Source organism: Bombina bombina, chromosome 1, assembly GCF_027579735.1.
Source record: "Bombina bombina isolate aBomBom1 chromosome 1, aBomBom1.pri, whole genome shotgun sequence".
NCBI classification, from domain to species: Eukaryota; Metazoa; Chordata; class Amphibia; order Anura; family Bombinatoridae; genus Bombina; species Bombina bombina.
Genome location: NC_069499.1, coordinates 87,738,930 through 87,883,108, shown reverse-complemented (window position 1 = coordinate 87,883,108; position 144,179 = coordinate 87,738,930).

The following is a 144,179-nucleotide window of genomic DNA, read 5'->3' as shown; positions in this document are numbered from 1 at the left end:
CAAATTGCAAAAAACAGTCACTTTCCAAAAATTTCACTTAGGAATAAAAAAGAAATCTCCCATTGTTCCACTAAAATTTCATCACAGCTAGCTCACACAATGACCCCTCTACAGTATCACTAAGTTTGGACCATTTTTACTGTGGAATTTTAAAAATATTGGGCCCCAAATGTCCCTTGAATTTCATAAATCGGCCCTTTTCAGCAAATTCACTTAGGAATAAAAAAGAAATCTCCCATTGTTCCACTAAAATTTCACCACAGCTAGCTCAAACAATGACCCCTCTAAGGTATCACTAAGTTTGGACCATTTTTACTGTGGAATTTTAAAAATATTGGGCCCCAAATGTCCCTTGAATTTCATAAATCGGCCCTTTTCAGCAAATTCACTTAGGAATAAAAATGAAATCTCCCATTGTTCCACTAAAATTTCACCACAGCTAGCTCACACAATGACCCCTCTATGATATCACAAAGTTTGGAGACTTTTTACTGTGGAATTTTAAAAATATTGGGACCCATATGTCCCTCGAATTGCATAAATAGGCCCTTTTCAGCAAATTAATTTAGGAATAAAAAAGAAATCTCCCATTGTTCCACTAAAATTTCACCACAGCTAGCTCACACAATGACCCCTCTATGGTATCACTAAGTTTGGACCATTTTTACTGTGGAATTTTAAAAATATTGGGCCCCAAATGTCCCTTGAATTTCATAAATCGGCCCTTTTCAGCAAATTCACTTAGGAATAAAAAAGAAATCTCTCATTGTTCCACTAAAATTTCACCACAGCTAGCTCACACAATGACCCCTCTACGATATCACACATTTTGGAGAGTTTTTACTTTGGAATTTAAAAAATATAGGGCCCCAAATGTGCATTGAATTTTTTAAATCGGCCCTTTTCAGCAAATTCACTTAGGAATAAAAAAGAAATCTCCCATTGTTCCACTAAAATTTCACCACAGCTAGCTCACACAATGACCCCTCTACGTTATCACTAAGTTTGCGGTATTTTTACTGTGGAATTTTAAAAATATTGGGCCCCAAATGTCCCTCAAATTGCAAAAATAGTCACTTTCCAAAAATTTCACTTTGGGATAAAAAAGAAATCTCCCATTGTTCCATTAAAATTTCACCACAGCTAGCTCACACAATGACCCCTCTAAGGTATCACTAAGTTTGGACCATTTTTACTGTGGAATTTTAAAAATATTGGGCCCCAAATGTCCCTTGAATTTCATAAATCGGCCCTTTTCAGCAAATTCACTTAGGAATAAAAATGAAATCTCCCATTGTTCCACTAAAATTTCACCACAACTAGCTCACACAATGACCCCTCTACGGTATCACTAAGTTTGGACCATTTTTACTGTGGAATTTTAAAAATATTGGGCCCAAATGTCCCTTGAATTTCATAAATCGGCCCTTTTCAGCAAATTCACTTAGGAATAAAAAAGAAATCTCCCATTGTTCCACTAAAATTTCACCACAGCTAGCTCACACAATGACCCCTCTATGATATCACAAAGTTTGGAGACTTTTTACTGTGGAATTTTAAAAATATTGGGCTCCAAATGTCCGTCAAATTTCAAAAATAGTCACTTTCCAAAAATTTCACTTTGGGATAAATAAGAAATCTCCCATTGTTCCACTAAAATTTCACCACAGCTAGCTCACGTAATGACCCCTCTAAGGTATCACTAAGTTTGGCCATTTTTACTGTGGAATTTTAAAAATATTGGGCCCCAAATGTCCCTTGAATTTCATAAATCGGCCCTTTTCAGCAAATTCACTTAGGAATAAAAATGAAATCTCCCATTGTTCCACTAAAATTTTACCACAACTAGCTCACACAATGACCCCTCTACGGTATCACTAAGTTTGGACCATTTTTACTGTGGAATTTTAAAAATATTGGGCCCAAATGTCCCTTGAATTTCATAAATCGGCCCTTTCAGCAAATTTACTTAGGAATAAAAAAGAAATCTCCCATTGTTCCACAAAAAATTCACCACAGCTAGCTCACACAATGACCCCTCTACGATATCACACATTTTAGAGAGTTTTTACTGTGGAATTTTAAAAATATAGGGCCCCAAATGTGCCTTGAATTTCATAAATCGGCCCTTTTCAGCAAATTCACTTAGGAATAAAAAAGAAATCTCCCATTGTTCCACTAAAATTTCACCACAGCTAGCTCACACAATGACCCCTCTACGGTATCACTAAGTTTGGACTATTTTTACTGTGGAATTTTAAAAATATTGGGCCCTAAATGTCCCTCAAATTGCAAAAATATTCACTTTCCCAAAATTTCACTTTGGGATAAAAAAGAAATCTCCCATTGTTCCACTAAAATTTCACCACAGCTAGCTCACACAATGACCCCTCTATGGTATCACTAAGTTTGGACCATTTTTACTGTGGAATTTTAAAAATATTGGGCCCCAAATGTCCCTTGAATTTCATAAATCGGCCCTTTTCAGCAAATTCACTTAGGAATAAAAAAGAAATCTCTCATTGTTCCACTAAAATTTCACCACAGCTAGCTCACACAATGACCCCTCTACGATATCACACATTTTGGAGAGTTTTTACTTTGGAATTTAAAAAATATTGGGCCCCAAATGTGCATTGAATTTTTTAAATCGGCCCTTTTCAGCAAATTCACTTAGGAATAAAAAAGAAATCTCCCATTGTTCCACTAAAATTTCACCACAGCTAGCTCACACAATGACCCCTCTACGTTATCACTAAGTTTGCGGTATTTTTACTGTGGAATTTTAAAAATATTGGGCCCCAAATGTCCCTCAAATTGCAAAAATAGTCACTTTCCAAAAATTTCACTTTGGGATAAAAAAGAAATCTCCCATTGTTCCATTAAAATTTCACCACAGCTAGCTCACACAATGACCCCTCTAAGGTATCACTAAGTTTGGACCATTTTTACTGTGGAATTTTAAAAATATTGGGCCCCAAATGTCCCTTGAATTTCATAAATCGGCCCTTTTCAGCAAATTCACTTAGGAATAAAAATGAAATCTCCCATTGTTCCACTAAAATTTCACCACAACTAGCTCACACAATGACCCCTCTACGGTATCACTAAGTTTGGACCATTTTTACTGTGGAATTTTAAAAATATTGGGCCCAAATGTCCCTTGAATTTCATAAATCGGCCCTTTTCAGCAAATTCACTTAGGAATAAAAAAGAAATCTCCCATTGTTCCACTAAAATTTCACCACAGCTAGCTCACACAATGACCCCTCTATGATATCACAAAGTTTGGAGACTTTTTACTGTGGAATTTTAAAAATATTGGGCTCCAAATGTCCGTCAAATTTCAAAAATAGTCACTTTCCAAAAATTTCACTTTGGGATAAATAAGAAATCTCCCATTGTTCCACTAAAATTTCACCACAGCTAGCTCACGTAATGACCCCTCTAAGGTATCACTAAGTTTGGCCATTTTTACTGTGGAATTTTAAAAATATTGGGCCCCAAATGTCCCTTGAATTTCATAAATCGGCCCTTTTCAGCAAATTCACTTAGGAATAAAAATGAAATCTCCCATTGTTCCACTAAAATTTTACCACAACTAGCTCACACAATGACCCCTCTACGGTATCACTAAGTTTGGACCATTTTTACTGTGGAATTTTAAAAATATTGGGCCCAAATGTCCCTTGAATTTCATAAATCGGCCCTTTCAGCAAATTTACTTAGGAATAAAAAAGAAATCTCCCATTGTTCCACAAAAAATTCACCACAGCTAGCTCACACAATGACCCCTCTACGATATCACACATTTTAGAGAGTTTTTACTGTGGAATTTTAAAAATATAGTGCCCCATATGTGCCTTGAATTTCATAAATCGGCCCTTTTCAGCAAATTCACTTAGGAATAAAAAAGAAATCTCCCATTGTTCCACTAAAATTTCACCACAGCTAGCTCACACAATGACCCCTCTACGGTATCACTAAGTTTGGACTATTTTTACTGTGGAATTTTAAAAATATTGGGCCCTAAATGTCCCTCAAATTGCAAAAATATTCACTTTCCCAAAATTTCACTTTGGGATAAAAAAGAAATCTCCCATTGTTCCACTAAAATTTCATCACAGCTAGCTCACACAATGACCCCTCTACAGTATCACTAAGTTTGGACCATTTTTACTGTGGAATTTTAAAAATATTGGGCCCCAAATGTCCCTTGAATTTCATAAATCGGCCCTTTTCAGCAAATTCACTTAGGAATAAAAAAGAAATCTCCCATTGTTCCACTAAAATTTCACCACAGCTAGCTCACACAATGATCCCTCTACAGTATCACTAAGTTTGGACTATTTTTACTGTGGAATTTTAAAAATATTGGGCCCCAAATGTCCCTCAAATTGCAAAAATAGTCACTTTCCAAAAATTTCACTTTGGGATAAAAAAGAAATCTCCCATTGTTCCACTAAAATTTCACCACAGCTAGCTCACACAATCACCCCTCTAAGGTATCACTAAGTTTGGAGACTTTTTACTGTGGAATTTTAAAAATATAGGGCCACAAATGTGCCTTGAATTTCATAAATCGGCCCTTTTCAGCAAATTCACTTAGGAGCTAGCAGCTAGCTCACACTTAGGAGCAGCTAGCTCACAAATTTTAGTGGAACAATGGGAGATTTATTTTTTATTCCTAAGTGAATTTGCTGAAAAGGGCCGATTTATGAAATTCAAGGGACGTTTGGGGCCCAATATTTTTAAAATTCCACAGTAAAAATGGTCCAAACTTACGCCTAGATTTAGAGTTTTGTCGGTAACGACCCGCGTAGCTAACGCATGCTTTTTTTTCCCCGCACCTTTTAAATACCGCTGGTATTTAGAGTTCACATAATGGCAGGGTTTTCAGTGCGTTAGGCTCCAAAAAGGGAGCATAGAGCATAATTTAACGCCACTGCAACTCTAGATACCAGCGGTGCTTACGGACGCGGCCAGCTTCAAAAACGTGCTCGTGCACGATTCCCCCATAGGAAACAATGGGGCTGTTTGAGCTGAAAAAAAACCTAACACCTGCAAAAAAGCAGCGTTCAGCTCTTAACGCAGCCCCATTATTTCCTATGGGGAAACACTTCCTACGTCTGCACCTAACACTCTAACATGTACCCCGAGTCTAAACATCCCTAATCTTACACTTATTAACCCCTAATCTGCCGCCCCCGCTATCGCTGACACCTGACCGGAACAGCCAATAGAATGCGAGCTCAATCTGATTGGCTGATCGGATCAGCCAATCGGATTGACCTTGATTCTGATTGGATGATTCCATCAGCCAATCAGAATATTCCTACCTTAATTCCGATTGGCTGATAGAATCCTATCAGCCAATCGGAATTCGAGGGATGCCATCTTGGATGATGTCATTTAAAGGAACCGTCATTCGGCTAGTAGGCGTCAGTTGAAGAAGATGTTCCGCGTTGGCTTGGAATAAGATGGCTTGCTCCGCTCCGGAAGAAAGAAGATTGAAGATGCGGCTTAATAGAAGACTTCATCCCGATGATGGACTTCCGACTTCAGCCCGATGATGGAGTTCTTCAGCCGCCGCTTGGGTCCAGACTTCAGCCCGAGGATGGACATCACTCTTCAGCCCCCCGCTTGGGCTTGGATCAAGACATCGGAGGCTCTTCTGGACAGATCGGGACCCGGTGAGGTGAAGACAAGGTAGGGAGATCTTCAGGGGCTTAGTGTTAGGTTTATTTAAGGGGGGTTTGGGTTAGATTAGGGGTATGTGGGTGGTGGGTTGTAATGTTGGGGGGGGGGTATTGTATGTTTTTTTTACAGGCAAAAGAGCTGAATTTTCGGGGCATGCCCCGCAAAGGGCCCTTTTCAGGGCTGGTAAGGTAAAAGAGCTTTGAACTTATTTAATTTAGAATAGGGTAGGGCATTTTTTTATTTTGGGGGTCTTTGATATTTTATTAGGGGGCTTAGAGTAGGTGTAATTAGTTTAAAATTGTTGTAATATTTTTCTAATGTTTGTAAATATTTTTTTATTTTTTGTAACTTAGTTCTTTTTTATTTTTTGTACTTTAGTTAGTTTATTTCATTGTATTTATTTGTAGATATTGCATTTAATTAATTTATTGATAGTGTAGTGTTAGGTTTAATTGTAGATAATTGTAGGTATTTTATTTAATTAATTTATTGATAGTGTAGAGTTAGGTTTAATTGTAACTTAGGTTAGGATTTATTTTACAGGTAATTTTGTAAATATTTTAACTATTTTAGCTATTAAATAGTTCTTAACTATGTAATAGCTATTGTACCTGGTTAAAATAAATACAAAGTTACCTGTAAAATAAATATAAATCCTAAAATAGCTATAATATAATTATAATTTATATTGTAGCTATATTAGGGTTTATTTTACAGGTAAGTATTTAGCTTTAAATAGGAATAATTTATTTAATAAGAGTTAATTTATTTTGTTAGATTTAAATTATATTTAACTTAGGGGGGTGTTAGTGTTAGGGTTAGACTTAGCTTTAGGGGTTAATCCATTTATTACAGTAGCGGCGAGATTCGGTCGGCAGATTAGGGGTTAATACTTAAAGTTAGGTGTCGGCATTGTTAGGGAGGGCAGATTAGGAGTTAATACTATTTATTATAGGGTTATTGAGGAGGGAGTAAGGCGGATTAGGGGTTAATAAGTGTAGGCAGGTGGAGGCGACGTTGAGGGGGGCAGATTAGGGGTTAATAAATATTATATAGGGGTCGGCGGTGTTAGGGGCAGCAGATTAGGGGTACATAAGGATAACATAGTTGGCGGCGCTTTGCGGTCGGCAAATTAGGGGTTAATTATTGTAGGTAGCTGGCGGCGACGTTGTGGGGGGCAGGTTAGGGGTTAATAAATATAATATAGGGGTCGGCGGTGTTAGGGGCAGCAGATTAGGGGTACATAAGTATAACGTAGGTGGCGGTCGGCAGATTAGGGGTTAAAAAAATTTAATCGAGTGGCGGCGATGTGGGGGGACCTCGGTTTAGGGGTACATAGGTAGTTTATGGGTGTTAGTGTACTTTAGAGCACAGTAGTTAAGAGCTTTATAAACCGGCGTTAGCCCAGAAAGCTCTTAACTACTGACTTTTTTCTGCGGCAGGAGTTTTGTCATCAGATTTCTAACGCTCACTTCAGCCACAACTCTAAATACCGGCGTTAGAAAGATCCCATTGAAAAGATAGGATACACAAATGACGTAAGGGGATCTGTGGTATGGAAAAGTCGCGGCTGGAAAGTGATCGTTAGACCCTTTAATGACTGACTCTAAATACCGGCGGTAGCCCAAAACCAGCATTAGGAGCCTCTAACGCTGGTTTTCACGGCTACCGCCCAACTCTAAATCTAGGCCTTAGTGATTCCGTAGAGGGGTCATTGTGTGAGCTAGCTGTGGTGAAATTTTAGTGGCACAATGGGAGATTTCTTTTTTATTCTAAGTGAATTTGCTGAAAAGGGACAATTTATGCAATTCGAGGGACATTTGGGGCCCAATATTTTTTAAATTCCACAGTAAAAAGTCTCCAAACTTTGTGTTATCGTAGAGGGGTCATTGTGTGAGCTAGCTGTGGTGAAATTTTAGTGGAAGAATGGGAGATTTCTTTTTTATTCCTAAGTGAATTTGCTAAAAAGGGCCGATTTATGAAATTCAAGGAACATTTGGGGCCCAATATTTTTAAAATTCCACAGTTAAAATGGTCCAAACTTAGTGATACCGTAGAGGGGTCATTGTGTGAGCTAGCTGTGGTGAAATTTTAGTGGCACAATGGGAGATTTCTTTTTTATTCTAAGTGAATTTGCTGAAAAGGGCCGATTTATGAAATTCAAGGCACATTTGGGGCCCTATATTTTTAAAATTCCACAGTAAAAACTCTCCAAAATGTGTGATATCGTAGAGGGGTCATTATGTCAGCTAGCTGTGGTGAAATTTTAGTGGAACAATGGGAGATTTCTTTTTTATTCCTAAGTGATTTTGCTGAAAAGGGCCGATTTATGAAATTCAAGGGACATTTGGGCCCAATATTTTTAAAATTCCACAGTAAAAATGGTCCAAACTTAGTGATACCATAGAGGGGTCATTGTGTGAGCAAGTTGTGGTGAAATTTTAGTGGAACAATGGGAGATTTCTTTTTTATTCCTAAGTTAATTTGCTGAAAAGGGCCTATTTATGCAATTTGAGGGTCATATGGGTCCCAATATTTTTAAAATTCCACAGTAAAAAGTCTCCAAACTTTGTAATATCATAGAGGGGTCATTGTGTGAGCTAGCTGTGGTGAAATTTTAGTGGAACAATGGGAGATTTCATTTTTATTCCTAAGTGAATTTGCTGAAAAGGGCCGATTTATGAAATTCAAGGGACATTTGGGGCCCAATATTTTTAAAATTCCACAGTAAAAATGGTCCAAACTTAATGATACCATAGAGTGGTCATTGTGTGAGCTAGCTGTGGTGAAATTTTAGAGGAACAATGGGAGATTTCTTTTTTATTCCTAAGTGAATTTGCTGAAAAGGTCCGATTTATGAAATTCAAAGGACATTTGGGGCCCAATATTTTTAAAATTCCACAGTAAAAGTGGTCCAAACTTAGTGATACCATAGAGGGGTCATGGTGTGAGCTAGCTGTGGTGAAATTTTAGTGGAACAATGGGAGATTTCTTTTTTATTCCTAAATTAATTTGCTGAAAAGGGCCTATTTATGCAATTCGAGGGACATATGGGTCCCAATATTTTAAAAATTCCACAGTAAAAAGTCTCCAAACTTTGTAATATCGTAGAGGGGTCATTGTATGAGCTAGCTGTGTTGAAATTTTAGTGGAACAATGGGAGATTTCTTTTTTATTCCTAAGTGAATTTGCTGAAAAGGGCCAATTTATGAAATTCAAGGGACATTTGGGGCCCAATATTTTTAAAATTCCACAGTAAAAATGGTCCAAACTTAGTGATACCGTAGAGGGGTCATTGTGTGAGCTAGCTGTGGGGAAATTTTAGTGGAACAATGGGAGATTTATTTTTTATCCCAAAGTGACATTTTTGGAAAGTGACTATTTTTGCAATTTGAGGGACATTTGGGGCAAAATATTTTTAAAATTCCACAGTAAAAATAGTCCAAACTTAGTGATACCATAGAGGGGTCATTGTGTGAGCTAGCTGTGGGGAAATTTTAGTGGAACAATGGGAGATTTCTTTTTTATCCCAAAGTGAAATTTATTGGAAAGTGACTATTTTTGCAATTTGAGGGACATTTGGGGCCCAATATTTTTAAAATTCCCCAGTAAAAATGGTCCAAACTTAATGATACCGTAGAGTGGTCATTGTGTGAGCTAGCTGTGGTTAAATTTTAGTGGAACAATGGGAGATTTCTTTTTTATTCCTAAGTGAATTTGCTGAAAAGGGCCAATTTATGCAATTTGAGGGACATTTGGGGCCCAACATTTTTAAAATTCCACAGTAAAAAGTCTCCAAACTTTGTGATATCGTAGAGGGGTCATTGTGTGAGCTAGCTGTGGTGAAATTTTAGTGGAACAATGGGAGATTTCTTTTTTATTCCTAAGTGAATTTGCTGAAAAGGGCCGATTTATGAAATTCAAGGGACATTTGGGGCCCAATATTTTTAAAATTCCACATTTAAAATGGTCCAAACTTAGTGATACCGTAGAGGGGTCATTGTGTGAGCTAGCTGTAGTGAAATTTTAGTGGAACAATGGGAGATTTCTTTTTTATCCCAAAGTGAATTTGCTGAAAAGGGCCGATTTATGAAATTCAAGGCACATTTGGGGCCCTATATTTTTAAAATTCCACAGTAAAAACTCTCCAAAATGTGTGATATCGTAGAGGGGTCATTATGTGAGCTAGCTGTGGTGAAATTTTAGTGGAACAATGGGAGATTTCTTTTTTATTCCTAAGTGAATTTGCTGAAAAGGGCCGATTTATGAAATTCAAGGGACATTTGGGCCCAATATTTTTAAAATTCCACAGTAAAAAGTCTCCAAACTTTGTGATATCATAGAGGGGACATTGTGTGAGCTAGCTGTGGTGAAATTTTAGTGGAACAATGGGAGATTTCTTTTTTATTCCTAAGTGAATTTGCTGAAAAGGGCCGATTTATGAAATTCAAGGGACATTTGGGGCCCTATATTTTTAAAATTCCACAGTAAAAATGGTCCAAACTTAGTGATACCATAGAGGTGTCATTGTGTGAGCTAGCTGTGGTGAAATTTTAGTGGAACAATGGGAGATTTCTTTTTTATTCCTAAGTTAATTTGCTGAAAAGGGCCTATTTATGCAATTCGAGGGACATATGGGGCCCAATATTTTTAAAATTCCACAGTAAAAAGTCTCCAAACTTTGTGATATCATAGAGGGTCATTGTCTGAGCTAGCTGTGGTGAAATTTTAGTGGAACAATGGGAGATTTCTTTTTTATTCCTAAGTGAATTTGCTGAAAAGGGCCGATTTATGAAATTCAAGGGACATTTGGGGCCCAATATTTTTAAAATTCCACAGTAAAAAGTCTCCAAACTTTGTGATATCGTAGAGGGGTCATAGTGTGAGCTAGCTGTGGTGAAATTTTAGTGGAACAATGGGAGATTTCTTTTTTATTCCTAAGTGAATTTGCTGAAAAGGTCCGATTTATGAAATTCAAGGGACATTTGGGGCCCAATATTTTTAAAATTCCACAGTAAAAATGGTCCAAATTTAGTGATACCGTAGAGGAGTCATTGTGTGAGCTAGCTGTGGTGAAATTTTAGTGGAACAATGGGAGATTTCTTTTTTATTCCTAAGTGAATTTGCTGAAAAGGGCCAATTTATGCAATTTGAGGGACATTTGGGGCCCAATATTTTTAAAATTCCACAGTAAAAAGTCTCCAATCTTTGTGATATCGTAGAGGGGTCATAGTGTGAGCTAGCTGTGGTGAAATTTTAGTGGAACAATGGGAGATTTCTTTTTTATTCCTAAGTGAATTTGCTGAAAAGGTCCGATTTATGAAATTCAAGGGACATTTGGGGCCCAATATTTTTAAAATTCCACAGTAAAAATGGTCCAAATTTAGTGATACCGTAGAGGGGTCATTGTGTGAGCTAGCTGTGGTGAAATTTTAGTGGAACAATGGGAGATATCTTTTTTATTCCTAAGTGAATTTGCTGAAAAGGGCCTATTTATGCAATTCGAGGGACATATAGGTCACAATATTTTTAAAATTCCATAGTAAAAAGTCTCCAAACTTTGTGATATCATAGAGGGGTCATTGTGTGAGCTAGCTGTGGTGAAATTTTAGTGGAACAATGGGAGATTTCTTTTTTACTCCTAAGTGAGTTTGCTGAAAAGGGCCGATTTATGAAATTCAACGCACATTTGGGGCCCTATATTTTTAAAATTCCACAGTAAAAACTCTCCAAAATGTGTGATATCGTAGAGGGGTCATTGTGTGAGCTAGCTGTTGTGAAACTTTAGTGGAACAATGGGAGATTTCTTTTTTATTCCTAAGTGAATTTGCTGAAAAGGGCCAATTTATGAAATTCAAGGGACATTTGGGGCCCAATATTTTTAAAATTCCACAGTAAAAATGGTCCAAACTTAGTGATACCGTAGAGGGGTGATTGTGTGAGCTAGCTGTGGTGAAATTTTAGTGGAACAATGGGAGATTTATTTTTTATCCCAAAGTGAAATTTTTGGAAAGTGACTATTTTTGCAATTTGAGGGACATTTGGGGCCCAATATTTTTAAAATTCCACAGTAAAAATAGTCCAAACTTAGTGATACCGTAGAGGGGTCATTGTGTGAGCTAGCTGTGGTGAAATTTTAGTGGAACAATGGGAGATTTCTTTTTTATCCCAAAGTGAAATTTATTGGAAAGTGACTATTTTTGCAATTTGAGGGACATTTGGGGCCCAATATTTTTAAAATTCCACAGTAAAAATAGTCCAAACTTAGTGATACCGTAGAGGGGTCATTGTGTGAGCTAGCTGTGGTGAAATTTTAGTGGAACAATGGGAGATTTCTTTTTTATTCCTAAGTGAATTTGCTGAAAAGGGCCGATTTATGAAATTTAAGGGACATTTGGGGCCCTATATTTTTAAAATTCCACAGTAAAAATGGTCCAAACTTAGTGATACCATAGAGGGGTCATTGTGTGAGCTAGCTGTGGTGAAATTTTAGTGGAACAATGGGAGATTTCTTTTTTATTCCTAAGTTAATTTGCTGAAAAGGGCCTATTTATGCAATTCGAGGGACAAATGGGGCCCAATATTTTTAAAATTCCACAGTAAAAAGTCTCCAAACTTTGTGATATCGTAGAGGGTTATTGTGTGAGCTAGCTGTGGTGAAATTTTAATGGAACAATGGGAGATTTCTTTTTTATTCCTAAGTGAATTTGCTTAAAAGGGCCGATTTATGAAATTCAAGGGACATTTGGGGCCCAATATTTTTAAAATTCCACATTAAAAATGGTCCAAACTTAATGATACCGTAGAGTGGTCATTGTGTGAGCTAGCTGTGGTGAAATTTTAGTGGAACAATGGGAGATTTCTTTTTTATTCCTAAGTGAATTTGCTGAAAAGGGCCGATTTATGAAATTCAAGGGACATTTGGGGCCCAATATTTTTAAAATTCCACATTTAAAATGGTCCAAACTTAGTGATACCGTAGAGGGGTCATTGTGTGAGCTAGCTGTAGTGAAATTTTAGTGGAACAATGGGAGATTTCTTTTTTATCCCAAAGTGAATTTGCTGAAAAGGGCCGATTTATGAAATTCAAGGCACATTTGGGGCCCTATATTTTTAAAATTCCACAGTAAAAACTCTCCAAAATGTGTGATATCGTAGAGGGGTCATTATGTGAGCTAGCTGTGGTGAAATTTTAGTGGAACAATGGGAGATTTCTTTTTTATTCCTAAGTGAATTTGCTGAAAAGGGCCGATTTATGAAATTCAAGGGACATTTGGGCCCAATATTTTTAAAATTCCACAGTAAAAATGGTCCAAACTTAGTGATACCATAGAGGGGTCATTGTGTGAGCAAGTTGTGGTGAAATTTTAGTGGAACAATGGGAGATTTCTTTTTTATTCCTAAGTTAATTTGCTGAAAAGGGCCTATTTATGCAATTCGAGGGACATATGGGTCCCAATATTTTTAAAATTCCACAGTAAAAAGTCTCCAAACTTTGTGATATCATAGAGGGGACATTGTGTGAGCTAGCTGTGGTGAAATTTTAGTGGAACAATGGGAGATTTCTTTTTTATTCCTAAGTGAATTTGCTGAAAAGGGCCGATTTATGAAATTCAAGGGACATTTGGGGCCCTATATTTTTAAAATTCCACAGTAAAAATGGTCCAAACTTAGTGATACCATAGAGGTGTCATTGTGTGAGCTAGCTGTGGTGAAATTTTAGTGGAACAATGGGAGATTTCTTTTTTATTCCTAAATTAATTTGCTGAAAAGGGCCTATTTATGCAATTCGAGGGACATATGGGGCCCAATATTTTTAAAATTCCACAGTAAAAAGTCTCCAAACTTTGTGATATCATAGAGGGTCATTGTCTGAGCTAGCTGTGGTGAAATTTTAGTGGAACAATGGGAGATTTCTTTTTTATTCCTAAGTGAATTTGCTGAAAAGGGCCGATTTATGAAATTCAAGGGACATTTGGGGCCCAATATTTTTAAAATTCCACAGTAAAAAGTCTCCAAACTTTGTGATATCGTAGAGGGGTCATAGTGTGAGCTAGCTGTGGTGAAATTTTAGTGGAACAATGGGAGATTTCTTTTTTATTCCTAAGTGAATTTGCTGAAAAGGGCCAATTTATGCAATTTGAGGGACATTTGGGGCCCAATATTTTTAAAATTCCACAGTAAAAAGTCTCCAATCTTTGTGATATCGTAGAGGGGTCATAGTGTGAGCTAGCTGTGGTGAAATTTTAGTGGAACAATGGGAGATTTCTTTTTTATTCCTAAGTGAATTTGCTGAAAAGGTCCGATTTATGAAATTCAAGGGACATTTGGGGCCCAATATTTTTAAAATTCCACAGTAAAAATGGTCCAAATTTAGTGATACCGTAGAGGGGTCATTGTGTGAGCTAGCTGTGGTGAAATTTTAGTGGAACAATGGGAGATATCTTTTTTATTCCTAAGTGAATTTGCTGAAAAGGGCCTATTTATGCAATTCGAGGGACATATAGGTCACAATATTTTTAAAATTCCATAGTAAAAAGTCTCCAAACTTTGTGATATCATAGAGGGGTCATTGTGTGAGCTAGCTGTGGTGAAATTTTAGTGGAACAATGGGAGATTTCTTTTTTACTCCTAAGTGAGTTTGCTGAAAAGGGCCGATTTATGAAATTCAACGCACATTTGGGGCCCTATATTTTTAAAATTCCACAGTAAAAACTCTCCAAAATGTGTGATATCGTAGAGGGGTCATTGTGTGAGCTAGCTGTTGTGAAACTTTAGTGGAACAATGGGAGATTTCTTTTTTATTCCTAAGTGAATTTGCTGAAAAGGGCCAATTTATGAAATTCAAGGGACATTTGGGGCCCAATATTTTTAAAATTCCACAGTAAAAATGGTCCAAACTTAGTGATACCGTAGAGGGGTGATTGTGTGAGCTAGCTGTGGTGAAATTTTAGTGGAACAATGGGAGATTTATTTTTTATCCCAAAGTGAAATTTTTGGAAAGTGACTATTTTTGCAATTTGAGGGACATTTGGGGCCCAATATTTTTAAAATTCCACAGTAAAAATAGTCCAAACTTAGTGATACCGTAGAGGGGTCATTGTGTGAGCTAGCTGTGGTGAAATTTTAGTGGAACAATGGGAGATTTCTTTTTTATCCCAAAGTGAAATTTATTGGAAAGTGACTATTTTTGCAATTTGAGGGACATTTGGGGCCCAATATTTTTAAAATTCCACAGTAAAAATAGTCCAAACTTAGTGATACCGTAGAGGGGTCATTGTGTGAGCTAGCTGTGGTGAAATTTTAGTGGAACAATGGGAGATTTCTTTTTTATTCCTAAGTGAATTTGCTGAAAAGGGCCGATTTATGAAATTTAAGGGACATTTGGGGCCCTATATTTTTAAAATTCCACAGTAAAAATGGTCCAAACTTAGTGATACCATAGAGGGGTCATTGTGTGAGCTAGCTGTGGTGAAATTTTAGTGGAACAATGGGAGATTTCTTTTTTATTCCTAAGTTAATTTGCTGAAAAGGGCCTATTTATGCAATTCGAGGGACAAATGGGGCCCAATATTTTTAAAATTCCACAGTAAAAAGTCTCCAAACTTTGTGATATCGTAGAGGGTCATTGTGTGAGCTAGCTGTGGTGAAATTTTAATGGAACAATGGGAGATTTCTTTTTTATTCCTAAGTGAATTTGCTTAAAAGGGCCGATTTATGAAATTCAAGGAACATTTGGGGCCCAATATTTTTAAAATTCCACAGTAAAAATGGTCCAAACTTAATGATACCGTAGAGTGGTCATTGTGTGAGCTAGCTGTGGTTAAATTTTAGTGGAACAATGGGAGATTTCTTTTTTATTTCTAAGTGAATTTGCTGAAAAGGGCCAATTTATGCAATTTGAGGGACATTTGGGGCCCAATATTTTTAAAATTCCACAGTAAAAAGTCTCCAAACTTTGTGATATCGTATAGGGGTCATTGTGTGAGCTAGCTGTGGTGAAATTTTAGTGGAACAATGGGAGATTTCTTTTTTATTCCTAAGTGAATTTGCTGAAAAGGGCCGATTTATGAAATTCAAGGGACATTTGGGGCCCAATATTTTTAAAATTCCACAGTAAAAATAGTCCAAACTTAGTGATACCGTAGAGGGGTCATTGTGTGAGCTAGCTGTGGTGAAATTTTAGTGGAACAATGGGAGATTTCTTTTTTATTCCTAAGTGAATTTGCTGAAAAGGGCCAATTTATGCAATTCGAGGGACATTTGGGGCCCAATATTTTTAAAATTCCACAGTAAAAACTCTCAAAAATGTATGATATCGTAGAGGGGTCATTGTGTGAGCTAGCTGTGGTGAAAATGTAGTGGCACAATGGGAGATTTTGCTTTTATCCTTAAGTGAAATTGCTTGAAAGTGATTATTTTTGCAATTTTAGGGAAGTTTGGGGCCCTATATTTTTAAAATTCCACACTAAAAAGTTTCCATACTTTGTGATATCTTAGTGGGGTCATTGTTTGAACTAGCTGTGGTGAAAATGTAGTGGCACAGTGGGGAATTTTGTTTTTAACGCCTAGAGAAATGCTGGAATATGACTTTTTTTTTACATTTGAGTGACATTTACAACAAAAATGCTTGTGGTATTCATTAAAACATTTCTTATTAGCATATATGTATGGTACAGCCTTTAATAGTCTTAAGAAAGTACTAACAAATAAGTGTCTGATAGCTTGACTACTGTTTTAAACCTGTCTGATAGCTCCAAAACAGTGTCTGATAGCTTGACTTGGATTTTTAAACTGTCTGATAGCTTGACTCCAGTTCCTGTCAGGTGGTGAGCCACTCTTACATCCAGACCGCGATTTTCAAACAGCCTGCCCTAAGTAAGTAGCACACATTAGGAAGTGCTACTCTTTTGCTGGACCCTCAAAAAAAATAATTATAGAGATGCTAATACTCTCAGCAGTTTAAATACACCTACAGAGGTATCACTTTTGTCCATACCTTTCAATTTAGAACACATTTCTCCCTACTTTTGCAGTGCCTGTTTTTCAAACGGTATAAATGCTATTCCTCTCAGTATTTGTCTGCATCATATACACTGCCCTTATTGCTTATATATACAGTACTAAGTTACCGAGCTCAGAGCTTAACCAGTTTTCTGTTGGATCCCAATAAAGCCAGAGGCAGATCTATAGTAGTGGGCACCATCCAGTTCCTGTGCAGCTGTGCTCTCTTTAAAAAATGTATCCGTGGGTCTCGCAATGACTGAGTAGAATTAGATAGCTAGGTAACGGTTCCAGCAATGCACTGACTTACCTCTGGCTCTTCCTACTTCCTTCCACTTCACAGTCTAGGCAGGGACTTTCAACTGCGTTACTGGCTGGTAGCTGCATTGATTCACAGCAGAGACCGCTCTGCTCCAGGCTTCTTTTTTCCCGCACTCAGCAGCAAATGTTTCAGAGCGTTGCCATGGTAACCCGCGGCAACGCTCTGATTTAAAACTGTTAGGGTGCAGCAACGCAGCCACTGAAAAAAAATATGGAACAAAAAAAGTTTGTTTTAAAGAAAAGTATTGAGAAAAAAAAAATAGGTGGAAAAATAAAAAAGTTTGTTCTGCTGAAGCTGGGCCCCCCTAAGGGTTGGACCTGCTGGGCCCGGTCGCAAGTGCGACCTCTGCACCACTGTTAGTTACGCCCCTGACTAACACCTAACATTACACTAAAATTAAATACATTACATTAATTAAATACAATTTAATTGATGAGGATGGATGTCCGGTCTTCAAAAACTGTAAGTGGATCTTCCGGGGTTACTGTTAGGTTTTTTTAAGGCTTTATTGGGTGGGTTTTATTTTTAGCTTAGGGTTTTGGGCAAAGAAAAAGAGCTAAATGCTGTTTTAAGGGCAATGTCCATCCAAATTCAGGGCAATGGGGAGCTTAGGTTTTTTTAGCTAGTATTTTATTTGGGGGGTTGGTTGTGTGGGTGGTGGGTTTTACTGTTGGGGGGTTGTTTGTATTTTTTTTACAGGTAAAAGAGCTGATTTCTTTGGGGCAATGCCCCACAAAAGGCCCTTTTAAGGGCTATTGGCAGTTTAGTTTAGGCTAGGGTTTTTTTTTATTTTGGGGGGGCTTTTTATTTTGATAGGGCTATTAGATTAGGTGTAGTTAGTTTAAATATTTGATAATTTCTTTTTTATTTTGTGTAATTTAGTGGGGTTTTTGGTTGTAATTTAGTTAATTGTAGTTAATTAATGAAATTGATTTAATTGTAGTGTAATGTTAGGTGTTAGTGTAAGACAGGTTAGGTTTTATTTTACAGGTAAATTTGTATTTATTTTTACTAGGTAGCTAGTAAATAGTTAATAACTATTTACTAACTAATCTACCTAGTTGAAATAAATACAAACTTAGCTGGGAAATAAAAATAAATCCTAAGCTAGCTACAATGTAACTATTAGTTATATTGTAGCTAGCTTAGGGTTTATTTTACAGGTAAGTATTTAGTTTTAAATAGGAATAATTTAGTTAATGATAGTAATTTTTATTTAGATTTATTTAAATTATATTAAAGTTAAGGGTGTTAGGGTTAGACTTAGGGTTAGGTTTAGTGGTTAATAACTTTAGTATAGTGGCGGCGGTGACATTGGGGGCGGCAGATTCGGGGTTAATATGTTTATTATAGTGGCGGTGTCAGGTTAAACTGTGAACGAATCAAATGTGCAGAACTTAAAAAACAGGTTCCTTGTAAAAGAAAGAATATTCGAATGATACATTTATATAATTTGTAGTTAGCAGCGTGATATACTGTTTGTTATGTTTAGAAAGAAACAGTAACACATGCAGCAGTTTTGTTATTACAAACCCAGAAGTGAACAGGTCGATTAATGATTTTGGGGAGACACTTCTGAGTTTGTTTGAAGTAAAAGATAAACGGATATGAACGTTTGGAAAAAAAAATGAACAACAATATAATGTAGGAGAACGGGGGAGACTGAAAGGAAAAAATAAGTTACATGCACAGAGCGGATCTTAGATAAACAAAAATAGTCACAATAATAGTAGATAGCAGCTGAAATGTATACATTTTGTTGGAGGCATAATAAGGGTAAGTACCTGGTAAGTAAGTTAGTGAAGTTACTGCCGTATCAGAAGAACAGCGGGCAGTAGAGACTTGTGAAGGCCGTGTGAGATGCGTTCATGTTCGTTGTTTTGATCGCTAAGCTTAGGCGGAGCGGTAATTGGCGAGAACAGCTGAGCTGGATGACGTGCTGTAGGAAGGAGAGCTAGACGGTGTCTGCAGCTGAAGCAGTGAACCGTAATGACGGTTTAGATGGAACTCTGGTAATCCTGGACATAGGATGGAAGAACTGAAGAGAGCTTGTCAGGATACGTCCTAACATAGAAAGACTTGCATACAAAATAACAAGCAACTAGGACAGGAGGAAAAGGCCTTATAAAGGAAATAACCCTTCCCCTAATTAAAGGAACAGGCATGATAGAAATATATAACAGGCGGGGATGTCCGGAGCGGCAGATTAGGGGTTAATAATTTTATTTTAGTGTTTGCGATGCGGGAGAGCCTCGGTTTAGGGGTTAACAGGTAGTTTATGGGTGTTAGTGTACTTTGTAACACTTTAGTTATGAGTTTTATGCTACAGATTTGTAACGTAAAACTCATAACTACTGACTTTCAGTTTACGGTACGGATCTTGACGGTATAGGCTGTACCGCTCACTTTTTGGCCGGACAGGCAAACTCATAATACTGGCGCTATGGAAGTCCCATTGAAAAAGGACTTTTTGAAAGGTGCGGTAATTACGTTGCGTTATGGCCAAAAAAGTTTGCGGTACAGTTATACCTGCAAGACTCATAATAACAGCGGTAGTGAAAAAGCAGCGTTATGAGGCTTTTTCACTCATAACGCAAAACTCCTAATCTAGCCGTATCCCCTTAACTGCTGGGTATAATACAAGTGTGGTGCGCAGCAACATTTAGCTGCCTTCTAATTATCAAAAAGCAACGCCAAAGCCATATACTGTATATCTGCTATTTCTAAACAAAAAGGGATCCCAGAGAAGTATTTACAACCATTTGTGCCATAATTGCACAAGTTAATTGTAAATAATTTCAGTGAGAAACCGAAAGTTAGTGAAAATGTTAACAATGTTTTTTATTTGATCGCATTTGGCGGTGAAATGGTGGCATGAAATATACCAAAATGGGCCTAGATCAATACCTTGGGTTGTCTACTACACTAAAGTTAAAATGAACCCTACAAGCTACCTAATTAACTCCTTCACTGCTGGGCATAATACAAGTGTGGTGCGCAGCAGAATTTAGCGGCCTTCTAATTACCAAAAAGCAACGCCAAAGCCATATATGTCTGCTATTTCTGAAGAAAGGGGACCCCAGAGAAGCATTTACAACCATTTGTGCCATAATTGCACAAGCGGTTTGTAAATAATTTTAGTGAGAACGTTTGTGAAAAAGTTAGCGATTTTTTTAATTTGATCGCATTTGACAGTGAAATTGTGTCATGAAATATACCAAAATGGGCCTAGAGCAGTACTTTGGGTTGTCTACTAAAAAAAAATATATATTTATACATGTCAAGGGATATTCCGGGATTCCTGACAAATATCAGTGTTACAATGTAACTATCGCTAATTTTGAAAAAAAAAATGGTTTGGAAATAGCAAAGTGCTACTTGTATCTATTGCCCTATAACTTGCAAAAAAAACAAAGAACATGTCAACATTGGGTATTTCTCAACTCAGGATAAAATTTAGAAACTATTTAGCATGGTTGTTTTTTGGTGGTTGTAGATGAGTAACAGATTTTGGGGGTCAAAGTTAGAAAAAGTGGGGCTTTTTCAATTTTTTCATCATATGTTATAAAAAATATTTATAAATTATATGATAGGATGAAAATAATGGTATCTGTAGAAAGTCCATTTAATGTTGAGAAAAACGATATGTAATATGTGTGGGTACAGTAAATGAGTAAGAGGAAAATTACAGCTAAACACAAATACCGCAGAAATGTAAAAATAGCCCTGGTCCTTAAGGGTAAGAGATTGAAAAATGGCCTTGTCCTTAAGGTGTTAAACTCTCTCTCCCCTGTGAGATTCAGTACCCCAGAGAGCTTCATTGTTTTCTATAGTAGGCAGCTGTCATCTATCTGGAACTTCCAGGGTTTGTCATTTATTTAGAGAGTTATAGGGACATTGTTTAAAAGTGATGAAGCATAAATGTAAAAAGCTGACTAGAAAATATTACCTGGTACTTTAAGAATCTGATCAGGATGCATGCCCCAGGACTTGCAAGGGAGCGTGCATCTGGCATATGCAGTACAGTCATTTTATTCCCCTCCTCAATTTAAAGGGACAGTCAAGTATAAATTAAACTTTCATTATTCAGATAGGACTTTTAATTTTAATTGACTTTCCAATTTACTTTTATCATCAAATTTGCTTTTTTCTCTTGGTATTCTTAGTTTAAACTAAACATAGGTAGGCTCATATGCTAATTTCTAAGCCTTTGAGGGCTGCCTCTTATCACATGCTTTTTAAATCTCTTTTCAACACAAAGAGACAGAAAGTACACGTGGGCCATATAGATAACACAGTGTTCAGGCACAGAAAGTTATTTAAGATCTAGCACAATACAATGCTAAATTTAAGACAATAGATAATAAACAGTCACAGTCATGTGATCAGGGGGCTGGAAGAAGGTACCTAGATACAAGGTAATCACAGAGGTAAAAAGTATATTAATATAACTGTGTTGGTTATGCTAAACTGGGGAATGAGTAATAAAGGGATTATCTATCTTTTAAAACAATAACAATTCTATGGTTGACTGTCCCTTTAAGGAAGTTTACTATGAAATCTTGTGAAATTATATGAGATCACAGTAAATCACTGACAATGCTGATTGCAGGCTCCCCCTGCTGACAATCTCCTACACTGCAGCTACATAGATAATAAGCTGAAGAACTCTTTTGAGCAGGTCAGATGGTGGCATAACTGACTAACATTACTGTACTGTGGACTGCTACAAAACAAAAGCTAATTTGTAGGCAATAACTTAAGTCTACCAAAGGGCATTAGATCAAGTCAAAAGTTATTAGCCTGCTAAGTTTCATATAAATACATTCAGCCATGTTAGTTGTAGAACTGGCCACAAATCCCATTTTTATGTCAACTGAATTTTCTAAAAACAGCACTTTTATTCTACATTAAAGGGATAGTCTAGTCAAAATTAAACTTTCATGATTCAGATAGAACATGCAATTTTAATCAACTTTCAAATTTACTCCTATTATCATTTTGTCTTTGTTCTCTTGGTATCTTTATTTGAATGTAAGCTTAGGAGCCGACCCATTTTCGGTTCAGCACCTGGGTAGTGCTTGCTGATTGGTGGCTACATGTAGACACCAATCAGAAAGTGCTACCCAGGTGCTGAAGCAAAAATGGGATGGTTCTTATGCTTACATGCTTGCTTTTTCAAATAAAGATACCAAGAGAACAAAGAAAAATTGATAATAGGAGTAAATTAGAAAGTTGCTTAAAATTGCAAGCTCTATCTAAATCATGAAAGTTTAATTTTGACTTGACTATTTCTTTAATTTAAATAACTTTAACATGGGTTGACCAATTTAATTGAAATTTGTCAGTTTTGTAATCACTACTAATAGCTACAAAACTATCATATTTCAGCAGCTTGTAATAAAAAATATTTTTGTTAAAAGCTTACGAAACTAGAAATATTGTAATTATATTAATTTGTGACAGAAAAAAACATAATAAAGGAATCCCTCACATGACATTATATCATATTTGCTTTAAATGTATTGTACAATACCAGGAAATTGAGCAGTTACAATTGCGCACACATGATTTCCCTACGGTGCCATATAAAATTTATGAACACCTCAACAAGCATCTGGAACAATGCCTTCTTAGCAGTAGTGAAATATCAAAACACTGAAAATCATGATGGTTAGTTGAAACCTCTAATTTTGTGGTTGTCATAAAATGCTGTAGTCTTCCAAAGGCAATTAAAGCAAGTTTCCAATCAGTTACAAGAAACAAACAAACAAAAGCTCTAGTGATAAATTCATAAAAATAAAAACTTCTTCTTTTTCTTTCTTTTTTTAACAAATGGTCTGATAATAATGTATCTGTTGTGTGGGCAAAAGGAAGGGTTATGAGAGGGTCATGTGTTTGAGGAAGGAACAAGTGAAGGTAATGTGAAGTGAGGGACAAGATGGTGTGGAAAGAAGGGGGGGGGTCAGTTAAAGGGGTTTGAGGATGTGTAAGGAAAAGGGGAGTGAGGTTGCGTGAGGAAATGGGGAGTAAATATGTTTGAGGAAATAGGGAGTGAGGAGGTGTGAGAAAAAGGGAAGTGAGGATGTGTGTGGGAAAGGAGAGTGAGGTTGCTTGAGGAAAAGGGGAGTAAATATGTGTGATTAAATAAGGAGTAAGGAGGTGTGAGAAAAAGGGAAGTGAGGATGTGTGAGAAAAAGGGAAGTGAGTATGTGTGAGAAAAAGGGAGTGAGGTTAATTTGAGGAAGGGGGAGTGAGGTTGATTTGAGGAAGGGGGAGTGGGGATGTGTGAGGAGGGGCTTTGAGGATGTGTGAGGAGGAGAGAATAAGTATATCTGATTGGAATTACTGAGGATGTCTGAGGAGTAGTGGTGTGAGAATGTGTGAGGGGAGTGAACATTTGTGGAAATTAGGATGTATGAGTGAGATTAGTTAAAAAGGGGCAAGGAGGTGTGGGTGAAGTTAGGATTTGTGATAAGGGGGAGTAAGGAGAGGGAGAACTGTGGATGTGTGAGGAAGAGGGAACTGATAAGAGGGAGTATGAATGTGTAAGGAAGGGAAGGAGTAAGGATGTGTTTGGAAGCAGTCTGGATGTGTCATGATGGGGGAGTGAGGATATGTAAGGAGGAAGAGTGAGAATGTGTGATGATAGGGAGAGGGAGAATGGGTAAGGAGGAGAAGAATGAGGTATGTGTGAAGAAGAGGAGTGAGGATATGTGATGTTTGGTGGAGTGGGAATATGTGATCTTGGGAGGAGTGAGACTGTATACAGAAGTGAGACAGTGCTAATAAGAGATAAATATTAACGGGTCTAGAGGACAAACTTTGGCAAAAATTTAAAATAATTTATTTAAAACAGCAAATACAAGATAAAAAATAATCCTAGCGGATATGCAACAAATAAAGAATGTCTCCCGATTTAAGAATCCTAAGCAAGTGTTACAAACACAGCTGTGATATATTGCAACATAAGACACAATGAGTAGCTAATGCTAGAAAATGTAACAACATATGTATAACATTAATTCAATATATGATATGAGTACAAATACGTGATTTTTTTTTAAAAAAAAGCTTTAGTCCATATGCTGGAATTAGGCCTCAAAAGCCCTATAGAGCAGAGTTACCCAAAACACACTATGGATACTGTGTGTACCTTTTTGGGGCTGGTGCATGTACCTTGTTAAGGCTGAATGCCTGTGATTGAGTGGTTGATCCTTATTACATTTGGCGGTACCTACCGCTTGCGGAGAGAACTTAGTGCCTGAAAAAGAAAAAGAGGATTTACCTCTGTTACCAGTCCTCTCTCCTATCCAAAATTGGACAACACGTGCGGCGTCTCCTGTCTTGCAGGCGTGTCTAATCCTTGTGTTCTCATGTCTCGACAGGGCGGGGACTCACCCTCCGCAATTGTAACATCCATTGTCAATCATCAAAGGTGATCGCTAGTAGCAATATTTCCCAGTGGGGATTGGTGCTTGTACCTCCGTTGTGAATCTAATAGTATTCCCTTTGGTCGGTCAGTGCACTAAACCCGACAGGGCAGCTGGTAGATGTAGTTGTCAAAATATGGTGTATTTACACCGGATCTCTTCAGCCTGCTCAAATGGCCGGTTATCTGGAAGTGAATACAGTCCTGGTCAACGTGTTTCACCTATGTAAGGCTTTATCAAGACATGTATGGTGTAATCACTCCAGAGTTTAAAAATGCCTCTCTTTGTTCCAATTGGTTGGCCTATTAAGGATTATTTGTATAAAGGTGGAATTCAATATTCTTATTTAAGGTGGAATCTGTTGTTTTTCCTTTTCTATATTATTCCAAAAACGTATTGGTCTCTCATCTTTTATACATGATATAGAAATTACTTGGTCTCATATCTCTTTCACAACATATTAAAAAGGATTTCTTTAGCTAAAATACATGTTTTAGTATTTATTGGTCTCATAACTCTTTTTACAACATATTAAAGGATTTCTTTAACTTAAAGTGCACATTCTAATATTACTATTTACAACAGATGTGAATGTAATAAAATTAGTTGTTCATTAGCTCTCCCCAACAAAACAATATATATTTACAACAGATGTAAGTTTCATAAAGTTAGTCGCTCATTTAGCTGTCCCCAACAGAGCAATATATGTATATTTTCTTCTATTTACATTGCAGTAATCTAGAACCTGTGACATCATTTATTCCCATTCTATATATTGCTTCCTTATGTCAAACAAAAGGTGATCTGACTTTTCCTTTTTACGTTAATGTACTCATTCCTAATGGGACCATAGTGTATATAGGTAGATATCTACATAAAGGGGGATATATCAATTTCTGAATTGAGTCCTTTGGGGTGTAGTGTGTTTAATTTATAGATTAATTCTGCTTCAGATCTTAGTAGTTTTGTTTCCCAATTCCCTCCTCTCCAGTCGGGTTTGACTTTCATGATACCCCAATATTTAAAGTCCTTTAGGTTATTTTTATGTACCTCCCTAAAGTGGTTGTAGAGACATTTGTCTAAATTACCCGTCAATACAGGACAAATGTTCCCTTATCCTTTCTCTTATAGACCTTGTAGTTTCTCCTATATATAATTTTTTACATTTGCACTCAAAAGCATATATAATGCCCTTATCTTGGCATCTGATTAGGTCTTTAATAGTATATTCAAAGTTATTGGAGGGGGAAATGAGGGTTTTGAGTTTGTTACAGTATTTACAAGCTCTGCACCCAAAACAGGGGAAAAAAACTTTTAATTTCTGACCTTCCATCCCTACTTCTTAATCATTTTTTTCTGGTTTGTTTTAAATTACTTAGGCCAAAAGATTTTTTAGATTCGTGGCTTTCCTATATATTATTTTTGGTGCATACACCACTTTTTCTCCTATGATCGGATCTGTTTGTATTAGAAGCCAATGTTTTTTTAGAATTTTGGTTATTAGCTGATTGTCTTGGTCTAAATCTGTAATAAATGGGACATTAATTCTGTCATCTGTATGTTCTATTTCGTTCCTCTTACATTTATACGTGAGAAGACTATTTATGTCCCTTTTATTGATATCTAATTTAGCTTGGTTCAGTATATCTGGGTCCTAGTCCCTGTCCACAAATTTCTGGTCCAGAATTTTAATTTGTGTTTCAAAATCTACGGTTCTGGTGCAATTTCTTTTTATTCTTAAATACTGTCCCTTTGGGGATATTATTTTTCCAGCTTCTCAGATGGCAACTATTATAGTGAATAAGGGTTGTTAGCATCCACCTCTTTGAAATGTGTCTTGGTCATTATTTCATTATCAACAATCTCTATATCTAGATCTAAGAATGTAATGCATTCTTTACTATATGCATGGGGGAATTTTAAACCTACATTGTTCCGATTCATGTCCCCCAATACATTTTCTAAAGCTTCTTGGTCACCCTTCCATATGAAGAATAGGTCATCAATATATCTTTTATAGAGCACAAGATTTGCACCCAGACTATGCTGTGGGAAAAATACTTTCCTCCCATAGTCCCATAAATAGGTTTGCAAAGCTGGGTGCGAATCTTGTGCCCGTCGCTGTACCTTTCGTCTGTATATAAAAAATTTCTTCAAAAGAGAAATAATTTTGATTCAAAATAAATTCAATACTCTCTATAATGAATTCTCAAGAAATTACTTGGTCTATTGAATTCCACCTTTATACAAAGAATCCTTAATAGGCCAACCAATTGGAACAAAGAGAGGCCTTTTTAAACACTGGAGTTATTACACCATACATGTCTTGATAAAGCCTTACATAGGTGAAACGCGTTGACCAGGACTGTATTCACTTCCAGATAACCGGCCATTTGAGCAGGCTGAAGGGATCCGGTGTAAATACACGATATTTTGATTGACCAAAGGGAATACTATTGGATTTACAACAGAGGTACAACCACCAATCCCCACTGGGAAATATCGCTACTAGTTATCACCTTTGACGATTGACAACGGCTGTCACAATTGCCAAGGATGAGTCCCCGTCCTGTTGAGACAGAGGGCAGTCACGAGAACACGAGTATTAGACACGCCCGCAAGACAGCAGACACCGCACGTGTTGTCCAATTTCAGATAGAAGAAAGGATTGAGCTAATTACCACGTTTGGTAACAGAGGTAAATCCTCTTTTTCTTTTCCAGGCACCATTTTCTCTCGGCAAGCAGTAGGTACCACCAAATGTAATAAGGATCAACCAATCACAGGCATTCAGTCTCAACAAGGTATATGCACCAGCCCCAAAAAGGTAAACACAGTATCCATAGTGTGTTTTGGGTAACTCTGCTCTATAGTGTTTTTGAGGCCTAATTCTAGCATATGGACTAAAGCTTTTAAATCTTTTTTCACGTATTGGTACTCATATCATATATTGAATTAATGCCAGCAGCACCCAACAATTCGCAAACAGCACCTTTTTCAAATTGAAATGCACCTGTGCACATTTCAACTTTGACCTTTCTATCCCTTTTAAAAACAAAAAAGCACAGTATTTTGTTTGTGAATATGGATCTATAGGAAGTTTTAATAATGTCAAAATCAATTTTTACACAGGTCAAAATTTTGGCTCCCGCTGTTTAAAAAAATCAGAAGCAACATTGGTGAGGAGGTGGAATGAAAAGGATCAAGAATATGTGAGAAAGTAGAATGGTGATGTGTGATGATGGGGGGAGAATATGAGAGGAGGGGCAATGAGGATGTATGAGGAATGATAGTGATGATGTATGAAGAGGGTTAGTGAGAACCTGTAAGGACTGGGTGACAATGTGTAATTAAAGGGATACTAAACCCACATTTTGTAATTTCATGATTCAGATAAAGCATGCATTTTAAATCAACTTTCTATTTTACTCCTATTATATTTTTTCTTTGTTTTCTTTCTAGCTTTGTTTGAAAAAGCAGGAATGTAAGTTTAAGAGCCGGCCCATTCTTGGTTCAGCGCTTGTTTATTGGTGGCTAAATGTAGAAAAATTGATAATAGGAGTAAATTAGAAAGTTGCTTAAAATTGCATGCTCTATCTGAATCATAAAAGAAAAAAAATTGGGTTTAGTATCCCTTTAAGGGGAGAGTGAGTGAATATGTGATAGGAGGGGGGAGGCCTAGATCACAAGACATGTGTGGTGGGATGGTGTCAAAGTACCATAAGTATAGCTGACTTTAATATTACAAATCTGTTGTTAAACCCAAAGATGTTTACCCAACATAAAATATGGCTGAATAAAATCCTCTAGGAGGCGCTCAATGACATACAATATGAAATGTTACAGTGATATATAACAATTGGAAATCAGATAGTATCTGTAACAATGAAAAATACAATGTATATATATCTAAAAGTGAACACTATTGTGGGGGTCCAAATATTAATGTCCCATCATCCCACAAATATCTCAAAGTAGAAATGTAGCAACGAAAGATGTCACTTAAAAATATACTTAATGTTCCAATTTCCAGTGATAGCAATGTCCCACAGTTGCAGGTATAATATGTAGGTTGTTGTAGGCCGCTCTCTTACTTCATTCAGAGGAAGAAATCTATTATAAGAAACACATAGAAAGAGGCGCCAATGGTGCAGATCAATGATGCATCTTAGGAGATCAAAACAGGAGACGTGCACAGGGTACTCACTTGTAAGGAAGGCATTCAATCATGCCCATAGAAGCAGGCTGGATTTCTGCAGCAGTCCAGCTAGCTGATCACTTCCCGAAAAAAGCTCCAAGGTGCAGGATACCAGCAGACCGGGAGTACACACAGAAGACCAGGAGTACACACAGAAGACCAGGAATAGGGATTAGTCGCCCTATAGGTAGCGTAGCTCAAAGAGATACTAAACACTGAGAGATTAAAAAGGAAGTTTTATTTTAAAACCTGTTTAAAAACAACTCATATTTGTGCCAGTCAAATCTTGAGCAAGTGTGGAGAAACAATGCAACGCGTTTCTCAGTAAAAACTGTTTCATCAGTTGCATTGAAACGCGTTGCATTGTTTCTCCACACTTGCTAAAGACTTGGTTTGTGTGCGCAGTAAAATTACCACACATACTTATAATCACCTAGATTACGAGTTTTGCACTAAACTAACGCCAAAAATGTTGCGTTATTTCACTCTCTACAGCACTGCCATTACGAGTTACTGAAAAGCCTTCTTGTAAGGTGTTAAGCTAAGGGCTGCTTTGACGTGCTTGTGCATGCTTTCCGACATAGACATCAATGGAGAGAGAGTGTTATAAAAAATCCTAATACCTAAAGTGCAGAATGAAAAGCTCCGTAAGGCAACCCCATTGATGTCTATGGGGAAATTATTTTTAGTTTAAACACCCTAACATAGACCCCAAGTCTAAACACCCCAAATTGCCGTCCCCAACATTGTCGACACCAAAATAAAGTTATTAACCCCTAATCTGCTACTCCCGACATCGCCAACACTAATAAAAGTTATTAACCCCTATTCCACCATTCCTCAACATCGCTAACACTATAATAAAGTTAATAACCCCTAATTTGCCACTCCCGGATATCGACGCAAATATAATAAAGTTATTAACCCCTAAACCTCCGGCCTCCCACATCGTTGCCACTATAATAAAGTTATTAACCCCTAAACCTCCGGCCTCCCACATTGCCGCCACTAAATAAACCTACTAACCCCTAAACAGCTGGCCCCTCACATTGCAAAACACTAAATTAAACTATTAACCCCTATAAAGCTAAATTATATATTATGTCCTTATATATGAAAATATAGGGATTTCAGCACCCTAAAAAAACCAGAATAATATCCAAATGGAAAAATCTATTTATATTGTTGCACGTGTAAAACTCATATAATCCATGAATGACACTTCTAGACCAACCATGTGATTTTGTGATTTAATCCAACATTTATTTATGTATTTATTCTCTTTTTTGGCTTGCTTTGGTCATTATAACAAATAGAACAAAGTCTTTTTGTTTAGAAGTTTGCATTTAGATTGATTTCCCCTTTTCAAATTCAGGGAAATATCTTTGGTGAAATATTCACCATATGTGGTGTTTCCGGAGTGGCGTAGGGACTTATCTATATAAAATATTTTTAGCAAGGTTTAATCATAGAATCCCTGGTTCAAAACTGTATTTAGCTTCATGTGATATTTGAATATGTGAAGACTAATACTGCCAACTAATTGTTTAGAAATTCTATACATATCTATATAGACTAAGGGGGGTAGTTATCAAGCCGTCTACTTTACCTGCCTTCGCCGGTTCAATACGCCCGCCTAAGCTCGCCTACCATCGCCGCCGCGGACCTGAATACGTTCGCCTAAGTTATCAATAAAGCTGTCAAAAAGCCGCGCACCAAGTACGGGGTGATGAGCAGCGGATTGTGATAGTTATCACTCATCCGATCTCGCTGCTCTTCGGCTTTTTTACAGCTTTATTGACAAGCTGTCACTAAACACCCACACTAACTACACTGTTCTACCCCCTATACCGGTGCCCCCGGAGCCCCCCGCAACTAAATAAAGCTATTAACCCCTAAACCGCCACTCCTAGACCCCGCCGCAACTCTTATAAATGTATTAACCCCTAAACCGACGCTCCCGGACACCGCTGCCACCTACATTATACCTAGTAACCCCTATCCTGCCCCCCTATACCGCCGCCATCTAAAATAAAGTTATTAACCCCTATCCTGCTGATCCCGGACCTCGCCGCAACTAAATAAATAGTTTAACCCCTAAAACGCCGCTCCCGGACACCTCCGCAACCTATATTAAACTTATTAACCCCTATCCTGCCCCCCCTACACCGCCGCCACTGTAATAAAATTATTAACCCCTAAACCTAAGTCTAACCCTAACCCTAACACCCCCCTAACTTAAATATTAATTAAATAAATCTAAATAATATTTCAATTATTAAATAAATTAATCCTATTTAAAACTAAATACTTACCTTTAAAATAAACCCTAATATAGCTACAATATAAATAATAATTATATTGTAGCTATCTTAGGATTTATTTTTATTTTACAGGCATCTTTCAATTTATTTTAACTAGGTACAATAGCTATTAAATAGTTATTAACTATTTAATAGCTACCTATTAAAATAAAGAGACATTAACCTGTAAATTAAAAACTAACCTAATATACAATTACACCTAACACTACACTATCATTTAATAAATTATTCCTATTTAAAACTAAATACTTACCTGTAAAATAAACCCTAAGATAGCTACAATATAATTAATAATTACATTGTAGCTATTGTAGGATTTATATTTATTTTACAGGTAACTTGGTATTTATTTTAGCTAGTTAGAATAGTTATTAAATAGTTATTAACTATTTAATAACTACCTAGCTAAAAGAAATACCAAATTACCTGTAAAATAAATCCTAACCTAAGTTACAATTAAACCTAACACTACACTATCATTAAATTAATTAAATAAATTACCTACAAATAACTACAATTAAATACAATTAAATAAACTAACTAAATTACAAAAAATAAAAAAAGCTAAGTTACAAAAAATAAAAAAATAAGTCATGAACATTTAAAAAATATTACAACAATTTTAAGCTACTTACACCTAATCTAAGACCCGTAATAAAATAACAAACCCCCCCAAAATAAAAAAATTCCCTACCCTATTCTAAATTAAAAAGTTCAAAGCTCTTTCACCTTACCAGCCCTTAAAAGGGCCCTTTGCAGGGCATGCCCCAAAGAATTCAGCTCTTTTGCCTGTTAAAGAAAAATACAACCCCCCCCAACATTAAAACCCACCACCCACATACCCCTAATCTAACCCAAACCCCCCTTAAAAAAAACTAACACTACCCCCCTGAAGATCATCCTACCTTGAGTCGTCTTCACTCAGCCGAGCCACCGATGGAACTGAAGAGTAGATCCGGAGTGGAAGAAGTCATCATCCAAGGGGCGCTGAAGAAATCTTCCATCCAATGAAGTCATCATCCAAGCGGCGCTGAAGAAATCTTCCATCCGATGAAGTCGTCTTCCAAGCGTCGTCTTCAATCTTCATCCATCCGGAGTGGAGCGGAGCCATCTTCAGACGAGCCGACACGGAGCCATCCTCTTCTTCCCGACGACTACCGACGATTGGATATTCCTTTAACCCCTTAATGACCACAGCACTTTTCCATTTTCTGTCCGTTTGGGACCAAGGCTATTTTTACATTTTTGCGGTGTTTGTGTTTAGCTGTAATTTCCCTCTTACTCATTTACTGTACCCACACATATTATATACCGTTTTTCTCGCCATTAAATTAACTTTCTAAAAATACCATTATTTTCATCATATCTTATAATTTACTATAAAAAAATTTATAAAATATGAGGAAAAAATGGAAAAAAACACACTTTTTTTAACTTTGACCCCCAAAATCTGTTACACATCTACAACCACCAAAAAAAAAACATGCTAAATAGTTTCTAAATTTTGTCCTGAGTTTAGAAATACCTAATATTTACATGTTCTTTGCTTTTTTTGAAAGCTATAGGGCCATAAATACAAGTAGCATTTTGCTATTTCCAAACTACTTTTTTTCAAAATTAGCGCTAGTTACATTGGAACACTAATATCTTTCAGGAATCCCTGAATATCTATTGACATGTATATATTTTTTTTTAGAAGACATCCCAAAGTATTAATCTAGGCCAATTTTGGTATATTTCATGCCACCATTTCACCGCCAAATGCGATCAAATACAAAATATCGTTCACTTTTTCACAAATTTTTTCACAAACTTTCGGTTTCTCACTGAAATTATTTACAAACAGATTGTGCAATTATGGCACAAATGGTTGTAAATGCTTCTCTGGGATCCCCTTTGTTCAGAAATAGCAGACATATATGGCTTTGGCATTGCTTTTTGGTAATTAGAAGGCCGCTAAATGCCGCTGCGCACCACACGTGTATTATGCCCAGCAGTGCAGGGGTTAATTAGGGAGCTTGTAGGGAGCTTGTATGGTTAATTTTAGCTTTAGTGTAGTGTAGTAGACAACCCAAAGTAATGATCTAGGCCCATTTTGGTATATTTCATGCCACCATTTCACCGCCAAATGCGATCAAATAAAAAAAAAAACGTTAAATTTTTCACAATTTTAGGATTCTCACTGAAATCATTTACAAACAGCTTGTGCAATTATGGCACAAATGGTTGTAAATGCTTCTCTGGGATCCCCTTTGTTCAGAAATAGCAGATATATATGACTTTGGTGTTGCTTTCTGGTAATTAGAAGGCCGCAAAATGCTGCTGCGCATCACACGTGTATTATGGCTAGCAGTGAAGGGGTTAATTAGGAAGTTTGTAGGGAGCTTGCAGGGTTAATTTTAGCTTTAGTGTAGAGATCAGCCTCCCACCTGACACATCAGACCCCCTGATCCCTCCCAAACAGCTCCCTTCCCTCCCCCACCCCACAATTGTCCCCGCCATCTTAAGTACTGGCAGAAAGTCTGCCAGTACTAAAATAAAAGCTTTTTGGGGGGTATAGGTTTTTTTTTTTTTTTAAAATAATAATTATTCTGCTGTATAGGACCCCCCTTAGCCTCCAACCTCCCTGATCCCCCCCAAAACAGCTTTGTAACCTTCCCTATCTGCCTTATTGGGGCCATCTTGGGTACTGGCAGCTGTCTGCCAGTACCCAGCTTATACAAAAAAGTGCTTTTTTTTCTTAAGTTTTTTTTTTTCTGTAGTGTAGCTTCCCCAAACCCCCCCCCACCACCACCACAAACCCCAACCACCTCATTGATTGTTTTTTTTCTACAGTTTTTTTAAACTGATTGCACCTTTTTCTGTAGTGTAGCGGTTCCCACCCGCTCCCTCCCCGTGCACGCGCCCGCCCCCCGCCCTCCCGTGCACGCGCGCGCGTCCGTGCGCGCCCCCGGGCATCCCCGCCCACGATCCCGCCCCCCTCCACATGTCCAGGGCCATCGATGGCCGCCACCCGCCTCCCGGTAATGCTCCCACCCACCAACGAAGGAAGCCACCGATCTCCGGTGCAGAGAGGGCCACAGAGTGGCTCTCTCTGCACCGGATGGCTTCAAAAGGTTATTGCAGGATGCCTCCATATCGAGGCATCACTGCAATAACCGGAAAGCAGCTGGAAGCAAACAGGATCGCTTCCAGCTGCTTTCCACACCGAGGACGTGCAGGGTACGTCCTCAGGCATTAACTGCCTTTTTTTTGAGGACGTACCCTGCACGTCCTCGGTCGTTAAGGGGTTAAGGGACGTCATCCAAGATGGCGTCCCTTCAATTCCGATTGGCTGATAGGATTCTATCAGCCAATCGGAATTAAGGTAGGAAAAATCTGATTGGCTGATTGAATCAGCCAATCAGATTGAAGTTCAATCCGATTTGCTGATCCAATCAGCCAATCATATTGAGCTCGCATTCTATTGGCTGATCGGAACAGCCAGAATAGGGTAGGGAATTTTTTTATTTTGGGGGGTTTGTTATTTTATTAGGGGGCTTAGATTAGGTGTAAGTAGCTTAAAATTGTTGTAATATTTTTTAAATGTTTGTAACTTATTTTTTTTTATTTTTTGTAACTTAGCTTTTTTTATTTTTTGTAATTTAGTTAGTTTATTTAATTGTATTTAATTGTAGTTATTTGTAGGTAATTTATTTAATTAATTTAATGATAGTGTAGTGTTAGGTTTAATTGTAACTTAGGTTAGGATTTATTTTACAGGTAATTTGGTATTTCTTTTAGCTAGGTAGTTATTAAATAGTTAATAACTATTTAATAACTATTCTAACTAGCTAAAATAAATTCCAAGTTACCTGTAAAATAAATATAAATCCTAAAATAGCTACAATGTAATTATTAATTATATTGTAGCTATCTTAGGGTTTATTTTACAGGTAAGTATTTAGTTTTAAATAGAAATAATTTATTAAAGTATAGTGTAGTGTTATTGTAACTTAGGTTAGTTTTTATTTTACAGGTTAATTTTAATAATCTTTATTTTAGCTAGGTAGCTATTAAATAGTTAATAACTATTTAATAGCTATTGTACCTAGTTAAAATAAATACAATATGCCTGTAAAATAAAAATAAATCCTAAGATAGCTACAATATAATTATTATTTATATTGTAGCTATATTAGGGTTTATTTTAAAGGTACGTATTTAGTTTTAAATAGGATTAATGTATATAATAAGATAAATATTATTTAGATTTATTTAATTAATATTTAAGTTAGGGGGTGTTAGGTTTAGGGTTAGACTTAGGTTTAGGGGTTAATAATTTTATTACAGTGGTGACGGTGTAGTGGGGGGCAGGATAGGGGTTAATAAATTTATTATAGGTGGCGACGGTATAGGGGGGGCAGGATAGGGGTTAATATGTACCATGTAGGTGGCGGCGGGGTCTGGGAGCGGCGGTTTAGGGGTTAAACTATTTATTTAGTTGCGGCGAGGTCCGGGATCGGCAGGATAGGGGTTAATAACTTTATTATAGAGGGCGACAGTATAGGGGGGCAGAATAGGGGTTAATAGGTATAATGTAGGTGACGGCGGGGTCTGGGAGCAGCGGTTTAGAGGTTAATACATATATTATAGTTGCGACGTGGACCGGGAGCGGCGGTTAGGGGCTAACATATTTATTATAGCTTGCGGTGGGCTCCGGGAGCGGCAGTTTAGGGGTTAATCAGTTTATTATAGTGGCGGTGGGCTCTGGAGCGGCGGTTTAGGGAGTAATAAATTTATTTAGTTGCGGCGGTGTAGGGGGGGCAGATTAGGGGTGTTTAGACTCGGGGTACATGTTAGGGTGTTAGGTGTAGACATCTCCCATAGGAATCAATGGAATGTCTGGCAGCAGCGAACATGAACTTTCGCTATGGTCAGACTCCTATTGATTCCTATGGGATCCGCAGCCTCCTTTTTTTTTTGATAACTAGCAAAAGTAGTCAGATTGTTGTGTGCGGAACATCTGGAGTGACGTAAGAATCGATCTGTGTCGGACTGAGTCCGGCGGATTGAAGCTTACGTCACTAAATTCTACTTTTGCCGGTATCTAGGGCTTGATAACTAAGGCGAATCAGCCTCGCCACAAATACGCTGTGGAATTCCAGCGTATTTGAGGTTGACGGCTTGATAACTACCCCCCTTAGTATACAATATTGTTCATTAATTGTAGTATTTGTCTGCAAGCCTAAATTTTCGATGTGAGACTCTTGCTCAGCCGGGCTACCCTTACAATTTGATAATACTTATTCATGTGGTTTAGAGTTAACTATTTTATTATAAAACATATTCTTTTCATTCATTATTAGATAGTACTTCTGGTAATAAATATTTTGTTATATTTGTATTATTTTTTAAATACTATGGCGAATATGTTCATAATTTTTTCTTGAAGGAGGGTGTTTGTTCAGCCTATAAAAGGCTGGAGATTTACCTATGACGTCAGGCCTGAGGAAGTCCCTGTCAGTCAAGGGAATGAAACGCGCGTAGGCGGCAGGTGGTTTCATTGATGAGACGCCGACTTTGGGGATTTTCTACTGACTCTACAGAGTTCTTTCTTTTTTGGAGCTTTCGCTTGGCCTGATGGCATCTTGACGTGCCGCTAAGCTTTGGGATTCACGGACTAGACCGCAATTGAAAGAGACTGTGAGTGATTGGCGCAATTACTTTTTGAAGTCAAATCCAACGAATCATAAGGGGTTTTGAATAAGCTCTTCAAGGCCGGATTACTGTGGGCCTATTATGCTATACCAAGCACCAAAAGAACTTCAATTTGGGCGTTCGCAACAAGTGATTTAACACAGTGTTTCACATTTTGTTTCATTGTATCTGCAAAATTGTTTTGTTGCCCTTATATTCCTACTACAGCTCTTGTCTCTTTCTGCATTGTTATATTTAAAACTACCACATAGATCCTCACAAATTTATATCTTGACAACAATACCCTTCATGATGGGGTTGTCCGCTGATTAAGGTGTTGTGGATATTATAACCTAATCAATTAATGTATTTTGCATTTTCACATGTGCTTTGGATAGGCTATATGAACTAAATTTACATGCTGTTTAGTTTCTGAGATAATTACATAGATCCTTACTTGGATTTCATGGCAACATATCCCTTATAAAAGTTTGTGATGTTGCCCTCTGATGGAGGTGTTGTAAGTTTCCTCTTTTGAAACTAATATATTTGCTAGCACTTTTGTTTGTTAACCCCTTAAAGAGACGTCTCTCATAGTGTTTGATTATTTAATTATTTTCTTTTTCCTTTTTTTGACTAAATATTTTTGTATTTTATAAATTTATTTTGGTTTAAATAACATGGTGGGTCTGGAAGTGTCATTCATGGCCTCTATAAGTCTTACACGTGCAACAACATAAATAGATTTTTCCATTTGGATATTATTCTGTTTTTTGAGTGTGCTGAAATCCCTATCTTTTCATATATAAGGAGTACTGATCCTTGTATTTTCTTTCTCTACTTTATAAAATAATTAAACTATAAATTAACCTGACATAACTATTCTAATAAAATAAAAAAATACTACCAATTAAAAAAATCTAAATGACAAATTAAAAAAAAACTTACACTACGAAAAATTACAAAAAAAATAAATACTAAAGTACGAAAAATAAAAAACACTAAGCTTACAAAAATAATAAATGAAATTATCAAAAATAAAAACAATTACACCTAATCTAATAGCCCTATAAAATAGCCCCCCCCAAAATAAAAACACTCCCTAGCCTACAATAAACTACCTTAAAAGGACCTTTTGTAGGACATTGCCCTAAAGAAATCAGCTCTTTTACCTGTAAAAAAATACAGTCACCCCAACAGTAAAACCCACCACCCAACCAACCCCCCAAAATAAAAAACCTAACTAAAAAAAACCTAAGCTACCCATTGCCCCTAAAGGGGCATTTGTATTGGTACTGCTCTTAAAAGGGAATTTAGCTCTTTTGCATTGCCCTTAAAAGGGCATTTAGCTCTTTTTCAAAGCTCTTATCTAAAAAAAAACACACAAAACTAACACTAACCCCAGAAGATCTACTCACGGTTTCTGAAGTTCGGACATCCATCTCAATCCAGGCGATCTCCATCCAGGTGGCGAGAAGTCTTCATCCAGCCCACGACACCTTCATCCATCACTGGGGCATCTTCTATCTTCATCCCGGCGGCGCGGCGCGGAGCCGAACTATCCTGGAAGTGGATCTGATCCTGCATGGAGTGTCATTTTCATAAGGTCACCGCCGTACACTGAAGTTGAATGCAAGGTAGCTGTTTCAAAATGGTGTACCTTGCATTCCTATGCACTAATTTGACTCTTCAAATTCAAATCAGCCAATAGGAGGAGAGCTTCTGAAATCCTTTTAGAGTATGTGCAATAGTTAGAGCAGTCCCTCCGAACCCACCAGTCGGCACATGATACAGGACTCAGACTGATGACATCAGTCGCCACCACGAACACCAAGCAGCAACTACAATGTTGTACACAGAGGCAGGGTGCAATGCCTTGAATGCAGCGAACCAACTACACAAAAGTATCAAAAGGTTAAAAAATTCCAGCAGCACAGCAGTGAAATTAAAAGAAGAGATGTTTATTCAATAAATAGGTGACAGTACAAACATGGTAATCGACCAATGTGTTTCGCGCCCCCTAGTGGCGCTTCCTTATAGACTGAGGATAGTATACCTATGACCATATTTTAAGCTGTCCATATGTGATCCCATATTAACTCTTTAATGCCTCAATCAAATACAACATTAGACATTAAAAGAATATATATATTAGAATATGCCAAGGTTAACATCCAATTCACAATATGCAGAAAGAAGAAATCAGCAGAAGAAATTTTGTACATACATATGTACTTTGCTTGCAATGTAAAAAACCCACACAAAACCTATAAGAAAGAAAGTATATCATTTGTGTAGTAAAGATTATATAACACAGTATTTCCACTTTAGCCATAAACAACTAGATAGCCATATTTTCTCATGTATTGCTAACCTATAGCTCACAATATACATGAAATGCTAGACCACATCTACATATTTCTTACACAGTATTAAAAAAAAAGCTAGTGTACCTAGTAGATTTATGTCATGAGTTTGTTAATAACTCTGGAAAATTATAATAGATTTACAAAAAATGAAATTAATGCTTACCTGGTAAATGTCTTTCTTTCTTGACATGGATCATTATCAATTACAGTTGGGAATATCACTCCTTTCCAGCAGGAGGAGGCAAAGAGTACCACAGCAAAGCTGTTAAATATCACTCCCCTACCCACAATTCCCCAGTCATTCGACCAAAGGGAAAGGAGAGAAAGGAAGCAACACAAGGTGCAGAGGGGCCTGAGGTTTATATAAAAAGAGAGGTAAGCATAAATTTTGTTTTCTTTCTAATGACATGGTGAGTCCACGGATCATCATCAGTTACTGTTGGGAACCAATACCCAAGCCAGAGGACACAGATGATAAGGGAGGGGCAAGACAGTAAACTAAACAGAATGCACCACTGCTTGAAGAAACTTTTTCCCAAATGAAGCCTCAGCCGAGGTAAAAGTATTGAATTTATAGAATTTGGAAAAAGTGTGCAAAGATGACCAAGTTGCAGCCTTGCAAATCTGTTCCACAGAAGCTTCATTTTTGAAGGCCCAGGAAGAAGAAACAGTCCTTGTGGAATGAGCTGTGATTTTCTCAGGAGGTTGCTGTCCTGCAGTCTCATATGCCAAGTGAATAAAGCTCTTCAGCCAAAGGGAAAAGGAAGAAGCCGTAGCTTTCTGACCCTTGCGTTTCCCAGAAAAGCAAACAAACAATGCAGAAGACTTACGAAATTCCTTAGTTGCCTGCAAATAAAGTGTTAGCGCTCGCACAACATCCAGATTATGCAACAAGCGTTCTTTGTGAGAAGAAGGATTAGGACACAAAGAAGGTACAGCGATTTCCTGATTAATATTGTTTAGGCAGGAAACCAAACTTAGTACGCAGAACCTCCTTATCAGAGTGAAATATAAGATAAGTGGAATCACAGTGTAAAGCAGAGAGGTCAGAAACTCTCCGAGCAGAGGAAATAGCAACAAGAAAAAAAAAACTTTCCAAGATAACATCTTAATATCTATAGAATGCATAGGCTCAAACGAAGCCTGTTGTAAAACTTTAAGAACAAGGTTAAGACTCCATGGAGGAGTAACAGGTTTAAACACAGGCAGAATTCTAACCAAGGCCTGACAAAATGATTGCACGTCTGGCACATCCATCAAGTGCTTATGCAACAAAATAGACAATGCCAAAATCTGACCCTTTAGAGTACTTGCCGACAAACCCTTCTCCAGACCATCCTAGAGAAAGGACAAAATCCAAGGAATCCTTACTCTACTCCAAGAGTATCCTTTGGATTCACACCAATACAATTATTTATGCCAGATCTTATGGTAATTCCTGCGAGTCACAGGCTTACAAGCCTGAATCAAGGTAAAATTAAGCGTTCAATCTCTAAACAGTCTGTTTCAGAGAAACAAGATTTGGATGAAGGAAGTGACCCTGAAGTAGAAGGTCCCTTCTCAGAGGCAGTCTCCAAGGTGGAAAGGATGACATTTCCACTAGGTCTGCATACCAAATCCTGCGAGGCCACGACGGGGCTATGAGAATTACAGATGCCCTCTCCTGCTTGATTCAAGCAATGACTATTGGAAGGAGAGCGAACGGAGGAAACAGGTATGCTAGACTGAAGTTCCAAGGAACTGCCAGAGCATCAATCAGAAATGCCTGCGGATCTCTTGACCTCGAGCCGAAGTTTGTCATTCTGACGAGAAGTCATGAGATCCAACTCCGGCTGCCCCCACTTGAGGGTCAAGTTTAGAAAATCCACTTCCCATTTGTACACTCCTGGGATGTGGATCGCAGAAAGACATCAGTTGTGGGTCTCCGACCACTGAATATTTCGGGCCACCTCTGTCATGGCAGAGGAACTGCGAGTTCTCCCTGGTGGTTGATGTAGGCCACCGAGGTTATGTTGTCTGACTGGAATCTGATAAACCAGGCTAAGGCTATCTGAGGCCAGGCCAGAAGTGCATTGAAGATTACTCTCAGCTCCAAGATGTTTATGGGCAGGACTGACTCCTCTTGGGTCCATAAGCCCTGAGCCTTCAACAAGACCCATATTGCTCCCCAACCTAGAAGGCTGGCATCCGTGGTCACAATCATCCAGGAGGGTCTGCGAAAGCAAGTACCCTGGGAGAGATGATCCTGAGAAAGCCACCAAGGAAGAGAGTCTTTTGACGCCTGATCTAGATCTACACATGGACACAGATCTGTATAGTCACTGTTCCATTGTCTGAGCATGAATAAATGCAGAGGTCTGAGATGGAACTGAGCAAACTGAATGATGTCCATGGAAGCCACCATCAGACTGATTACCTCCATACATTGAGCCACTGACAGAGTTGAAAATCTTTCTTTTTCTGACCTCCGTCAGAAAAATCTTCATTAACAGGGAGTCTATTATGGTCCCCAAAAATATGACCCTTGTAGCTGGAACCAGAGAACTTTTTTCCTGATTGACCTTCCATCTGTGGGATCGAAGAAAAGACAACCAGATCTCTGTATGAGAATCTGCTTGTTGAAAAGATGGCACCTGAACCAGAATGTCATCCAGATAAGGTGCCACTGCAATGCCCCAAGATCGAAGCACAGCTAAAAGAGCCCCCAGAACCTTTGAAAAAATTCTGGGAGCTGTGGCAAGGCCGAATGGAAGGGCCACGAACTGGAGATGATTGCCCAAAAAGGCGAATCTCAGAAAATTGTGATGGTCCCTGTGAATGGGAACATGAAGGAATGCATCCTTTAGGTCTATGGTTGTCATGAACTGACCCTCTTGTACCAAGGGAAGAATGGAGCGTATAGTCTCCATCTTGAAGGATGGCACTCTGAGAAAATTGTTTAAACATTTTAGATCTAGGATTGGTCAAAAAGTTCTCTCCTTTTTGGGAACAACTAACAGATTTGAGCAAAATCCCAGACCCCTCTACTGAAAGGGAACTGGAACTATTACCCTCAGGGCGGCAAGGTCCTTGACACAATGTAAGAATGCCTCTCTTTTTATCTGGTCTACAGATAATCTTTAGAGGAGAAACCTGCCTCTGGGAGGAAATGATTTGAAGTCTATTTTGTATCCCTGGGAGACAATGTCCACCGCCCAGGGATCTGGTACATCTCTTAGCCAAGCCTGGGAAAAAAGAGAAATTCTGCCCACTACATGATCGGGGGCTAATCCTGCATGCTGACTTGGAATCAACTGAAGGCTTTTTAGATTGTTTTCCCTTATTCCAAAACTGGTTGGGATTCAAGGAAGGCTTGGCTTGATCTTGCTTTGAAGGAAGGGGAGGAAGACTTGCCTTTAAAGTTACGAAAGGAATTAAAATTACTCTGATGTCCCTTCTGCTTATTCTTTTTATCTTGAGGAAGAAAAGAACCCTTCCCTCCAGTAATATCTGAGATAATTTCCACCAAACCAGGTTTAAACATGCCTTTATCCTTGTAAGGAATAGCCATAAGCTTAGATTTAGATGAAACATCTACAGACAAGGACTTCAACCACAAGGCCCTGCAGGCTAGGACCGCAAAACCAGAAATTTTGACTCCCAGTTTAATAATCTGTAAGGAAGCATCTGTAATGAAGGAATTGGCTAACTTGAGAGCCTTAATCCTGTCCTGGATCTCATCAAGAGGGGTATCCATCTGAAGAGATTTTGACAACACATTAATCCAGTAAGCTGCAGCACTGGTGACAGTGGCGATACACATCGCAGGTTGCCATTGTAGACCCTGGTGGACATAGATATTTTTGAGTTAAGCCTCCAATTTTTTATCCATTGGATCTTTAAAAGAACAACTATCCTCTATGAGAATAGTAGTCCTCTTGGCTAAAGTGGAGATCGCTCCTTCTACCTTAGGAACTGCCTGCCACAACTCCTTAATAGAATCCGCTATAGGAAACATCTTCTTAAAAATAGGAGATGGAGAAAAGGGAATACCAGGTCTTTCCCATTCTCGAGCAATAATCTTTGCAGCACGGTCAGGAACCAGAAAAACCTCCACCGCGGAGGGAACATCAAAGTATTTGTTTAATTTACTAGACTTTTTAAGATTGACTATGATAGTTGTGTCGGAGTCGTCCAAAGTAGCCAAACCTCCTTAAGTAATAAGCAAAGGTGTTCTAGCTTAAATCTGAAGGTCTGAGTCTGAGATTTCCCCCTCAGATGCTACCGACATGTCTTCTTCCTCAGGCTTATGGGAAGGGACACTCTGGATAGCCAGAACTTAATCAGAAACCTTACTAACTGTTTCCTTAACTATAATAAAGTTATTAACCCCTAAACCTCCGGCCTCCCACATTGTTGCCACTATAATAATGTAATAAACCGCCGGCCCCCCACCTCGCAAAACACTATTAACCCCTAAACCTAACACACTTTAAATTAAAATTACTATTTAACTATTTTTAAATAAATAAAAACTTACCTGTGAAATAAAAATAAACCTAACATTAAACTATAAATTCACAAACCAGTAGATTGAAGGGAGCTTTATATTAAAAAACAGTAATAATGTTAGTTAACTTATTCAGAGGTACAGACCCTATAAAGTTAAATTATTTTATAAAGTAGATAATGAAAATGCAAGGATCAGTTGTCCTTATATATGAAAAGATAGGGATTTCAGCACCCTAATAAAACAGAATAATATCCAAATGGAAAAATCTATTTATATTGTTGCACGTGTAAGACTCATATAGGCCATGAATGACCCTTCTAGACCAACCATGTGATTTAAACCATCATTTATTTATGTATTTATTCTCTTTTTGGCTTGCTTTGGTCATTATAACAAATAGAACAAAGTCTTATTTTTGGATTTTGTTTAGATGTTTGCATTTACTGTAGATTGATTTCCCCTTTTCAAATTAAGGGAAATATCTTTGGTGAAACATTCACCATATGTGGATTAGGACTTAGCTATATAAAATATTTTTAGCAAGGTTTAATCATAAAATCCCCTGGTTCAAATCTGTATTTAGCTTCATGTGATATTTGAATATGTGAAGACTAATACTGCCAACTAATTGTTTAGAAATTCTATACATATTTATCTAGACTTAGTATACAATGTTGTTCATTAATTGTAATATTCGTCTGAAAGCCTAAGTTTTCTATGTGAGACTCTTGCTTCGCCGGGTTGTCCTTACAATTTGATAATACTTATTCATGTGGTTTAGAGTTAACTATTTTATTATAAAACTTATTCTTTTAATTCATTATTAGATATTACTTCTTGAAATAAATATTTTGTTATATTTGCATTATTTTTTTAAATACTGTGGTGAATATGTTCATAATTTTTTCTTGAGGGGGGGGGTTTGTTCAGTCTATAAGAGGCTGGAGAATTCCCTATGATGTCAGGCCTGAGGAAGTCCCTGTCAGTAGGGATGGGCGAATTTGAAAAACGGCACAAATTTTAACACATTCGTTCGTTTGAAACGAATTTCGAATGTTTACATAACATTCTAACATTCGATTTTAAAATGTTCGGTTTCAAATTTTACGATTACATTCGAAATTATTATTTTCGAAAAATTTGAATTTAGATTGTAATAGTATTTCTAATGCTTTTTCTTTAAATGTAATATTCGAATTATGCAATATTCAAATTCGAAAAATTTGAATTTAGATTGTAATAGTATTTCTAATGCTTTTTCTTTAAATGTAATATTTGAATTATGCAATATTCGAATTTGAAAAATTCGAATATTAGATTGTAGATTGTAATAGTATTTCTAATGCTTTTTCTTTAAATGTAATATTCGAATTATGCAATATTCGAATTCGAAAAATTCGAATTTAGATTGTAATAGTATTTCTAATGCTTTTTCTTTACATGTAATATTCGAATTATGCAATATTCGAAGTCGAAAAATTCGAATTTAGATTGTAGATTGTAATAGTATTTCTAATGCTTTTTCTTTAAATGTAATATTCGAATTATGCAATACGTGTATTCGAATTCGAAAAATTTGAATTTAGATTGTAATAGTATTTCTAATGCTTTTTCTTTAAATGTAATATTCTAATTATGCAATATTCGAATTCGAAAAATTCTAATTTATATGTTTGTAATAGTATTTCTAATGCTTTCTTTAAATGTAATATTCGAATTATGCAATATTCTATATGGAAACATTCAAAATGATATATTTGTATCTATTATGTATCAATTTACTAGATTCCCGCCCTACCACATGAACTATTGAACTTCTGAATAGTATTTGTTAAATAGAATGTTAAATTCGAAATTTCGAATGTGGACATTTGATAAAATTATAAACATTCGAATTCGAAAGTGACATTCAAAAACTGTAAATAACATTCGATTTTCGAATTTTTAAGAATATTCGTTCTTATCGACATTCGGATTTAGAATTCGAATTTCAGTAATAACATTCGTTCTACATTCGAAAATTTACACATTCGCCCATCCCTACCTGTCAGTTAAAAGGATGAAACGTGTGTAGGCGGCAGCTGGATTCATTGATGAGACGCCTACTTTGGGGATTTTCTACTGATGAAGTTCTTTCTTTTTTGGAGCTTTCGCTTGGCCTGATGGCATCTTGACGTGCTGCTAAGCTTTGGGATTCACGGACTAGACCGCAATTGATAGAGACTATGGCCCCTATTTATCAAGGTCTGTCAGATCTGATCCGACAGTGCGGATCAGGTCCGACAGACCTCGCTGAATACGGTGAGCAATACGCTCGCCGTATTCAGCATTGCACCAGCAGCTCACAAGAGCTGCTGGTGCAACGCCGCCCCCTGCAGACTCGCGGCCAATGGGCCGCCAGCAGGGGGGTGTCAATCCACCCAATTGTACTCAATCAGGTTGATTTCCGGCGATGTCTGTCCGCCTGCTCAGAGCAGGCAGACAGGTTATGGAGCAGCGGTCTTTTTGACCGCTGCTTCATAACTGCTGTTTCTGGTGAGCCTGAAGGCTCGCCAGAAACACGGGGCATCAAGCTCCATTCGGAGCTTGATAAATATGCCCCTGTGAGTGATTGGCGCAATTACTTTTTGAAGTCAAATCCAACGAATCATAAGGGGTTTTGAATAAGCTCTTCAAGGCCGGATTACTGTGGGCCTATTATGCTATACCAAGCACCATAAGGACTTCAATTTGGGCGTTCGCAACAAGGGATTTAACACAGTGTTTCACATTTTGTTTCATTGTATCTGCAAAATTGTTTTGTTGCCCTTACATTCCTACTACAGCTCTTGTCTCTTTCTGCATTGTTATATTTATAACTACCACATAGATCCTCACAAATTTATATCATGACAACAATACCCTTCATGATGGGGTTGTCCGCTGATTAAAGTGGTGTGGATAGTTATTTTATAACCTAATCAATTAATGTATTTTGCATTTTTACATGTGCTTTGGACCTATATGAACTAAATTTACATGTTGTTTAGTTTCTGAGGTTATTACATAGATCCTTACTTGGATTTCATGGCAACATATCTCTTATAAAAGTTTGTGATATTGCCCTCTGATGGAGGTGTTGTAAGTTTCCTCTTTTAAAACTAATATATTTGTTAGCACTTTTGTTTGTTAACCCCTTAAAGAGACGTCTCTCATAGTATTTGATTATTTAATTATTTTCTTTTTCTTTTTTTGACTATATATTTTTGCATTTAATACATTTATTTTGGTTTAAATAACATGGTTGGTCTGGAAGTGTCATTCATGGCCTCTATGAGTCTTACACGTGCAACAACATAAATAGATTTTTCCATTTGGATATTATTCTGTTTTTTGAGTGTGCTGAAATCCCTATCTTTTCATGTATAAGGAGTACTGATCCTTGTATTTTCTTTCTCTACTTTATAAAATAATTAAACTATAAATTAACCTAACATAAATATTCTAATAAAATAAAAAAAATACTACCAATTAAAAATAATCTAAATTACAAGTTTAAAAAAACCTTACACTACGAAAAAAATAAAAAAATCTAAAATTACAAAAAATACTTTTTTAGATGGCGCGACACTCCTCACAAATACCACACACTGCTGACATTGACGACGCTGCTTGCCAGACACTGCATACTATGCTTGTGGACAGTTAGAAAACCACCAACTATGGGACAATTTAATCGCAAACTATTTAAACATCTATTCATAGAGCAGTTTGACGTCAGATTGGACACGGACCATAGACTAAGACCCTTTCTAACAAAGTGGGGACCTTTTTTGAAAAAACAGACTCCCACAATACAAAGACAGATACTCGGCCCATTTTCCCAAACGGAAACTCTTTTAGAGACATCCCTAAGAGGAGAATGGACAGCACTATATGATAAAGACGCGTCAGTAGTGGATGACAGACAGGGTGAGATCCTAATTTCACAAGTACTATAGACCGGAAAATTAAAACCCAAACTAGAGGACGGGTAGGGAGCGGGGGAGGTGTAGGGAGAGGGAGACCCCTTAGAAATAATTTCCTTTTTTTTTTTTTTTCTCGCCCAATTTAGGGGAGCCCCGCCAGACCCCAAGGTATATTTGGAACCACCCACGGGTGAGGTTACATGTTTATGTAATGTGTTAAGTTATAATAGGGGGGGAAGGGAACGACAGAACTCTCGATCTCTAAACTCTAAGCAGATGTAAGATGTAAGAGACTCAAAACAACACTGTCAAGCTAGATTTTTGTTGAGGATGTCAACATCTGTGGGATGCATTTGATATGTTATTTGTATATCTATAGACAAGTTGTAACTGTTTCTGATCTCCTCTTCTCTTCAATAAAAAGAATTAAAAAAAAAATTACTAAAAATAATAAACACTAACGTATGAAAAATAAAAAACACTAAGCTTACAAAAAAGAATAAATGAAATTATCAAAAATAAAAACAATTACACCTAATCTAATAGCCCTATAAAATAAAATAGCCCCCAAAATAAAAAAAAACCCTAGCCTACAATAAACTACCAATAGCCCTTAAAAGGACCTTTTGTAGGACATTGCCCTGAATAAATCAGCTCTTTTACCTGTAAAAAAATACAAAGTCACCCAACAGTAAAACCCACCACCCAATCAACCTTCCAAAATAAAAAAACCTAACTCTAAAAAACCCTAAGCTACCCATTGCCCCTAAATGGGCATTTGTATGGGTACTGCCCTTAAAAGGGCATTTAGCTCTTTTGCATTGCCCTTAAAAGGGCATTTAGCTCTTTTCAAAGCCCTTATCTAAAAAAAACACCCAAACCCCCCCAAAAAACTAAAACTAACCCCAAAAGATCTACTCATGGTTTCTGAAGTCAGGACATCCATCTCCATCCAGGCGATCTCCATCCAGGTGGCGAGAAGTCTTCATCCAGCCCGCGACACCTCCATCCATCGCTGGGGCATCTTCTATCTTCATCCTGGCGATGCAGAGCCGAGCTATCCTGGAAGTGGACCCCATCCTGCATGGAGCGTCATCTTCATACTGTCACCTCCGTACACTTAAGTCGAATGCAAGGTAGCCATTTCAAAATGGTGTACCTTGCATTCCTATGCACTAATTTAATTCTTCAAATTCAAATCAACCAATAGGAGGAGAGCTTCTGAAATCCTATTATAGTAAGTGCAATAGTTAGAGCAGCCACTCCGATCCCACCAGTCGGCAAATGATACAGGACTCAGACTGATGACATCAGTCGCCACCATGAACACCAAGCAGCAACTACGATGTTGTACACAGAGGCAGAGTGCAATGCCTTGAATGCAGCGAACCAACTACACAAAAGTATCAAAAGGTTGAAAAATTTCAGCAGCACAGCAGTGAGATTAAAAGAAAAGACGTTTATTCAACAAATAGGTAACAGTACAAACATGGTCAAATCGAGTGACGTGTTTCGCGCCCCCTAGTAGCGCTTCCTTATAGACTGATGATAGTACACCTATGACCATATTTTAAGCTGGCCATATGTGATCCCATATTAACTCGTTAATGCCTCAATCAAATACAACATAAGACATTAAAAGAATATATATATTAGAATATGCCACGGTTAACATCCAGTTCACAATATGCAGAATAACAAATCAACAGAAGAAATTTTGTACATACATATGTACTTTGCTTGCATTGTAAAAAACACACACAAAACCTATAAGAAAGAAAATATATCATTTGTGTAGTAAAGATTATATAACAGTCATCTGTATTTTGCATTGCAACACAGTATTTCCACTTTAGCCATAATAAACTAGATAGCCATATTTTCTCATGTATTGCTAACCTATAGCTCACAATATACATGAAATGCTAGACCACATCTACATATTTCTTGCACAGTATTAAATTGATATAAAAAGCTAGTGTACCTAGTAGATTTATATCATTAAAAAAAACGAAATTTATGCTTACCTGATAAATTTATTTATTTCTTGACACAGTGAGTCCACGGATCATCATCAATTACAGTTGGGAATATCACTCCTTGCCAGCAGGAGGAGGCAAAGAGTACCAAAGCAAAACTGTTAAATATCACTCCCCTAACCACAATCCCCCAGTCATTCGACCAAAGGGAAATGAGAGAAAGGAAGTAACACAAAGTGCAGAGGTGCCTGAGGTTTATATAAAAAGAAACTGTCTGAATACAGGATGGGCCGTTGACTCACAGTGCCAAGAAATAAATACATTTATCAGGTAAGCATAAATTTTGTTTTCTTTCTAATGACACAGTGAGTCCACGGATCATCATCAGTTACTGTTGGGAACCAATACCCAAGCCAGAGGACACAGATGATAAGGGAGGGACAAGACAGAAAACTAAACAGAAGGAACCACTGCTTGAAGAACCTTTCTCCCAAATGAATCCTCAGCCAAGGCAAAAGTATTGAATTTATAGAATTTGGAAAAGTGTGCAAAGATGACCAAGTTGCAGCCTTGAAAATCTGTTCCACAGAAGCTTCATTTTTTAAGGCCCCAGAAGAAGAAACAGCCCTTGTGGAATGATCTGTGATTTTCTCAGGAGGTTACTGTCCAGCAGTCTCATATGCCAAGCGAATAACGCTCTTCAGCCAAAGGGAAAGTGAAGTAGCCATAGCTTTCTGACCCTTGCCTTTCCCAGAAAAGCAAACAAACAATGCAGACTGACGAAAGTCCTTAGTTGCCTGCAAATAAAATTTTAGCGCTCACACAACATCCAGATTATGCAACAAGCGTTCTTTGTGAGAAGAAGGATTAGGACACAAAGAAGGTACAACGATTTCCTGATTAATATTCTTTGGGCAGGAAACCAAACTTAGTACGCAGAACCACCTTATCAGAGTGAAATATAAGATAAGGGGAATCACACTGTAAAGCAAAGAGGTCAGAAACTCTCCGAGCAGAGGAAATAGCAACAAGGAAAAAAAAACTTTCCAAGATAACATCTTAATATCTAAAGAATGCATAGGCTCAAACGGAGCCTGTTGTAAAACTTTAAGAACAAGGTTAAGACTCCATGGAGGAGTAACAGGTTTAAACACAGGCAGAATTCTAACCAAGGCCTGACAAAATGATTGCACATCTTGCACATCCATCAAGTGATTATGCAACAAAATAGACAATGCAAAAATCTGACCCTTTAGAGTTCTTTAGAGAATCCAACAAACCCTTCTCCAGACCATCCTGGAGAAAGAACAAAATCCTTTGGATTCACACCAATACAGTTATTTATGCTAGATCTTATGGTAAATCCTGCGAGTCACAGGAATACAAGCCTGAATCAAGGTCTCAATGACCGACTCTGAAAATCCACGCTTAGATAAAACTAAGCATTCAATCTCCAAGCAGTCTGCTTCAGAGAAACGAGATTTGGATGAAGGAAGGGACCCTGAAGTAGAAGGTCCCTCCTCAGAGGCAGTCTCCAAGGTGGAAAGGATGACATTTCCACTAGGTCTGCATACCAAATCCTGCAAAGCCACGCTGGGGCTATGAGAATTACAGATGCCCTCTCTTGCTTGATTCAAGCAATGACTCTTGGAAGGAGAGCGAACGGAGGAAATCGGTATGCTAGACTGAAGTTCCAATGAACTGCCAGAGCATCAATCAGAAATGCCTGCGGATCTCTTGACCGCAGGCCGTATCTCGGAAGTTTGTCATTCTGATGAGGGTCAAGCTGGAAATCACATCCGAATGAAGATCCCACTACCCGGGATGAAAAGTCTGTCTGCTCAGAAAATCTGCTTCCGATTTGTCCACTCCTGGGATGTGGATTGCAGAAAGACAGCAGTTGTGGGTCTGAATAATTCGGGCCACCTCTGTCATGGCCAAGGAACTCTGAGTTCCCCCCTGGTGGTTGATGTAGGCCACCGAGGTTATGTTGTCCAACTGGAATCTGATAAACCGGGCGAAGGCTAACTGAGGTCAGGCCAGAAGTGCATTGAATATTGCTCTCAACTCCAAGATGTTTATGGGCAGGACTGACTCCTCTTGGGTCCATAAGCTCTGAGCCTTCAACCAGCCCCATACTGCTCCCCAACCTAAAAAGCTGGCATCCGTGGTCACAATCACCCAGGAGGGTCTGCGAAAGCAAGTACCCTGGGAGAGATGATCCTAAGAAAGCCACCAAGGAAGAGAGACGCCTGATCTAGATCTACACGCGGACACAGGTCCATATAGTCACTGTTCCATTGTCTGATATGGAACCAAGCAAACGGAATGATGTCCATGGAAGCCACCATCAGACCGATGGCTGTGGAGAGGACTGAAGGGCAAGACAAGAGTCAAAAATCTTTCTTTTTCTGACCTCCGTCAGAAAAATCTTTATTAACAGGGAGTCTATTATGGTCCCCAAAAATACCACCCTTGTAGCTGGAACCAGAGAACTTTTTTTCCTGATTCACCTTTCATCTGTGGAATCAAAGAAAACACAAGATTTCTGTATGAGATTCTGATTGTTGAAAAGATGGCACCTGAACCAGAATGTCGTCCAGATAAGGTGACACTGCAATGTCCCGAGATTGAAGCACAGCTAAAAGAGCCCCCAGAACCTTTGAAAAAATTCTGGGAGCTGTGGCAAGGCCGAATGGAAGGGCCACAAACTAGAAATGATTGTCCATAAAGGCGAATCTTAGAAAATTGTGATGGTCCCTGTGAATGGGAACATGAAGGTATGCATCCTTTAGGTCTATGGCTGTCATGAACTGACCCTCTTGTACCAAGGGAAGAATGGAGTGTATAAAATCCCAGATCCCTCTTCTGAAAGGGAACTGGAACTATTACCCCCAGGGTGGCAAGGTCCAAGAACGCCTCTCTTTTTATCTGGTCTATAGATAATCTGGAGAGGAGAAACCTGCCTCAGGGAGGAAAAGATTTGAAGTCTATTTTGTATCCCTGGAAGACAATGTCCACCACCCAGGGATCCGGTACATCTCTTATCCAAGCCTGTGAAAAAAGAGAGAGTCTGCCGGGGGCTAACCCTGCATGCTGACTAAGAATCAACTGAAGGCTTTTTAGATTTTTTTCCCTTATGCCAGGACTGGTTGGGATTCCAGGAAGGCTTGGCTTGATCTTGCTTGGAGGAAGGGGAGGAAGACTTGCCTTTAAAGTTATGAAAGGAATGAAAATTACTCTGACGTCCCTTCTGCTTATTCTTTTTATCTTGAGTAAGAAAAGAACGCTTCCCTCCAGTAATATCTGAGATAATTTCCGCCAAACCAGGTCCAAACAAGCCCTTGTAAGGAATAACCATGAGCTTAGATTTAGATGAAACATCCACAGACAAGGACTTCAACCACAAGGCCCCGCAGGCTAGGACCGCAAAACCAGAAATTTTGACTCCCAGTTTAATAACCTGTAAGGAAGCATCTGTAATGAAGGAATTGGCTAACTTGAGAGCCTTAATCCTGTCCTGGATCTCATCAAGAGGGGTATCCATCTGAAGAGATTCAGGCAACGCATAAACCAGTAAGCTGCAGCACTGGTAACAGTGGTGATACACATCGCAGGTTGCCATTGTAGACCCTGGTGGACATACATCTTTTTTAGTAAAGCCTCCAATTTTTTTATCCATTGGATCTTTAAAAGAACAACTATCCTCTATGGGAATTGTAGTCCTCTTGGCTAAAGTGGAGATCACTCCTTCTACCTTAGGAACCGTCTGCCACGACTCCTTAATAGAATCTGCTATAGGAAACATCTTCTTAAAAATAGGAGATGGAGAAAAGGGAATACCAGGTCTTTCCCATTTTCGAGCAATAATCTCTGCAGCATGGTCAGAAACCAGAAAAACCTCCACCGCGGAGGGAACATCAAAGTATTTGTTAAATTTTCTAGACTTTTTAGGATTGACTACGATAGTTGTGTCGGAGTCGTCCAAAGTATCCAAAACCTCCTTAATTATTAAGCGAAGGTGTTCTAGCTTAAGTCGGAAGGACACCACTTCAGCATCAGAAGAAGGAATTACACTGTCTGAGTCTGAGATTTCCCCCTCAGATGCTACCGACATGTCTTCTTCCTCAGGCTTATGGAAAGGGACACTCTGGATAGCCAGAACTTGATCAGAAACCTTACTAACTGTTTCCTTAAATTTCCTTTTATGCCTTCCCTGCAACATGGAGAAAGCTGACAAGGCCTCAGATACCGCAAGGGATATCTGGGAAGCAATGTCTTGTAGAGAAAATCCTACCGGATTGTAAGAGGAAACACAGGGCACTGTATGTGGAGACTGAAAAAATTGGGACACTTGAGGAGAAAGCTGTGGCATATCTGCAACAGGAGACACCTGAACAGCATCTGCCTGGGATAATGGTGGCTCATGGTCAAATATTTTATCTCTATAACTTAAAGCTCTCTCAATGCATGAGGAAAATAAAGGAACTGGGGGTTCCACCTGAGCATCAAAACATAACTGTCAAGCAGCAACTTTGCCTGGGATAATGGTTTGAAAAGCCTCTTGATCCATCTTATGTAATAAATAAGAATAAAGTGTAAACATTCTTTATTTGAAAATAAAAAATAAATGTGTACTGTGTCTTTAAATAGAAATGTGTCTTAGCACAACAAACCAAATAGACCTCAGGCTACCTATACACCTCAGTAGCTTTACTGAGGTGCCTACCGGTCCTGCAGCTCATTTTCAAATACAGACAGAGCAGTTACAGAGCCCTAACTGCCAAAAAAATGGCTTACAACAGTAATCTCCATGACCAAAAGTATAAAACTACTATAACACATTGAGCCACCATAAATCACTTCACAATCTCAATGCCCAAACTGCCTAAAAGAAACCCCAAACATGAAGGTTTAATAAAGTCCCCTATTAAATAAGACAGCTTTTAGCTGTAACAAGTGCCAGCATTCTCCTTGCAAAAGAAAATAAAAATGGCAGCAGGACAGCTCACCTGGTTTGAGAGGGTGCAGCACCTCACATGAACCTGTGAAGAGAGAAAAACTGAGTAAACCTACTCAGGTTTTCTAGTTAGGGCAGCAGATTCTTGAGAAAATGCAGTGAGGATTGTACCTCACAAGTTCTAAAGTTCTCAAAAGCCACCACTGTACTACTGAAGAGACTGATGCAGACTAGGCTAGCCCCTGAAAAGAACAGAGTAAGCTTACTCTGCTAAAAACATAATAAAATCTTGATTGACACCTAAACTTCACCTCCTCCTTGCGCTACAGGCAAAGAGAATGACTGGGGGATTGTGGGTAGGGGAGTGATATTTAACAGCTTTGCTGTGGTGCTCTTTGCCTCCTCCTGCTGGCCAGGAGTGATATTCCCAACAGTAAATCTGTGGACTCACTGTGTCATTAGAAAGAAAAAGGATTTAGTCCTCTACACATACACTCCATATATCATCCCATAAGGAATTCATTAAATAGGTATCTAGGTACACTCACCTCCAACCAAAATTATGGATGTGTTCTAATTAGATAAATACTTCATGGAGAAATTACATATGATATTGGATTTTATGCTAACTGTAAAACCACATTTGTGGTCTACTTATTAGAGTGCAAAATTTGTTATATTCAAGAGGTTGGTAAGATGACAAGAAAAGTCAATGTGAGGATAAGAGAACATGTCAATGATGTCAAGAACTATTGTAAAGATTCAACAGTGGCGAGACATTTTAACCTCATTCATTTTACGAGTATTGGTGATTTCTCTATAAAAATTATTGATGTGGCTAAAAACCCCCCCTAGGGGTGGAAATAAATACAAGATACTTGACAAAAAGGAATTGTATGGGATTTATCGATTTAAGACTAGGGTTCCAACTGGTTTAAACCTTGAGTGGGATATCAGCTATTTTGTTTAAGTATTCTCCTTGAAGCATTTAGCTAATTAGAACACATCCATAATTTTGGTTGGAGGTGAGTGTACCTAGATACCTATTTAATGAATTCCTTGTGGGATGATTTTTTTAGATTAGGGCTTTGGACTTTGAAAAAGAGCTAGATGCCTTTTTTAAGGGCAATGCAAAAGAGCTAAAGGCCCATACAAATGCCCCTTTAGGAGCAATGTGTAGCTTTTTTTTTTTAGAGTTAGGTTTTTTAATTTTGGGGGGTTGGTTGGGTGGTGAGTTTAACTGTTGGGGTGACTTTGTATTTTTTTACAGGTAAAAGAGCTGATTTATTTAGGGCAATGCCCTACAAAAGGCCCTTTTAAGGGCTATTGGTAGTTTATTGTAGGCTAGGGGGTGTTTTTATTTTGGGGGGCTTTTTAATTTTATAGGGCTATTATATTAGGTGTAATTGTTTTTATTTTTGATAATTTCATTTATTTTTTGTAATCTTAGTGTTATTTATTTTTCGTGATTTAAGTGTTAATTATTTTTGATAAACATACACCGAGATTAAGAGTTTGGCGTTAGCCTTAAAAAGCAGCGTTAAGAGGTCCCGACGCTACTTTTTACCTAATGCTGGTATTACGAATCTGACAGGTACAGGCTCACCACTCACTTTTCTTCCATGACTCGAGGCTACCGCAAATCCCCTTACGTAAATTGCGTATCCTATCTTTTTAATGGGATTTGCCTAATGCTGGTATTGCGAGTCTTGGAGGAAGTGAGCGGTAGACTCTTAACTAAAGTGCTACAATGTACACTAACACCCATAAACTACCTATTAACCCCTAAACCGAGGCCCCTCCACATCGCAAACACTAAAATAAAAATTTTTAACCCCTAATCTGCTGACCGGACATCGCCGCCACCTACATTATACCTATGAACCCCTAATCTGCTGCCCCTAACATCGCCGGCACCTGCATTATATTTATTAACCCCTAATCTGCCGCCCCCAACATCGCCGCCACCTACCTACAATTATTAACCCCTAATCTGCCGACCGGACATCGCCGCCACTTATATAATAAATGTATTAACCCCTAAACCGCCGCACTCCCGCCTCGCAAACACTAGTTAAATTTTATTAACCCCTAATCTGCCATCCCTAACATCGCCGACACCTACTTACATTTATTAACCCTAATCTGCCACCCCCAACGTCGCCACTAGGTAGGAAAAATCCTATTGGTTGATGCAATCAGCCAATAGGATTGAGCTTGCATTCTATTCGCTGATTGGAACAGCCAATAGAATGCCAGTTCAATCCTATTGGCTGATTGCATCAGCCAATAGGATTTTTCCTACCTTAATTCCGATTGGCTGATAGAATCCTATCAGCCAATCGGAATTCAAGGTATGCCATCTTGGATGACGTCATTTAAAGGAACCTTCATTCTTCGTTAGGACGTTGTTTGAAGAGGATGGCTCAGCGTCGGCTGGATTGAAGATGGCTCCACTCCGGAAGGATGAAGATAGAAGATGCCGCTTGGATGAAGCCTTCTGCCATCTGGAGGACCTCTTCTGCCCCGATCGGATGAAGACTTCTGCCGTATGGAGGAACACTTGTGCCCAGCTGGGTGAAGACGGCTCAAGGTAGGGTGATCTTCAGGGGGTTAGTGTTAGGTTTTTTTAAGGGGGGATTGAGTGGATTTTAGAGTAGGGGTGAGTGGGTGGTGGGTTTTAATGTTGGGGGTATTGTATTTTTCTTTTACAGGTAAAAGAGCTGATTACTTTGGGGCAATGCCCCGCAAAAGGCCCTTTTAAGGGCTATTTGTAATTTAGTATAGGGTAGGTAAATTTTATTATTTTGGGGGGCTTTTTTATTTTATTAGGGGAATTAGATTAGGTGTAATTAGTTTAAAATTCTTGTAATTCTTTTTATATTTTCTGTAATTTAGTGGGGTTTTTTTTCGTAATTTAGTTTATTGAATTTAATTGTAATTAATTGTAGGTAGTTTAGGTAATTTATTTAATGATAGTGTAGTGTTAGGTGTAATTGTAACTTAGGTTAGGATTTATTTTACAGGTAATTTTGTATTTATTTTAGCTAGGTAGTTATTAAATAGTTAATAACTGTTTAATAACTATTCTACCTAGTTAAAATAAAAACAAAGTTGCCTGTAAAATAAATATAAATCCTAAGCTAGCTACACTGTAACTATTAGTTATATTGTAGCTACCTTAGGGTTTATTTTATAGGTAAGTATTTAGTTTTAAATAGGATTAATTTATTTATTTATGTTAAATGTATTTTGTTTAATTTAAATTATATTTAAGTTAGGGGGGTTAGATTTAGGGTTAGACTTAGGGGTTAATAAATTTATTATAGTAGCGGCGACGTTGGGGTCGGAAGATTAGGGGTTAATAAATGTAGGTAGGTTTTGGCGACGTTGGGGGTGGCAGATTAGGTGTTAATAAAATGTAACTAGTGTTTGCAAGGCGGGAGTGCGGTGGTTTAGGGGTTAATACATTTATTAAAGTGGCGGCGATGTCCGGTCCGAAGATTAGGGGTTAATAATTGTAGGTAGGTGGCGGCGACATTGGGGGCGGCAGATTAGGGGTTTATAAGTATAATGTAGGTGGCGGCGATGTTGGGGGCAGTAGATTAGGGGTTCATAGGGATAATGTAGGTGGCGGCGGTGTCCGGAGCGGCAGATTAGGGGTTAATAATATAATGTAGGTGTCAGCAATAGCGGGGGCGGCAGATTAAGGGTTAATAAGTGTAAAATTAGGGGTGTTTAGACTCAGGGTTCATGTTAGGGTGTTAGGTGTAGACATATTTGTTATTTTCCCATAGGAAACAATGGGGCTGCGTTAGAAGCTGGACGTTGCTTTTTTGCAGGTGTTAGGTTTTTTTCCAGCCAGCTCAGCCCCATTGTTTCCTATGGGGAAATCCTGCACGAGCACGTTTAGCCAGCTTACCGCTACCATAAGCAACGCTGGTATTGAGGTGAGATGTGGAGCTAAATTCTGCTCTACGCTCACCTTTTTGTGGCTAACGCCAGGTTTAAAAAAATCTGTAATACCAGCGTTGGCTTAAGGTAGCGTTAGAAAAAAAAGCCTCTTTAGCAACTCACCCCTGTTAACGCCAAACCCGTAATCTAGGCGTTAGATTTTTTAATTTCTCTGAGTTTTTGTTTTTTTTAGTTGTAATTTAGATTTTAAATTTTTTTTCTAAGTGTTAGGTTTTTTTAAATTTGCAATTTAGGTATTTTAATTGGTAGTATTTTTTATATTACTACATTAGTTATGTTAGGTTAATTTATAGTTTAATGTTAATTTCTATTTCACAGGTAAGTTTTTATTTATTTATTTAAATAGAGTTATAGTGTAATTTTAATATATAGTTAGGGGGGTGTTAGGTTTAGGAGTTAATAGTTTAATTTAGTGTTTTGCTATGTTGGGGGCTGGTGGTTTCGGGGTTAATAGGTTTATTTTGTGGCGGAAATGTGGGAGGCCGGAGGTTTAGGGGTTAATAACTTTATTTAGTGGCTGCGATGTCGGGGATCGGCGGAATAGGGGTTAATAACTTTATTATAGTGGGGGCGATGTCGGGGTGTGGGAGAATAGGAATTAATATATTTAAATAGTGTTGGGTGGCAGATTAGGGGTTAATAGGTTTAATATAGTGTTTACAATGCAGGAGGGTGGCAGTTTAGGGGTTAATAGGTAGTTTATGGGTGTTAGTGTACCACTTTAGTCATGAGTTTTGTGAAACATTTTTGTGGTGCAAAACTCTTAACTACTGCCTTTAGATGACAGAATGGCAGAATGGATCGTGTCAGTACAGGCTGTAACACAAGCATTTTAGCCTCACCGCACAACCTGAAATACCGGCGTTATGGAAATCCCACGCAAAAACATAATTTTTTTGAGTGCGGGATTGACGTTGCGTTACAGGCTAAAATGCTTGAGGTATATCTGTACCGACACGACTCCCAATAGCGGCGTTACTGCTTTTACATTGAAATTGCCATTTTTTTTAGCGTCAAAAGCCGCAACTCAAAACTTGTAATCTAGGTGTAAATGCCTTATATCTCAGAATTTAGCCCAATAAAAAACAAAATTTATGCTTACCTGATAAATTCCTTTCTCCTGTAGTGTGGTCAGTCCACGGGTCATCATTACTTCTGGGATATTATCTCCTCCCCTACAGGAAGTGCAAGAGGATTCACCCAGCAGAGCTGCTATATAGCTCCTCCCCTCTACGTCACCTCCAGTCATTCGACCAAAGGACCAACGAGAAAGGAGAAGCCCAAGGGTGTAGTGGTGACTGGAGTATAATACAAAAAAAAAAATCTTTAGCCTGCCATAAAAAACAGGGCGGGCCGTGGACTTACCACACTACAGGAGAAAGGAATTTATCAGGTAAGCATACATTTTGTTTTCTCCTGTTAAGTGTGGTCAGTCCATGGGTCATCATTACTTCTGGGATACCAATACCAAAGCAAAAGTACACGGATGACGGGAGGGACAGGCAGGCTCTTTATACGGAGGGAACCACTGCCTGAAGAACCTTTCTCCCAAAAACAGCCTCCGAAGAAGCAAAAGTGTCAAATTTGTAAAATTTGGAAAAAGTATGAAGAGAAAACCAAGTTGCAGCCTTGCAAATCTGTTCAACAGAAGCCTCATTCTTAAAGGCCCAAGTGGAAGCCACAGCTCTAGTAGAATGAGCTGTAATTCTTTCAGGAGGCTGCTGTCCAGCAGTCTCATAGGCTAATCGTATTATGCTACGAAGCCAAAACGAGAGAGAGGTAGCCGAAGCTTTTTGACCTCTCCTCTGGCCAGAATAAACGACAAACAGGGAAGACGTTTGCCGAAACTCCTTAGTTGCCTGTAGATAAAATTTCAGGGCACGGACTACATCTAGATTGTGTAGCAGACGTTCCTTCTTCGAGGAAGGATTAGGACACAAGGATGGAACAACAATCTCTTGATTGATATTCCTGTTAGTGACCACCTTAAGTAGGAACCCAGGTTTAGTACGCAGAACTACCTTGTCTGAATGAAAAATCAGATAAGGAGAATCACAATGTAAGGCAGATAACTCAGAGACTCTTTGAGCTGAGGAAATAGCCATTAAAAACAGAACTTTCCAAGATAACAACTTGATATCAATGGAATGAAGGGGTTCAAACGGAACACCCTGTAAAACATTAAGAACTAAGTTCAAACTCCATGGTGGAGCAACAGTTTTAAACACAAGCTAAAGCCTGACAAAAAGCTTGAACGTCCGGAACTTCTGACAGACGTTTGTGCAAAAGAATAGACAGAGCTGAAATCTGTCCCTTTAAAGAACTAGCGGATAACCCCTTTTCTAAACCTTCTTGTAGAAAAGACAATATCCTTGGAATCCTAACCTTACTCCATGAGTAACTCTTGGATTCGCACCAATATAAGTATTTACGCCATATTTTATGGTAAATCCTTCTGGTAACAGGCTTCCTAGCCTGTATTAAGGTATCAATAACTGGCTCAGAAAACCCACGTTTTGATAAAAACAAGCGTTCAATTTCCAAGCAGTCAGCTTCAGAGAAGTTAGATTTTGATGTCTGAATGGACCCTGAATCAGAAGGTCCTGTTTCAGAGGTAGAGACCAAGGCGGACAGGATGACATGTCCACTAGATCTGCATACCAAGTCCTGCGTGGCCATGCAGGTGCTATTAGAATCACTGATGCTCTCTCCTGCTTGATTCTGGCAATCAATCGAGGAAGCATCGGGAAGGGTGGAAACACATAAGCCATCCCGAAGGACCAAGGTGCTGTCAAAGCATCTATCATAACCGCTCCCGGATCCCTGGATCTGGACCCGTAGCGAGGAAGCTTGGCATTCTGACGAGACGCCATGAGATCTATCTCTGGTTTGCCCCAACGTCGAAGTATCTGGGCGAAGACCTCCGGATGAAGTTCCCACTCCCCCGGATGAAAAGTCTGACGACTTAAGAAATCCGCCTCCCAGTTCTCCACTCCCGGGATGTGGATTGCAGACAGATGGCAAGAGTGAGACTCTGCCCAGCGAATTATCTTCGATACTTCCATCATTGCTAGGGAGCTTCTTGTCCCTCCCTGATGGTTGATGTAAGCTACAGTCGTGATGTTGTCCGACTGAAACCTGATGAACCCCCGAGTTGTTAACTGGGGCCAAGCCAGAAGGGCATTGAGAACTGCTCTCAATTCCAGAATGTTTATTGGAAGGAGACTCTCCTCCTGATTCCATAGTCCCTGAGCCTTCAGAGAATTCCAGACAGCGCCCCAACCTAGTAGGCTGGCGTCTGTTGTTACAATTGACCAGTCTGGCCTGCTGAATGGCATCCCCCTGGACAGGTGTGGCTGATAAAGCCACCATAGAAGAGAGTTTCTGGTCTCTTGATTCAGATTCAGAGTGGGGGACAAATCTGAGTAATCCCCATTCCACTGACTTAGCATGCACAATTGCAGTGGTCTGAGATGTAGGCGTGCAAAAGGTACTACGTCCATTGCCGCTACCATTAAGCCGATCACCTCCATGCATTGAGCTACTGACGGGTGTTGAATGGAATGAAGGACACGGCATGCATTTTGAAGCTTTGTTAACCTGTCTTCTGTCAGGTAAATCTTCATTTCTACAGAATCTATCAGAGTCCCCAAGAAGGGAACTCTTGTGAGTGGAAAGAGAGAACTCTTCTTTTCGTTCACCTTCCATCCATGCGACCTTAGAAATGCCAGTACTAACTCTGTATGAGACTTGGCAGTTTGAAAGCTTGAAGCTTGTATCAGAATGTCGTCTAGGTACGGAGCTACCGAAATTCCTCGCGGTCTTAGTACCGCCAGAAGAGTACCCAGAACCTTTGTGAAGATTCTTGGAGCCGTAGCCAGTCCGAATGGAAGAGCTACAAACTGGTAATGCCTGTCTAGAAAGGCAAACCTTAGATACCGGTAATGATCTCTGTGAATCGGTATGTGAAGGTAAGCATCCTTTAAATCCACTGTGGTCATGTACTGACCCTCTTGGATCATGGGCAGAATTGTTCGAATCGTTTCCATCTTGAACGAAGGAACTCTTAGGAATTTGTTTAGGATCTTTAAATCCAAGATTGGCCTGAAAGTTCCCTCTTTTTTGGGAACTACAAACAGATTTGAGTAAAACCCTTGTCCTTGTTCCGACCGCGGAACTGGATGGATCACTCCCATTAATAAAAGATCTTGTACGCAGCGTAGGAACGCTGCTTTCTTTATTTGGTTTGTTGATAACCTTGACAGATGAAATCTCCCTCTTGGGGGAGAGGATTTGAAGTCCAGAAGGTATCCCTGAGATATGATCTCTAACGCCCAGGGATCCTGAACATCTCTTGCCCAAGCCTGGGCGAAGAGAGAAAGTCTGCCCCCTACTAGATCCGGTCCCGGATCGGGGGCCCTCGATTCATGCTGTCTTAGGGGCAGCAGCAGGTTTCCTGGCCTGCTTGCCCTTGTTCCAGGACTGGTTAGGTTTCCAGCCTTGTCTGTAGCGAGCAACAGCTCCTTCCTATTTTGGTGCAGAGGAGGTTGATGCTGTTCCTGCTTTGAAATTACGAAAGGAACGAAAATTAGACTGTCTAGCCCTAGGTTTGGCTTTGTCCTGAGGCAGGGCATGGCCTTTACCTCCTGTAATGTCAGCGATAATCTCCTTCAACCCGGGCCCGAACAAGGTTTGCCCTTTGAAGGGTATATTAAGCAATTTAGATTTGGAAGTAACATCAGCTGACCAGGATTTTAGCCACAGTGCTCTGCGTGCCTGAATGGCAAATCCGGAATTCTTAGCCGTAAGTTTAGTTAAATGTACTACGGCATCTGAAATAAATGAGTTAGCTAACTTAAGGGTTCTAAGTTTGTCTGTAATCTCATCTAGTGTAGATGATTGAAGTGTCTCTTCCAGAGACTCAAACCAAAATGCTGCTGCAGCCGTGACAGGCGCAATACATGCAAGAGGTTGCAATATAAAACCTTGTTGAACAAACATTTTCTTAAGGTAACCCTCTAATTTTTTATCCATTGGATCAGAAAAGGCACAGCTATCCTCCACCGGGATAGTGGTAAGCTTAGCTAAAGTAGAAACTGCTCCCTCCACCTTAGGGACCGTTTGCCATAAGTCCCGTGTGGTGGCGTCTATTGGAAACATTTTTCTAAATATCGGAGGGGGTGAGAACAGTACACCGGGCCTATCCCACTCCTTAGTAACAATTTCAGTAAGTCTCTTAGGTATAGGAAAAACATCAGTACTCGCCGGTACCGCAAAATATTTATCCAACCTACACATTTTCTCTGGTATTGCAACTGTGTTACAATCATTCAGAGCCGCTAACACCTCCCCTAGTAATACACGGAGGTTTTCCAGCTTAAATTTAAAGTTTGAAATATCTGAATCCAATCTATTTGGATCAGAACCGTCACCCACAGAATGAAGTTCTCCGTCCTCATGTTCTGCCGCCTGTGACGCAGTGTCTGACATGGCCCTAATATTATCAGCGCACTCTGTTCTCACCCCAGAGTGATCACGCTTGCCTCTAAGTTCTGGTAATTTAGCCAAAACTTCAGTCATAACAGTAGCCATATCCTGTAATGTGATTTGAAATGGCCGCCCAGATGTACTCGGCGCTACAATATCACGCACCTCCCGAGCGGGAGATGTAGGTACTGACACGTAAGGCGAGTTAGTCGGCATAACTCTCCCCTCGTTGTCTGGTGAAATATGTTCAATTTGTACAGATTGACTCTTATTTAAAGTAGCATCAATACAGTTAGTACATAAATTTCTATTGGGCTCCACTTTGGCATTAGCACATATAGCACATGTATCTTCCTCTGAATCAGACATGTTTAACACACTAGCAATTAACTAGCAACTTGGAAATGCTTTTTAAGTAATTTACAATAATATGAAAACGAACTGTGCTTATAAGAAGCACAGAAAAAATTATGACAGTTGAAAATAACTAAGTTATAGCATCAAATCTTTGTAAGAAATAAACAATTTTAGCAAAGGATTGTTCCCATTAGCAAGGATAACTAACCCTGGCACAGAAAAAATACACAAAAAAACGTTTTTTATCACAGTAAACTACACTCTTCACAGCTCTGCTGTGATGATTACCTCCCTCAAACAAGGCTTTGGAGATCCCTGAGTTCTGTAGAGATGAACCGGATCATGCAGGAAGAAAATGAACCTCTGACTGAGATTTTTTGATGCGTAGTAAAAGCGCCAAAAATGGCCCCTCCCCCTCACACATAACAGTGAGAGAGATCAGTGAACTGCTTTAAATTAAACAAAACTATTGCCAAGTGGAAAAAATAGTGCCCAAAACATTTTTTCACCCAGTACCTCAGAGAAATAAACGTTTTTACATGTCAGCAAAAAAACGTTTAACCTCAATAAATGAATTGTTATTTAAAACCTATTGCAAGTCCCTGCAAATTAGGTTAAGTCTATGCATACAGTATAATCCAGTGAAGTACCATCCCCCAGAATACTGAAGTGTAAAATATACATACATGACAGCCTGATACCAGCTACATCTACTGCATTTAAGGCTGAGTTTACATTATAACGGTATGGCAGGATTTTCTCATCAATTCCATGTCAGAAAATAACAAACTGCTACATACCTCTTTGCAGATTAATCTGCCCGCTGTCCCCTGATCTGAAGTTTACCTCTCCTCAGATGGCCGAGAAACAGCAATATGATCTTAACTACTCCGGCTAAAATCATAGAAAAAAACTCAGGTAGATTCTTCTTCAAATTCTACCAGAGAATGAATAACACACTCCGGTGCTATTATAAAATAACAAACTTTTGATTGAAGGTAATAAACTAATTAAATCACCACAGTCCTCTCACACATCCTATCTATTCGTTGGGTGCAAGAGAATGACTGGAGGTGACGTAGAGGGGAGGAGCTATATAGCAGCTCTGCTGGGTGAATCCTCTTGCACTTCCTGTAGGGGAGGAGATAATATTCCAGAAGTAATGATGACCCGTGGACTGACCACACTTAACAGGAGAAATAACATCATTACAGATGACTTGGTGTTTATATAAACTCATATAAACATGACATTAAGCCATTCTAATAAAATATATCTTTATAAAGTTTGTACATTATAGGAATAAAATAAGATTATGACAATTTAACATACTTAAATAATGGTGCGCGTGAAGTAATCAAAAACTATTTTATATATATTTTTTCTCAACAATGACTATTGGAAGCCCACTATACAATATACAAAAATGAATAAATCACATTATTGAAATTACTTTTTAATTTATAGAAATCTGCTATTGGTCAAAACTGATGGGCAACAACAACAAGTTTTATTGACAATTAATTCTGCCTATTTCCTTCTAAGCAGACATGATGTGTTACGGTAGATTAATTTTGAATCATACTGGCATAATGTGTTAAATCACTATACAAAGTTAGATTAAGCCAGTTAGCTATATTAAGTCAATTCACTGATCCACATGATGTACAGTGTATTAGACTCATTAGCATTCATTGTTGTACACATAACAGGCAAAGTACAATCAATTTCACTGATTTGAACAACTTAGTTCTATATAATTGCTCATCATATTTTACGTTTACGTTGGCGTAAATACATATAACTGATTATTGGTCAAACTTTAATTAGTTATATTTAATGGCGAAAGTAGCCACTGAGCCATTGAGTTTATTTGTTCAATGTCATGCACAAATAATTATGTACCATTTAGCATAAACATTTAATTTGATCTAAGACGGAATTTTTTGATTGCTTAACACAATTTAATCACAATTAAATAAACAAACAACCTTATTGGTTGACCTATATAGTCCATAATATTCTGCAGTATTAAAACAGAGGAAAATATGCCCTTTATTATTTCTAAAATATTGTGAGTATTTAAAAATATTATTCAATTTTTTGTATAATTTTTTTCTAGCGCTCTTATATTATTCTGTAATATAGATAGAATACTTTTAAATTGAAATTGTTCTAAAAATTGTGTATACTGTACAGTTTAGCTGAATCTGATTTATTTTGTGCTTATAGCCTTTGTGTTTATCAAAATGACAAAATATTATCTTAATTTTTATTGGGCTAGATTACAAATGTTGCGTTAAAACGCGTTTTCGCAGTCGCAAAAACGTCACTATAGTTGTTTTTTTAGATAGTCGGGTTGCGCTCGTAATACAAGTTCCATTTTTTTTTATTTTATTCAAGTGTTTATCCGACTAGTGCAAAAATCCTAACTTAATTTATCGCATGCATGTATTCCCGCATAGAAATCAAAGGAGACCAAAAACTTGAAAACATCCGACTCTCGAGCAAACAATATAGCATATTCACATTCTCCATAAAAGTCAATAGAGTTAAGAAAAAGAGTTGAGAAGAAAAAAAAACACCCATTGTGAAAATAACATAGCATATTCGCATTAGCAAATATTTACAGTAAATACATAGATAAAATCTTTATTACAAAATGAATATTGCACAAATAAGTTTTTTCATGTTTTTATCAACTTAATAATGCATTTATATATATATGTCTATATGTGTAAATATATATTTATGTGTTTGTATGTGTATGTATGACTTTAAATACATATATACATTTTTATTTAAAAAGAATAGTTGTTTGCAGGCATTTTTTTGCAGCAGTTTAAAAAATTTGTTGTGCTTTTGAAAATGGAGGTGCGCCAATACCTTTTTGTTTGTATAATTACTGGGTCATATTGGCACTGCTTGGCAGCACTCCCAAAAGATGTATATATAAACTTTTTGTAAGGTGTGCTAAAAAACCATATTGTATTTGCATATAAATATATTAATATATACTGTATGTACACATTTATAGACATACAGGTATATATATATATATATATTTATATATATATATATATATATATATATATATATATTTTTTTTTTTTACTCTGGGGAGGTCTCCCAAAGGTGATGGGGAAACCAGATGTGCACTCCTTGCCCAGTGTGCTTAGAAGAATATGGCTGCACCTCACTGACGAGGCCTATAGAAGGTCGAAACTATCATCTTGGGGTTGTCATGTTCCTTGTTCAAAGGAGAATTGCCTGGTATTTCTGGGCATTTCAGGTAAAGGTTTTATATTCTATCCAATCAGTGTTTACTATCAGGCTTATTAGGCAATCAGTAACCTGAGACTGCAGCTACGATTACGGCTTTCTGAGCCGAAACATGTCAACAGTCAGTCCCTGAGTGGAGCCCACACCACTCACATCGCCACTGGTGATCCAAGATTGTTTCCCTATTTGGGAGGAAAAATTTTTATCTGTTAATAAACGTTTTCAACTAAACAACGCTGTGTGCTGGTGCACCTCATTTTTTCCTTTTTGCTTACTTGGTGGGATCAGACTGATATACTTCAGGAAAGTTTTCCTCTGTGAAAAGCACAACTGGGCTAAAAAAGGCTGCAATTAGGTAGTAACTCGCCATAGAACAAGCCACTGAGCTGTTGTTCATTCCTGGTAGAGCGCTTCTCTCTTTGTATGCAAATTTTTATGACCCTGAGGAGTTCTCCCTAAGGGTTATGGGGGAAACCAGATGTGGACTCCTTGCCCAGTGTGCTTAGAGGAATATGGCTGCACCTCACTTACGAGGCCCATAGAAGGCTGAAACGATAATCTGTGGTTGTTATGTTCCTTGATCAAAGGAGAATTGCCTGGTATTTCGGGACTGGACTGACCTTACTTGGTGGGATCAGACTGATATACTTCAGGAAAGTTTTCCGCTGTGAAAAGCACAACTGGGCTAAAAGAGGCTGCTCCTAGGTAGTAACTCGCCATAGAACCAGCCACTTAGCTGTTGTTCGTTCCTGGTAGAACGCTTCTCTCTTCGCATGCATATATATACACTTACATCTTTAGACATGTATATGTACAGTATGTATCTCGATGTTGAAGTCCTTTGTCTGTCTTTTTTTTCCTAACATCTGAAATCTCATATCTTTGAGCCCTTATAACTTTTTTATTCATTTTTATTTTATTATTGTTTCCCTGAATACTCATTGGCTGCACTATTCTTTATTCATTTATTTTAAAACTAAATGAATACTCAATTTTAGCTAAACATTTACATTCCTTTTAGTTACAACAAATGTAAATATTCACCTGTAGCTTTATACTGATCTTTTGCGAGCTGAAGAACGCTCTAACCTGATCCTCTTCTTGCCAGAGCCCCGGTTGCGATTAATGCGATTGGCTCCCAAGACCTGCACTAACTTTAGTGCAGATCCTGGGAGCCGACCACGGTAATTCTCCTGTTAACGCAGTTGGTATTCTGGGAGAAGAGGATTGGGTTAGCGCGCTCTCCCGCGAGCAAAAGGCAAGTATTAACCCTTAAAAATATTAATGGAAACAAATGAATACTGACAAATTTTGCCAGTATTTATTCATTTTCTTTCATTTTAGTAGGTGCTTTCATTCAGAAATTTGTTTAGTCAAAATAACACAAATATCCATTTTTCATTACTAACGTGTTTTCGTAACAAAATGTGCAGTATGTATCTGAAAAATTACCATGTACTTTGTAAAACTGTGTATATTGTAAAAAGTATTATAATGTTTTTTGAAATACATTGTCATGTAGTTCAAATGCTTCTTTTATATCTTTCAGAAAAGTTGGTTGAGGAGTTGCTGTCCAAATTTGTTAAGTGATTAGTTTGGCTTTGCTGTATACTTATATCTAAGATCAGGTGTAGTTCAGACGTGTCGTTTTGCCTTAAAAGATTCTAGTTCAAGTGATATTTTAATTCTACCCAATCGAGTATAAAGCAATCTCTCAGAGCCTATTTTGCTATAATCTAAAAGACAGCCATATCACTGCATTTACCCTCAAAAAGGTACCTGTCACTTCAAGCCATTTTAGTACTATGGTATACATTGTAAATTCCCAGGTAGATCTTATTAATTTAGCAGCCTAGAACAAATTATAGTAATGTCCTCATGCAAAGCCTTGGGAGTTCATATAGCAATGTTGATTGGTCATCAAATTCCATTAAAAAAGGGCTAAATTACAAGTGAAGTACAATCTAGCTGTGAATGTACAGTATGTTGCAATAATGTTTTCTTTTCAATAATGACACATTTTAAGTGTTGTTGAAATGCAGAGTTTAATGATTCTTTAAAGTTTTAAATTTTACTTGATTTTATTTTCAGTTAATTTCCTGTATGTTTTATATTTTACGTTATTTTAAAATTAATCTTTATTCATATTCTTTTTTTCTTTCTTTCTGAGTCTAGTGAATGATTATTGTAAAATATTTTTTGTTCAGTTCCTGTATCGATTGCACACCTGTACTTGACATGATTAATTTAAGGTTGAATTTATTATTATTTGCAGAATAACTCAGTCAAAACATGGAACTCGCAGGAACAGTCAAAGCTTTAACACAGCAAGTAAATGCAATAACTCTGTGCGGCCTTACAAGAGAATCAGAATAGACTGGAACTGCAACGCCAAAGACTCCTGCAGGGTCCTACCCCTTTGGCACCAGTAACCAGTACACCTGTATCAGAATCTGCTGTTAACAATCCACCGGAACTTAGAGTTGCTTTCCCAAAAACATTTGATGGAGATAGATTCCAATCTGTTTTCGCTGGAAGCCAGAACTTACTACACAGACTTTATATGAGTTTGAACTGTTATTTCACTTCTTTCTGGCAAACCACAGTTTTGGGCTCACCAATGCCTTGTCACTTACAGCCCTATCCTTGAGCCTTGGGATCAATTTTTACAAAGCCTTCAGTCACAATATGAAGACCCCTTCAAGACCTCCACTGCATAAGCCTAAACAGAAGAGATGTTGAAAAATATATAATAGAATGTTGTCATCTTGCTACATTAACTGCTTGGAAGGAAACTGCCCATCAGGGGGGTCTGTCTGATACGCTGATGAAGATGAACTAGCATGAGTAGGGGTCTCTAAAACATTAAACGCCTTATCTCTCTGTTGACTAAGATTGACCACCGCCTTAGGGAGAGGCGAATGGAAAAGGCTGCTGCATATAGTCCTGCTCACAAACGATTTGTTCGTACTCTGCCTCCACCTTCACCAGTTGGTTCTAGAGAAGAACCCATGCAAATAGATGTCCACACTCCCCTCTCTGAAGCTGAAAAAAAAAAGAAACAGGTTGTTAAATCTCTGCTTGTACTGTGGAAAACCTGGGCATATAGCTTGAGTATGCACAGCCAAACCCAAGACTCATGGATCAACTCAGAGTAGCAGTTATCTTCAGTAAAATTGATTTAAGATATGGCTACAATCTTGTGAGAGTATGTAAAGGAGATGAGAGTAAAACTGTCTTTCATTCCCATAATGGACATTATGAGAACACTGGGATGCCCTTTGTCTGTGCAACGCCCCAGCTTTCTTTCAGAGGTTTTTAAATTACAGTTTATGTTATATCCTGGACATTTATGTAGTAGCTTACTTGGATGACCTGACCATTACTCATGTACTCCTATTCTGTACAACAACACTACAATCGTTTAAGGACTGTGCTATCTTGCTTACAAGCTAATCATTATTTTCTAAACTGGAGAAATGTATTTTCAACACTCACTCTGTAGAATTCTTAGGCTTTATCTTAGCTCCTGGAGAAATTCATATGGATTCAAAGAAAACTGAAACTATAATAAACTGGCCCACTCTAGACAAATAAGAGAGCCATTCCCCACTTTGTGGGCTTTGCAAACTTTTACAGAAAGTTTATAAAAGACTTCTCTCATTTAAATCAATCTATTAAAGCCCTCACCAAGAACAGCATAATGTTTTTCTGGTCTGATAAGCAAAACAAGCTTTTGATAACCTAAAGTGACTTTTCACTTCCTCACCTATCTTGATTTTTACCTGAACCAAGAAAGCCCTTCTATGTTGAAGTCAATGCTTCTGAGACTGCCATTGGAGTAGTACACTTATATTTCTTTATCACATATCATCCAGAAGCAAAGAAAGGCAAAGTGGCTTTAAGATTGAGATACATACATATTCATGTCTAAATAGGCATGTGTATGCATAGATATATGTTTAAAAGTGTCTAAATATGTATTTATAAATTTTTTTATATATACATATATATATATATATATATATATATATATATATACACATATATATATATATACATATATATATAGGTATAAATATATATTTTATAAAAAAAAACCAAGATATTTATAGAAATATGTATTTTTGAGTAAATATAGCATATTCTGATATATATAAGTACATTGGAATGGGAAATACTCATATTTTCATTTCGAGTTTGCCCATTTGAGAAAATGCGATCGGGTTTGCGCGAGTAGGGTGTTAGTTTTTCCCCCCACGTTTCGCACTCCATTGACTTCTATGGGGGAATGATTTAACGCGGTCACGATATTGTAACTTCAACTTTTTGTGTGTTTTACTTTTAACTGGTAATATGCGCGGTATAAAGTATAGGCAACCAGCAGCAGAAATCTAGCGATGTTAACGAGAGACCAGGAGTGCCCTAAGAGAGGGTGCTAAACCGGATTTCACCTGTACTTTTATGCAGATGCTATTACATCACCTTCTTGCAATGGACCATTTGAGATTACCTCACTATTTCATATTGAACACCTGAGGAACTTTTCACCCATTCATGAATCTACCAATTTATGTTGTCTGTGGACATTCACTATTTACTTATACTACAATTTAAATTATTTGTTGACTACTTTCTGGCCATAAAACCTGACAGCGTGAAATATCGCATTTCATTTTAGACTCAATTAACATCGTAGTGGATTGACACACACTCTAATTTTATTTTTACAGTAACCTAATATTATTATATTATTATTATAACCTTTCCTTGATATAGTTTTTGTAAAAAGACAAAAACAAAACAATTTCTGCAGATTATTGTTTTCAACTGTTAATTATCTAAATATATGAAGCTGTATGTGTGGAATTGTAGACCCTTGGGCAGAGTACATGCATACTGCGTCTTACCATTTGTTTCCACTAAACCCAATAACATACTTGTTTCATATAGAAGAGTAATAATATGCCCCAGTATTCCACAAGAAGATGTTTAGGGTTGTAAAAATTGGGTGTATCTTATAAGTGATCTGTAGCAAATCCTGATGGTTGTTAACTAGTTATTTTATTTATTACGATGGAGAACTGTTTCTTTAAGAATGTACAGTATAGGGTGACACCACATCCGATGATATAAAACTTGTTCTAGCAATTGAAAGGTTAAATAAATTTCATACAAGCAGATTGTAACTCATACAGAGACAATGTGGCAGGAACTGGAGCTCATGTCTACATTTAATTGATTGTAAACTCTGTTTCCATGACAACATCATTATCTCTAGGGTATTTGGGGACAGTGAGGTTAAGTTTACATGCAGAATACAAAAATGAGATAATTCAGTTATAGACACCAGGATTATAAGATAAATGACTATATTATACAACTATAGAGTGGCTTCAAACAAGTGTTCATTGTAAAATGTTTTTAGTGCCCGTAACTCTTAGTTACGCACGCAAATAAATAAATAAATAAATATATACATACATAAGCTGAATTTTGAATTCTAGGAATTCAGAAGGTGAGGAATGTGGGTACTTTAGCATTAGGGAGTTGAAAAAGAATGAGAGATTAAAAAAATAATATTATGATAGTATGGAAAGGTTCTACTGGTGGGAAGTAAAAGGTTAGAAGATGGGGAGACAATAGGGTGGTGGAAAAGGTAGTGAATAATAAATATTACTGTAATTATCACATACTTTTAATTTCAATTTATTGTTTAAGTTCGGCTTGTAAAAATTGTTCTAGTTCCTGTATGTAATAGTGTCACAGCACTGAATCTTTGGCATTTCATAGCAGTGTCATTTTGTTGTTAAAAAATTTTTTGTGGGCTTTCCATTGACAGTAATGCAATTGAATGAATTTCATTTTGAACAAATTTATTATTCGAATATTCAGACGAGCCAAACGTGTCCATGAACGAAATTCTTCTGAACTGAATCTTGAATCTATGAAAGTAAATGCGATAGCTTGAATGCAATTGCATTATACACTCAAACTTTTTACGCAACCAGAAATGTCCCGTTAAGAGATTGGCCGGAGGAAACAGTTGCATTTACTACTCTATTAACTCCTAAACTGCCACAGCCCAACCGCAAACTACGCCTCTACACTATTAACCCCTAAACCGCCACAAGCCCATGTCGCATACTACCCCTCTACACAATTAACCCCTAAACCTCCACAACTCCACATCGCAAACTACCCCTCTACTCTATTAATCCCTAAACCGCCACACCCTACATTGTAAAATATCCCTCTACACTATTAACCCCTAAACTGGCACACCTCCACATTAAAAAATACCCCTCTACTCTATTAACCCCTAAGCTGCCACACCCTACATTTCAAAATATAACAATGAAATAGACTCTTGACCCAGGAATAAGAATGGTTCCCAATGCCAGCTCTTTATATACCGTTATTCTCTCAAAACGGTTAGAAAAATTGGAAACATGAAAAGAAAAATTAAGAGTGGTGCTAGAAGCTGGGAAATGTTGCAAAAGGACAGTACTATAAAATATATAATAATATATAATAGTGTTTTACAATATAGATAAAAAATAGATACTTAAGGTATTTAGAGAATAAATATAGTCATTTATTAATAATATAAATTTAAGGTATTACAATATACATATAAAAGTCTCTCAGTGCATATAAAGTAGTTGTGGCAACAACTTATAAAATATATAGTACTGTATATAAAAAAATAAATGGAACAGCAATGGGCAAGAGGTTTTCACCCAGTTACGTAAATTTATTTATGGGTCTATTCGAACAACAACATATTATAGAATCTAACTGGACCGCAAACCTCAAGCTCTTCAAACGCTACATCGACAATATCATTATAAGGGGTAAAGGGTTCAGAACTCTTTGATTTGTTTATAGAGGATCTCAACAATAATGATTGGGTATCTCATTTTCACATGAATACAGCACCAAAACCATCAATTTTCTAGATTTAACAATAGAAGCTATAGACAAAAATCTAAAAACAAAAACCGTTTTCAAGTCAACACTAATAATTATGTGCACTCAGCAAGCTGCCACTTAGAACAATGGAAACTCAATATCCCAAAAGGATAGTTCTTAAGGTTAAGAAAAAAACTGCTCATCTCTAGACGATTATAAATACCAAGCTGATATCCTAGAAATGAAATTTACAGAAAGGGGATATGCAACACTGAAATAGAGAGGATTTATTACTAAATAACAAACAAAATGGGAAGAAAAATAAAGGCAAACAATCTGACAAAAAATGTGATACTGCATTTATCACAAATTATAACTCTGATCACAGACTAATAAAGAAAATCCAAAATAAACACTGGTATCTAATCAAAAAAGACCCTTTTTTAAGCGAAATTGTAGAGAATAAACCAAGGCTAATTTAAAAAAAAAGCTAGAACTCTAAAAAACATACTTGCACCAAGTGAGTTTAAAAAGAAAAGTAAAGGGGGACACTATGCAGATTTGGAAGGGAACAAACTAGAAGGCTTCTAACCATGCCATTCATGGAAAGCTTGCAGATTTGGCAATAAGTGCAAACTAGTTAATTCAAGTCAAACCAATTTTAAATTCAAAATGAAAGATATCATTAGATGTAATGATTGCAATATTGTTTACCTAATCCAATGTCCTTGCCGAAAGCAGTATTTAGGATAAACGGGGTGCCCCTTGAGTGATAGACATTTACTTAATATAGAATAGGGTTTAGAGGATCATTTATTTTCGAAACACTTTAAAGACCATCACAATCAGAAAACGGAGGGTTTCCTTTATTAGGGTTTAAAAAAAGTGATCCCCCAGAGAGGAGGAGTTATAACTAAGGATCTACCTATATTGAAGTGTAACTAATTGTAAATTTTAATTCCCTTACTCCTAATGGGCTAAATGCCGAACTAGACCTAAATCCGTTTAATTAAATAAGGTCCCTTAACTCATTATGGTTTTAATCTTATATATATTTGTTTTAAAAATATACTTATAAGATTTTAATATGTTCTCATTTTCAGCATATTTCAGTCAACTATAAAGCACTCACTCACTCACCATATCATATTCACTCTAAGCAGAATAAAACAATTTAGTAATTGGATCAAGCCTTAAAGGGACAGTATACACTCATTTTCATATAACTGCATGTAATAGACACTACTATAAAGAATAAGATGCACAGATACTGATATAAAAATCCAGTATAAAACAGAATTTATGCTTACCTGATAAATTACTTTCTCCAACGGTGTGTCCGGTCCACGGCATCATCCTTACTTGTGGGATATTCTCTTCCCCAACAGGAAATGGCAAAGAGTCCCAGCAAAGCTGGTCACATGATCCCTCCTAGGCTCCGCCCACCCCAGTCATTCGACCGACGGACAGGAGGAAATATATATAGGAGAAACCATATGATACCGTGGTGACTGTAGTTAGAGAAAATAATTAATCAGACCTGATTAAAAAACCAGGGCGGGCCGTGGACCGGACACACCGTTGGAGAAAGTAATTTATCAGGTAAGCATAAATTCTGTTTTCTCCAACATTGGTGTGTCCGGTCCACGGCGTCATCCTTACTTGTGGGAACCAATACCAAAGCTTTAGGACACGGATGAAGGGAGGGAGCAAATCAGGTCACCTAAATGGAAGGCACCACGGCTTGCAAAACCTTTCTCCCAAAAATAGCCTCCGAAGAAGCAAAAGTGTGCAGTGAAGACCAAGTCGCTGCCTTACATATCTGGTCAACAGAAGCCTCGTTCTTAAAGGCCCATGTGGAAGCCACAGCCCTAGTGGAGTGAGCTGTGATTCTTTCAGGAGGCTGCCGTCCGGCAGTCTCATAAGCCAATCGGATAATGCTTTTAAGCCAAAAGGAAAGAGAGGTAGAAGTCGCTTTTTGACCTCTCCTTTTACCAGAATAAACAACAAACAAGGAAGATGTTTGTCTGAAATCTTTAGTAGCCTCTAAATAGAATTTTAGAGCACGGACTACGTCCAAATTGTGTAACAAACGTTCCTTCTTTGAAACTGGATTCGGACACAAAGAAGGTACAACTATCTCCTGGTTAATATTTTTGTTGGAAAAAACTTTCGGAAGAAAACCAGGCTTAGTACGCAAAACCACCTTATCTGCATGGAACACCAGATAGGGCGGAGAACACTGCAGAGCAAATAACTCTGAAACTCTTCTAGCAGAAGAAATTGCAACCAAAAACAAAACTTTCCAAGATAATAACTTAATATCTACGGAATGTAAGGGTTCAAACGGAACCCCTTGAAGAACTGAAAGAACTAGATTTAGACTCCAGGGAGGAGTCAAAGGTCTGTAAACAGGCTTGATCCTAACCAGAGCCTGAACAAATGCTTGAACATCTGGCACAGCTGCCAGTCTTTTGTGAAGTAAAACAGATAAAGCAGAGATCTGTCCCTTCAGAGAACTTGCAGATAATCCTTTCTCCAAACCTTCTTGTAGAAAGGATAGAATCTTAGGAATTTTTATCTTGTTCCATGGGAATCCTTTAGATTCACACCAACAGATTTATTTTTTCCATATGTTATGGTAAATTTTTCTAGTTACAGGCTTTCTAGCCTGAATCAGAGTATCTATTACAGAATCTAAAAACCCACGCTTTGATAAAATCAAGCGTTCAATCTCCAAGCCGTCAGTTGGAGGGAAACCAGATTCGGATGTTCGAATGACCCTGAACAAGAAGGTCCTGTCTCAAAGGTAGCTTCCATGGTGGAGCCGATGACATATTCACCAGGTCTGCATACCAAGTCCTGCGTGGCCACGCAGGAGCTATCAAGATCACCGAGGCCCTCTCCTGATTGATCCTGGCTACCAGCCTGGGGATGAGAGGAAACGGTGGGAATACATAAGCTAGGTTGAAGGTCCAAGGTGCTACTAGTGCATCTACTAGGGTCGCCTTGGGATCCCTGGATCTGGACCCGTAGCAAGGAACCTTGAAGTTCTGACGAGACGCCATCAGATCCATGTCTGGAATGCCCCATAATTGAGTTATTTGGGCAAAGATTTCCGGATGGAGTTCCCACTCCCCCGGATGGAATGTCTGACGACTCAGAAAATCCGCTTCCCAATTTTCCACTCCTGGGATGTGGATCGCAGACAAGTGGCAGGAGTGATCCTCCGTCCATTGAATTATCTTGGTCACTTCTTTCATCGCCAGGGAAGTCCTTGTTCCCCCCTGATGATTGATATATGCAACGGTCGTCATGTTGTCTGACTGAAACCTTATGAATTTGGCCTTTGCTAGTTGAGGCCAAGCTCTGAGAGCATTGAATATCGCTCTCAGTTCCAGAATGTTTATCGGGAGAAGAGACTCTTCCCAAGACCATAGACCCTGAGCTTTCAGGGATTCCCAGACCGCGCCCCAGCCCACTAGGCTGGCGTCGGTTGTGACAATGACCCACTCTGGTCTGCGGAAGCTCATTCCCTGTGACAGATTGTCCAGGGTCAGCCACCAACGGAGTGAATCTCTGGTCTTTTGATCTACTTGAATCGTCGGAGACAAGTCTGTATAATCCCCATTCCACTGTCTGAGCATGCACAGTTGTAATGGTCTTAGATGAATTAGTGCAAAAGGAACTATGTCCATTGTTGCAACCATCAATCCTATTACTTCCATGCACTGCGCTATGGAAGGACGAGGAACAGAATGAAGTACTTGACAAGAGCTTAGAAGTTTTGATTTTCTGACCTCTGTCAGAAAAATCCTAATTTCTAAGGAATCTATTATTGTTCCCAAGAAGGGAACTCTTGTTGACGGGGACAGAGAACTTTTTTCTTTGTTCACCTTCCATCCGTGAGATCTGAGAAAGGCTAGGATGATGTCCGTATGAGCCTTTGCTTTGACAGGGACGACGCTTGAATCAGGATGTCGTCCAAGTAAGGTACTACTGCAATGCCCCTTGGTCTTAGAACCGCTAGAAGGGGCCCTAGTACCTTTGTGAAAATCCTTGGAGCAGTGGCTAATCCAAATGGAAGTGCCACAAACTGGTAATGCTTGTCCAGAAAAGCGAACCTTAGGAACTGATGATGTTCCTTGTGGATAGGAATATGTAGGTACGCATCCTTTAAATCCACGGTAGTCATAAATTGATTTTCCTGGATAGTAGGTAGGATCGTTCGAATAGTTTCCATTTTGAACGATGGTACCCTGAGAAATTTGTTTAGGATCTTTAGATCCAAAATTGGTCTGAATGTTCCCTCTTTTTTGGGAACTATGAACAGATTGGAATAAAATCCCATTCCTTGTTCTCTTATTGGAACTGGATGTATCACTCCCATCTTTAACAGGTCTTCTACACAATGTAAGAATGCCTGTCTCTTTATTTGGTTTGAAGATAATTGAGACCTGTGGAACCTTCCCCTTGGGGGTAGTTCCTTGAATTCCAGGAGATAACCTTGAGAAACTATTTCTAGCGCCCAAGGATCCTGAACATCTCTTGCCCAAGCCTGAGCAAAGAGAGAAAGTCTGCCCCCCACTAGATCCGGTCCCGGATCGGGGGCTATCCCTTCATTCTGTTTTGGTAGCAGTGGTAGGCTTCTTGGCCTGCTTACCCTTGTTCCAGCCTTGCATTGGTTTCCAGGCTGGTTTGGGTTGTGAAGTATTACCCTCTTGCTTAGAGGATACAGAATTAGAGACTGGTCCGTTTCTGCGAAAGGGACGAAAATTAGGCTTATTATTAGCCTTAAAAGACCTAACCTGTGGGAGGGCGTGGCCCTTTCCCCCAGTGATGTCTGAAATAATCTCTTTCAAATCAGGTCCAAATAATGTTTTACCCTTGAAAGGAATGTTAAGCAATTTTGTCTTGGAAGACACATCCGCTGACCAAGACTTTAGCCAAAGCACTCTGCGCGCCACGACAGCAAACCCTGAATTTTTCGCCGCTAATCTAGCTAATTGCAAAGCGGCATCTAAAACAAAAGAGTTAGCCAATTTAAGTGCTTGAACTCTGTCCATAACCTCCTCATACGAAGATTCTTTACTGAGCGATTTTTCTAGTTCCTCGAACCAGAAACACGCTGCCGTAGTGACAGGAACAATGCATGAAATTGGTTGTAGAAGGTAACCTTGCTGTACAAAAATCTTTTTAAGCAAACCCTCTAATTTCTTATCCATAGGATCTTTGAAAGCACAACTATCTTCGATAGGAATAGTAGTGCGTTTGTTTAGAGTAGAAACCGCCCCCTCGACCTTGGGGACTGTCTGCCATAAGTCCTTTCTGGGGTCGACTATAGGAAATAATTTCTTAAATATAGGGGGGGAACAAAAGGTATGCCGGGCATTTCCCACTCTTTATTTACTATGTCCGCCACCCGCTTGGGTATAGGAAAAGCGTCGGGGGGCACCGGAACCTCTAGGAACTTGTCCATCTTACATAATTTCTCTGGAATGACCAAATTGTCACAATCATCCAGAGTAGATAACACCTCCTTAAGCAGTGCGCGGAGATGTTCTAATTTAAATTCAAATGTCACAACATCAGGTTCAGCTTGATGAGAAATTTTTCCTGAATCTGAAATTTCTCCATCAGACAAAACCTCCCTCATGGCCCCTTGAGATTGGTGTGAGGGTATGTCAGAACAGTTATCATCAGCGTCCTCTTGCTCTTCAGTGTTTAAAACAGAGCAATCGCGCTTTCTCTGATAAGTAGGCATTTTGGATAAAAGATTTGCTATGGAGTTATCCATTACAGCCGTTAATTGTTGCATGGTAATAAGTATTGGCGCACTAGATGTACTAGGGGCCTCCTGTGTGGGCATAACTGGTGTAGACACAGTAGGGGATGATGTAGTATCATGTTTACTCCCCTCATTTGAGGAATCATCTTGGGCAATATCATTATCTGTTGCATTACTGTCCTTACTTTGTTTGGACACTATGGCACAATTATCACATAAATTTAAATGGGGAGACACATTGGCTTTCATACATATAGAACATAGCTTATCTGATGGTACAGACATGTTAAACAGGCTTAAACTTGTCAACAAAGCACAAAAAACGTTTTAAAATAAAACCGTTACTGTCACTTTAAATTTCAAACTGAAAACACTTTATTACTGAATATGTGAAAAAGTATGAAGGAATTGTTCAAAATTCACCAAAATTTCACCACAGTGTCTTAAAGCATTAAAAGTATTGCACACCAAATTTCAGAGCTTTAACACTTAAATTAACGGAACCGGAGCCGTTTTTACATTTAACCCCTATACAGTCCCAGAATGAGGCTCTGTCTATAACTAGAAAGGCCCCCATCTGAAAAAGGTGTCCAACACAGTGCCTGCCGTTTTTCTAAACGTTCCCCAAGATTATAATACCAATAATTAGTTAGAATCTGCATAATATGCCTAGTAAAGCAATTGTTTTAGCCCAGAAAAATGTCTACCAGTTTTTAAGCCCTTTTTGAAGCCCTTTATTCTTTTATGTTTAACTAAGAAAATGGCTTACCGGTCCCCATGAGGGGAAATGACAGCCTTCCAGCATTACATGGTCTTGTTAGAAATATGGCTAGTCATACCTTAAGCAGAAAAGACTGCTAACTGTTTCCCCCAACTGAAGTTACTTCATCTCAACAGTCCTGTGTGGAAACAGCAATCGATTTTAGTTACTGTCTGCTAAAATCATCTTCCTCTTACAAACAGAAATCTTCATCCTTTTCTGTTTCAGAGTAAATAGTACATACCAGCACTATTTTAAAATAACAAACACTTGATAGAAGAATAAAACTACATTTAAACACCAAAAAACTCTTAACCATCCCCGTGGAGATGTTGCCTGTGCAACGGCAAAGAGAATGACTGGGGTGGGCGGAGCCTAGGAGGGATCATGTGACCAGCTTTGCTGGGACTCTTTGCCATTTCCTGTTGGGGAAGAGAATATCCCACAAGTAAGGATGACGCCGTGGACCGGACACACCAATGTTGGAGAAAATGGTTTAAAAACGTACTTAGAAGCTTTCAGTTTAGCTCTGTTGAAAAGGCAGTTGGAAAGCCCACTGCAAGTGGGAAATAAGACACTCCCCCCTCCCCCTTCTTTTGCATATGAAAAGACCCTTTAAAAAAACAGGAGCAAGCTGGAGAAGGTAGCTAACGGTATTCAAATAAAACTTTGGGGCTTGGTTAGGAGTCTGAAAATCAGAGCAATGTTATTTAAAAATAAGCAAAATTATACATTTTTTTAAAAAAAAAAACTTTATGGGCTTTATAAATACAAAACATTTATGCAAGGAAAAAATTAGTGTATAATGGCCCTTTAAATTTACTTAAATTTTACTATTTTTGTGGAAATTGTTATGCCATTTTTGTGCTATTTTTTACCATTTTTATTGCTTCCTCTATATCCGATATTAAATATATATACTTTTAGAAAAAATATCATATATATATATATATATATATTTATGTATTTTTTAAATATTTTTTATAACTTATATACTAATGTTATAATGTTTCACAATGCCCCAATAGACTGTTTTAAATTTATTATTAGAATTTCTAATATTAGCGATATGCATATATATTCATTATAATCCCTCATGGTGTTATATTTGTAACTTTAAAAACATGGGACATAAGATACTAGATGTAAGAATTATCAAAAGAGGGACCCTTTTGCAGACATTGTCTCCGTAAAATGTTTATTTATTCAATATGTCTTGTCCCCCAGATATATCTCACATTGTTCCATACTTAATGAATAATATACAATGAATTGAAACTAAAATTGAACATATTTCTATAACGATGCAAGGACTTCCAAAAAATAAATACATGTGTATTACAAATTTCAAAGTGTTTTACCAAACAGACTGAAGGTATATTACCAACACCGTATTTATTAACATATGAACATTCAAATAACTTTTCACAATATTGTGCAATATACCTTTAATAAAAGCACTCATGGGATTTTTTCCCTTTAAACCCACAAGGGTATAAATAAGCTGGATAAACAAAATGGAGTCATCTTGATAAAGGCTCAGAGGAGAGCTGAGCTGCGTTGAAGTGACTCCAGTCTTTGTGGATTACAAATATCAGTCTGATAAATCGGAAGCCAAAAACCTTTTTACCTTATGAAAATTCGATCGCCTGACAATATTGGTTCCCCAAAAGACCACTGAGGGGCACGTGAGTTAAAATAATGGCTATACCAGGTCACAGACATCGAGCAGCCACTCCAGTACTGCACTTTATGGGAGTTATTGTTTGTGAGGTCAATCCTCTTTTATAGTTAATTATTCTGTGTAGTCCGTGAGTTTGTTTGGGTTTGTACTGAGCTGAGGATTTGCCACTGTCTCTATTTGACTTATATTCTGAATCTTTGGTATTACTGGCACTCACTCCTATGTTAGATTTTTAATCTAAGTTTTAAGTACATTCACACAGTTAGTGTCTTTATTTTATTTTGGTTCATAATAAATGTTAAGTTTTAAATTTAAATTTATATATTATCCCCCCTTGGGTGGCTTTTCCTGCCTCTACACTATTTTTAATGGTATATCCTTTTTTGAGTGCTCAGATACTGTCCATCTTTTCTTCTCCCTCTGTATAACTTCTACATTAGGACAGTGAGCATCTCAGTATTTTTGCTTATGAAGGTAACTATACCTTCTTATAGAATTAGAGTTTTCACTCTTCACTTTAATAAGTATTAATTTTGTTTATGGGGTACTTATAAGACATCCCCCCCTTTTGATTATATACTTTTGATTATTACATAAATATCAGCAGAGTGATTTTAGTATATAGAGCGTCAAACGGTACCTAAGCGACACGGTACTGTTTGACGCTGTATATACTTAGATCACTCTGCTGATATTTATGTAATGAATCTAGATATATCATGTGTTCATGAGTGACACAAAAAAACATGAAAAAAATTACTGAAAAAAAAATTACCATAGAATTTAGGAGTAGGAGAAGGGATGATGTGAGGGAGACTGGCTCCTAGAATAGAACCTGGCTCTAGAGCAGGAGTGGCAGCAGGTGGAGGAGGGCAAGAAGGCCAAAGCAACAGGCTTAAGAAGGGGGTACATCAGGGGAGGCACAAACAGTGTGCTCTGTGGTGCTGGAGTCCCTTTGTTGTTTGAGGCACAGCACCAGTTTGTTTTGTCTCCTCACTTCCTATCTCATTGAATGAAACTCTCACACAATCTACCTCTGCACTTGGAGACTTTTGTTGGTGTATTCATTAATAGCAAACATTACGGCCCTCATTTGTTCTTTGTGGTTCCTGTGCTAGAGGTGTAGCCTGTAGTGGTGGTGTTGCATGAGGTGGTGGCATTGGTTAGAGCACTGGTGGGGTTTAAAGCACTGATGAAGTGTATGGTGGTGGAGGTGGCGTAAAATGATGGGGAGGCCACATAAGTTGGGAAAGGTACAATGGCTGGGGGGAAAGGTCCCATGCTTTATACTCTTCCAGGGTGAACAGGGGTTAGTCATCTCAAGGAGTCATAGAGCACACATTAGCTACTGGTTGGATACTGCATTTTAAAAGTGGAGCCCCATCTTTCTCCAGGAGTTGCAAGAATGATACTCCATGGGATGACCAATCCTCTTCCTGAAGTTCCTCCTCATGAAGGGCCTCTTTACTCTGCTCTTGTGATGCTGCATGAAACCTAGAAATACAAGCACGTGAACAAATAATAAGTACATTTATAAAAAAAAAAATGTGTTTAAAGAAATTAAAGAAATCTGAATAACACTGCACAATGTCTATTGCTATATTTAAAGGGACACTGAACCTAATTTTTTTCTTTCATGATTTAGATAGAGCATGAAATTGTAAGAAACTTTCTAATTTACTCCATGGGGTCGATCCGATAAAAATCGTCGCCCGCAAAAGCTGGCGACGCCAATATTTGCGCGGGTTTGGTATCCTATATACGGCGTAACCTAGAAGTTACGCGCGTATATATTTTTGCCGTCGCCCGTAGTTTTTTGGGCCATAGGCAGGTATACCAAACCCGCGCAGTTTGGTATCCAATATACAGCGTAAGGACTTACGTGGCGAAAATGGAGAAATCTTACTCCATTTTCACCTCGCCACAAAAAGCAGCCGTACGAAGCCTTACGCTGACTATTGGAGCCCCGTAACTCCCTAACTGGCTGCTAAAATAAACCTAACACCTAACGCATGTGCAATGTCTATCTCCCTGTCAACCGCGATCTGCTAAATAAAACCTAACACCTAACGCATGCGCAATGTCTATCTCCCTGTCAACCGCGATCCCCCGCCGCAATCCCTAATAAAGTATTTAACCCCTAAACCGCCGCCATCTACATAAACTAACCCCCTACTGTGAGCCCCTAAAACCGCCACCATCTAACTGATCTTTCCCCTAATGTGAACCCCTTACACTGCCGCCATCTATATTAAAATTATTAACCCCTAATTTAATCTACCTACCCCGCCGCCAGCTTTATTATCTATATTAACCCTAAGTATATTATAGTTAATATAGTTATTACATTATATATATTAACTATATTAACCCTAATTATATTAGGGTTAATATAGTTAATATAGTTACTATAGTATTTATATAAACTATATTAACTCTATCTAACCCTAACACCCCTAACTAAATTCTTATTAAATAAATCTAATTCATATTATAAACTAAAATATTCCTATTTAAATCTAAATACTTACCTATAAAATAAACTCTAAGATAGCTACAATGTAATTAATAATTACATTATAGCTATGTTAGGGTTTATATTTATTTTACAGGTAAATTGTTAATTATTTTAACTAGGTATAATAGCTATTAAATAGTTATGAACTATTTAATAGCTACCTCGTTAAAATAATTACCCAATTACCTGTAAAATAAATCCTAACCTAAGTTACAAATACACCTACACTATCAATAAATTAAATAAACTACAAATATCTATCTAAAAATACAATTAAATAAACTAAACTAAATTACAAAAAAAAAAATTTTTTTTACAAAAAATAAAAAAAAGATTACAAGATTTTTAAGCTAATTACACCTATTCTAAGCCCCCTAATAAAATAATAAAGCCCCCCAAAATAAAAAAATTCCCTAACCTATTCTAAATTAAAAAAAGTTCAAAGCTCTTTTACCTTACCAGCCCTTAAAAAGGCCTTTTGTGGGGGCATGCCCCAAAGAAAACTGCTCTTTTGCCTGCAAAAAAACACACAATACCACCCACCAACATTACAACCCACCACCCACATACCCCTAATCTAACCCAAACCCCCCTTAAATAAACCTAACACTACCCCCCTGAAGATCTCCCTACCTTGTATTCACCCAGCCGGGCCAAACTCCTCATCCGATCCGGGCGATGTCTTCCAGCAAGCGGCAGTGAAGTCTTCTTCCATCCGGGCGATGTCTTGAAGCAAGCGGCAGAGAGTCTTCTTCCATCGGCGATGTCTTCAAGCAAATCGGCATCTTCAATCTTCTTTCTTCGCTCCTCCGCCGCGGAGCATCCATCTGGCACGACGACTTCCCGATGAATGAGGTTCCTTTAAATGACGTCATCCAAGATGGCGTCTGTCGAATTCCGATTGGCTGATAGGATTCTATCAGCCAATCGGAATTAAGGTAGAAAAATCTGATTGGCTGATTGAATCAGCCAATCAGATTCAAGTTCAATCCGATTGGCTGATTGGTTCAGCCAATCGGATTGAACTTGAATCTGATTGGCTGATTCAATCAGCCAATCAGATTTTTCTACCTTAATTCCGATTGGCTGATAGAATCCTATCAGCCAATCGGAATTCGACAGACGCCATCTTGGATGACGTCATTTAAAGGAACCTCATTCGTCGGGAAGTCGTCGTGCTGGATGGATGCTCCGCGGCGGAGGAGCGAAGAAAGCCAATCAGATTAGCCAATCAGATTCAATCAGATTCAAGTTCAATCCGATTGGCTGATTGGTTCAGCCAATCGGATTGAACTTGAATCTGATTGGCTGATTCAATCAGCCAATCAGATGTTTCTACCTTAATTCCGATTGGCTGATAGAATCCTATCAGCCAATCGGAATTCGACAGACGCCATCTTGGATGACGTCATTTAAAGGAACCTCATTCGTCGGGAAGTCGTCGTGCCGGATGGATGCTCCGCGGCGGAGTAGCGAAGAAAGAAGATTGAAGATGCCGATTTGCTTGAAGACATCGCCGATGGAAGAAGACTCTCTGCCGCTTGCTTCAAGACATCGCCCGGATGTCTTGTAATTTAGTTTAGTTTATTTAATTGTATTTTTAGATAGATATTTGTAGTTTATTTAATTTATTGATAGTGTAGGTGTATTTGTAACTTAGGTTAGGATTTATTTTACAGGTAATTGGGTAATTATTTTAACTAGGTAGCTATTAAATAGTTCATAACTATTTAATAGCTATTATACCTAGTTAAAATAATTAACAATTTACCTGTAAAATAAATATAAACCCTAATTTAGCTATAATGTAATTATTAATTATATTGTAGCTATCTTAGGATTTATTTTATAGGTAAGTATTTAGATTTAAATAGGAATATTTTAATTAATAATATTAATATTAGATTTATTTTAATAAGAGTTTAGTTAGGGATGTTAGAGTTAGATAGGGTTATTATACTTTATATATATATATATATATATATATATATATATATATATATATATATATATATATATATAATATAATAACGATATTAACTATATTAACCCTAATATAATTAGGGTTAATATAGTTAATATATATAATATAATAACTATATTAACTATATTAACCCTAATATAATTAGGGTTAATATAGTTAATATAGCTGGCGGCGGTGTAAGGGAATTAGATTAGGGGTTAATACATTTATTATAGGTGGCCGCGGTGTAGGGGGATGTAGATTGTAGGCAAAAGAGCAGTTTACTTTGTGACAAAGCCCCGCCAAAAGCCCTTTTAAGGGCTGGCAAAAGAGCTGAATTCTTTGGGGCATGCCCCGCGAAAAGCCCTTTTAAGGGCTGGCAAAAGAGCTGTTACTTTGGGGCAATGCCACGCAAAAAGCCCCTTTCAGGGCTATTTGTAGGGTTAGACTTAGGTTTAGTGGTAGGGATAGTTTAGTATTTCAGGGGTTAAATAATTTAATATAGCTGGAGGCGGTATAGGGGGATTAGATTAGGGGTTAATAACTTTACAATAGATAGCGGCGGGGTAGGGGCTCACTTTAGGGGGTAGGTAAGGTAGATGGTGGCGGTGTTAGGGGCTCACTTTAGGGGGTTAATAATTTTATTAGGTTGCGGCGGGCTCCGGGAGCGGCGGTTTAGGGGTTAATAATTTTATTAGGTTGCGGCGGGGTTTGGGAGCGGCGGTTTAGGGGTTAATACATATTTTATTGTTAGGCTAGTGAGGGGGGATAGCGGATAGAGGGTTAGACGTGTCGGGCTATGTTAGGGAGGCGTGTTAGACTTGTCGGGCTATGTTAGGGAGGCGTGTTAGACAGTGCGGGTGATTTAGACTTTAGTCAGGTTTTGTAGGCGCCGGCAGTTTCTAACGTGCCGTAAGTCACTGGCGACGCCAGAAATTTGTACTTTATCAGACTTACGGCACGTTAGCATCTGACGGCGCAGTATATGGGATAGCTCGAGTTGCGAGCTGAAACTGCGGGCGACGCGGGTTCCCTCGCTTGCGCCGCAAACTACGATCTATATCGGATCGCGCCCCTTATATCAAATTTTCTTCATTCTCTTGTTATCTTTATTTGAAATGCAAGAATGTAAGTTTAGATGCCGGCACATTTTTGGTGAACATCCTGGGTTGTCCTTGCTGATTGGTGGATAAATTCTTCCACCAAAAAAAAAAAAGCTGTCCAGAGTACTGAACCAAAAGAAAGCTTAGATGACTGCCTTTTTCAACTAAAGATAGCAAGAGAACGAAGAAAAATTGATAATAGGTGTAAATTAGAAAGTTGCTTAAAATTGCATGTTCTATCTGAATCACGAAAGAAAAAATTTGGGTTCAGTGTCCCTTTAATAAAATTGGGGAGTAGGCATCATTTTCAGTGCAATTTTTTTTTTTTTTTTTTTTTTTTTATTTAAATAAGTTTTTATTAATAAGTGGGGTACATAAACCAAAAAACAACACAAATAGCATTTGACATAAATCGAAATGAGGTTACACGCTGTCAAGTAGAGGAGGAATGAGTTACAATCAGGAACAATGCATCTAGGATAAAACTCATAAACATAATAAAGATATTGCCTAATGCGTGCCGAATATATCTGTTGTGATGTTTTGGTCATTCTAAGGAACCATTAAAGTTTCATATTTTAATTAAAGTATCGCAGTGTATGCCATACTTAAGATGTCTGACAGTCATGTGCGAAAACTAATAGGTGTTCATAATAAATATGTATGATAGGTGGAGTGCGAGGATCTACTCTATATATCCTCACATGAAAAAGGGGGGGGGGGGGTAGGGGAAAGGGAAGGAATCAGAGGTGGGAGGGGGGGGGGGGGAATTTTGTGTCTCGGTATCTCAGCTCAGTAACAGCGGGGCACATCCCGCAGGACGACTAGGGACCCAGCCAGAACAGGCCAACAATGGCCAAGGGAAGGGGGAGTTACGTAGCCAATTTAAGGAGTGTTTCCCAAGGTTCCCATATCTGACTAAAGATAGCAGATTGGTTGTGTATGCGGAAGACATAGTCTTCCATTGATTTGATGTAGTGCAAATGGTCAACCACTGCTTGCCATCGTGGGGGCTGTTGTTTCTTCCAGTTTCTGGCTATCAGCATCTTTACAGATGTCAGCAGGTAGACCAACAGATATCTCTTATATTTCGGAATCTTTTTTATCCCTATATGTAAAAGGGCGAGGCTCGGGGCATCAGGTGTCGGGAGCTCCAGTGCTGCGCAAATCGCAGAGGTCTTAGACCAGAGCGGTCTCAGTCGATCACACGACCACCACACATGTAGTGGTGTGCCAATCTCGCCACATTCTCTCCAACACAGGGGAGAGTGGCTAGGGTATATAGTGCGAAGCTTGGTCGGCACCAGGTGCCATCTGGTAATGATCTTGAAGTAAAGTTCGTATAGAGTGACACAATGGAGAGCAGCTTTGGTTAGTTGTATAGCCCTAGACCAGTCCAACGGAGTGAAGGTCAATCCCAATTCAGTTTCCCAGGAGATCATATGCCTTGTCTTTACAAGGGTAGGGAGCCCTAGAAGAGATTGGTAGTGAGCAGTCAGGGGTTTGTATAGTTGTTGGTTAGTTTTCCATCTTATCTCCCAGATGGTGGGGGCCCTAATCTTGTCAGTCAGAAATCCCCAAGCCTTCATAAGGGATCTAAGTCTCGTGAGGTCAAAGTCTAGCTGACGAGGGATGCCAAATCTGGCTATCATATCTTGGTTTGTGAGGAGGGTTTCATTCTGGTAAAAGTCACCCAGGGAGGTAATCTCATGGGTTCTCCAGAGAGCTAGCTTGACATTAGGTAGTTCCCGTAGGAGTGACAGGACAGGATGAATGGGGGACGGATGCGGGGCTATCAATTGGTTGTGTCTCAGTTGGAACCAAGTTGTTTGGCAACCTTTGATAAGCTGGTTTGAGACTGGTATTCGAGTAGCTAAATGTTGGGGGACCCAGAGTAGGTCTGAAAGATCAATGTATGCCGGGAGGGAAGCTTGTTCTAGTTCCCTCCACCTAGTAGGAGGTAAGGTAGGTCCCCACGCTGAGACATGCGTAAGCATGGCCGCCTGATGATATAGCTGAACGTTAGGTAGGCCCAGCCCACCTCTGGTTACTGGGGCCTGCAACGTGGCTGCCGCTACTCTCTGTCTCTTGCCTTCCCAAACATATGAGTTGAATAAGGTTTGGAAACCGCGTAAGATCCGTTCTGGGACTGGGATGGGGATGCACCTCATGATGTAGGTTAATTTGGGGAGGATCATCATTTTAAGGGCAGCTATTCTGCCCATCCATGAGATTTCCTCGTATTTCTTAGACTTCAGCTTAGGGTCTAATCTCTTTAGTAGAGTTGCATAATTCTCCTGTATCACTGTGTCCTTTACATGGGACAGAAATATCCCTAAGTGTTTGATACCGATCGTAGACCACTTAAATGAATAAGACCTCCTAAGATGTCTCTGTTCCTTCTCTCCAACAAATATCGTGTAGGCCTCTGTTTTAGCGACATTAATTTTGTAGTTTGATATTTTACCAAAGGTATCAATAATTTCAAGGAGAGGGGGCAAAGAGTCTAGCGGGTTTGTTAAGAAGAGGGTGAGGTCATCGGCGAAAAGCGCTACCTTCTGCAGGGTATCATGTATCTGAAGGCCTTGGACTCCTATATTTTCCCTAATTGCCTCTGCTAGCGGCTCCATAACTAGGGCGAAAAGAAGCGGGGACAGGGGGCACCCCTGCCTGGTCCCGTTGCTAATGGGAAATTTAGGTGAACAGAAACCCAATCCTTTAACCACCGCCGTCGGGCAGGTGTAGAGGGCTGCGACAGCAGTCTGGAACACTCTGGGGAGCCCAAAACGCTCCATAGTGCAGAACATGTATTCCCACCTCACCCTGTCAAACGCTTTTTCTGCATCCAGGGACAGGGTGAGGAGGGGCAATTCCATATCAGCTGCTTCCATAAATATATTTAGGAGTCTACGGGTGTTATCAGTACCTTGCCTGCCCTGGATAAATCCCACTTGGTCCAAATGGATAAGTGAGGGTAGATGTTTTCCAAGTCTAGTTGCCAAGACTTTGGCATAGACCTTGACGTCGACATTAATTAGCGAAATTGGTCTGTAGCTCTCGCAGAACGAGGGATCTTTCCCATCTTTGGGAATGGCCAGAATGCTAGCCTCCAGGTATTCGGGAAGGAAAGTTCCAGTTTCTGCAACTTCCTGGTAGAGGCGTAGTAGAACCGGGGATAAGAGGTGGACAAGATTACGGTAGAATAGACCCGTGAACCCATCGGGGCCAGGTGCTTTATGAGGCTTCAAAGCGAGGATAGCCGCCTTTACCTCCTCTATGTCAAACGGGGCGAGTAGATCATCAACTGATTCTACATTCAAAGAAGGGAGGTTTAATTTTGCCAGGAACTGCTGGATAGCCAGTCTGTCTACCTCAATCCTTGAGGATTCATTTTTTAAATTGTATAGGGATGTGTAATAGGCAGCAAATGCCTTCCCTATGGCTTTTGGAGAACGAACTACGCCCGCAGGTGTGGTTATCCGGGGGATTCTAGCTTGAACCGCACGGTCTCGAAGTTTACGGGCAAGTAACCTGTCAGCTCTATTCCCTTTGTAGAAATATAACTGTTTAAGTCTCACTAGATTGGCTTGGACCCGAAGCTGCTCTCTCTTGTTGATTTGTTCTCTGATGGAACCTATCTGTTCAGCTAGGGTAGGCAAAGGAGCATTTTTGTTACTCAATTCGGTTTGCCTCAATTCAGCATATAATTTTGCAAGGGGGAGTTTGTTTTTAGCCTTCTGGATTGAGCTCATTTTAATAAAGTGACCCCTAAGATAGGCTTTAAATGAGGCCCACAATATTTCCTGGCTTGTGTCGCCCGTGTCGTTGAGTCTTAGAAAGTCTGAGACGGTCTCAATAATTTGAGGGATTTCTGTTTCAGAGAGAAAGTGGTCTGGGAGTTTCCAGGAGGGCCTACTGTCGGGGGGGCGCAAGTCCAAGCATCCAACACTTACCAAATCATGGTCAGACCATGGGCACGGTCGTATACGTGGGGTGCAGAATTGGTCTAACGTCCAGGAGTCACAAAGCAAGTAATCAATCCTGGAGTAGGAGTTGTGTGGTTTAGAGTGATGGGTGTAGTCCCTGTTAGTTGGGGCGAGGCAGCGCCAGATGTCGTAGAGACCATGTTGGTACATGAGCTTGCGCAGTGCATTGGATTGAGTATTAAGGTTGCGGTCAGTAGGATAAGCTTTAGGAGTCTTTTTGTCTAAGATGGGGTCCCAAACCAAGTTCAGGTCCCCTCCTATCAACAGGTGGCCTCTCCTAACTTCACTCAATCTCCTTAGAAACTTTCTCAAAAAGGGTATCTGCTTAACGTTTGGGGTATAGATTGAAGCCAGGGTATATAAGATACCGTTTAGGGTACAAATCAAAATCAGATATCTACCTTCGGGGTCACGTTCTATGTACTCCGTAGTACAGCAGACATCTCTGTGAAGTAGGATCGCTACTCCTCTTTTTTTTTCAGTGAAAGATGCAGTTTCACATATGGGATAGTGAGCTGGGTTACGATAAGGTCTAAGTTCTTTATTCCAGTGTGTCTCTTGGAGAAAAACAATGTGTAATCTATGGGCATTCAAAAAATTGGACAGGAGACTTCGCTTAGTAGGGGAATTTAAGCCCTGGACATTCAGGGTGGCTACAGTGATAGGAGCCATAGGGTTCGCAGAGTAGAGGTCTCTTTTGGGTAGAGGAGAGGGGAGGGGGGGGTAAGGAGGGAAAAGCAGGTTGCAGGAGGGGGAGTAGTTGTGGGGAAGGAGGTAGATAAGGTGTTGAAAGGAAGATAAGCTTCGCTCTCCTACTTAAGGGTAATGTATAGTGTCACAAAGACTGTCAAGACTTAGTGTGATGTGTATATTACACTATCTCAATGAGTGCTCTTGCTAGCGATAGCAAGGGAACACAACTATCAAGGTGGGGGGGGAGGCCAAGTGTGAGGCCTAACCCCAGTCAGCCATTTGTGGCTCGTGCTTCTGATCTAAACTAGCATTGGGGTTCTTCTACCGGCGTCTAATAAATCTTATTACTTGGAGTGTGTGATGGCTCAAGCATAGTAAATACATAACTCAAGATAGGTCAAGCATTGGTGAAATTCAATATACCTAAACATGGCAGTCCAACTATAAACAAATAACAATCATTGGTAAAGGTAATATGGTAAGAATGGAGCTCATGCAAGACCCTATAACGTGGTGAAGGGAGGGCGGGGAGGACGAAGTCAGATAGTAACAAACGGTGGACCAAAGTCCAATTTCGTCTGATTACCCCCCGCATTCCCCACCACCCATAGTGTGTGGCAGCCCTCAGATGACAAGAGCAAAATTCCTAGAGAAAGGAAACATAAAATGAAAAAAAAAAAAAGAAAAAAAACAAACAATAGTGACATTACAAAGTTCTCAGGACATCTGAATATGCATTTGGGAATGGCGAAAAAGTCATAAACAGTGGCGGTAAGGACATCCTGAATAATAGCAAATTACGTTACTTCTGAACCGGTTGGTAAAACTGTAAATACATAACAATCAACGAAGGGGTAGTATCCCAACAGATCAACACTTGAGTGACACTTCAGCGTGGCGAGGGGAGCATGGGGAGGACAAAGTTAGGTGGTGATACGACTAAATTATAGTCAAGCTTCGTCTAATTACACCCCAGGCCCCACATCGCCTACGATGCGTGGCAGTCAACTTGCGGATAGAGCAAAGCTTAGGGAAAGCAAACTCTCTAAAATGTCAGTATGTTTGAATATGTTATCAAAATAGGGAACAATCCACAATCAATAGTAATGATATCATTTTAACACTCTAAGGCAGTAATTGAAATATGAAGGTAGAGAAACCTGATAAACAAAATTTTGCTGAAATTATCCATGAGCAGTCGTGAAGGTGGCTTTAGAGGGGGAAGATAGCCCCTAGAGGGGATATCTAAACTCTCAAAGGAAAGTACAGTAACTCCCTACACAGGGTGCGGGAGGAAGAGCTTAGTAAAGGGGATCTTAAGTTGTGTGAGGCTCATCAGTGGCACTACTGGTAGACGGGGTCTGGCCCGATCGCTGTTGATGTTTCTTCTGGGTGTTGTTTAGTCTCTGGGGAAGGGGCCGCCACTCAGGGGCCGAGGCTCTCAGTCCTCTGGTGGGATCTTTGTCGTGATGATCTCCAGGCGGATCTGGTGGTAACAATTCCCACCTCTGCATGAGTTCTCTAGCTTGTTGTGGAGTGGATACTGTATATTGGTGGCCATCCTTAGTGACGTGAAGCTTAACAGGAAATCCCCATCTATATTTTATGGCTTTGTCTCTCAACAATCTAGTGTAGGGCTGATAGTGGCGCCTTAGTTGGAGAGTGTGTGGGGAGAGGTCTTGATAGACTTGTAGGTCAGAGTACTGTTCTGGGAGGTTTCTGCCACCTACTAATGCTCGGAGTAGTTTATCTCTAAAGGTGTAATAGTGTAGCCGCGCTACAACGTCTCTCGGCTTATCTCCTTCTGCTGACCTGGGTCTCAGTGCCCTGTGTGCCCTATCAATCAGCATTTCCTGACCTTCCTCTGGGCCAACAATAGTGGTGAAAAACTCTCGTAGGTATTTGTCTAGGTCCTGAGGGAGGACAGACTCCGGAATACCCTTCACTCGGATGTTATTGCGTCGGGTGCGGTCTTCGAGGTCGGCTAGCTTGACCTCTAGATCGGAGATTTGTTCAGCTAGGCACTGAGAGTAGCCAAGCAGGTTGGTATGGTCGATCATTAAATCTTCTTGCTTACGTTCAATGGTGTCAGTGCGTTCTCCAATAGAAGCTATATCACGTTTCAGATCTGCATGGCTCTTCTCGAATTTCTTAGAGAGGGAGTCGTGGTGAGAGGCCAAGAGTGTGGTAATAGAATCCATAAGGTTGTTGTTAACCTCTTGACCAGTGCGTAGGGATCGCCCCACTGATTGGAGCAGGGCAGTCTCATTAGGGGTTTCAGCAGAATCACTGACATCTGTGAGTTCTTCATCTGTGCCAGCTAGGGATCTAGAGAGGGGTTTACTGAAATGATCCACCACAGTACGTTTAGGTGTATTAGAGGGCTTTTGTTTTCTTTTGAAAGTTTGGGGCATTTTTCGGCTCTGCATGGACATTCAGCAAAATTGAGGATAGTGATAGCACTATAGTGGTCTGCTTAAATCAGGCTGACTGGGGTCACGGCATCAAGGAGCTACCTACATAGTTAAAGGATATTTTACATCAAAACAGAATTGTTGTGGCCTGTGCTGCTATGAGGGGTAGTTAGCATACACTACTCCATCAGCAATGTTGTGGGGCTAACTGCACCAGAAACCAATATTCCCTTTCGACTCGGGGAAGAGGGATACGACCCAAGGGAAGGGGAAAAGGGAAGTGGAGGTGACCAGCCTGGACAAGCCAGGCCGGAAAGGGTGAGTCTTGAGGGATTTCTCTAGCTCAGCTACACGTATATATCTAAACACAATACAAATTAATTATGAGGAGAGCAACCTGTAAAGAAAAATAGCAGTTAGGCAAGCAGTAAGACAGAGCAGCTATTAATTGCAATTTTGTGTGTCCAGTATATCTACGATGTCTGAGGGCCTGAAAAGGATTAAGGTTGTTAGGCAGATTAAAATAACACTCCACCTTAAGCTGATGCTCAAGGACACCTGTGCTGACGCAGCAGCAATAAATGAACAACAACAGTACACTGATAGTTGGAAGTTCTTCTGTATAAAGTGTGGCCTTAGGTATATGTGAGAGTACAACTTTTCCCAGCAAGCAATCAGTATTAAATGTGTGGCAGATGTAAGGTCCGTTTAGCGTGGGTAATGAGTAAGTCCCAACAAAGTTACTTTCTTTGGGAAGGTATGGTTGAGAGAAAAAGTCTCTATAGCAGGGGTGCTTCTTATTGTATCTGCTGCCGTGTGACAAAGTTACATGTATGCTGGCTACTCACCGGGGTCAGAGGAGATAGAGAAGGATGTCAGCTGAACAAGCTGGCTCTTACCCGGTCTTGCAGTGGGGCACTTATGGAAAAGCTGATGGATAGTATATCTCAGGGGCCGTGAGCCGTGTAAACAGCCGGGCACTCTGCGGAGGAGCCGTAAAGGTGAGAGGGCCCCAAGATGGCGGGTCTTCGCGCCTTTTCTTAAGGCCTGCTGGAAAAGGATCGCAGTTGGTCCCCAGGGACCACAGAAATCTGACAGATCTTCAGGGTCACCGGACCCACCGGGAGGTAAGGATGGTCAGTATAGCGGTCAACCACAGGTCCGGTAACTTCAGTTATTTCAGAGGTAGTTCAGGAGAGCTCCCAAATGCCGGGCAGCCCCACTCGCGTGGGAGAGAACAGCAGTGAAGCACTCCGGAGCGGATCCCCGACCCTCCGGAGTGATGCGGTAGGATGAGGCTCAATCAGAGGCTGGGCAGGCTAAGGCGGGTTGAGCGGTTACTCCGGAGCGGAGCCCCGACCCTCCGGAGTAGGTGGAGAGCTGCCGCACTAGCTGCGGGACCAGTTAGGAGTCTGTCCGTTGCTGGTGGTAAGTGGCGTTAGTGGCACGAGAGGCAGGCCAGTTGGTCTGGGTGGTAAGGGAGTCGGCAGTCTCACTCGGGGTACCTCTCTGGCAAGTTCGGCAATGAGCGGTGAAAGGCTGGTCTGTATACCGCAGCGGTGTAGCAGAGAGTTTCTGCGTAGGGGAGCCCAAAAGATCAAGTTGGGTATAATATTTTGCCCCTATTTAGTGTCCACGGTGCTTCTGATAGCAAGTTGGGCAAAGGAACCCAAAAAATAAATCTTTATATAGCGTTTTATGGTTTTAGGGCTCAGGAGCTCAGCACATGCACGTCTGAACAGTTCAGTGGCTAACTCCGCCCCCCATTTCAGTGCAATTTTAACCAAACTTTTTAGAGCATGTAATTGTTTTACTAGTCACCCTTTCATGCTATATGTTTTACACAAGCAAATGGGTTAAACACGTAGAAGAATCCCTCTGTACTCACAGAACACTGCTAATCCCAAGTAAAAACTCTGCTGATCCAATCAACAGCGCTAGTCAACAGCTGAATAGTGCAGATAGCATTGATGATTGGATCATCAGCACGCTCTGCATGTTTCTTTTAAAACCAAACAACAATTATTTATTTTAATAGCTAGTGGACGTGTCCATTTACAACATAAGAGCAGAAGCAGGTGTCCTAATTGTAATATGTAAGGTTTTCCATAGATACCATTTTTTGAACATAGATCTCTTACATGACACCATTGTTAGGTAGATACTTTTAAAAAACAAAACAAAAACAACATAACTAATTAAATATGATTTAATAAAATTATTTTAACTTTGAAAAGTCACCTTCTCTATATAAATCATGAAAAATAAAAATAAGCAATTTACGGCTAGATTACGAGTTTTGTGTTATAGTGAAAAAGCAGCGTTATCAGGTTATAACGCTGCTTTTTCACTACCGCTGCTATTACGAGTCTTGCAGGTTTAGGGGAACCGCACACTTTTTTGGCCTTACCGCAAATTGCGTAAAGTCTTTTTTCAATGGGATTTCCATAGCGCCAGTATTACAAGCTTTTCCTGGGAAGCCAAAAAGTGAGCGGTACAGCCTATCCCGTCAAGATTCGTAACGCATTCTAAAGTTAGTAGTTATGAGTTTTACACTACAAAGCTGTAGCATAAAATTCATAACTAAAGTGCTAAAAAGTATAATATAAAAAGTATAATAACATCCATAAACTACCTATTAACCCCTAAACCAAGGCCCTCCCGCATTGCAAACACTGTAATAAAATTATTAACCCCTAATCTGCCGCTCCGGATGTAGCCGCCACTATAAAAAATATATTAACCCCTAAACCGCCGTACTCCCACATCGCAAACATAAGTTAAATGGTATTAACCCCTAATCTGCCGTCCCTAACATCACCGCCACCTACCTACATTTATTAATCCCTAATCTGCCGCCCCTAACATCGCCGCCACTATACTAAAGATATTAACCCCTAACTTTAAGTCTCACCCTAACCCTAACACCCCCTAACTTAAATATAACTAAATTAAATCTAAATAAAACCTACTATTAATAACTAAATAATTATCAGGGTTTTTTCCCTGTTTTGTTTGCCATGTGCTGCTGGCAGCCATTTTACTCACCTCTCTTGCTGACTATGGTGCATTGTGGGGGATGCTGCTAATTTCCTGCACTTCCTTTTATGGCCAGACTGGTGTGCATCATCTGTGTGAGACAGGATGCAGTCTCAGAATTGTGATGTCATCACTTATTATTTAAAGGGCCTCTGTTCAGTATGCTTTGCCTTTACGTTGTCTCAGACCTGTTTGTGAGAGTTCCTGTGTATTACCTGGCTGTCTGACGTCCTTCCTGGTTCCTGATCCCTGGATTGTTCCTGACTCTGCTGTTTTCCTTGTTCCTGATTCCAGCTCATCTGACTATTCACTTTGGCTCCTGACTCGGCTCGTCTGACTACCAGCTCTGGTTTTGACTCCTGGCTTGTTATTTGACTTGTGGACTTTTTATTATTTTTTTGTTATTAATAAAGGTGTGTTTATTTTTGCACTTCTCATCTCAGTCTGATTCCTGGCACCCTGACATTACGCAAAGGCCATGAATCCTGATGGTGCTAATAATCCACCTTTACCTGCCATCATTTCCAGGATGGATGAACAGGATCACCGCTTGGATCAATTTGTAGTGGTTCACACCTAATTCACTTATAAGGTCTTAAAGCACAGTTATATTGAAATATGAATTCCAAGCACTGACCTTTAAATATTATATCAGTGAAACAGGTCTCATTTCTTACAAAGAAAGTTTCTGAGTACAATGAAAATAAATGGTATTTGAGTAGATAACATTGTTTAAAAATAAATTTTTATTATACAGAAAAAAAAAAAAAAAGAATCCACAATCCTCAAGAGGTGCACTGATGTATAATCAGTCCGTTCCGGTAGGCTTGGATCTGTGGCTGCACTCCCCAAAGGAAATCCTGATGGAATCCTGGCTGCGTGAAAAAATGGAAGAAGAGAGGCACCAAAACCATAAAACAGTATCGTTTGAACAAGGGAGAAGAGTGCAGATATTTAACCCCCCCCTAGAGTGAATACTCACATGAGAAGCGGCACAATCAGCGTGCCTTACAGTGCAATTCGGGACCGTTGAGAGTTGTCCGACAGACACCCCAGACAGGTAACGTCACCACAGGACCTCCAATCCGCTGCAGGCAGTATCGTTCTATAGAAACTCCTTGGGATCAACTGTGGCTTGCGGTGTCTCAAAAAACAGGAGCACGTAAGGTAAACATAAAATCGTAGTTTATTACAGATTAAAATTATTATACAGAAAAATCAGCTTACAGAAGTAATACAAAATTAAATTCATTTAAATCCAAAATACACACAGAGTTAAAAGACTATCAGTTAAAAGTGCTTTCAATAACAATTCTTTACATACCACTCGAAATGACTTCTTTGCAAACAAATCTTATCCTTAGAGATGCTCTATAACATTCTGTCAGAGTCACCTGCCTCATGTTTACAACAAGGTGTATTTATAGTTTTTTATTTGGATGACATCATCATTTATTGTTTTCTTTTTATATGTATTTTTAGCATCATTATAATATCAACAAAACTTGTCTAGCTTTTCCTATCAACAGTTTTGTATGTCAACAATGTGGCCTTGAAAATCTGTTATACAAGAGTTTAGACATACGCACTTGTAATTATTGCAATGAGCATCCATCTTAGGATTTTCTAATACAAGGTTAAACAATCCTCCATTTTAGTATCAGTACAGAAAATCATATAACATCATTTGTTACTGTTTTAATTCCACTTAACATACTTATAAATCTTATATATTGTAAAAGAACTTTATTAAAACATATATTTAAATATTGCAGGATAAGCATATGAAAGATTTATACTTATCCTTTATAAACATGATATATATGTAAGGTTATACTCCTTTATGTATAGGAGATGTAAATGAAAGATTTAAAAGATATCTTTCATTTATAGTAAGTTATAAGTGTCTTTCTGAAAGAATGTATTTCTTACTGTTGATATAGTTTTTAATCAAACATTTTATAGCAATGTTAATATGCAAACTAACATTTACATAGCAGCTTTTATTGAGACAAGCATGCTATAAACAAAGTTTATTTGCAAGTTATGCATCGTTAACTAAAAATCACATTTACAAGCACAGGTTATCACAGGGTTAATGAAATCCTGTTACACCAGGTACTGTTGAGCCAATGCAGTTGGGATTCTTGCATCTCTCCACGGCGGAGAGAGCCTTTAGGAGGAGGGAGGGGCTCTGCCTCTATTGTAGGTTACAGGGCCACCTTTTGAAGTCTTGTCCTACACGGCCGGGAAACGCTCACACCTAAGGTCCTATCGGGGGCAGACCTTGGGTGGTTTATCCTCATACCTGGAACCGCTTAAGGAGAAACCTTTGGTCATGGTTGTCCTTTCCTGGGTGGACTCCTCCATAGTCACCCAGGCTCTTGTTGACTCCGGTGCTGCTGGCTATTTCATTGACAGTGCTTTTGTATCAAAGCACTCCATTCCTGTTTTGCCTCGGTCCGTTCCGCTTGCTATTGAGGCCATTGATGGCAGGCCCCTTCAGCCCGCACTCGTTACTCATGAAACTGCTCCGTTGTTTATGGCTGTTGGGGCTCTCCATTTTAAAACCCTCCAGTTCAAGGTGATAAACTCTCTGCATTTTCCGGTTGTTCTGGGTTATTCCTGGCTCCAAAAGCACAAGCCCAGTCTCGACTGGCGTAGGTCCGATTTTTTTCCGTGGTCCCCGCAATGTATTTCCACTTGTCTTCGTAAACCAGTTAAAGTCTTGTGCACTTCTTCGGTATCTCAATTGCAGAGGAGTACCGAGAGTTCCTAGACGTTTTTGACAAGGTGCATGCTGGTACGTTGCCTCCTTACCGGTCTTACGATTGTGCCATAGACCTTCAACCCGGAGCCATTCCTCCTTGGGGCCGGGTTTACCCTCTGTCTGTTGCAGAGAATTGTGCTATGGAGGAGTATCCACAAATCCTGCTCTCCTGAAGGGGCTGGCTTCTTCTTTGCAAAGAAAAAGGGTGGCAAGTTAAGACCATGCATCGATTATAGGGGTCTTAATCGTCTTACCATTAAGAATACTTACCCTATTCCACTCATTACGGAACTCTTTGACTGCCTCAAGGGAGCTACGGTCTTTAATAAACTTGATTTGAGAGGAGCGTACAATCTTGTTAGGATCAAGGAGGTCCACGAATGGAAAACAGCGTTTAACACCAGGAGTGGGCATTATGAGTATCTTATAATGCCCTTTGGCCTATTAAATGCTCCTGCTGTTTTCAAGGAATTTATTAATGATGTCCTACGAGATATGTTGCAACAGTGTGTTGTGGTGTACTTAGATGACATCCTCATACACTCACCCACACTTGAGGCTCATTGTTCTGATGTTACATGGGTTCTTCAGAGACTACGTGAGAACGGCCTGTTTTGTAAACTCGAGAAATGTGAGTTCCATCAGACTCAAGTAGCCTTCCTAGGTTATGTTATGTCAGTTGCTGGGTTCTCCATGGATCCTGACAAGTTATCTGCAGTTCTGCAGTGGCCTCGCCCAGTTGGTCTTCGGTCTATTCAACGTTTTTTGGGGTTTGCCAATTACTATAGAAAGTTTATTAAAAACTTTTCTTCCTTGGTCAAACCTATCACAGACATGACCCGTAAAGAGAATGATCCACTCCATTGGTCACCTACTGCCATTAAGGCCTTTGATAGTCTTAAGACTGCCTTTGCTGCCACTCCAGTTCTGGCTCATCCTAACCCTGTACTGCCTTTCGTTCTTGAAGTTGATGCATCTGAGACTGGAGTGGGTGCCCATTTGTCTCAATGTCCTATGCCTGACGGTTCCTTGCATCCATGTGGTTTCTTCTCTAAGAAATTGTCTCCAGCGGAGTGCAATTATGAAATTGGTGACAGGGAATTACTGGTCATAATTTTGGCACTCAAGGAATGGAGGCATCTTCTTGAGGGTACTAGCGTGCCAATGCTCATTCTTACTGGCCACAAGAATTTAACTTATCTATCTGAAGCAAAACGTTTGTCGCCCGACAGGCCAGATGGTGCTATTTTTGTCTCGGTTTAATTATGTGGTCTCCTACCTGCCTGGTAGTAAGAATGTTAGGGCTGATGCCCTCTCTTGACAATTTTCGCCTCTGTCCAAGGAGGAGTCTGTACCTACTCCTGTTATACCTCCTGACCATATTTTAGCTACCATATGTACTAATTTGACTTCTCCGTTAGGGGAGGAGATCCTGGCTGCACAAACCAATGCACCTCCTGAGAAACCTAGTCGTAAGTGTTTTGTTCCTGAGAATCTTCAAACTAAACTTTTGCACACTTACCACTATCCTAAAGCCGCAGTTCACCCAGGCAAGAACCAAATGATTTGGTCTGTAACTCGACAATTCTGGTGGCCAGGTCTTCGTTCTGATGTTGCTGCGTATGTTGCCACCTGCTCAGTTTGTGCACAGAATAAGACTCCTCAACGTCTTCCTGTGGGTCTTCTTCAACCTATTGCTAATGGTGAGCATCCTTGGACACATCTTTCCATGGACTTCATTGTCGAGCTCCCTGTTTCCAATGGCAATACTGTTATCCTAATGGTGGTTGACCGTTTTTCTAAAATGTCACATTGCATTCCTTTGATGAAGTTGCCTACCACTTAGGAGCTTGCTTCAATTTTTGCCCGGGAGGTCTTCTGTTTACATGGGTTACCCAAGGAGATAGTGTCGGACAGGGGTAGCCAGTTTGTCTCCAGATTTTGGCATTCCTTTTGTGCTCAAATAGGGAGCAAGCTTTCCTTCTCCTCGGCATATCACCCTCAATCCAACGGGGCTGCGGAATGGTCTAATCAAGCTCTGGAACAGTTCCTCCGTTGCTATGTCTCAGATCACCACAATAATTGGTCTGAACTGTTACCTTGGGCAGAGTTTGCTCGTAATAGTGCTATTAATGCTTCCTCCAAGTTATCCCTGTTCATGGCGAATTATGGGTTTCAACCATCCTTGTTGTCCGATTCATTCATGTCTCAAGGTATTCCGGCTTTGGAGGAGCATCTCCGGCAACTCCGTTCCACGTGGGTGCAGATTCAGGATTGCCTTCATCGTTCTATGCAGCACCAAAAGTTCCAGGCTGATCGTAGGCGTCTGCCTGCACCTTCCTACCAGGTTGGTGAGAGAGTTTGGCTGTCCTCCCACAACTTGAACCTTCGTGTGTCTTCCAATAAACTGGCTCCAAATTATGTTGGTCCTTTTCGAATACTGTGACGGGTCAATCCTGTGGCCTACGCTCTTGACCTTCCTCCTGCAATGCGCATCTCCAATGTTTTTCATGTCTCCCTCTTAAAACCATTGGTTTGTAATCGGTTTACCACTGTGTTGCCTCGTCCCCGTCCTATCTTTGTTGACAACCATGAGGAGTATGGGGTCAGCAGCATTATTGACTCTCGTATGTCCAGGGGCCGTGCACAGTATTTGCTTTACTGGAGGGGCTACGGTCTGGAGGAGCGTTCTTGGTTTCCCTCCTCTGATGTTCATGCTCCCGCCCTCCTCCGTGCCTTCCATGACCATTTCCCCAATAAGCCTTTTGTCCTCCCGCGGGGGAGGTGTCGTTGAGGGGAGGGTACTGTCAGGTTTTTTTCCCTGTTTTGTTTGCCATGTGCTGCTGGCAGCCATTTTACTCACCTCTCTTGCTGTCTATGGGGCATTGTGGGGGGCCAGACTGGTGTGCATCATCTATGTGAGACAGGATGCAGTCTCAGAATTGTGATGTCATCACTTATTATTTAAAGGGCCTCTGTTCAGTATGCTTTGCCTTTGCGTTGTCTCAGACCTGTTTGTGAGAGTTCCTGTGTATTACCTGGCTGTCTGACGTCCTTCCTGGTTCCTGATCCCTGGATTGTTCCTGACTCTGCTGTTTTCCTTGTTCCTGATTCCAGCTCATCTGACTATTCACTTTGGCTCCTGACTCGGCTCGTCTGACTACCAGCTCTGGTTTTGACTCCTGGCTTGTTATTTGACTTGTGGACTTTTTATTATTTTTTTGTTATTAATAAAGGTGTGTTTATTTTTGCACTTCTCATCTCAGTCTGATTCCTGGCACCCTGACATTACGCAAAGGCCATGAATCCTGATGGTGCTAATAATCCACCTTTACCTGCCATCATTTCCAGGATGGATGAACAGGATCACCGCTTGGATCAATTTGTAGTGGTTCACACCTAATTCACTTATAAGGTCTTAAAGCACAGTTATATTGAAATATGAATTCCAAGCACTGACCTTTAAATATTATATCAGTGAAACAGGTCTCATTTCTTACAAAGAAAGTTTCTGAGTACAATGAAAATAAATGGTATTTGAGTAGATAACATTGTTTAAAAATAAATTTTTATTATACAGAAAAAAAAAAAAAAAGAATCCACAATCCTCAAGAGGTGCACTGATGTATAATCAGTCCGTTCCGGTAGGCTTGGATCTGTGGCTGCACTCCCCAAAGGAAATCCTGATGGAATCCTGGCTGCGTGAAAAAATGGAAGAAGAGAGGCACCAAAACCATAAAACAGTATCGTTTGAACAAGGGAGAAGAGTGCAGATATTTAACCCCCCCCTAGAGTGAATACTCACATGAGAAGCGGCACAATCAGCGTGCCTTACAGTGCAATTCGGGACCGTTGAGAGTTGTCCGACAGACACCCCAGACAGGTAACGTCACCACAGGACCTCCAATCCGCTGCAGGCAGTATCGTTCTATAGAAACTCCTTGGGATCAACTGTGGCTTGCGGTGTCTCAAAAAACAGGAGCACGTAAGGTAAACATAAAATCGTAGTTTATTACAGATTAAAATTATTATACAGAAAAATCAGCTTACAGAAGTAATACAAAATTAAATTCATTTAAATCCAAAATACACACAGAGTTAAAAGACTATCAGTTAAAAGTGCTTTCAATAACAATTCTTTACATACCACTCGAAATGACTTCTTTGCAAACAAATCTTATCCTTAGAGATGCTCTATAACATTCTGTCAGAGTCACCTGCCTCATGTTTACAACAAGGTGTATTTATAGTTTTTTATTTGGATGACATCATCATTTATTGTTTTCTTTTTATATGTATTTTTAGCATCATTATAATATCAACAAAACTTGTCTAGCTTTTCCTATCAACAGTTTTGTATGTCAACAATGTGGCCTTGAAAATCTGTTATACAAGAGTTTAGACAACCCCCCCAACAGTAAAACCCACCATCCACACAACCAAACCCCCCCAAATAAAACCCTATTAATCTAGGGATTAAGAACTTTAGTATAGTGGCGGCGACGATGGGGGTGGCAGATTAGGGGTTAATAATTGTAGGTAGGTAGCGGCGATGTTAGGGGCATCAGATTAGGGGTTAATAATATTTAACTAGTGTTTGCGATGCAGGAGTGTGGCGGTTTATGGGTTAATATGTTTATTATAGTGGCGGCGATGTCCGGAGCGGCAGATTAGGGGTTAATAAGTATAATGTAGGTGTTGGCAATGTCGGGGGTGGCAGATTAGGGGTTACTAAGTGTAAGATTAGGGGTGTTTAGACTCGGGGTTCATGTTAGAATGTTAGGTGTAAACATAAATTTTGTTTCCCCATAGGAATCAATGGGACTGCGTTACTGAGCTTTACGCTGCTTTATTGCAGGTGTTAGACTTTTTTTTCAGCCGGCTCTCCCCATTGATGTCTATGGGGAAATTGTGCACGAGCACGTACAACCAGCTCACCGCTGACTTTAGGAGCGCTGGTATTGGAGTGCGGCATGGAGCTCAAGTTTGCTCTACGCTCACTTCTTGACTTTTAACGCCGGGTTTATAAAAACCTGTAATACCAGCGCTGTAGGTAAGTGAGCGGTGACAATAATGTGCAAGTTAGTACCTCACCCCTCTTACCGTAAAACTCGTAATCTGGCCGTTCATTTTTTAATAACATGCCTTTTTTGGTATATCTATATATGTATTTACTTTCATTTGCATAAAATTTTTAATACAAAAACCCTTTAAAACCAGATCAGATTATTAAAAAAAAAATATTATAGTTACTCGACTGTCTTCCAGCAGATGCAGCAGCCGTTATCGCCTCCTCCTGGGAGCTGCAGTCATCCTATCCCTTAGCAGCTTCTCCCAAACCATTGTAAACAATGCGTGGCCTCTAGGTGGCCTTGCCAGCTCTTCCTCCAATTACATTTTCTCCTTCACCACCCTCCTGCAGTCTCAGCAGTACTGTTTAATGATGTCAATGGAGCGTTAGCAATTCCCCACCCTTACACAAGCCTCCCTAATTTCCTCCAATAGCCTACTCCTAAAATTGCTCGCTAAATTAAACCTCTCCAATTGCTGAGCTTTCTGCACATGCGCCTCTATCAGATCCAATTTTTCAGCCTCTCTATACTGCACCTCCCTCATCCTGGGACTCTAAAGATGTATATGTGTGTGTGTGTATATACAGGGAGTGCAGAATTATTAGGCAAGTTGTATTTTTGAGGATTAATTTTATTATTGAACAACAACCATGTTCTCAATGAACCCAAAAAACTCATTAATATCAAAGCTGAATAGTTTTGGAAGTAGTTTTTAGTTTGTTTTTAGTTATAGCTATTTTAGGGGGATATCTGTGTGTGCAGGTGACTATTACTGTGCATAATTATTAGGCAACTTAACAAAAAACAAATATATACCCATTTCAATTATTTATTTTTACCAGTGAAACCAATATAACATCTCAACATTCACAAATATACATTTCTGACATTCAAAAACAAAACAAAAACAAATCAGTGACCAATATAGCCACCTTTCTTTGCAAGGACACTCAAAAGCCTGCCATCCATGGATTCTGTCAGTGTTTTGATCTGTTCATCATCAACATTGCGTGCAGCAGCAACCACAGCCTCCCAGACACTGTTCAGAGAGGTGTACTGTTTTCCCTCCTTGTAAATCTCACATTTGATGATGGACCACAGGTTCTCAATGGGGTTCAGATCAGGTGAACAAGGAGGCCATGTCATTAGATTTTCTTCTTTTATACCATTTCTTGCCAGCCACGCTGTGGAGTACTTGGACGCGTGTGATGGAGCATTGTCCTGCATGAAAATCATGTTTTTCTTGAAGGATGCAGACTTCTTCCTGTACCACTGCTTGAAGAAGGTGTCTTCCAGAAACTGGCAGTAGAACTGGGAGTTGAGCTTGACTCCATCCTCAACCCGAAAAGGCCCCACAAGCTCATCTTTGATGATACCAGCCCAAACCAGTACTCCACCTCCACCTTGCTGGCGTCTGAGTCAGACTGGAGCTCTCTGCCCTTTACCAATCCAGCCACGGGCCCATCCATCTGGCCCATCAAGACTCACTCTCATTTCATCAGTCCATAAAACCTTAGAAAAATCAGTCTTGAGATATTTCTTGGCCCAGTCTTGACGTTTCAGCTTGTGTGTCTTGTTCAGTGGTGGTCGTCTTTCAGCCTTTCTTACCTTGGCCATGTCTCTGAGTATTGCACACCTTGTGCTTTTGGGCACTCCAGTGATGTTGCAGCTCTGAAATATGGCCAAACTGGTGGCAAGTGGCATCTTGGCAACTGCACGCTTGACTTTTCTCAGTTCATGGGCAGTTATTTTGCGCCTTGGTTTTTCCACACGCTTCTTGCGACCCTGTTGACTATTTTGAATGAAACACTTGATTGTTCGATGATCAGGGTTCAGAAGCTTTGCAATTTTAAGAGTGCTGCATCCCTCTGCAAGATATCTCACTATTTTTGACTTTTCTGAGCCTGTCAAGTCCTTCTTTTGACCCATTTTGCCAAAGGAAAGGAAGTTGCCTAATAATTATGCACACCTGATATAGGGTGTTGATGTCCTTAGACCACACCCCTTCTCATTACATGGGAGATGGGAAATTGATTTATTAAAAATATGTATATATGAGTGTTAAATGTTTAAACCCCTACACTTTACAGACTTACTGCTGGATCACACAACACCATCCAAACTGTAGTGAGGAGGGATATTGCCAAGGCTACACTTCCACACATCCCTATTTCAATCCCTATGATGTCAGTCAGATGAGCAATTGCTCCCCCTGCCCTGTCGGTCCCTGGGCTTGATGTAGTTTCATAATACAGGTAGCCCTCAGTTTACGCCGGGGTTAGGTTCAAGAAGGAATGGTTGTAAATTAAAACCGTTGTAAATTGAAACCCAGTTTATAATGTAAGTCAATGGGAAGTGAGGGAGATAGGTTCCAGGCCCCTCTCAAAATTGACATAAGTAACACCTAATACATTATTTTTAAAGCTTTGAAATGAACACTTTAAATGTTAGACAGCATTATAAACCTAATAAAATAATCACACAACAAAGAATATATAATTAAACTAAGTTAAATGAACAAAAACATTTGCTAAACAATATTATAAACCTAATAAAATAATCACATAACACAGAATTTACTTGCATTTTTCTGCAAACAGTTCTTTCTATGCATTACAATCTGGACTGATTTATAGACAGGGAGATATTGTTCCTTTGAAATCTACTCGATAGCTCAGGTCTGGTTAAACTGATTAATTTCAGCTTGCTTGGCTTTGCTGCAACACAAGCGGACAGCTCCACCTACTGGCTATTTTAATAAATGCACTGCTTCTCAATGCTTTTCAATAGCAGTCACATGACTGGAAAAAAGGCTGTTATTCTGAAACGGTGTAAATTGAACCGTTGTAAAACGAGGGCCACCTGTATAGTTTACTTTTTTTAACTTTTCTGAAACCAAGTTCCCTTTTTCAGACCAGAGTGATACAATAGTGTAAATATATATAGTCTAATCCCCACCCCTTATGCAAAAATGCCCAAATTGTTATTTTGGGAAAATTGTAACATCTTAGTCCCTATTTAAAACTCTCATGTTCCCAGAGATAAATGGAACACTCTGGGTTTGCATTACTGTAATGAAAGTATATGGTTACAAATGTCTTGCATCTAACCTTAACCGCTTCTTATTTCTTTGTGTGGGCTGTTGAAATTTGTAGAAAATGGAACAAAGTGAATACTGTGCAGTCATCAAAAACTTAAAAAAAAAGTATGGAGAAATCCATAAGGAAAGGCAAAGTTCTCTCCCGGACCTATTTATTGGTCACACCACCCGGCCGATTTTACTGATCATACGGCTAAAATATGAGCCAATATTAAGATAAAATTAGCTAATATTAATTTTATACTGCCACCACCCAGATAGTTCATAATGCAACAAAGCTGGTGCACTTTTCTCTTTACTCTCATAAATCAGATATAAAATTGTGATGCGTAACAACAGATATTTAGATATGTTGTTACTGACAGTTGTTAATTATACAATTGCAAAGTGATCTAGAATATGTATTTTCAAAGGGAAGCCATATTAATTTGGCTGAATTTAAGTTTTCTGTTACAGCCAAAGGACATAACAAAATTCATAGACTCACTCTGAGCAAGAAGTTGTGTGGTATAGCCGTAGTGTACACACCGCACAAAATGGGTCCATACCGCTATTTCTATGCCGCAGCCATTACAAGTTACCAAAAAAAACTTTCTTTTGTTGTGTGGTATGGTGTGGCAAGCCCCATACCGCACCAAAAAAAGTTTTGGCTTTGCTTGCTCGTGCACATTTCCCCCATAGAGATCAATGGAGAAAAAGTTTTGGAAAAAAAAAAACCTTACACCTGTGAATGTGAATTAACATATTCCCCATTAAAGTCTGTGAAGAAACGAAAGTTGTTTAAAAACCTAACACCCTAACATTTAATTTATGGGAAGATAAAGGAAAATTCTTCATAGTACTCATTTTATACATTTGATTGTTTCCTACTATGATATTGTTTAATGGAACAAAATGATATGTAATATGACTTTTTTTTTTGTATGCTTCTAACTCTGTTTTTGTTAATAAAGCTGGCTTTAAAAATAAAAAAAAAATAAAAATAAAAAATTACACCCTAACATAAACCCCTAGTTTAATAACCCCTCATCCGCTGTCCCCCCACTTCGCCAAACCTAAATAAAGTTATTAACCTCTAAACTGCGATCCCCCCACATCACCAACACTAAAAAAAGTTATTAACCCCTAACCCACCGTCCCCCCACATCGCTACTACTAAAACAAACCTATTAACCTCTAAACCAACGACACCCCCACATCGCGAAAAACTTACTTAAAATATTAACCCCTAAAACCTAACACCAACTAATTTATAATTAAATTTACAATATAACTACCATAAAATAAATAAAAACTTACCTGTGAAATAAAAAAAAACTAAGTTTAAACAATAAATAAACCTAACATCACTATTTAAAAAAATAGAAGATACCAAAACTAAAAAACCTAAATTACAAAATTAAAAAATCCTAACACTACAAAAAATAAAAAAACTAACATTACAAAAAATAACAAAATCTAAAATTTAACAAAATAATAAACTCTAACATTACACAAAACAACAAACTCTACAATTACAAAAAATAACAAAATCTAAGATTACAGAAAATTATAAACAAAATTATCCAAAATAAAAAATTAAACCTAATCTTATACCCTATAAACCAAAAAATCCACCCCAAAATAACAACACCCCCTAATATAACACTAAACTACCAATAGTTCTTAAAAGGTCCTTTTGTAGGGCATTGCCCTGAGTTTAACAGCTCTTTAACTTTAAAAAAATACAAATTATCAACCCCACCCACCCAGCCCCCCAAAATAAAAAAGACCTATCTCTAAAAAAATCTAATCTACCCATTGCTCCTAAAGGGGCATTTATATGGGCATTGCCCTTAAAAGGGCGATAAGCTCTTTTTACTGCCCATTAAAAAAAAAGCCCAAATCTAAAAAAAAAAACCCACCCAAAAAAACTAAAAAAAAAAACTAACACTAACCCCGAAATAGGTACTCACCATTCCTGAAGTCCGGCGTGAAGGTCTTCTTTCAGACGACTCTATCTTCATCCAGCATGGGATCATCTTCAATCTTCATCCTGGTGTCATGGAGCCATCTTCATCCAAGGGTCGTGGAGAGCTGAGGCGGCGCAGAGTGGAGCAGGATTGGCGACGCTGCTGACATCCAAAGTCGAGCCTTCTCTTTATGCGATCATCCGCCGCACACTGAAACTTGAATGCAAGGTACCACTTTTATATTGGGATACCTTGCATTCCTATTGGCTGAAAATTTGAAATCAGCCAATAGGATGAGAGCTGCTTAAATCCTATTGGCCAATCCTGCTTAGAGTTTGTTATTTTGTGTAATGTTAGGTTTTGTTTTATTGGTTTATTTTTAGATTTTGTTATTTTTTGTAATGTTAGTTTTTTTTTTTCGTAGTGTTAGGTTTTTTTAATTTTGTAATTTTGTTTTTATAGTTTTCGTATCTTATTTTTTTAAATAGTAATGTTAGATTTATTTATAGTTTAAGCTTAGGTTTAATTTATTTCACAGGTAAGTTTTTATTTATTTTAAGGTAGTTATATTGTAACTTTAATTTAAAGTTAGCGAGTGTTAGGTTTAGTGGTTAATAGTTTAATTTAGTTTGTCGCGATGTGGGGGGCCGGTGGTTTAGCGGTTAATAGGTTTATTTAGGGAGTAGCGATGTGAGGGATCGGCAAATTTAGGGGTTAATAGGTTTATTTAGTGTTTGTGATGTGGGGAGATGGTGGTTTAGAGGTTAATAGGTTTATTTCGTTTTGGCGATGACGGGGTAGGGGATTATGGGTTAATACTTTAATTTCGGTAGTCGAGATTTGGTTGGGTGGCTCATTAGGGATTAATAGGTATATTATACTATTTGCGATGTGGGAGGATGGCGGTTTAGGGGTTAGAAGGTAGTTTATGTGTGCTAGTGTACTTTGTAACATATTTTTTATAAGTTTTGTGAAACATTTTTGTTACGCAAAATCCATATCTACTGGTCTTTGATTGTGGAATGGATCATTGTGGTAAAGGCCGTAACGATCACGTTAAAGCTGTAACTCGTGACTTGTAATACAGTGAGCTGACCATTCCACACTTAAAGGCCATTTTTTTAGCCGTAAAGCCAGACCGCACAACTTGTAATCTCCCTCTCTGGTAGGATAACATGAAAGATTATAAGCAATGTATCTTACTGGCAGCTTTGATCAACTTACAACAATTATTTAAAGGGCACTTGACAAGAAATGTAGGCATCAGTTCTCTAATACTCTCTAGGCTTTTGAAATATTTTAAGAATTCTTGACCCCACATTACCCATTACTCATTTCTTTACCTTAACAAAAGACCACCATACAACTTCTTGGGAAGAAAAGGCCGCAGCTTATTTTATTAACAAACATTAACCAATAGAACTTTGATTCAACATTTACAACTTTATTTACACTTTGAACACTAACAGTGCTTGCCTATTGACCTTTCTCTAAGCCCCCACCCATTTTGGGCGGGGCGTACACCATCACCTTTCTTTTCCGCTACCAACCAAAGTGCATCCACTATCCACCAGGCGTAAGCCTCAATAGATCATAGCAAGCACCCCCGCCTAGCTGCGACAAATGAACACTACACTCAGGGAGGGAGGGCGGGCAACAACACCTGCCGTCTTGCTCCTGTGAAAATGGCTTCTGACGTTTCCAGCAGGGGAGGGTTTATAACCCCTCCTATCCAACTCCACCTCTTCAGCGGAGCCATCCATTCCTCAGGTAAGTAGGGGTCAATGCGCCCTTATTCCATTTTCTTTTCAAACGGGCTTTTCTTGACCCCACATTACCCATTACTCATTTCTTTACCTTAACAAAAGACCACCACACAACTTCTTGGGAAGAAAAGGCCGCAGCTTATTTTATTAACAAACATTAACCAATAGAACTTTGATTCAACATTTACAACTTTATTTACACTTTGAACACTAACAGTGCTTGCCTATTGACCTCTCTCTAAGCCCCCACCCATTTTGGGCGGGGCGTACACCATCACCTTTCTTTTCCGCTACCAACCAAAGTGCATCCACTATCCACCAGGCGTAAGCCTCAATAGATCATAGCAAGCACCCCCGCCACCACTCGCACTCAGCGAGTACCGCCACCCAAAGCCAAGGCCTTTTCGACCCCCTCTTTTAATGTAAAATTGAAAAGGTGCAAACCCACCTCATTTAAGTGCACCCCGTCCTTTAGGTAGAAACACCTACCAGACTCACCGTCGAATTCAACGTGCCGGAGACCGATGCCCCCCAACCTTTTAACAAAGCCACTGATCGTTCTGTTCACCTTGCGTCTAGACGCCTCCAGTTTTTTAAAGTCCCAAGCAGATTGCCAAACCAACCTTGTTTCAATCTCGGACCATATAATTGTTATGCCCGAGAACAATTCCCGGAGCCTCCTAAAATCCCCTTTTATTTTTTCCACCAGGTCCCTCTGGGGCATGAGGCCCAAATCATTCCCCCCTGCATGGACCAATAACACCTTAGGGGGGCCAAACATTCTCGCATAGTCCACCACCGTTCCCACCACTTGGTCCCACTTCATGCCCCGAATCCCAAACCATCTCAGTGAAATTCTCTCTTCTGCAAAACCCAACTGCAAACCATTATCTTTAACTGCCGCTGCCTTTCTAGCCCAAAAGACATAGGAATGTCCTAGGATCCAACACTTCACCGGGCCTGTTGAATGAAAGAGATCACACCACATAAGACAGTTCCTACTGCAACACCAAACCCGGCCTCACATACCCCCGGAATCTCTCTGACCTCCATCTCCCAATCCTCTTAATAATTTCCTTATCCAGACCCAGGTTTGCTGCCTCTGTAGCCGCCCCTATCCTGAATGAGTGAGAACCGAACTCTGCTCCCTCCATACCCAACAACACGAGTCCCCTCCGCAATACCGCCGTGAACTGAAATTTGGACAGGGAAGAGCCGTCTGCATGAACCAACAACGGCCCAGTCAGGTGACCGGTCTCCCCCAAATACTCTCGTACTACAGCCACTGGGCAACACCTCCCCCCAATCTCCCGCAACCTTATGACAGACCCCTTCCCTGCCTGGTCCGTTTTGGACCTACGCACCCACAGCTCTACGAACCCATCCGTCACCACGACATCCTGCCTCCCCAGACCACTTCGGTCCCAACGATTCCTACCCATCAGCTCTGACACCCGGAATGCCCCGAAAAAAGCCAGCACAAAAGCCGTTTTGAACAACAGCTCCTCCTGACGTGATGAACACACTTCCCTCAATCTCTCCACTATCCCCGATAAGATAGCATAAGTAATCGGTCTCCGGCCATCCGGCCGAACACCACCTCTACACAAACCTCTCACCGCCATACGAACTATGAACACCTTAGTCCAATCCTCCCCTCCCAGCATCTGAAACAGAAACGCTAATGCCGCCATTCTCTTGCGACACTCCGAAGGCGATAGCCTCTCTCTCCTCCAACTTTGTATCCACTGAAGGAGTATCCCTAGTTCCCCTTCACCTGATCCCAGTGCAGTCTCCTGTTCCACAACTTTCCACCACAACAGCCACACTCGGGCGTAAGCCCTCCATGTGCTAGGGGCTACCGCCCCCTTCACCAGGTTCAATGCTCCTGACAACCGAGCTGCCACAGATCCCCTGGGCATTCGACTCCCTCCTTGTCCGCATGCGGGGCCACCTCCCGGAATCTGTCCCACTGGAATCGGGACAGAGAATCAGCAATCACATTGTACCGACCAGGAACATGCACTGCTCTAAAGGAAATATTGCACCTCAAACACTCCAGTACAAAAACCCTGAGTAGCCTTATAACCGCCGGCGAGTTAGCCGTAAGCCTATTAATGGCCCACACTACTCCCAAATTGTCCGAATGAAAACAAACTCTCTTATTACTCAATCTTTGCGGCCAGATCCACAATGCTACCACCAACGGGAAAAGCTCCAAAAACGTTAAGTTTTTGGTCAGCCCCCAAGACCTCCATTCTGGCGGCCACCCTGCCACACACCAGTGCCCATCCAGAAATGCCCCGAAGCCATGAGCCCCCGACGCATCCGTATAAAGACACAGCTGGTCGTCCGACCACCCTGTTTCTTGAATCAGTAGCCGTCCGTTAAAATCTTCCAAAAAGATTTTCCACACTTTTAGGTCCTCTTTAACCTCCCTATTCAGCCGAATATGGAACCTTGGGCTCGAAACCCCCACCGTTGCCAAAGATAGCCTCCGACAAAATACCCTCCCAATGGGTATGATGCGGCACGCGAAGTTCAGCTTACCCAAGAGAGACTGAACCTCCCGTAACACCACCTTTTTACTCCTCAACACCTTTTCAATTACCATCAGCAAGTCCCGGATTTTATCATTCGGGAGTCTGCACTCCATTTTGACCGAGTCCACCTCAATTCCCAGAAAAGTCAAATTTGTGGACGGGCCCTCCGACTTCTCAGGCGCCACCGGAATACCAAACTCCCTGGTCACCTCCCCGAACACCTTAACCAATGATTCGCAAACATCCGAACCCGCGGGGCCGACAAAGAAGAAGTCGTCCAAGTAATGGACTACAGAGAACTTCCCCGTCTTCCTCTTCACCACCCATTCCACAAATGAGCTGAACCTTTCAAAATATGAACAGGATATCGAACAGCCCATAGGGAGACACATGTCCACAAAATATTGATCATCCATCTTACAACCCAACAGATGATGACACTTCGGGTGCACCGGTAAAAGGCGAAAAGCGGATTCCACATCGGCCTTCGCCATCAATGCTCCCCTACCCGCTGCTCTTACCACCGCCACTGCCTTATCGAAGGACGCGTACTTGACTGAAACTAGCTCAGGGTCGATACCATCGTTTACTGACAGTCCTTTCGGGTATGACAGGTGATGGATCATCCGGAATTGCCCCGGCGATTTCTTTGGGACTACCCCCAGCGGTGACACCCTAAGGTTCGGCAACGGCGGGTCTCGAAACGGACCCGCCATCCTGCCCAAATTCAACTCCTTCCACAACTTTTCCCTCAAAATCTCCGGAAACTCCCTACCCGACTTCAGATTACCCACAACCCCCGAAACAACCTGTTCCGTAAACGGAATTACAAACCCTGTACTAAAACCGGTCAAAATCAACTCCGCGTCCCCCGCGTGACCCCGTTCAAGGGCGTACTCCCCTAACCACGGCACCATCTTTTCTACCCTCACCGGTGTCCGTGCCCGATGAACCCACGTCCCCCGCACGGGTTCCGGATTTGCCCTTCTTGAAGCACTTTGCCCCAGAATGCATGCCTCCGCAAAATGAGCACTCGTGCTTGTATTTGCACGAGGTGCCGAACCTACACTGACCCTCGTTGAACTGGAAGCAAAGGCCCTTCTTAATGGCCGCTCCCGGCCCACTACTTGCTCCACTACTCCCACTTGCTTGCCCATAGCCACGAAAGGAATTGCTCCCCCGTAACGGGGTCATGATTTCTAACCAAATCCCCATGTCTCTATCGTCCCACCTCATTTCGGGACGGACCGCCATCCGCTGACGAAACCCCTCATCATATCTCCACCACGCCATCCCCCCGTAAGTCCTGTATGCACTTGATATTTCATCAAGGTAACAAAACAATGGGGCTCCCTGCTCCGGGGTTTTTTCACAAACCACGCTAGCCAAGATATAAAAGGCCCGAGTCCAATTCCCGAATGTTTTGGGAATTTTCCTCCACCGCTTTTTTCTCTCCTCCTCCTCCTTTTTACCCTTTTCCTTCTCCTCCTCCTTTACCTCCAATACATGCTCTAGTGGAAGCAAGGAGAAGATTTCCACGAATTCCCTCTTACCTATCTTTTCCTTCAAATCGCTCGTAAGGTGGATACCCAGCGGGCCCACCGAGCATAAGCAAGGTCTTCTAAGGGCCCCTTCCGGCACTCTAGTAACCTCCCCTCCACCCGTCGCCGCCGCGACAGCCGCTGAACCGCCTCCCGTCTGTGGGACCGGAGCCGGGGTTCCTGACCCCGGCTCCACCCAGGCCGATGCCACCGCACCCACTCCGCTACCTGGTTTCTCTAATGCCAGCAAAATACCCCTCAAGCTTGCTACAATAGTCTCTCTCTCTCCTCCCGAAACACTCACCACCGGAGCCCCCCCAGCTGCCACCTCACCTGCAGGCTGTTGCCCCAACACTGGCTCCTGGCACCTAACTGGTGCCGGGTCTCTCCTGCGCTCCCTGTCCGTCTCCCGGCCTCCACTCGCATCCAGTCTCCTACGCACTCCATCACGTCGTGCAGGAGAACGCCCCCTGCCGTGTCTGCTCCGGTCCTGCTCTCTCTCCACCCGGCCCCATGTTGGGGAGGGACTGCGACCACCTCCCTGAGGCCGCCTCAACGGGGACCTAGACCTCCTGCGTCCGCCAGACCCCCTTGCTCTACCTGCAGGTGATACGTCGCTCCCCCTCCTGCTCACCACCCTTGCTGCCTGTGGAAGAGATACAGTATTAGGATCCTCCCCACCCCCGCCCTGTCTCACTCCCGTAACGTTCACCCCTGTCCCTCCCCCTCAATTCTCCGTGGTGGAGACAACAACTGTATAAGCTGCGCCAGGGCAGAATGATTCCCTACCTGGCCAGCCGAACCCGATGACGTGCCCTCCAAAGGATCCTCTTCTTCATCGAAGTTGCCACTGGCCTCCAAGACCAGCGGCGTCTCCACCAACAGCTCCGGATGTGCTGTGTCCTCACTGCTCCTGTCCTCTCGAGCCTCAACTCCACGTCCTACCGCCACCTCTGGCCCTGAAAGGAGACAAACCATCAATACATGCTCCCCCCCAACCCTATCCCCCTCTTCCTCCCCTGAGAAAAACCAGTCATAAGCTTCATGCTGGTTCCCCATTCCCGTCTAGGCCTCCCATGGTACTGGGCCCCAAAACTAACGCCCCCCCCCCTCCCCTCCATCCTTACATGCACAGGGGATCCCAATATCAAACCCCCTTAAGCAACTAAAACAAAGGCCCCACCCCAGCCGTGCCCTTATTGAGTGCCCCTCTCACCCCCAGCCCGCAGACTTCCCCTGTTTCGTCTACGGCCCCCAAATCGCTGCCGCCAAACTACTGAGGCCCCCCCTGCACGCCATACAGGTGACCTGGAAAACTGGAAAAATATACAGAGGGCGACTCCTAGTGCAAATCAGTTGATACAGTTGTAAGCCCCAAATGATCCCTTTAAAGAGATACTCACATATTATGGAGCACACTATAGTGCTAATGAGGCAAGCTGGGTATATTATGGTGGCCCAGCGCACATAACACTCTGGCAAGCAGTGGATCAATGTAGCAAATAAAAGATAGGAGACTCCAGAAGTATATCAAAAATGAGTTTTATAAAAATAAATAAATGAACATAAAAACAATCAGTAAAACACGCTACGCGTTTCTCAGAGCTCACCACTCTGTTTCCTCAGGCAAGTTCTACTGAAATATGACTGAAGTCTCCTATTTAAACCCAAAAAAACTAATTGGGATGTCGGTTACACCCATTACACACCCTTTTAATTAGCTCTTGCTAATATTACCATAGCAACTCTGCTGACTCCACCTAACATTCCTTAAATGGCATATACAACATGTTTTATATATTTACTACAGAGATCTAATAAAATAACTTCTTATGTTATTCAACATTGGTTAAATTCTTAGTACAATGTAACAGATCATCCTATAAAACTAAGGAACACTTACATTTGTATAGATAAATCTATCAACCAAAAACCTATATTTATCACAATATAGAGTGACTGTATTTATTTGTAGTTTATATACTTTCCAAATAAAAATAAGTATATGGTACTTAGCTTTATCTTCTTGTTTTTTGTTTGCAGTGCTAGAACCATCTTGTGTTGCAGTATGTGTGAGATATAGCTAATCGATGTATGTAGTTTTTCGCTCGACTTTTGTTTCCTTGTGTTGTCTTATGCAATTGACGGGATTTTCTTATGTTTACTCTTAAAATTCGCTGCGCTCTCTGCCGGAAGTGGTCATGAGCAGTTGCGGTCTAGACCAATGTTATTGTATAATTACAGTGTTGTGCACTAAATGTCCAATGAAATATAGAGGTGTGTGCCAGTCATCCAATCAGTGATTTTCTAGAATGGGCCAATCAGTGTAAGTCTGTCGTTCTCTATGTTTGAAATTAGTGCTGATCTTTACCTGTATAGCCTTTAGCTTATATAGCTGTCACCGAACAGACTGAATATCCGGCTATATTGTTACTAGTTTTGATCCTTAAGTTCCTTACTATATATAGAAAAATACCCTTATCTATTAAGTCAAATTAATTTTTGATTGCAAATCATGAACTGAATAAAGGACAATTGTGCCGTAATCTCAATGTTGATGCTGAACTAAAAAAATGTTTTTCTTCACCCCCCATATAGAGGTGTGTCCGTATGAACCAATGATCTTTTATGGATGTTAATAACACTTGTATATATAGATTTAATGTGCTCACGGGCTGATCTTATGACATTAGCTAAACTTTACTTTTATGGATGTTAATAACACTTATATATATAGATTAAATGTGCTCACGAGCTGATATTATGACGTTAACTAAACTTTACTACCAATGGAGTGTCCGTTAGATTTCTATAAGGCTGCATTAAAAGTGTGATGTGAACTATTAACTTTTATGAAATTAATATATAAATTACTTTTAAGATGGAGCTAACCAAGTAATAGAATATTAGCTGTTCTAGTTCATAACTACTCACAGTGGGCACCCACATTTGATGTTGATGTCTATAAGCTATAATGTGTATTTATGAATATATGTGTGTATACAGTTTATTGATATATGACAAACTATTATAGTGACCCCATGTATAATAATTACCCTATTATAATGTGCTTGTGTATTATAAGTTGTTAACTAACTGTGAATTATTAATAAAGAATGAATATATGTGTGTATACAATTTATTGATATATGACAAACTATTATAGTGACCCCATGTATAATAATTACCCTATTATAATGTGCTTGTGTATTATAAGTTGTTGCCTAACTGTGAATTATTAATAAAGAGATCATATAATATATATACTAATTATATGTGTGATGGTAGAAGGATATTCCACCTCTGTTTAAATAAACCTATAACGTGTATATCTGTGATATAATAATGTGATTAATAAAATATTAATAAAAAAAAAAAAACATTGTTCTACCTATATAAACTAATTAAAATTACATGTGATGAATGAAATATTAATAAAATAAGTGTTCTACCTATATGAACAAATTGAAATTTAAGGACAAATTCCTCTAATGTGTATGTATATAAACATGGTATTTATTATATAAGATAATACTTGAATGTCACTAACAGTGTTGATATATGTATTAAAATGCTGCTGTGTCTATAACTTCATTTAGACCTTCTGGATATAGAGTCGAAAATTTATAAATCCAGAAGGTCTCTCTTTGACGGAGTTTTGTCATCCTATTTTGTGAATTGCTGGCAGTTACTATCTCCAATGGAGTAATCTTCATAAGACATTTCATAGTACCATGTGTAGTTGTATGGTGTCTAGAAGTGCTATATTTATCTAGTCCTTTCCTAATGCATCTGAGATGTTCTGACCATCTTTGTCTTATCATCCTGCAGGTGCGGCCTATATATTGTAGGCCACAAATGCAGGCGATACAGTAGACCACATATGTAGAGCTGCATGTTATTTTTTGTGTTAGTGTGAAAATCTCCCCTGTGTTGTTAGCTTCAATGGTACTCTGTCCATTAATTGTGTACTTACACATACTGCATCTACTCTTATTACATCTAAAGAAACCCATCTTAGCATTGTGTGTGGTTCCTAATGATGATGGATTTCTATTATAAGAGGGGTCTGTTTCTCTGTTACACATCACTATTTTGCTCGGAGCCAGTTTTTCTTTTATTGTTGGTGCTCGCCTAAACGTGCAAAGAGGTTTTTCCCCTAGGATGGATTTCAATACGGGATCTTTCCTTAGTAGTGTCCAGTGCTTAGTTAGGATCTTTTTGATCTCCCTATGGTTATCATTATATCTCGTAATGAATGTGGATTCATATCCTGAGTCAAATGTTGGTTCTATTTTCTTTTTATTGATTAATAAATCATTCCTATTCTGGGCACGTGCTCTATAATAACTATGTTCAATAAGTTGTTCAGGACCTGACCTGATAGCCTTCCACTCGCTGTCCCACCCTGCGCGAAGCCAGTATCCTAACTCGCCCCTACCCGTTATCACAAGGCCCTATCCTCCGAACACTGAGGCCTAAATGTGGCCTAGCCCCGCAAGCCGTGCTGGCATCCTGCTGCCTCACAAATAATTTCCCGCCCGTACCGCGTGGCGCCACGTGCGATGCCCTCCACTTAGCCCTAACTAAGAAGGCCTACCACGGCATACCCCCGACTCCTCATCCCTGTTCCTTTCCTATCCGGCCGCCTTCAAACCAAATAACAAATCCCCTAATGCTGCTGCCTGATGCCCCCTAGGCCTTATAGGTGGCCACCCCTAAGAAAGCCTTAAACTGGCATGCCCCTAGCCTCTTATCCCCTTCTACCTCCTGCCGGCTGGCCCCCTGCCTAAAAATTCCCTTCCCCAACCTACATCAGCAACCCTCTGCCTTATGGATGGCCACTCCCGGCACCAGAGACTTACCGCCTGCACCAAAGCCCCTTTACACCCATCGTAAGCCCCCATCTGCGATAACTCAGCATCACTTACCGGTACCGCCACTCCGACTGGCTCTCGCGGGCCTCCTCCTACCACGGGCTGTGCCCGGCTCCTCGCGACGTCGCTCGTCCATGACGTCATCGGCCGGTACCGGCGCCTGCCGTACCTCTGCTGCTGCTCCGGTCCGTCGATTCCTCCCGGCATCCGATCTAGCTGACCTCGTCACCTGGCTGCCAGGCCCACCACCTCCGCTCCTCAGCCTGCTGCCGTACGCCTCCGGACTGAGCCGTTCTGGAGGCCTCGACCTCCTGGCCGGCCGTGCTCCGCTCCGGGATTCCGTTCCTCCTGCCGCCGGAACTCCAGATGCGGCCGCACCTGCACCAGGCAACCGGTCCCGAATCCACTGCTCTCCATGACTCCTGGCCGCCTCCAACAACTCCTGCAAAAGGCTCTCCATCAGCAACAACACCTGCCGTCTTGCTCCTGTGAAAATGGCTTCTGACGTTTCCAGCAGGGGAGGGTTTATAACCCCTCCTATCCAACTCCACCTCTTCAGCGGAGCCATCCATTCCTCAGGTAAGTAGGGGTCAATGCGCCCTTATTCCATTTTCTTTTCAAACGGGCTTTTCTTACCAGTACTATGAAGCACCTGTCAAAATTCTCCTAATGAAATTGTGCAAGGGAAAAAATAGTTAATGCACACATTAGAAATCACAATACAACTACTCTGCACTTGCAACAAAAATGCTGTGAAATTTTTATTTATAATACAAAATTAAAAAAGTATTATTTTCCTTATTGTAAATCCCCGCTTCTGCTACTGGGCTGAAGAGAGATAATACATGAGAATAGCTGAACTTTCTCCACCAGATCTGGCGTATTCTATATTTCCTCCCTTGCAGATCTCATCATTTATTTCTCACAAATTATAAGGTGGCCAGATTGTGTTAAAATATGCAAAATACTTATTACTCATAGCAAAACACATGCATACAAAAATACGTAGAAAGCAGTGTAATCTGATTTGTATTGTTGCAGTATTTATTTTTTTACAATGCACAACCTGCTCTCAGCTAACTTTACCTTTTCCAGGAAACCCCATTACTTTCTATGGGAGACATCTCGCAAGTCACGTGGACAGACCATTTTTTTGAGATTTCCCTGAGGTCAGCAATATTTCCCATATTCCATCCAGTGAAATTTTGATAATCAGGCCCTATGTTTGACTCCCCCCCATTGCAAAACCAGAAATTCCTAAAAGGTATGATAGACATGTGCACAGTGGACAAATTTGTTTTGGTTCGTTTTGGATTTTTTCGAATTTCATTTCGGAACGATTCGAATTCGGATACATTCGAATGTATTCGTTTTGGATTCATTCGGATTCGAATAAATTCGTATATATTCGGATGTATTTGTTTCGGATTTGATTCGTAAATTCGGAAGTTCGGAATGTGTTATGTGGATTCAGATGGTTTCAAGTTACACAAACGGAATTATTTCACTGTTCTATCTCACCAAATCTCACTAAATAATTTTTTTATACTGAATTGTGGTTAGTCCATGGCCATTCGAATGTAAAGAATAAATCCGAACTAATTTGGATTTATTTGTTACAAATGCATTCAGAATAGTTTAGTTTCATTGCTAGGGTAATTCCGAAATTCGAATCGAATCGAATCTCTGAATTTGACCAATTTGTCCGAATTACGATTCCGAACAAAACAAAACGTACATGTCTAGTGTAATATTATATTTTCATAACCACTGTGGCATTGCACTCATTTTAACAACTTCTGTATTATTACATAAAAAAAATTGCATACTTTTGACCAAACAATTGTAAAAAGGGAAAAAAAATGTTTTGTATAACTTGATTTATTTTTACATATTTTTCATAGTTACTATTTGAATGCAGTTTTGAAACCAGCACACCAGACCCTAAAATCAGTGTCCTAACATAGAAGGCATCTGCTTAGAACTTCCCTGTCAGTAGCAATGTTCATTCATTTCATCCCCAAGGAGCTTTTGTTACCATAGTAACAGATTTAACCATCAGAGCACTTTAGAAATTAAATTCAGTTCTAACCCACTCTGCTGCGGAGTTCAAATCCTGTAACATGCCTTCCAAAACCATAAAGGTTGCTGTAAACAATACTGATAACTATTGGTTTGCACAGGCTGTCGATTCACTGAGGATTATTGTTTAACTGAGTGTATAAACACTTGGCAGTGAAAGGGTTATTAATGCATGGCATTGCTGCCACTTAACTGAGCAGCAAACCCTATCTACCCTACAAAATCAAATCACTCAGAAGTCTGCTGTGTCTGGTCAGTGCTAGACAGTCTATTCCTAATGTTTGCGATCGCAGATCAGCTGGGCAGCATAGATTAAGACAAGCCCTGTTCTGACCATAAAAAACCCACACCCCTACCACATAAACAGGACATAGAGGGAGTTATGCTGAGTGCGACTGGGCTCATCGGATCTTATTTCCATATCTGTTAATCAATCAACAGCCGTACCAAGAACCATGGATCTATCTTTCATGGCAGCACAGGTAAGAAACATCTTCACAGTTTTTGTATATTATTTTGTCTTTTTGTTGTATACAACAGACAACTCAACAAGTTTCTCTACGTGTCATTTTTTTAAATTGTGCCATATTAAGCAGAAAATTATGAGTTTGCTTTTGGTAATTCAAGGCTGCCATTGAAAATGTCTTTATTTTTCTTAAAAAAAATATTTTGGTAAACAACTTATGGTAATACAGACTTGAATTATATAATTAAAAAGGGACACCACCCTCCTCTGAAGACAAATAAACCATTTTCCATTTATATTTGAACTTGCAGTAGCTTATAGAGAGCAAATTGTTTATGTTGATTCATTACAATAGTATGTTGTTTGTTTCTAAAATGGCTTAAATTGTGAAAAAAAAACACATTAATATTCCCAGGAGGTTTTAGTTTTACTTATAAGGATTCTTATGTAATTAAGTGAAAAGGTACAATAAAAAACTATCAAATAAATGAAGACAACAAAAACATTGTATTTATTTACTGATGCTGGATTATTTGATTCATTATCAAAACATCTCTTCTATAAAAAAAATATTGTGTAATGTATTTTAAATATTGGTTTCATTATTTTATGTAAAAGGACTTTAAAAAATTGATGAGCTGGGATTTGAGTTGTTACATATTTAATTAAAGGTTTAATGTGTCTATGCTTTTAATCTGTCTTTGGATGATATGGAAAAAACTGAACTAAAATGTGAAGTAGATACTCCATGTTTATCTATTTTTATTAAAAAAAATGGAAATTCTTAAAAAATATATATTGACCTTTAATATGACGGTTAAGGTAGAATGAGAGCACTATAGCTACACAAAGTTTTTAGTTGATTGATTTTTTTTTTTTTTTTTTAAATATTGTGGATCTAAAGAAAAACAAAACGAATAACGAAAGTTTATGAGGCAACACCAGTAAATATGTTGCAGTACCTAAATGTGCATGACCCTGTCATTTTGTATAATATATATTACCCAAATAAATTCTGCTTTGTCTATTGGTGTAATATGGTCCTCAAGTGAATCAGGCAGAGCATGATGCAGTATATATGAGAGAGGGACAGGTTCAAGTCTGAGTACCCAAGTGCACAAGTCAGTTAATGGGGCTTAAAAATGAAAATCGAAATATTCACTAATGCAATTTCGAATAGAAGTATTTTTGCAATATGCATGTATTAGCAAATATGTGGCTAGTAAAAAAATTTCATTGTTTGAGCCTGTGTTCAAACACCATTCTTGTTGAGAAAGCATTCATTGCGCTGATACATACATTCAGTTTGCGTCATCACCAACGAATACATGCCATGGGCGCATGCTTATAGAATATATGTTCTATGAATTATTTAGAATTTTTTACAGTATGTTTGTATTAAAACACAAAAATACACATGTACATTACATATATATATATATATATATATATATATATACAAAAACACATAATTAGACATGTATATGTATGTATATATCGATTATAGCTCTTTGCAGTCAAACACCTTGTCAAATATTATATACCTTTGAACCCTTATAACCTTTTAAAATATTTTTGTGAATAATTTTTATTAGATAGTGTTTATATAAGTGTATAAGTAATTTAGAATGCTTTTATGTTGTGTTTAGTGCAACTTTTTTTTAACACACTACCCTTTACGCAACGGTTTCAGTCGCACTAACCCGTCGACCATTAAATGCTATTGCACTCTTACAATCGTGAATACCTTCAACTTATAGTATGCATGCTACTTCCGTTGTGTGCAAAATTACGAGAAAAAACAAAAAATATCTCTTGTGTGCAAAAAGTTAGCCAACCACTTGTAATCTAACCCATAATAAAGATATGAAAATTTAAACAAAATCTAAAAAAAAAAGGGTTTCATATATTGAAATCTCTGAGCTGTGTTGAAAGAATTATTTACAGTCATTAGCTAAGGGGAGTCGGCAATGCAAAAATGGAGAACTTGCATTAATTTGGATTGATTGCATATGTATTTAGCTATATAATTTGCTACGTGTTAAGTTTGTTTTTTTAATTCGTTTTTCTTTTCTGAGCGTTAATAGGAATTTGCTCCTTGGGTTGAGTAATTTTATCATACTTTGTCTTTCTTTCCGTGTATAAGATACCCTGGGTTAGAATAATTGTATCTCACTGGGCCTATGAGTTCCAGCTCTGCCAAATGAAACATTCAAATTATTAAAGGTATTTGGAAAATGTATATTTTTCATGTCAATTATTGGTGTTCTGTGCAGTACTCAGTGAATAACATAGACAAATGTGATACAATTTAGCACTCAGCAAATTGTGCATTCTATTCACTGAAGACCTTGTATTAGTATAATGCGTATAATGGGGGATTTACTTTGGCAATGAGATTGATAAATATACAGTTCTCATTAGTCTGTCTCTCTCTTTCTGTATTTGTATGACACTAAAAGAAAATACAAGTGAAACAATTTTGAATGATGAGTTATGTTCTGTTAAAATGCAGTGTTGGATGTTGCCATGGCAATAAACATCCCAGCACATTGAAAAAAAGCTGCTTTATGACATGGAAGTCAAAATAAAGTATCATGATCGAGATAGAATGCACAATAGAAAAGGCAAAACAATTTCCAATTTACTTCCGTTATTAAATGTTCTTCTTTTTCTTGGCATATTGAGGTAGGCTCAGGAGCTTGCACATATCTTGAGCATTGAATGCCAACAGTGTTTTCAATAATATTTTCTTCAAGTAATACATAGAATGCCCAAGACATGCTCTCATAGAAAGGAGCTAAGTTTCAACAAAGGGTTCCAGGAGAAATTGGTACATTTGATTACTAAAGAAAATTGGAAAGTTGTTTTTTTTAATTGTACAAACTACAAACTTTCATATTTCATTCTATAAGCATAGTATTGAGGTTATTCCCAGCCTCCCTCAAGTCTAGTCATGGGTGCCGCCATATTGAAATCTATTTTTCACTACATCCCAGTACTTACCTATTTGCACATGTGCAGCAACTCTGCTTCAGATATCTGCAGTGTTATCTAGGTTTCAAAATGGCAGCACCCATGAAAAGATGGAGGTTCATGAAATGTATCTAGTGTTTAGTGTATCTTTAAATTTCTCATGTCCCTCATGAGCTGTTCATTTCTAATGTATACAGCCTGAAATTTGTAGGGACTTTTAAGTTCCAGACCCTTTTCTTATTGAATTCTTTGAGATATGACTTTCTTGAGGGAGAGGTGGGGGAAGTTGTTTATGAATCGAATACTTTTTGTCTAGAACATGTTTTAGGTATTAGCCTCATGTGAAAGTTTGCCTCTAGTCACTTTGGCTGTTTTGAAATGGTGTAGTTATACTATCTTGGCAAGATTACAAAAGGAGCGCAAAAATATTAGCGCTATTTTATATTAAAGGGTCAGGAAACTCCAAATTTTTCTTTCATGGTTCAGATAGAACATACAATTTTAAACAACTTTTCAATTTACTTCTATTATAAAATTTGCTTTATTTTCGTTGTTATCCTTTGCTGAAGGAACAGCATTGCACTACTGGCAACTAGATGAACATATCTAGATAGCCAATCACAAGAGACAAATGTGTGCAGGCACCAATCAGCAGCTAGCTCCCACTAGTGTAGGATATGTGTGTATTCTTTTTCAACAAGGGATACCAAAGAGAACAAAGCACATATTAAAGTAGAAGTGAACGTAAAAGTGTCTTAAAATGACAAGCTCTATCTGAATCATGCAAGTTTAATTTTGACTTTCCTATCACTTTAACATCGCTCAAGTGCAATCAATAGTGGGTAGAATGGGTGCACTAAATCCTGCACATTATAAACTACCGTGGGAATGCTCAGTAAAATACATGTCGGATAGCGCTAAACCAAGGGTGCACTATGGAGCGGATGATGTGCAACTAGGGGAGTTTTTCATGTAGTTATTATATATGCTATGCTATTAATAATATTTGTTAATTTCAGGTCTTAAAAAAATCTGCTGATTATCTGCACATAAATGTGTCATCTTCCATAAAAGCTACCAAATACTAATAACGAAGAGGCTACAGCTTCTGATGATACTAATCTTTCAGGGATCGCTCTGATAGAAGCTCTAAACTGGACTGTTGGAAATTCTTGGGTGGCGAGTATTCCAACACCTGCCCCCCAGGGTTTGTATTATCTAATATTATAGATATAGGTCTTAGGCGCAAACTTGTTTGTGCATTTCAGTTATAGCAATTAGACATATCATAGAGCTCTTATAGGTCTTTAATGGTCCATAAATATCTCCTTACAGAGGATCCACTATAATATTTATTGGGGCTGTCTAAGTCTAACTATGGTTAGTATTGGTAGTTCCTTTATACATCTATGGGCAAAAGCTACGTTTTCACATTTGATATTTGTAGCTATCATTCATACTGCAAATATTATATATCCCTGTGAGAGAATATATTCTCATACATTTTATTATAATAGTCTATAAGAGTTTATAGTTAACCAATGGAAAGAGACTATCCTACCTACTTGGAAACTATGATGTTAGAGGAATATTTATGCTGACGCACTTTTATGGTTAGATGGGACATCTTGATAGTGAAACTAGATTACCATTATACATACATATACATCGGTTCTCATTTCTTTAATTGTATATTCTCTACACACTATGCTGTTCTAAGGTCTAAGAGTGGCCACTAAAATTGCTTGATTTCCTCCTCCTAGTTTTGAACATGGCAGGGTCTAAGAGTGGCCCCTTCTTGTCATTGGGAGTGCCTAAACTTAAAAATCTAGAGTAGAAAATAAAATATTTAACTGTGGCCTTTTGTCAAAAAAAAAGTTTAGGCCATTTTAAGATGTTTTGGTTAAAACATATCTCACAACATTTTTCAAAGGGAGGTTAATGAGAGTTGTGAAAGGATTGGTAGGGTCATAGGTTTACCCATCAATGAAATGGAACATGTTGTGGGCATGGTTGAGGGGAATTGGGTGTGTAATAGGCAGAGCCATGGCTATCCCTGGCCTAATCTGGGAAGCTATGGGAGAGACAGCCTGCTGACCTCTTTACTCATAACAATTCCACAAGTTCCAGGATGGCTCTGGGGTATGCCGCAATAACCCTTTTATCTAATGCTAATTTACCACTACTATTTCATTCAATAAGGAAACACATTTCAGTAAGTTATCAATTGATTTTACTTCAAATTCTTTTACTTTAAACTATTTAATATGCACACAAATTATGATCATCTAAATGTTCATTTATGATGGCAATAACATTTTTGAAGGTTTACTAATAATTATAATATAAAAAGAAATATAAAATTATTAATATTATTGGTTAAGTGAAAAACATACATTCAAAATATATTAAGCAGTGATTGCCAATATTGAATTATTTAGCTGCATTTACATCTATTTTGCCTCCTTGAAGGTCTCTAAAAGTCCTTTAGAAAGCCCCTGAAATGTCTGTTTCTTATTCTTTGTTTATTTGTGTGTGTGTTTAACTGGGTTTTATTTTTTTATTATTTTCTAATTTTATATATTTTTTCTAAATAAATCCTTTACTCTTCTCATAGATTGGGATACCTTTAGAATAATCCATGATAAACTAGATATTTTGAGATTTAAAGGTCATTAATGACATTTCTTAAACACAGATATTAAACACTATACAAGTACAGTGAATCCCAACAGATCATCTGTATGTGCCGTCTAGTCATATAATTTGCCAACCTGCTCCAATTTCAAGCAAAGACAGGGTCGACCTCTTCAATGGCTTCTCATACACACTTTTCAGCAGCTTATCTTCAACGCGTTTCAGCTGTAGCCCTACTGTGGCTTCTGTTCTAGATCCTTTTAAGTTTAACTATTACACTGCTGCAAGTGATCCAAAGTCTTAAAGGGGCATAGTATCTTAGGACATATACATTTTAATTTTATAACATATTTATAAAATAGACTATCACCATTTATAGGATCCATATTTAAAATGGGTCAGTGCTTATTTAACACTTTTTTTAATTTATTATTCTGATTAAGGAGTCATAGTAATAATAATAAAAAAGAGACTGGATGCACAACACACATTGATCAGTAAAATATTAAATAAGCTTGAAAGTGCCGATTTTTCTGCTTTCACAATGCTGGGTCCTTCCTTAATCCTTTTTATGATATTTATGTAAATGTAATGCTGTAACATGGAAGATTGGAGCAATGAGGTGTCAGTCAATGGTTTGGGCTAATGAGAAAAAATATTTGCAAAATATTCCCAGAAAACACAGCTATAACCTGAGCTCTGGATAATACTTACTTGATCCAGTGGGGCCGCTCACAGAGGAGGAACAGAGCAAAATAAACTTTACAATGTAATTTTCTTCCTCTACCATAGAGATCAGTAGAGAGAGGGAGAGGGCATCACAGTTAAATCCCTCTCTTATAATACAGATTAGCTACTATAGCTTTATCTAACATGGTGGTCAGTCACATCACAAACACAGTGCAAGACACAGAAACTTGACTGCTGTGTGGGTGACTGTAACCAAACAGCCTGTGAAATACAGCAACATTGTGTGTGTCACATATGCAGGTATGTGTGAGAGAGACAGTCTTTGTGTGTCATATGTGTAGGTATGTGTGAGAGACAGCCTTTGTGTGTGTCATATGTGTAGGTATGTGTGAGAGACAGCCTTTGTGTGTGTCATATGTGTAGGTATGTTTGAGAGACAGCCTTTGTGTGTCATATGTGTAGGTATGTGTAAGACAGTCTTTGTGAGTGTCATATATGCAGGTATGTGTGAGAGACAGTATTTGTGTATCATATGTGTAGGTATATGTGAGAGTCAGTCTTTATGTGTCATATGTGTAGGTATGTGTGAGAGACAGTATTTGTGTATCATATGTGTAGGTATATGTGAGAGACAGCCTTTGTCATATGTGTAGGTATGTGTGAGAGACCGTCTTTGTGTGTCATATGTGTAGGTATGTGTGAGAGACAGCCTTTGTCATATGTGTAGGTATGTGTGAGAGACAGCCTTTGTGTATCATAAGTGTAGGTATGCATGAGAGACAGCCTTTGTGTGTGTCATATGTGAGAGACAGCCTTTGTGTGTCATATGTGTAGGTATGTGTGAGAGACAGCCTTTTTGTGTCATATGTGTAGGTATGTGTGAGAGGCAGCCATTGTGTGTTTTATGTGTAGGTATGTGTGAGAGACAACCTTTGTGTGTCAAAAGTGTAGGTATGCGTGAGAGACAGCCTTTGTGTGTGTCATATGTGTAGGTATGTGTGAGAGATAGTCTTTGTGTGTGTCATATGTGTAGGTATGTGTGAGAGACAGCCTTTTTGTGTCATATGTGTAGGTATGTGTGAGAGACAGTCTATGTGTGTCATATGTGTAGGTATGTGTGAGAGACAGCCTTTGTGTGTCATATGTGTAGGTATGAGTGAGAGACAACCTTTGTGTGTCAAAAGTGTAGGTATGCGTGAGAGACAGCCTTTGTGTGTGTCATATGTGTAGGTATGTGTGAGAGACAGCCTTTTTGTGTCATATGTGTAGGTATGTGTGAGAGACAGCCTTTGTGTGTGTCATATGTGTAGGTATGTGTGAGAGACAGCCTTTTTGTGTCATATGTGTAGGTATGTGTGAGAGACAGCCTTTTTGTGTCATATATGTAGGTATGTGTGAGAGACAGCCTTTTTGTGTCATATGTGTAGGTATGTGTGAGAGACAGCCTTTGTGTGTCATGTGTGTAGTAGGTATGAGTGAGAGACAGTCTTTGTGTGTCATATGTGTAGGTATGTGTGAGAGACAGCCTTTGTGTGTCATATGTGTAGGTATGTGTGAGAGACAGCCTTTGTGTGTCAAATGTGTAGGTATGTGTGAGAGACAACCTTTGTGTGTCATATATGTAGGTATGTGTGAGAGACAGCCTTTGTGTGTGTCATATGTGTAGGTATGTGTGAGAGACAGTCTTTGTGTGTGTCATATGTGAAGGTATGTGTGAGAGATAGTCTTTGTGTGTGTCATATGTATAGGTATGTGTGAGAGACAGCCTTTGTGTGTGTCATAAGTGTAGGTATGTGTGAGAGACAACCTTTGTGTGTCATATATGTAGGTATGTGTGAGAGACAGCCTTTGTGTGTATCATATGTGTAGGTATGTGTGAGAGACAGCCTTTGTGTGTCATATGTGTAGGTATGTGTGAGAGACAGCCTTTGTGTGTCATATATGTAGGTATGTGTGAGAGACAGCCTTTGTGTGTATCATATGTGTAGGTATGTGTGAGAGACAGCCTTTGTGTGTCATATGTGTAGGTATGTGTGAGAGACAGCCTTTGTGTGTGTCATATGTGTAGGTATGTGTGAGAGACAGTCTTTGTGTGGTCACGTTTGTATGTTCTGTGTGTGTCTATGTATGTGTGTGTCAGTTTATATGTGTAAATATGTGTGACAGACAGCCTTTGTGTGAGCATATATGTGTGTGATCTGTGTATGTATGTCAGTCTATCTGTGTAAGTATGTGTGAGAGACAGCCTTTGTGTGAGCATATATGTGTGTGATCTGTGTATGTATGTCAGTCTATCTGTGTAAGTATGTGTGAGAGACAGCCTTTGTGTGAGCATATATGTGTGTGATCTGTGTATGTATGTCAGTCTATCTGTGTAAGTATGTGTGAGAGACAGCCTTTGTGTGAGCATGTGTGTGTGTGTGTCTATGTATGTGTGTGTTTCAGTATATATGTATAAATATGTGTGAGAGGTATGCGTGAGCATGTGTGTGTGGGTTCTGTGTGTGTCTATGTATGTGCGTGTGTCAGTCTATAAGTGTATGTGGGAAAGACAGCCTTTGGGGCCCATTTATAAAGCTCCGAACGGAGCTTGTGGGCCCCAAAGGCGGACAGGAATCGCCGGAAATCAACCCGATCGAGTATGATTGGGTTGATTGGTGCAATGTTATATGCGGAGAGCGTATTGCTCTTTGCATTCAGCGAGGTCTTGAGGACCAGATCCGCACTGTCAGATCAGGTCCGCAAGACCATTAATAAATAGGCCCCTTTGTGTGAGCATGTGTGTGTGTGTGATCTTTGTGTGTGTCTAGGTATGTGTGTGTGTCAGTCTTTCTATGTAAGTGTGAGAGACATAGAAACATAGATATTGATGGCAGATAAGAGCCATAGGCCCAGCAAGTCTGCCCGATATTACCTAAAAGTATAAACTTATCTAGTAGGATAGCCTTATGCTTGTCCCAGGCATTTTTAAAGTCCCCCACAGTGTTTGTCTTGTAGAAGTATATTCCATAAATCAATCACTATTTCTGTAAAGAAGCTTCCTCAAATTACTCCTGAATCTACTACCCTTGAGATCATAACCCCTTGTTCTTGAATTTTTAATTTTATATAAAATACCCACAGCCTCAGTTTTACTAAGCCCTTTAACGTACTTGAAAGTTGCTATCATATCACCTCTTTCCCTTCTCTCCTCTAAGCTATATATATTTAGGTCATTGAGCCTATCCTGGTATATTTTATTTTTTAGACCATGTATTATTTTAGTAGCCCTCCTTTGCACAGATTCATTCTGAAGATATGGCCCTCAGAACTTTGTGTGGGCATGTGTGTGTGTGATCTTTGTGTGTATCTAGTTATGTGTGTGTGTGTCAGTCTATCTATGTAAGTATGTGTGAGAGACAGCCTTTGTGTGAGCATGTGTGTTCTGTGTGTGTCTATCTATGTGTGCGTGTTTTAGTCTATGGGGACAATTTATCAAGCTCCGTATGGACCGCTGCTCCATAACTTGTCCGTCTGCTCTGAGACCGCAGATAGAAATCAACCCGATTGAATAAGATCGGGTTGATTGACACCCCCTGCTAGCGGCCGATTGGGCACAAATTTGCAGGGGGGCGGCATTGCACCAGCAGTTCACCAGAACTGCTTGTGCAATGATAGATAGCGTATTATGTCCGCTCGCACTATGATAAATCTACCCCTATATGTGTAAGTATGGGTAAGAGACAGCCTTTGTGTGGGCAAATATGTGGATGTGTGTTCTGTGTGTGTGTATGTGTGTGTCAGCCTATATGTGTAGACATGTTTAAGAGACAGCCTTTGTCTTTTGTGTATGTGTGTTTATAGCTATATAAAAATGTAACTATTTTGTAAAAAATTTAATATATTGCTGGCATATCCCAGGTATGGATGGCGAATGTGGTGAAAGTACAATTTGCTTGGTAGAACAAATAGTCCTGCGGATATTTGTTTTGAACAATCAAATGTTGATAAGAATGAAAATCCATTAAAATTCGGTATTCAGTGTTATTTCTGGTTTTCAAATTGTACTTTCATTTTTGAATGTTCATAATTAGTTTGAATATCCACATTCATAATATGTATCCTTCAATTTAACAAATACTATACAGACGTTCAAATAGTTCACAAGGTAGGGAATTTAGTAAATTGATACATAATAGATACAAACATATCAATTCAATTTTTCTATTTTGAATAATGTATAGATTAAATATTACATTTAAAGACAGCATTAGAAATACTATTACAAATATATCAATAATGATTTTTTTCTAATTCAAATATTGCATAATTTGATTTGAATTATGCAATATTCAAATTAGGAAATTTTGAATAGAATATTACATTTTATAGATAGCATTAGAAATATTATTACATTAAACGAATGTGAAAAATGTTGTGCAAACATTCAAAATTCAAAATTAACCTTTTTGAATGTTGCAAAACATTGGCCCATTCCTAATCTCAATGTATTTTTCCTGGTAAAACATTTTTATAAATATTAATAAATAAATGTCAGTGTATGTATATGTGTCTATATATATATATATATATATATATATATATATATATATATATATATATATATATATATATATATATATATATGTGTGTGTGTGTGTGTGTGTGCACATGCGAGACAGCTTTAGCTTAAGGAATATAAGATATTTTATTGCCCAGCATAATGGTAAGAAAAAAAAAAAAAATTCTGTAATAAAACAGAATAAAACAGAATACCTGTAAATCCTTGTATTTTTGTTCCGTTATAGAACCTTCTGCAGACTCTGGAAATAAAGACAAAAGCCGATTTGTGCCCTATAAACTTCTTTTAGTGTTTTTCATTATGCTCCAAGATCAGCACCAATAATTGAAAAAAAAAACACCAATCTTGAACAGAAATTAAAATTCTTAGGAGCCATATTGTTCCTGTTGTGATGTCAATCAAATAAAAAACTCAGCACAGACATAAATGTCAATTCTCAATGGTTTATGTGATATCTATAATGTTTGATAATTAAATAATAATATTTCATACCTGGCGAGGTCTGTAGTAGGATTTATGTCATTCTCAGGTTTCTTATACATTAATAGCAGTTTCATACAGGACTTGCTAAACCCAGGAGCCTGGGTGCCACTGGCGATTAAAATTTTACCCCCGGCTTACAACTTTTTGGAATATTCATCATATATCTATATAGAAATACCACTGTCTGGCTCCTAAAAATATGTCTGGCTCTTTAATAATCTTACTGGCTCCTACATTTTAAACAGATTGGTCGACCCCTGGTTTAGAGGGACAACTAGATTTTTTTGCATAAATGTTTTAAAAATGATCCATTTATATAGCCCATCAAAAAGCGTTTTTTTGAAAAAATGTTTAGTTTTACTTATTTTTAATAACATTATGCTGATTTTTAAACTGGTAACCAAGCCCCAAAGTTTTAGATTTATACTGATGTCTACAGATTCCTGCGGCTCATGTTTGTACAATCTGTCTTTTCATATGCAGGGATGGGGCAGGGGGAGTGCCTGCTGTTCCTATTTTCCAGCCCCTTTCAATGGGGTACCAGCCTCATCAACAGTGCTAAACTGGGAGCTTCTAAGTACGTTTATACTGGATTTTACTTTAGTGGTTAAAATATATTAATAGAACCATGTTGACTGTGTGAAACTGGGGAGTGGGTAATAAAAGGATAATCTATCTTTTTAAACAATAACATTTTTGGAGTTGACTGTCCCTTTAAATGTAACCATGGGATCAAGACCCTGTTGTTTTTCCAGGCTAGTGACACAAATACATTTATTGCAAACAGATTGTGCATTTCCAGAGGGCACACGAAGGAAGCTTGTGGATAGGTGACATTTTAATGAGGCCAGGAAGGGAGCTGTACTGGACTACTCCAATTGCATGTTTATGAGAGCAGCATTCTAGGGTTAGCAGAAATATCTGCTCTTACAAAGAGAAGGAAAAAAGTGTGAGACAGAGCTGGAGGGTAATATGAGGTAGTGGGAAAAGATAAAATAGTGGCAGCCGGAGAAATGGGGAGGGAGTCAAAGATGTGGATCCAGGATTCCCTATTGTTACAGAGCATGGTGCTTAAAATATAAGTGATCAAGTGAAGCCAGGAGAGGAAAGAAATAAATGAAACACACAAATAAGAAACCAATGTTATGGTTAAAGGGACAGTAAAGTCATAATGAGGCATTCATGATTTAGACAAAGCATACAATTTTGAACAACTTTCCAATTTACTCCTATTATTTAATTTGCTTCCTTCTCTTGTTATCTTTTGCTAAAAGGTTTATCTAGGTAAGCTAGCTCAGGAGCAGCAAATAACTTAGGTTCTAGATGCTGATTGGTGGCTGCATATATATATATATATATATATATATATATATATATATATATATATATATATATATATATATATATATATATATATATATATATATATATATATAGTGCTTTTTTTCACTAAAGGTGCCGGTACTCATTGATTTTTGATTGATATATTCTGCTCCATAACTTAGAGAAAAGCAAAGGGACAAGATTATTTACAATGCTTGATGTATTTTATAGCCCCTTCTTGTAAAAACTAGGCTATTTACATGATTATTACAAATATTACCTCTTATGAGTTGGCAAAGGTGGGGGTATATATATAAATACATCTATATATAACAATTGCCATTGACTCACCCATGTGTTCAATTAGAAACCAGCAGTGCATTGCTGCTCCTTCAACAAATGGTACTAAGAGAATAAAGCAAATTGGATAATAGAAGTAAACTGGAAAATTGTTTAAATTTGTATGTTCTACTTAAATCATAAAAGAAAATGTTTGAGTTTCATGTCACGTTTTAATAAAGAAAATGATTCATAAGTATGGTTTACATTTACATTGCAGTAAGTAGGTGATGTGGCTTTCTGTCACTGAAGGGTCATCTGTAACAACCTACACTAAGCTTTATGGATCACATATTAGCTGTATTTATGAGGTCTGCAAACTTAATAAAATGAGCATAGAACAGGTGGGAGGGTGAGTAGGAGAGAGGAAGGGAGAGTTCACAGAATTGCTTGATGCTCAGAGCACGACTGTGGCTCAGAACTGCTGTGCTAATTTTATATTTTTTCTTGAATTTTCTATGAAAAGGAATTAAGTGATATGCAAGAGAATGAAGTATTACATAATCTTACAGAGGGGGTGTTACACGGATATACATGATGATTTAAAAAAAATGTTTTGGCAAAAAAAATTGCAAAAATTAATAGAACAGAAACTAACACCTAGATTACGAGTTTTGCGTTAGAGGCTATGCAGTGCTAACGAGCAGTTTTCCCTCACTGCTCACTTTCCTACAGTGCTGGTATTACGAGTTTTCAGAAACCCGTTGTTAAAAGGCAAGAAGTGAGCGTTGAGCAAAATTTTGCTCATTACCGCACTCCAATACCAGCGCTGCTTAAGTCAGCGGTGAGCTGGTCGTACGTGCTTGTGCACGATTTCCCCATAGGAATCAACGGGGAGAGCCGGCTGAGAAAAAGTCTTACACCTGCAAAAAAGCAGCGTAAAACTCAGTAACGCAGCCCCATTGATTCCTATGGGGAAATACATTTTATGTCTACACCTAACTCCCTAACATGAACCCCGAGTCTAAACACCCCTAATCTTACACTTATTAACCCCTAATCTGCCGCCCCTGACATTGCCGACACCTGCATTATATTTATTAACCCCTAATCATCCGCTCCGGACACCGCCGCCACCTACATTATATTTATGAACCCCTAATCTGCTGCCCCCAACATTGCCGACATCTACAGTGTATTTATTAACCCCTAATCTGCCGTCCCTAAAATTGACGCCACATACCTACATTTATTAACCCCTAATCTGCCGCCCCCAACATCGCCGCCACTATATTAAAGTTATTAACCCCTAAATCTAATTCTAACCCTAACCCTAACACCAAAAGATATTAAAACCAGTGAGCGCAGGGTGAACACACCAAACTCCTGAGAATACCTATGTTTTCCCAAAATAGGTAAGTGAAATGACTAAAAAAGGGGAAGTGAACCAGGAGCGCTACAGCTAAAGGTGCTAAAAAATAAGACAATATGTTTGATACTTGGAAATATGACAGGACAATAACGTATCTAAAATGAGACACAATTTAATTGACAAAAATAATAACAAGTAAAAACGGACGTCTCCGTAAGTAAAAACTTCTTAAGTTGCCGCCATATAAATATTGCAATAGCAGAAAGAGTTCGTGGTGCAAAATAGAAATAGTCCAGTGTACACTTACAATTGCTCTATTCCGTGTTGGTTTGCTAGCAAACAAGGGCTTACCCCAGACCTTCCACTCGATGTTCTCTGTGGGTAAGTTACAGCCGTTAGCGCGATGACGTCCCTTATGTGGGCGCTGTCCCAGACGGGCTCTCTGATTGGACCAAATTCGGAACCAGCCGACAGCGGTAATAGTGACTCTTTTAGCTATGGTATAGCAATCCTCCAGTGACAGATACCTGCTCTTAGTGCTAGATAGCACGCAAGGTACAAAATAAAGGCTGTGAGCGGACTTGATTAGGAGTTCAGAGAGTTAGTTGCAAGTCTTTCCAATAGCTAATTATATTAGCGAATTTGTACAATCCTCAGTGAACACTTTGGTAGCTCCAGCTACAAGTAGTAAATCTTAGTGGTTGTTGCAGTACATCAACGCGTTTCTCCCTTTACAGGGCTTTCTCAAGATGAATGATCTGCAACAGGTGTATCTCCATTTAAAGGTATAGCTTGCTTCTCATTGGTTATACCACACCTGGGAGTATTACCTAAGGCGGTCTTTAATATTTAAGATGGTATTGGCAAGCAACTATATAGAGAAGAGTAGTCTCTATCACTAATTTTCACAGAGCTCCCTTAAAAATGATCCCTATAGTTAATATTGTGTCTATTTATACAATTATTTTTATTAAAGTTATATACTAAAACATTTATTAAAAACAATTAATTAAAAACAATTAATAAGAACATTAAAAAAAAAAAAAAAAAAAAAAAAAAACAATAATTAAAATTAAAAACAGTGAGTACTTGGAGCATAGTAAAGATAGTCATATTGTGGGTCTAAATTGATACTATATGTGTAATATAATAAGGTGCAAAAACGTGCATTACATAGCTGCTATTAGTCAAATAAAAATGGGGAAATATCTAGTTCAGAATTTAGACCAGCCGGGAACAGAGTGTTATGTTTATAAATCAATTCAGCCTCTTTGATTTTCAAAAATTTTTCTAAATCCCCCCCCCCTCCAATTCTGCTTAACTTGAAGTATACCCCAATACTTTAAATCTTTGGTATTGCCCTTATGTACAGATTTGAAGTGCCTATATAAATTAGTGTCTACTATTCCCTTCTCAATGCATAATAAGTGTTCTCTTATCCTGTCTTTGATCATACGCTTAGTCTCCCCAAAATAAAACAAATTACATGTGCATTTAAGAATATAAATTACCCCCTTTGTAGTGCATCTAATGCATTGCTTAATAGTGATTTCTTCTCCTGAATTTGGAATGGTAATAACTTTCCTTTTATCACTATGTGTACATGCCTTGCATGAATAGCAAGGAAAGAAACCTGATATTTTTCCCCCTTGTAAATCTTTTTGTATGAAATTTGGTTTCTGATTTGTCTCACGTGAACTAGGCGCAAGTATTGTTTTAAATTTTTTTGTCTTTTTAAAAATTAATCTGGGTTTGTGAGGGAGTGCATCTCCTAATATTGGGTCAGCTTTTAGGATGGCCCAGTGTTTATTTAAAATTCTTCTCATAATGCCATGATCTACATTGTATTCCGTTATAAATGGGACGTCAATTAAATCTGAGTTCTCTTTGGTTGTCTTTTGTTTATATGTGAGGAGGCTCTTTCTATCAGTGTTCCTTGCTCTTGTTACAGCCCTATTGACAACTTCCTCATCATATCCCTTATCTCTAAATTTTTCGATTAGGGACTCTATTTGGTATTCAAAGTCTGAAGGTCTAGAGCAATTTTTTCTTACTCTTAGACTTTGGCCTACGGGAATGTTGTCTTTCCACTGCTGGAGATGACAACTTTTAAAATGAATAAAACTGTTAGAGTTAACCTCTTTGAAATGTGTTCTTGTTTCTATGTTTTTGTTAATTGCCATAATTTCTAAATCTAGAAAGACAGCCTTATCTTTGCTGTGATTAAAGGTAAATACAAGACCTTTATCATTAGAGTTCATATCCGAGAACAATTTTAAAAGATTTAATTCAGACCCTCTCCATATCAGCAAGACGTCATCTATGTACCGTCTATAGAGCACGAGGTCCGCGCCATAGTTACCCGATTGGAAGAAAGACTCTTCCCAATTGCCAACAAATAAGTTGGCGTAACTTGGCGCGAACCTCGTGCCCATAGCCTTACCTTCTATTTGTAAGTAGAATTTGTTATTATACATGAAGTAATTATTCTTCAATATAAACAAGATACTTTTTAATAAAAAATCTTTTTGTTCTGGTCTCATCTCTGAATCTTCATCTAAATATTTTTTAATAGCTACAATCCCTTTATCATGATCAATTACTGTATAAAGAGAAGTAATATCTCCAGTCACTAAAATAAAGTCATCCTCCCAAACAATTTGTTCCAAAATATTTAGGACCTGGGTGGAATCCCTCAAATATGAGTCCAAATTCCTTACATACTTTTGCAGGAAAGTGTCCACATATTGTGAGAGATTGGAGGATAATGCCCCTATGCCCGAAATAATCGGTCTCCCTGGTGGTTGAGTGAGGTTCTTATGTATTTTCGGAAGGAAGTAGAACACCGGGACCCTAGGATGGATAGGGTCCAGGTATTCCACCTCCCTCTCATTTAAAATTCCTGAGTCTCTACCTTCTCTTATAAGCCTTTTTAAAAGGGCAGCAAACTTGTTAGTAGGATTTAGATCAAGTTTTTTATAGGTTTTATTGTCATTCAATAATCTTAAAGATTCCATATCATAATAACTTGTGTCCATAATCACAATCCCGCCGCCCTTGTCGGCGGGCTTGATGGTTATATTATGGTTCTTTTTCAAATTATCCAAAATGATGGTCTCTTTTTTAGTCAAGTTAGTTTTCATAAATTTTGATGGTTTACTACTCTTTAGATCTTTTAAAACCATTTGTTCAAAAGTTTCAAGGTGAGTTCCCTTAGCGGAGACAGGATTAAATGTCGATTTGGATTTTAGGCTGGTATGGATAAACTTATCCTCTTTTATTTTATCTTTAGTCATGGACATTCTTTCAAGGGGACTTTTCATAAAAAATCTTTTAAGGGTGAGGTTCCTAACAAATTTCTTTATATGGATATGCGTATTGAATTTGTTTAATCTAACACTCGGGGCAAAAGAGAGACCATAGCTCAAAATCTTTGTTTCCTCATCTTGTAATGTAGTATTACTGATATTAAAAACTCCATTTATCTTTATCTCCCTCTCTTTGCCTCTTGTGCTGATCCCACTCCCTCTTGTTCCTCTAGAGGTCTTTTTTTGTTGTTGCGGATATTGTCCCCATACACTTATCTGGTTGTTTCCCAGAAGATCCTTTGAGGTGCCCTCCCTTGGAGGGCTGTTCACTAAAAAAGGAGTGTCAGCTTCCCTATGTCTGGTTCTCTCTGTTGCATGAACAAGGGGTGAGTATCTATTTCTTGTAGGTGTCTCCCATCTTTCTTTCTTGTCCCAAATGGGTTTATTTATACGAGGAGGTGCCTCTCTATCTGGATAATTAGTATAATCATTATATCTGCCTTCAGTGTAATAATTATTTCTATTATCATATGTATTATAGTTCCTATAGTTATAGTACCTATCATTATATACTCTATTGTAATTTGAGTAATTCGGTCTCCATGATCTATTAAGATCTCTATTTGAGTCCCTATTGTCTCATTTTAGATACGTTATTGTCCTGTCATATTTCCAAGTATCAAACATATTGTCTTATTTTTTAGCACCTTTAGCTGTAGCGCTCCTGGTTCACTTCCCCTTTTTTAGTCATTTCACTTACCTATTTTGGGAAAACATAGGTATTCTCAGGAGTTTGGTGTGTTCACCCTGCGCTCACTGGTTTTAATATCTTTTGATTTGTTTCTGTTTCCCATCCAATGAGCAGCGGGTGGTGTGTATTCTACTAAAGTATTCTAGACCTAATTCAGTCTCTTGTGATAAATTCTTTCTAAATATCGTCACTGATTACATTTAACACTGTGCACTTTACACTTTTTAAATCTTCACATAGAGCATCTTATGTTTTAATATTCAACATTATTATATATATTATATATATTTTTACTAGTAGTTAGAAGTGATTCACATTTTTATATAGATCCTTTATTCACACACTATGTCCTCCCCTTCCAATATGGAGGACATTTTCTCATTTAGAGAACACCTGTATAAAGAATTACACAATCACAAAGGAGATGATAATAACACTGATTTGGAATATGAAAGTCTAGAAGAAACTCTAATTAAATTAGAAAAACTCCTAACTAGAGAATTAAAACAAAAAACTGAGATTATTTTTCTAAATAAATACACTGTGAAAAATTTAATCCCAAAGGGCCTAACATTAACTAAAACTTGTGCTTTTCCCCTTAAAGAAAATTTCCAAAGAGAATGGGAAGAAGTACTATCTAAAGCTTCGGCTGATCTAATGGAGATACTAAAAAGATCTAGGAAGGATACTCTAGTAGATCTAGAAAAAGAAATTTTAGAAATTAAAGATAAACTTAAAGATAAGAAATCCTTATCTTTTAAAGAAAGACAAAAAGACATGATTGAAAGACTAAACACTTTAAATAAGGATATTTTGAAAACCAAATGGAAGAAATTAGAGAGAGATACTAAAAAACCGGATCAAAATACTAATAGTGAAACTAATTTGAGGGAGTCTAATATCCCTAAGGAGAATTGGACAATAGTCAACCATAATAAAAAGAAAGAAAAAAGGAATTACAATTCCTTTAGAACTAACACCTATGATTATAGAGAGAGAGACAATAGGGACTCAAATAGAGATCTTAATAGATCATGGAGACCGAATTACTCAAATTACAATAGAGTATATAATGATAGGTACTATAACTATAGGAACTATAATACATATGATAATAGAAATAATTATTACACTGAAGGCAGATATAATGATTATACTAATTATCCAGATAGAGAGGCACCTCCTCGTATAAATAAACCCATTTGGGACAAGAAAGAAAGATGGGAGACACCTACAAGAAATAGATACTCACCCCTTGTTC